Below are 144,179 nucleotides of genomic sequence, written 5' to 3'. Positions count from 1 at the left end.
ATTAGATTTTCAATCATTAAAATATTACAATACTACAATCGGCCATTTTGACTGAAACACTAATCTCTGCGCATGACGTCAAGTTTTACTAGGGATGAGGTCCTATAAATATCGCGTTGGTACGCATTTTTCTACAGGTACTATTAGACAATACGTAATTCGAGGCGGGCGTGACGAAATATTTTGAAATCATCTTTCGTAATTTGAATACACTATTTCGGTAATAAACTTAAGTTTAACTTGTGTTTTCCTAATTTATTTTCAATAGAGCTCAAAAACAGTCTTTTACTCGACAAATGGCAACGCACAATCCTTTTGATTACATCGAAGTTGGTTGAATCTAGGGAGTAAAGATATACCAACATAGGTAGGTATAAGTAGAAAATTTAGGTACTTACAAGGAAATTTTGACATTTCGAGACTCGGACGAGCAAAATTCTTTGTTTGTCGCGAGGATAACGCCCAATATTATTATATCGATCCTAGGCAAAATGGCAATGCCAGATTTTGTATGGAAGGTGGCACATTTTTTTTTCGCGCGGCCATCGACCAACCCTTCTTTTTTATATTACAAAATAGTATAATAAACGATACTTATTATGACATGTATGTTACCCTAAACTCAGTCTGAACCGAGTTACGAGCGTTAGAAGTTTGATGATTTTACATCTAGATTTATATGAAACTTAGTCGTTTGCGTGCAAGTTTTGTAAGAAATTGCAACAAAATAGTGATATTGTAGGTGGGCACTTCTTCGAAATTGCATTCTTCGGCTGATTCATATGGACAAAAATCAATTTCAATTTTAGGTCTGTAACATAGACTCTTAGGAAAATAGGTACACCCAATTATATTTGGATGAGGGACTCGTTTTTGTAAAGTAGTTTTCAAGATATCAACATTTAATAATGACCGGATGGCAGCGGCCCGCATCCAGCGCCTTTCTGCCTTAAGGTCATACCTTTATGAAGTCGTCGGTCCACCGTTGTGGGTGGACGTTCTACACTGAGCTTACTATCCCATCGGCCATTAGTTGTGTATACTATCTATGTGTACTGCCCATTATCACTTCAGCTTGCTAACTAATTCATTGGACTATGCCTCCATGCAACTTTAGATCGTTTACGGATCTTCTCATTTCAGATTTGATTGCATAAAAAACACTAAGCATAGTCAACTTTGAGGTTCGTAAGCCTATAATCAGAGGCCACTTTTCAGTACAATATGTACGTAACTGGTAACACACACTGGATGTAGACTTTCATCTTATGACACTCAGATGTATTTTAGATGACTCGACCCAGCAGTAAGGTAAGTGCCCCCTACTTCGGTATATTAAGGCTCTTACGACTTTAACATTTTATTTAAAAATAACCAAGCATGATATTAGTATGAAAGCTTTTGTATGCTAAACTTTGGTCTTTTGACAGTAAGTTAATACATAATTTATAGTTATATAGTTTGAACTTTTTTTTATATCAATTATTCTCCTGACCTCTAGTTTGGATCCTGTTTCGTGATAAAATTTTGCTCTGTTTCTAAGTTCGTGAACTCATGTCCCCTATTTCGGGATAAGGTTTTATGCATCCAGTTAGGATATTTTAATAATGATTAAGGGTTTAATAAATTTAAAAACGATAATAAAAAATTAGAATAAATTAATTATGTGAAATTGTCGATATTACTTACCTGAAATATTCATAAGAAATAATGTGAGTCTAGTATAATACAATTTTGATTTGTTATTTGTAACAATAAGTGAAAATATTTATATTCATTATTTGTTTCATAACTTACATTTCAATTATCATAAATAATTATTTAAAAACCAAGCATCAAAATATTATCCATAATATCCTTGATTCGGTAGTATCACGAAACAGGGGACACCCGAAAAATAATATGTACGCTATTTCGTGAGTCAATTAATCGCAATTTTAAAGGAATTCTACGTTTTCATATAACTTTTTTCTAAGCCAAATCAATTGTCAAGGAACACATGAAACCACTATTACAAGTTTTATGCAAATGGACGTTTCTTCGCCTTTTTATAAGCTTAAGAAGTTGGAGCGCTAACCTTACGGTGAGAGCAACATTTTCACGCCGCACGGCTGTTTTTGGCTCTCTGAGAGTTTGAAGCTTCGTATTGCTCTCATTTTTGGCGCCACAATGTTGGTACTTGGTTTTTTAGATAGCTTAAATAATAGAGTTTTTATAGTAATAAAGAATTTTTATAAATAATATTCCATTTGCTTATTATTTGAGCTAGAAAAAAAACTTACGAACTTACGTACTATCACGAACTAGTAGCCGTTTACCTTATCACTTATCCAAGCTATCGTTGTTGAGACGTCCACCCACAAGGCGAAGAGTGAGCTTATAGAGGTTGGGGCCCTGGCAATCTGTTAATCTCGAAATCATTGGAGGCCTATGCTCAGCAGTATTTGCTATGGACGCCTTATGTTTGGCTAAAATAATAACAAAAATAAATAATCTTTGGGCAATTTCATACAGCGCTATCTAGCCACAAAATAAGCAACAAATATGCTTGCTAGCTTAGATCCTACTACTTATATACTGTTTAGAATCTAATGTAACTCCCAAGAATGTTGTTGAGTTTACTGCATCTATACGATCATCTACCATAAAACATGAGTGCTGACCTGCCTTTAAAACGCTTTTATTAGGTCGACCTGTATGTAACTATGTAATGGAATCTAAGAATCTGAATTACACGCACGCACTTCTAATTCTTACAATTATTGTAGATCAGATTAGATGACAATACAATATTATGGTACCAGCGATTTGGTCTGATGATGGTACTGGAAGGTGACCATAGGAATTCCTGTGTATTTAACTAACTGCGTAATGGTGTTGGACTCTGTACAGCTCTATCTGTATAATAGATCTCGGATTGACAGCGGCAGCATCCGTTTCAGCCCAGAGACTCACTCTCCATCTTGGTCATGTACCACTGCACAATTTATTGTATTGTCAAATTTAGAAAGACAAATAAAACAAGTATTGGTAGTACAATGCAAGGTTTTATTGGAAGTCCTTTTCCCTGTACACATACATAACAATGGAATCTCATCATCATGAATCATGAAACTTGACAAATATTAATTAGAATAAATGATAATATGTACAATAAGTATAATATAACTGGTCTGATGATGGGACTGGAAGGTGGCCATAGGAATTCCTAAACGAAACGGCGGAATTGCATCGACTTTGGGATGTTTCCTCTCAAGCACATTAATAGTGCTTAGATGACCCTGTATAGGTACATCAATAACTATACGCGTAACCGTAGTACTTATTATTATTCTGTGGCGTAACTTTAAACGTTAAATATTTCCTTGTTTTAGCTAGGAAATAGAAGCTAACACACGATGGATATTACGGAATTGAAGGCCTTGTTGCGATCGCTGGTGGAGATGGAGTTGAGGCAGACGCAGCACGACGCGAGGTCACTGCTGCGCTGCTACCACGCCATGACGGGCAAGCGGCTGCCGCTCGCCAAACATGGATACAACGACCCCGTCTTGTTCCTGAGAGAAATGTTCAGTGATTGCTTTGAGGTAAGATTACATTTCAATCTATCATATCAACTTTTGGGTTCGTTTTCGAACATAGACTTCTGTTCTACGCCACTTGCATCCACATAATCCTAGCCTGCTTCCCGGGTTCCGGGTCCCGCTTCGACATCTGTTCATATTTTAGGGGTCTTCCTCTGCTGTGGTTGTCACTGGGAGGTCTCCACTCATCTTAAGGTTTTTTTGGCCCTGCAAGGTTCATCCGTGCAATGTGTCCTGCCCATCAATCTGCTCATTTATTGCCTCTAGGCGGAACGAATTTTATCCCAAAAAGCACTCGTATCCAAAAAAACTGTTATTGCATGTGTTTCCAAATTCATAAAAAGCTTTCAAAGAACCGTTCTTTAATATCTTGAGGACGATCCTCTAACCATTAGTTATATCATATCCAATCTACTATATAAAAATAAGTCGGGTTTTCCTTCCTGACGCTATAACTCCAGAACGCACGAACCGATTTCCACGGTTTTGCATTCGTTGGAAAGGTCTCGGGCTCCGTGAGGTTTATAAGATATATAATGTAGTCCGGCGGAAAGCTAGTACACCTATAATTATCTTCTATAACTTGTGTATCATAAATTCTTAATGTATTGTTTGTATAACTTGCTTAATTATGTTTACTATTAATACTTAATGTATTGTTTAAATAAAGTCTCAGGACGTCCTGTGATACCTATAATTCTACATCGACACAAGTCACATCACATGAACCCTGCAATAATTCGCATACAGCTGAAAATTGGTACGAATGTTCGGAGCACCATTATGAATTAACTGTGAAAAGTCCCCATCGATCCGACGTGTGCTAAAAAAAATTCAAGGTCAAACTTAAAAAATACGGGTTTTTGAGATTTTCAGCCAAACGGTAAGTTTTATCACAAAAAAATGTACGACAAGGTATAAGACCATACATTTATCTATCAAAATTGTCTATACACTTTCTCCTAAGAGTCAGCGTTTCTGAGATTCGATGATCGGAAGAGTCAAAAAAGTGTTTTCTTCATAACGGTCTTACACATAAATACAATGTGATATCGCCTCGTGCCACGACTCAGCATTGTATCATGATGTGTTGTCGACGTCGAATATAAAATAATCAACCTCAATGTCGTCTGTCATCTTTAATTATCGAAAAATGGGTGCAACTTTGACGAAGGACTGCACCGTAAGTTTTCAAGATACGAAGTTTTCGTGTCTATTATGTAAGAGCTCTTATATGCACACGTCACTACTCTACTTGTAACTCTATGGTCACTCTTTTAGCCCGACCAAGTTAGACAGTCCAGGTTATAATAATTCACATAGAGCTGAAAATTTGTATGAATGTTAAGAACACCATCCTAAATGAAATGTCAAAAGTCCCCGACGATCCGTCATTTAAAAAAAAAGTTTTCGAAGTCCCAAGTTTTTTGCATTTTTTGGCCAAGTAGTAAATTTATCATAAAAATAGATAAGAAAAACTAGTAGATCATAAAATTATCTATTAAAATTGTCTTTACCCCTTTTTCCTAAGAGTAACCGATTATGAGGTAGAACGATTCAAAAAGTTAGTTTTGATGTTCTCGTTATATGCACATGTTTCCACAACACCTATGAGGGTTATTTGGCGTATTTTTTTACCAGGTTTCCCCAGTAGGCCTTTTTAAAGATGTATTTGTTATCCTGTTCAATTCAAAACTATTTTAATAGAGTTGAAGTTGTGGACTTTTTTGGAGTAGTTAACAGAATGCGAATTCTCCAACTTTTTGCATCGTTACCACATAAACGGTGACTCTTAGGAAAAAGGGGCAAAGACAATTTTAATAGATAATTTTATGATCTACTACTATTTCTTATCATTTCTTATGATAAGTTTACTGTTTGGCGGAAAAATGCAAAAAACTTGGACTTCGTAAATTTTTTTTTCAAATGACGGATCGCTGGGGACTTTTGACATTTCATTAAGGATGGTGTTCTCAACAATCACACAAATTTTCAGCTCTATGCGAATTATTATAACCTGGATTTTCTGACTTGACCGGGCTAAAAGAGTGACCATAGAGTTACAAGTAGAGTAGTGACGTGTGCATATAAGAGCTCTTAAACATAATAGACACGAAAACTTCGTATCTTAGAAACTCACGGTGCAGTCCTTCGTCTAAGTTGCAAACATTTTTCGACAATTAAAGATGACAAATGACATTGAGGTTGATTATTTTATATTCGACGTCGACAACACATCATGATACAATGCTGAGTCGTGGCACGAGGCGATATCACATTGGATTTATGTGTAAGACCGTTATGAAGAAAACACTTTTTTGACTCTTCGGATCATCGAATCTCAGAAACGCTGACTCTTAGGAGAAAGTGTATAGACAATTTCGATAGATAATTGTATGGTCTTAAACCTTGTCATACATATTTTTGTGATAAAACTTACCGTTTGGCTGAAAATCTCAAAAACCCGTATTTTTTAAGTTTGACCTCGAATTTTTTTTTAGCACACGTCGATGGGGTCTTTTCACAGTTAATTCATAATGGTGCTCCGAACATTCGTACCAATTTTCAGCTGTATGCGAATTATTGCAGGGTTCATGTCTAATTTGACTGGACTATTAATCAGTGTTCAAATCAATAAATCTTTTATTTTTAAAAGTGTTTTCAAACTTACCGTATAACACTTTGTCCGAACCGCCGAGGCGAAGGTAGGTACGCAAAGTGAAGTAGGTACAGTCGAGATCATAAATATATTGGCAGTGCCTAATGTTTTAAAATATTGTAGCATAGTAGCGTAGTCAATACTGCGCTACCGCAGCATTTTATTACTGTTTGAGTTTGTATTGAAATATTATACCATTGTGAAAAAGCAAAAAATATTTTTAAACATTGGCACTGCCAATATATTGATGAACTCGACTGTACTATCGGTAACAGTGTTAATTGCCCATTGCCGGTCATGTCGTCTAGTTCTATCGCAAATCACCATTGATGAGAGCGAGAGCAAAAACGGAAATTTACAGAGAAGCTTTCTTGCGTATTATTGCGTAATATTTACCAAATATATTAATTTAATCTTCAGTTTGTCCTTGGACATGAGCCAGCTCCTCAAAATATCTTCATGCTTCTCCGTTTGTTGTGGCGGTTTGTCTTATATTACGAATGTCATCCTCACATCTCGTCATCCTCCCAATTCCCATCTTTTTGTCTGTCTACCTCTATTCCTTTTCCCTTCCCGGTTAAATGTACCTATAGATTACAGACTAAGGTATATTATGCCATTGAGTGATTTGTATTTTAGTAAAAGTATAAAATTGAACTAGGAATTTAATAAGATATCTTAGGTTGTTATTAAATAATAATTTAAGTATGTATAATAAAAACTATTTTCAGTTTCACGGGCCAGAGGATAATCCAGTAATAACATTGAAATTAACAACAAATGTAAGATTGTAAGTGTAATTTTTATAATTATTCTTATTATTGCCTAATACCATCGCACCTCATGTTTGCACGCATTTACTAATTGTGTATAGTATCACTTATAAATAACACGATAACTTTTTAGCAAAGAGCAAAGACGTAGTATACCAGATCACCACCAATCAGTAAGTGACAGTGCAGAAGAAAATGGTAAGTATATTTTTTATTAATCCTTATTCAAATAAATTTAATTTTTATCAAATTGTTCTTGCAATTATTTTAATTATGTCAATGAATATACAGGGTGTTAGGTAAATGGGTATATGAGCCGACACTAGCCCATGTTAACATGGGCATATAAATGGTATGGTGAAGTCAGAAATTTGATATCATTATTTTATTTTTTTAAATTTTCATACAAAATAAATTTTATAAAATCCGATTTGTATGAAAATTAAAATAATTAAAATGAAGATATTAATTTTCTGACTTCACCATACCATTTATATGCCCATGTTAACATGGGCTAGTGTCGGCTCATATACCCATTTACCTAACACCCTGTATATAACATGGGCATATAAATGGTATGGTGAAGTCAGAAATTTGATATCATTATTTTATTTTTTTAAATTTTCATACAAAATAAATTTTATAAAATCCGATTTGTATGAAAATTAAAATAATTAAAATGAAGATATTAATTTTCTGACTTCACCATACCATTTATATGCCCATGTTAACATGGGCTAGTGTCGGCTCATATACCCATTTACCTAACACCCTGTATACACGATGTTACTTTGCATTCTTGCCATATATTTTACAGAATCAGTAAGAAAATAATGCTCTAAAATGTTGTTTTCTAATCTTCAGTCGATTTTATTTTATCGACAATCAGTTAAACATTTAACGCATGCACGTCACTTGTTGGCGATGGCGACTTGCAAGGGATGTTATGGATAAATGTAGTTTCGGTTATGGATACGGTTACGGATATAGGAATAATATTATACCGGTTTCGGTTACGGTTAGTTAGGTACGGATATTTTTTTATTTCGGATACCTGAAAGTTTCGGTTACGGTTACGGATATCTGTGCTTTAAAATGCAATTTGCAATAGTTGTCCAACACGGTTCATTCATGGCCGCACACTTTACATCGAATAAAAAGTATTTAAAAATTATACATATACGAGTACTAGATGGCATTATAAAGGGAAATCAGGCTGTTATGCCTTTACATAATATTATGCTATACAAAAACAATTTAAACTGCTTACATCCGAAACTATCCAAAACTTTTTAATTGGTTACGGTTACGGTTTCGGATATTTTTTTATTTCGGATATCCGAAAGTTTTGGTTACGGTTATGGATATCCATAACATCCCTGGTTTGCAGACATCCGTTTTTTCACTGGACGAGACGGACCATCAAAAAACGGATATGCTTTGTTTGCTGTAAATATCGCCGGACCTATGTCCGATAGGGATGTTATGGATATGTAGTTTCGGTTAAGGATACGGTTACGGATATTTTTTTTTTATTTCGGATATCCGCAATGCAATTTGCAATCGTTGTCCAACACGGTTCATTCATGGCTGCAGTGCACTTTACATCGAATAAAACGTAATAAAAAAATAAAAATTGATACTAGATGGCATTATAAAGCCAAGGTAAATCAGGCTGTTATGCCTTTACATATGTATAATGCTTTACAAAAGAACTTCATCCGAAACTATCCGAAACTTTTGAATCGGTTACGGTTAGGGATATTTTTTATTTCGGATATCCGAAAGTTTCGGTTACGGTTACGGATATCCTTAACATCCCTGGTCCGATGCATATGCTGAACTGATTAGTAAATTGTTGTCGAAATAAGTACGTGTATAGATAATAAAACTTAGATCAAATTAATATAACTTTAAATAATAATAGGTGTATTTTTATTCCGTAGTGAATTATAATTGCTCTTTCTTATTCAGGTGGCATTTAAAAAAAAATACTTATGCCCGATTTCACCATCAATTTTTAAGTGACCACTATGGTAACACTTAACAGGAATTTTGTTTTCATTTAGGTTTCAGGGTCACTTAAAAATTAGGGATTGATAGTGAAAACGGGCATTTTAAGAAGTCTTCTCATTTCCTCGTATCTTAGTTATAAAATTAAAGATTAGTTTCCGTGTCTTAAGGACAAAACATTTGAGACATGACTTATCATTAGTAATAATTACCCTTTTTCGGGTTCCGTAGTCCTGACAAGGAACCCTTATAGTTTCGATTTCTGTCTGTCTGTCCGAGGTTTTGCTTGGAAAATGTTGGCACTAGAGAGCTGTAATTTTGTGGAGGTATGTACTTATATTAATCACGCTGATAAAACGGTAAAATAAAATTATGATTTTTTTTTTCATCTTCTACCCCATCGTGTGGGACATCGTTGGATAGGTCTTTTAAAATGGCTTAGGGGTTTCTAAGACTATTTTCCATAGGGATCTGTTTGCAAATTATAAAAGTGCCAATTTTTGTTCGAGTAGGGCGTCCTCTAAAATCTAAACTGTTGGCTTGAAAAATTCACAATAATACTGCTTTTCATGAACTTTCAAGGAAAACTATAACCGTTTAGATTAGATACATCAGTAGTCATTTAACTCATGTATTATAAAATTTCTTAAATTAACAAAAATCCCTTAGAAGAAAATATTAAAGTGACTTTAGATGAAGTAATTGTTTGCTTTTGAAAATGTATATTGTGTTAACGACGGACAACAACGGAACTCTACACTGCGCGTGGCACGACCCGCACTTGGCAATTTTTTTTAAATAACACCACAACAAAATAGTGATATCAAAACCGAATCTTCGGATTCGGTAAAAAAAAAGTTTCGGTCGGAACTTAAAAGCTTACCTAGAATATTTAGACACTACCTACTTACTTATTTCGTTCGTTTATTACCTATTCATGTTAATACATTATTTTTAGCTTCAATGGACAGAGCAGAATTAGAAGAATTAAAGACAAATATAAGAAATCTTGTGGATGAACTACACCCTGAAGGTGTCTGGTGCTCTGATTTGATGGTATTATACAGGTACGTTTCAGGGGACTACTTTCCCTAAGTTTCAGGAGGGGGGCAGGCGTTTGGACGGGGGTTGCAAAACTATAGGGGGTTTTGCGGGTTGGGGAGGTGCAGGACACTTCGGGCCAGAAGTTGCAACAGGGGGCAAGGAGAGGCTGGCGATTGGAGGGTGGGGCTGGTTAGAGAGGGCTCTGGAACGGTAGGGGTGGTGGACTGATATCCTACGGGGGAAGTCGGAAGACTTTGTACCAGAAGTTTCAGCGGGGAAAGGGTAAAACACAATTACTTAATCATGATTATGATATAATTATGAGTATTTTAACGTTATCCTATGATTGATTTAAATATAAAGCCATTTAAATAAATTACTCAGTGATTATTATTGATTTTATTCGTGATTATTTTAATCAAATAAATTGATTAGTGCGAACACAAGTTATGCACTATAACATAATAGATGTTATTTAAAATCAAATTAGGTAATTACGTGGACTTACAATAACTCGACTAAGTATATTATATGTATTGTATTTATCAAGGCCACACATTTCCAGTGCAGTGGCACTGCAGCACTGTTGCGTAGTGGCGGATTTACACTATGCGTGGAATTGATCGAACCGAAACGCGAATATTAAGTATTGGCACAGTATTGGCGACTCCCGGCGAAACGAACTGAATTACACTATCTGATTCGATCAATTTCGCGCATAGTGTAACTGCATCTGGTAACGATGGTTCTGATCGTTCTGCCGCTTCTGCAGACAACGGTACGGGCAAGAGCTGGACTTCAAACGCTTCGGATACCCGGACATCGAGGCCCTGGCGTTAGAGCTTGACTGGCATCATGAATTTCGCGAGAAACGCTGGCGGCTGAAAGTGCGACGCTTACTCAGCGTGGAGTGCGCCAGGCCTCCGACCCCCCCATTCGACCCCGACGACGCGCTGCCCGGTATCCCCTATGTAAGTCCAACAGTTGCTGTATCGACAATCAATTTTTAAGTACTAATCAAGAGTATGTTTTTTTTATCCACAACGAAGAAGCTGGCCTGCGTCTCACCTAATGTAATCTAACTACTACGTGTGATATATCATTGGGAAGAAGAGAAGCTAGAGATGTTTTTAAGATCATTGACAATCCATTATACCTTTAATTTTTTTTAAATCGAATTCTAAGTTGAATTTTTTATCGTTAATTCGTCCAAAATAAAGACGGAAGAAAAGGCCAATAATGTGATTTTCAAAGAGTGATATCTCGGGGAATAGTTAATAAGCGAAGCGAAGTAATATTTATTTACTAATGTGTCTATAATAAAGAGGTCTTCGAAATGCCATAATAAACATACGGAATGCCTATTTAGAACTTAAAAGATGTACGTGTCCGTGGCGCAGGATCGTAGCGTGTTTCCGGAGGATTGCATGGGGATGACGGAGGTCATCCCTTCCGAGCCGCTGGACTCGCTGGCCAGCGGCACCTCGGTGCGAGTGGTGGTGGGCGAGGTGTACTCACCCTCGCACTTCTGGCTGCAACGCCTGGGCGAGCAGTTCCAGGAGGCCCTGAGCGAGATGATGGATGACATGACGTGAGTACACTGGCCGCCGGCGCCATGCTGCAGGCGGCGAGGAGCGAGGTGTACTCTCCCTCGCACTTCTGGCTGTACCTACCGCCTGGATTTTTTTGATATTTTTGATAATGTATAAACAAAAAGATCCACCAACTTCATTTTAAAACTTGTAAGTTAAATAATTTGAGAACCGTATTAAAGAATGCAGTATTTCTGTAGGTGCTTTACAACAAGAGTACAATCACAGATAATATAATACTAGGTACAATGAAGAATACGCGTCTAATAGTAGCTACTAGCTACGCAGTACGGTCCGTGGACTGGACAAAGCCCCCCGCAGAGTATACTGACTTTTTGTCGACCGATAGTTTGGTCCGGCTGCTGAAGAACATGCATGGAAGTGCACACATTACTACGATTTGATATAGACTGATTCTTCACACAAATTGGAAGCCGACGAAACTATCGGGGCGTATGTTTATGAACTAAGTACTAGCGGCCGCCCGCGACTTCGTACGCGTGGATCCCGTTTTACCCCTTTTGCAAAATCCCGTCTTAGTATGCACCTACGTTCTAAAAGGAACCCCTATGTAGAATTTCAGACTCCTAGCACTTGTAGTTTCTGAGATTTCGTGATGAGTGAGTGAGTCAGTGACCTTTCGCTTTTATAGATATATGAAGATAGAAGATGTATAATCGATTTCTGTCGGTGTCCGCAGGGATTACTACAGGTTTGGCCAGGGCAAAGGACGCGTGCTAACGGTGGGCGCCGTGTGCGTGGGCCACTACTGCAGCAGCGTGTTCGAGGGCTACTGGCATCGCTCGGTCATCGTGCGCGTGCTGGATAGCGACACCGTCAAGGTGAGCCGCCTTGTATCATTGGCGTGTATCTAGAGTTATTTTTCAGGTGACTTGACATGTCTGATAGACGACTCATGGTCAGTAGGTTAGGTACTATCAACTATCATCATTGAATCGGTAGCCCAACATCCTGGGTGCGGCACTACAATTCTGGATGGGCATGGAACCATATACAGGATGTTTGTTGATTTCAATCCTCGCCATATTTAGGGAGTTGATTATGTAGCTTATTTTGATCACAATTCAGTAAAAAAATTGACTTCGAAAAAAATTTAAAACGAACTAACTTTAGTAAGTTGAAGAAAAATACCTATTTATACTACCTACTTTACGTGGCTTCCTTCAGTAGGCTAACCAAAAAGTTCATTAATCCCCATTACTTTAAAAATAAAATCCTAATATAACGGGGATTAATGAACTTTTTAGTTCGTTATTCCCCATTATAAGCTCCAATTGGCATTAACGGGGAATAGTGAACAAAAAGTTCACTAATCCTCGTTAACGGGGATTATCAACGGGGAATATTGGAATAAGCCCCTTAAATCTATGTTCAGGTGCGGCTCATAGACTACGGCACCGTGATGAGCGTGTCGGTGGACGACCTCAAGCCGCTGCGGCGCGAGTTCGCAGCGCTGCCAGCGCAGGCGGTGCGCGCGCGCCTGGCCGGCGTGCGGCCGGCCGGCGGCAGCCTGTGCTGGTCGCACGCCACCTCCGCGTACTTCCATCGCCTCGCGTACGACAAGCGCTTCGTCGCCAATATCATCGCCGTCGACAGAGACGTGAGTCCGCTTTTTTTGCGTCAGGAAATGCTATGCGCATGCTCATGGGCGTAGCCACGGTGGCTGACCTGCAAGGTACCTAACCTAACCTAAACTTAAATTATCTAGGTACTTATTAACTACAAAATTTAATATCCGTTAGAAAATGCGCATTCAAACCAAAAAGCTCGGTCATGACAGATACAGGTTGCTGCAGTGCCATAAGGTGCCTTTTTTTCCTTCCTTTAATCCTTTGCGCATGCCTACTGGCTGATGGGGACAGTCAGTCAGTGGGTTATGTGGGACTTTCCCCGCCGGGAGGGCGGGACCTACCCACTACCTAAAACCCGACGGTGTCCCCCGGGGCCATTGAAACGAAGCCGTGAGTTATTGTCCTATTGGACATTCGCCCGCGGCTCCATCTCAGGTTACTGCTCGCTCTTGGGCGAGCCCCGCCGGCTTCAAGGGGAATAGAGATTCCCCTCGGGTCGTCCGCTAACGCACTGAACACTGGTGCGCCGGCGCCACGGGTCTCGTAAGGCGCCCGCCGGGTACATAGAGAGGTCCTTAGAGGCGCTTAACTCGTAACGGTAATTTTCAAAACTTGATCGCTCCGCTAGCGACGTCGCCAAATAGAACGTCTACTTAGCACATGCTAGAGCTTTAGCCTGACGTCGCGCTATAGGGCCGATTCGAATCGTGTTGGCGGAATGTGTATAGCGTCATAATATCAAACACAGCGCCGGCGCTAGCTCTGTCGCGGTGCACTAACTAAAGCCATAATGGTCGATTCACTCATAAACAGTGCAGTGAAGCCACAGTTCCTTCAATGTATTCGCTCAGTTTAGTATCAGTGTTTCAATGTAGCGTCAGTGATTCAATTCACACGTCATGTTAGTGGGTAGTGGGTACCTCAGATCATAGGTGGGTACTCTGTTCACGGAGCTTCAGTGATGTGTGAATACTTCCCTTCTATGATCTGATTCCGATGTGATTCTTGATTTGATTTGTGCAATAAATTGTTTATTCCAGGAGGCCATCCTCGAGGTGTTTTTGATGGACACATCTGCGGACGAGGACGTGTGCATCAGCAAGCAGTTGTTGAGCGTCGGGCACGCCGACATTCGCCCCGACGCCGCGACGCAGGTCAGTGTATCCCCCATGTGAACCTCACTGATATTAATTTATTTTATTTATTTATTTACTTATTTATTTATTTATTTATTTATTTATTTATTTATTTATCTATCTATCTATCTATCTATTAATTTATTTATTTATTTATCTATTTATTTATTTTATGGAAAACGAACTAAAATGCCTTACATAGTTTTCACAAATAGTATATCAAAATACAATCTAAAACAAATTATTTAGTATGAAGTATATACAACGTGTCCCAAAATTCAAGGATAAGCCGATGCCACAGGATGGACATAGTCATGACTACTTTAGGAGAAATAAGGAAAAAAATCTATGTCAATTATTTTTTAACTTACACAATAAATTATGAAATTCGACGAAAATTCACACCCCTTATGATATTTTACATTACCACGACCACAATTTTTCACATATTCCTGTTTTTCTGTTTATATCGGCAACTTAAGTAGTGCTGCTGTTCACTTCAACTCTTAAAACCCCCAGAATCCTTGCAGTTTTTACACAAAAGTTAATCAAAATATGTTATTTCCTTAAAATTTTGAACGATTTTTACTTTCACTCCACTTTGACTCATCGTTTTGTAAAAACAAAGTATGAACACTACTGCGGCAAGTTTTTTATAAAGTTGACGCAACTATCCAAGATTCCAAAATGGTATAATACTCTAGGAAACCTAGTTGCAAAAAAGATATACGTACCATTTTTACAAGCACTTCGCTTGTTAGTTAGTATGGGATAAATCTTGCAACTGAATTTAAAACCAGTTCTCCTTAACCAATTGAGCTGAAATTTGGTATACTTGTGTAAGTACGATGACAATGCAATATTATGGTACCATTGAGCTGGATGGAGTATGGAGGTGGCCATAGGAACTCTTAACGAAACGGCGGAATTACATCTAGTTTGGGTTCGTTGGACTTGTCTTTTCGAGCACTTTAGTGCTAGATGATGTTCAGGGTCCTGATGATGAAGTCAAGAGGTGGCAGGAGCTGGCCATAGGAACTCCTAAACGAAACGGCGGAAGCTTATCGAGTTTGGGTTCGTTGGATTTGTCTTCCCGAGCACTTAGGCCATGAGATTGAGAAACAACTAAAAAGCTTAAAATAAAGTTGTAATAAAAAAAAACTTATTTAAAAACAAGCTTGACTTCGTTTGAAAATTATAATTGACTTCATCATCAGGACCCTGGACATCACCTAGCACTAAAGTGCTCGAAAAGACAAATCCAACGAACCCAAACTAGATGCAATTCCGCCGTTTCGTTTAGAAGTTCCTATGGCCACCTCCAGTCTCCATTCAGCTCAATGGTACCAAAATATTGCATTTTCATCGTACTAACATAAGTATACCAAATTTCAGCTCAATTGGTTGAAGAGAACTGGTTTTAAATTCAGTTGTAAGATTTATCCCATACTAACTAACAAGCGAAGTGCTTGTAAAAATGGTACGCATATCTTTTTTGCGACTAGTTTTCTTAGAGTATTATACCATTTCGGAATCTTGGATAGTTACGTCAACTTTATAAAAAACTTGCCGCAGTAGTGTTCATACTGTTTTAATACAAAACGACGAGTCAAAGTGGAGTGAAAGTAAAAATCGTTCAAAATTTTAAGGAAATATCATATTTTGATTAACTTTTGTGTAAAAACTGCAAGGATTCTGAGGGTTTTAAGTATTGGGGTGGACAGCAGCACTACTTAAGTTACCGATACAAACAAAAAAACTGAAGTATTTGAAAAATTGTAGTCATAGTAATGTAAAATATCATAAGGGGTGTCAATTTTCGACGAATTTCATAATTTATTGTGTAACTTAAAAAATAATTGAGATAGATTTTTTTTCTTATTTTTCCTAAAGTAGTCATGACTATGTCCACCCTGCGGCGCCGGCTTATCCTTGAATTTTGGGACACGTTGTATATAACAGTCCGATATATGAAAAAAGTTAAAACAATACAGAAAATAGGTACCTACCTACTAAAGACATACCAAGATAGCAGAATATTAAGCAAAAACAGATACAGGCTTCCATTTTTTACCGGGAGAATGCTAAGTAATGTCGTCAAAGAATTCTTTATTACTTTGATTTTTGAAGTAGTTTGGTCTCACAATATGAAAAAGGTCAAGATTTTCAGAATAATAATTTTCCTATAAAAATCCTTACAAAAATTGAAAAAAAAAATCTAAAAGCACTGGGAAGCTGACTAACATCATCATTTACTTACTTCCATTAAAACTGCGAAGAGAGGTCGCCGATCTTACCTTCCTACATAACCTAATTAATGGTAAAATAGACTGCAGTGAGCTTCTGTCGCTTATTATAATCCAAAAAATAGCCCTCCTATCAAACCATTGCAATGCCTTAACTAGGTAGCTAAGTATTAAGCACACATGTATTAGTGGAGTGGAGTAAGACCATACTACACTTAGTATGCAAATAAACAATTTGAATTTGAAATTGAATCAAGTTACACGTGCCGATTCGTGCAAATATCAGGAGAAATTGTCTCAGATTCCACGTTGATGCATATGTTACGGTCAAAGTGATAAATGTGAAAATTATGAATAATCGCCGGTTATTATGNACCTATAATCCAACCAAATTAAATATGCTACATGTTTTAAGCATTTACATGTACAATGAGTACTTTTTAAAATGACGTAATCATATTTTGTTTACATATCAAATTTTATTTATTTTACGAAAAAATAGCTACTACAATAGATTTAAAATGTACTTACGCGTGATAAGAAACATTTCTTGTGTGACAGGAATAATTTTTGCAATAAAGTACGGCGCATTTACCCATTTCTCGTGATATTTTTACTCTTCGAGAGCTGGCGTCATACTGACAAAGTGACAACCTGACAACATTTACCATGGCTAATTTAGCCATGGTAAGTGCTAGCGGGGTAAAGACGAAAACGTCACTCGTTACGCGTCCAGTGGTTTATTCGTCCAAGCCCTTGGGCCACCCCTAAGCCGCCTATTTAGTTTTATACATACATACATAAATGATCTCATATTAATCACATTTACCAAATCATGCGGTTATTATTCATAATAACCGGCGATTATTCATAATTTTCACATTTTATCACTTTGACCGTAACACATATACCTACCACTAAATGGAAACTAAACTGTCTCATCTATTATTTGTTACATGTATGCTGTTTGTTTTCCATGAAAATAAATAAAAAGTCTGGACTCGTAACTCGAGCATGCATGTTAAGGTCTGCGACATCGGACCTCTTCCCCGTCGCCCTGACAGCGGTCATTGCAGAAGTCGTCGTTGTTGCAGAGATCGGACTTGTACCTCTTCCCGCAGTTTGCCGCGCTCGAGTCCGGCGCCGCTCCCAACTTCTGCGAAATCCAAACCTGCCTGCGCGACGGCATCATGCTCGAATACGTGGAGGACTACCGCCGCCACGTGCCCGCCTGCCGGCCGCTGCACGAGCGCCCTGAGGCAGCAACGAGCAACGAGAGCTCGCCGTCGCCCGACGAGCAGCCGGAAACCTCGAGCGCCTCCCGGGCGCTTTGCGATCATCCACGTGCGCGCCCGATAGGCCCCCGCGACCCGCGCAACGGGCCTTGCCCGCGTTGCTGCGACCCCCGCCCTGACCGGCGCGCTCCCTTCGATCCACCGCGCGATCCGAACAACGCTCCTAGCCCGCGCGCGCCCTCCGCTCCTCCACGTATGCGCCCGTTGGTCCCGCGTAATGTGCGCAGCGCCTCTAGCCCGCGACCCCCAATCTTACATCCACCGCGTTATCGCCGGAAGGGCTCTCTCGAACCGTACAACGCCACTAGCCCGCATTGTGACGGCCTCAGTGTAGATCCGTGGGCGCCCTGCGATTCTCCGCGTGGGCGCCCGATGAGCCCGCGCGAATCACGCAATGCCCCTAGCCAGCTTTGCGACGTCCCGCTGGTGCCCCGCGTGGCCTTACGCTCTCCACGCAACGCTCCTAGCACACGTTTCAACACGCCTCGAGTGTCCCAGGGCGATCCGCGGAACGCCCCTAGAACGCGTTGCGATGCTTCGCGTGCGCCACGCGCCGATCTGCTTGCGTCTCAAGGCGCCGTTCCGCGCCACCGGCCGCTCGATCCCAATCTGTCGATGCGCTCGTCCTCCAGCCCTCCAGAGTCCACTTCGTGCGGCAGACCGCCGGCGTCCGAAGCTCGTCCGATTCCCCCGAGCCCGCCTCCGTTCCGCGAGGCCCTGCGCGCTCAGTACAACGCCCCTAACCCACGTTGCGATGCCCCGCGTGTGCCGCGCGCCGAACTGCTTGCATCTCAAGGCGCCGTTCCGCGCTACCGGCCGCCCGGTCTCAATCAATTGATGCGCTCGTCCGGCAGCCCGCCAGAGTCCGCCTCGTCCAGCGACTCGTCGGCGTCTGAAGCTCGTCCGCCTCCCCCGAGCCCGCCTCCGTTCCGCGAGGCCTTGCGCGCTGCGTGCAACGCCCCTACCCCACGTTCCGATGTTCCGCGTACGCCGCGCGCCGAACTGCTTGCGTCTCAAGGCGCCGTTTCGCGCCACTGGCCGCTCGATCCCAATCTGTCGATGCACTCGTCCTCTAGCCCGCCAGAGTCCACCTCGTATGGCGAACCGCCGGCGTCCGAAGCTCGTTCAACTTCTCTGAGCCCGCCTCCGTTCCGCGAGGCCCTGCGCGCCCCGTACAACGCCCCTAACCCACGTAGCGATGCCCCGCGTGTGCCCCGCACCGAACCGCTTGCGCCTCCAAGCGCCGTTCCGCGCTACCAGCCGCCCGGTCTCAATCGGTCGATGCGCTTGTCCGGCAGCCTGCCAGAGCCCACCTCGTGCAGTTTCTCGTTGGACTCTGTAACTCGTCCGACTCTCCCGAGCTTGAACCCGTCTGACGAGGTTCCGGCCCGGTCCCCGCCGCCAACGTACGGCGCTAGCGTAGGGCTCGGCGCCAGCGTGTTGCTGCCGATGGTGGATTGTGAGATCTTCCAGCTGTTGGGAATGGTCAATGTCAGCGCAGCGCGCTGGTACATGTCGAATGCGATATCGCGCGCGATGCCCACGGGCCAGACGTCGGCGTTACCAACGGCGTCCACGCTGAATTTGGCGCCACCGGCATCCACGCCCAACTTAGCGCCGCCGGCGTTCATGCCGAATGTCGCGATGCCGGCGTCTACGCTGAACGTGGAGGCACCGGAGTACCAACCCGCCGGCGAGCGCCCGCCGCCCGCGCCCTTCTAAAGGGTTCTTTCCCGTTCTTTTCTTTCCCTTCCCTTTCTGTTCCCGTTGCCGTTGCGGGCAAAAGATACGAGGGTGGATTGGAATATTCACGGTCTAACACATACATAGGCACTTGAACTATTATGATGTAACTGACTTCATTCGATTTGTTTACTCTCTGGTTGTCACATTGTAAAAGAAGAACGGTCACGCCCCATACAAAAAAAAACCCAGACCCGACAGAAACGAGACATACCTCAGTTTTTTTGTCATGTCTCAATTAGTTAAATTATATATTTTTTATATTCGAAATCTATGTAGCTAGAACAACAAAATATTACCCTTTGTTTTTGTTCAGGCGTTATACAAAAACTAATACAAAATGCCTATTTACCACCAAAATTCGTAAATGTCCTACCTAAATGTCTATTACAGCTGCTATGGAATGTATCTATACATAGCCCGTATGTCATAACTTCTATACTAATTGAAATTTTTTCAAAAAGTATTTTTTTTTTCTTAATGTATCAAAACAATACCTAAATCCAAAATTTGACCATTTTTGAAGCAAGGGTTCAATGAGTGCCAATTTAAGGGTTAAAACGTAATGGGTTTACTATAGTAAACTCATTGTTACACATTTCTTTGCTTGTGTTTCTGGGTTTTTTTCTATGAAGTTTTGGCCAAGTCTTTTGGTAATGTCTGTAAGCCTTTTGGCAATTTTTTGATCTGTTTTTTCATATTCTATTACTCTGTGTTTTACTAGTTTTAAGTAAGTGTAAAACTGAGCATATTGTTTCACAGCACCTGATTTTTTTAATATGCTCAGTATAAATTAATTAGTAACTAATCATTGTTATACTTAATACTTAGTGTAGGATACTTTGTATCTTAGGCTGAGTTGCAGCACCTAACTTTAACAGTAACTATTACTGTGGTGGACTGCAGTGGACTGTATGCGTTTATGTGTGTTCGAGAGCACTGACTGGACGATGATGACTGCCGTTGAGAGCTTGCCCTTACTATGTCAGGCGTAGTAGGTGCTACTTGCAGGAATAAAACCACTATTTCACTTGCTGAGAGTACTCGCGTTTATTATTCGCTTCCTTTTCTCAGTTCTTGCTTCTTCAGATCACTTGTTGCTTGGAGCACTTGTTCTCTGAACTAAACTCTGAACTAAACTCTGAACTAATCTCTGAACTAAACTCTGAACTAAACTCTGAACTAAACTCTGAACTAATCTCTGAACTAAACTCTGAACTAATCTCTGAACTAAACTCTGAACTAAACTCTGAACTAAACTCTGAACTAATCTCTGAACTAAACTCTGAACTAAACTCTGAACTAAACTCTGAACTAAACTCTGAACTAATCTCTGAACTAAACTCTGAACTAAACTCTGAACTAAACTCTGAACTAAACTCTGAACTAATCTCTGAACTAAACTCTGAACTAAACTCTGAACTAATCTCTGAACTAAACTCTGAACTAAACTCTGAACTAAACTCTGAACTAAACTCTGAACTAAACTCTAAACTAAACTCTGAACTAAACTCTGAACTAAACTCTGAACTAAACTCTGAACCAAACTCTGAACTAAACTCTGAACTAAACTTTAACTTAACTTAAACTCAAACTTAACTTAACTTTAACTTAACGTAAACTTTAACTTGACTTAAACTTGTCTCCCGGAGCGCCTCGCTCCGTATTTTTAAGGTCCCGGGCTATATCCATCCCTTTCTCTCCCGATATTCCTGTCTCTGTCTCTCATGTTCTGGACCATAGGTTCGAAGCGAGAGGTCCGATGTTGCCCTCCTGTTTCTTTTTCTCTCGAATATTCCAGAAGTGTGTGGAAGAGTAATTGATGTGCAAGCGAGATGATAAATAATGTGAGAAAGAGATGGAATGCTATTTATATCTAATCGACTCTAATTGATTATTTTACAACATTTTCTGACTGTTAACGTTGCTAATCAATTCTAATTAATAATTGACATACTTTTGACGTTTATCAAAGTTAAAGTAAGATGGTGCAACCCAGCCTTATTATTGTCTAATTATATTATGTGGATGGACAGGGTGGTATTGGAAAGAAACATGCATTTTTGTGACGAATAAATAAAATGGTACTAATCCACAAATAACAACTATTTATTTATTTACTTTACCTACTTTAATAATATACAGTTGTTTTAAACCTTATTAACAATTAGCTTACATAAATTATAATAATAAAGTTTAGAACGCAAACTTATACGTACACAACTGCTACGCTACATTTTCATTACTGCTTGAGGAACTAGGACTGAATTATACGCGTACTAAAGTCTTAATGTAGTCCTACTTATGTTAAAAACTAAGCTGAACTGGGGATATTTTTGGTTATATTTTGGCCTTACTATCTATAATATGGCAAGGGTTTACAATACGATTCAGTAGCGATCACGAGGTCCACCGGCAGAGTCCGGCGTTAGTTGTTAAAAACCATGAACATAGAATACTACGACCTAGGATATGGCACCGTACCTACCTAAAATAAAAAATCGAAAATATTTTCATGATAATACTGATCGTGCATGCCTGGGGTTTAGTCATTGGTCTCCAGTACAGCTCTTTTACCGTTTGTTCTTTTATATATTTAGCTTCTCTTATATCGTTAAAAGAAGTGAGAGAACGCATTGTCATTGACATCTATCTGATTAATGACTTTCCACGCGATCTTTAGGTAGAACCAGTATAAAAACAAAACTCAGACTTAAAATTACTAATAATTAAAATAACGGGTCCACCAGTTTTGGTGTATCTCTTGTTCTCTTTGTGGTATTATAATATAAATTTCCGCCCGCGGCTTCGCCCGGGGTTTTCCCGGAAATTATTCGAATTCTTCTCGCCGTAAGAACCATCCTTGGACTTCAACGAACATTAAAAAAAGGATTGGTAAGGTGGAGAAGTTTCAAATTGTTTTCTTTTAATAAAACTTGAAAATATAAGTAAATCTAAATAATAATATAGAAGAATCATGAAAATATCTCTACAAATAAAGAAGTTACAGAGCCCCAAAGTTGCGCATAACATAACATTATTTCGCGCCATTTGATCGGTGACGTCACGGCACTTATTCCACCCACTGGTCCAGTGCTGTTGAAAGATAAAATTTTGTAGTTTTTAATTTTTCAGCCAGGGTTACTCTCAAGATTCTATCTTAGTAAAATTTTGTAACCTTTCTTTAACATATGCCAGACCTGGCCATATACCTACAAAAAGAAGAAGAAGACTTTGACATAAAGTGTCATTCTCGGCAATGCGCCAGGAGTGGTAAGCATTGTGGTTGAAACTTGAATAGGTGGCGCACCGCCTATGTTTGAGTTCCACGTGAAAATATGTAGGTAATTTAAATAATTAATTTATCTGCTATTTCTTGATGGATTTGAAAAAAACCTTCACCGTTTTTTTAGTTTTGGTCTATATTTTAATCCCATTCAGTGAAATAGTTATAATGTTTTCAACATCACGAAACTTTTCCATAGGTCTAAACGTTGTTGAGTTATGCGCTTACCAACACATTTTGCGATTCATTTTTATATGTATTATGGATTACCGAAATAATAACCTAAGTAATGAATATTCATTATGTATTGAGATTATTATTCGAGATGTCAAAAAACTCTTCTCTGTTTAAGTACGCGGGTAAGTACAGGGAAGTGGTATTGGTGATATCATGCAAGATCTAACAACGAGGTAAGTATTCCTCGAATCGGAACCATAAGTTGCAGTGATACTTTTTATTCATCCTAGTAAACATAAAGTTTGAAATATTAGTAAACTTTATTAGGTGCGCCTTAAAATGGGTGAGCTTCGGAATACCTCCTAACAACAGATTTCATGCACATCTTTGATATGAACTCAAGCGACGTTTTGTCCTCTGCACATGCGCCAGTACATTCCTTTAGCCGCCACCAGCTCCGTATGAGTGCCGCGCTCGATGATTTTCCCTGGTTAAGAAACAATAAGTAGGTGAGTACCTAACTAAAGTTTCCCATCTGTTAAGGCTGATTTACACGTTTTAACATGTTAATAGGTAACAAATTTTAACTTAATTTCAAGTGCAAGTTAAAATTTAGCTAGCAATTAAATTAAGGCTGAGTTGCACCACCAAAATTTGACCGTAATTATAACGTTATTTTTGTATGAAGTTTGACAGATTTGTCAAAGTAAGATGGTGCAACTCATCCATTACCTATAGATAAGTGTCAACTTACCTTTATCTACCACGCAAATGAGGTCTGCACCCTTTACTGTGGAGAGGCGATGTGCTATCGTTATACAAGTACGCCCTTTGGCCGCTTTCTCTAGAGCTTCGGTTACCGCCTGTAACAAATTAATCATTTCTTATTAAATACACACCCACCTACTTAATCCTTTGGTCGCGCAGTCGAGAGCCTTCAGATTTATGTTATGGTGTTCCTTTCTCCCGCCGACTATTAACCTTTTTTTACGTCGGTAAATACTTTGACGGGATTTGATCATGTCTCCACGACGCATAGCTTGCGAGAATTAAATAAGCGAAAAACCGAAAAATGGAACCTTCAAACCTCCCTCTCCCCCCGCCTTCTCAAGGGCTAAGGGGGACTTTTGATATTTCACTTTTAACTATTAAAGTCGTCTTTATTTATTGGAATAGGTATAGGTAATAAGTATATCCTATAACCCACAGATCATAGAAACTAAAAGGAGATGTGAAAAGGTTTTTTTTCTTTTCCTCGCGATTATGTACTGTGTAGTAGTGTACATTGGCGTATCTAGGGTAATTTTCCAGGGGGGCCTGGTTCCTGACATGACATGATATCTCCTCCCCGATCCCCCCGCATGAGGCGATTATCACACTGCGCCGCGCTCCGCCGCGGTACGCGGGACGACAGATTTAATCATTGTATGCATGTACCTCAGTTTGTTGTATAGAAAACACGCGCGGCAGCACAACACACTGACAGTGACAACGCGTCTGCGCGCGGGATTTTTTATATGAAATCACGCGGACCGCGGCGGAGCGCGGTGCAGTGTGATAATCGTCTGAGTGTGTAGTCCTTACCCTTTCGCTGTTAGCGTCTAGCGCGGAGGTGGCCTCGTCGAGCAGCAGCAGGCGCGGCGAGCGGATGAGCGCGCGGGCGATGCACACGCGCTGCTTCTGGCCGCCCGACAGCTGGGCGCCGCTCGCGCCCAAGTTCGTGTCGTAACCCTACATTCAAATTCATCTAAATATACAGTGTGTCCGGGCATGTAGTGATCAAACTTTAAGGTCTATGGACAATTTTATCGACGAAATTTGCAAATAAGTAAGAAAATTACAAGGATTTAAGTTTTTAATTTTTAGTTTTCACCTCTTCCTTCAAAAACAAGTGGATGCGTGGGTTAACACTAATAAGCAAAATTAAATATTTTATATCATGCGATAGCCAATAACATTTTCTATTAGTAGAAGTAGAAAACAGATACAACTTTCATACAATTTAAGGGAGTAAGAATGGATTTAATTAGAAAAAAACAGACTTTTTCCCTTCTTAACATATTACATTATTATGGACCTAAGTTGGTATTTTTGAAAGCATGCAAAGATGTCGCTCACGGCATCAACCTGTATATAAGTAAGTATGTAAGTTCCAATATTGCTAGAACCTGCGCCACTTATTCGGTTGTTACTTTGTAATGTCTTTCGAAAGGTCTTTCAAATCTTCCACTAATAGTTTTGGAGCTCAGCCAAACTGAAGATATAACTCTTGGCACATTAGAATCATGAGAATGGACAACAGCGATACATGACACCGATTTTTCAGTAGGAGTACATACAATAACATAATTATATTCAAATGCAAGTAGATAATATAAGTAGTAGGTACTTGTATTTGAACGGAATTATACTTTTTAAGATAAATTCACACAAGCATACCATTATAGCTTCAACCACACCAACGCGTGCAGATCGCCATATCGCCGGCGCTATCACGGCGCGATCATAGGCAAATGACAGGTCGCGTGAACTAAGTATGTCATGGGTCGCGCAACTTGTCATTGGCCTTTTAGTCCAGTCAATAAAGCATTATAGATGGAAAACTGTAGAACACAATTTCTGACTTCAGGACTTTATTTAGACTAGTTAGGAGGTGAACACAGTAAATTTTAACATTTCACATGTGATAGATAGATAGTAGTGCTCTAAATATCGATTTTTGAACGTCAATACCTAAATAACTGTTTGAGGTATATTTATGAAATTTGAAGCTGATGTATATCTTGCAAGTCTCAATACATGAGCCAAATTTGAAGTGTTAATGCACACTAGTTTTTGAATGATGAGGAGTCAAAAGTGGCTCTAATTGGTTCGTCTAAATATACGCACGGTGCAGTCCCCTCCCTGGAACTAGGCTTAACATGCTCCCGCATGTCTATAGTGTTTGCTCAATGTTGATTTAGTCGATTTTCTCCTGAAAGGAACATGTAAGACAACAATAAAATTTCCAATTTTACAGACCTTCTAGAGCAGATGCCGTAAAAACTATACAAGATATAGAAAAACTTGACGGTCTCACCTGTAGCAAATTGAATAAGCTTTTTTTGGTTCATATTAGTCATGTCACTAGGACGCATAGTTTCCGAGGATTAAGCGAAAAACCGAAAAGTGATACCTTTAAACCCCCCTCTCCCCGCCGGCTCAAGGGCTGAGGGCGGGGACTTTTGCTATGTTCACCACCTAACTAGGCTAAATAAAGTCCCGAGGTCAGAAATTGTGTTCCATGGATTTCTCTCTACACCGTCGTTAAGGCATTCATTGACTGGACTATTTGATCGGGCCGGGCGATGCGATCTGCACGCGTTGGTGTGATTGAAGCTTAACTTCAAAACGCTGTTTAAACGTAGATTTGGGTCTATCAGAGGGCTTAGCGTGAGTTTACATGAAACGTCGTCACTAGTGAGCGCGTAAAAAAAATACATTTAAATGAAACTTTCAAGAACTAAAATTTTCATATATTTTTTAAAGAGCTCACTATAGTGACGACGTTTGATGTAAACTCACACTCAGCCCTCTGTCAGCGTCGCTAATGCTCGCATCTGGCTTTGCGTGAGATACTTAGATGGCAAAATGGCAAACTTCGAATTCATTCGAAACTTCGGATAACGTTTTTCGGAGTAACCCTCCTGTACCTTAGGCAAGGAAACGATGAAGCTGTGTATATTGGCTGCCTTTGCAGCGGCCACGATCTCGTGCATCGTAATCTTGCGGTTGTTGTCCCCGTAGGCGATGTTCTCGGCCAGCGTGCGGTCGAACAGCACCGGCTCCTGCTGAACCACTCCCAGTTGGCGCCGGAGCCGCGGCAGCGTCAGCGAACTACGGGTGTCTACGCCGTCCAACTCCTGAAGCGGACAAACGGTTTATAAATATAAACTACCTTGTTATGCATAAAAAAAAGCTTTCGAAAATTGAGTAGAAGTTCTGATCACCGCAAATGGGACAGCAGCACGGATCTAACAAAACTAAAGAAAAGTAAGGCTGAGTTGCACCAGCTAACTTTAACCGTAACAATAACGATAACCGGTGTTTTTGTAAGGAGTCTGACAGATTTTTGACGTTTGTTAAAGTTAAAGTTATAGATAGTAAGATGGGGCAACGCTGCCTTATTATGCAAATGTCCCACTCGGTTGACCAAAAACACCGGTTAACGTTAAAGTTTCGGTTAAAGTTTAAACGGTGAAAAGCGTTTATTCAGCAGCATGGTACTTACTAAATGTTTCGATGCCTACTTAAAATGATGATGATGAATTGAAAAGTAGAATGATAGCGATTAGGTAGGTACGAACGAGTATGTCGGATCAGCCTGGAGTAGGTAAAGATACCTACCTACATATTATTATCTCAAGTCAATCTCAATATTAAAAATACAGTATTCATTCTAATTTTTTGTAGTTTTTGTTGGCATCTTCAACAAAAATTGTGCGCCATGTCCATTAGTAATGAATTTGTTTTTTTTTCTGTTTTTTCAGTCCTATTTAATATGCATGATTTCGTGTATAACATAACAAACTAATCTAGTAGGTAGGTACAAAATTTGTAATTTGGTTTGTACCTATTCGTTCACTTGTTATCTCAGTATTGCGAGTAGGTACTTCTTAGTATCTTCAGAGACGATTGTTACTAAAATCTAGTTTCTAGGACTAACAGTTACCTACTTTATTTCTTTAAAATGTACGCTTATGATCAAAGCACCCGAGTACACAAATCGCTATATTCCATGTAAGTACCTAGCTAGTTCCACATGAAACTACTTATATCTGCATTAAGTAAGAAGTACCTACCCTTTAAGTACCTACTTTACTAGTTATCGCAATCAGAAAAATGAGTTTGAAATTAAAAAAAGAAAGTTTTGTCAAAAATCTTTACTTTTAAAAATATTCCATAATGTAAATTCATGATGTTCCTATGGGCCGTGGTAAAACACTACCCTAAGTGCTACTTGAGTCAATTTGATAACTTAAAATGCTTCAAGTTTTATTTGCCAGCGTTTTCTTTTAGCCTCTGTTCCCTCTCTCGTAACCTCCTCTCTCTTTCGAACTCTTTCATTCTGATGACGTAGTCGTCGTGTTCGCAGTTCAGGTACACATGTTTCTCGTGGTGACACCGGTAGAGAAAGGGCATGTTCTTGTATCGGCAAACTAGGTAGTTCATTAACAAATGGGCGCAGTAGTCCCGATACTTTGGAGGTACTTTAGCTGAGATCAGATCCTCTTCGCAAGCGACCATGGTGCGCTGCTGCCTCTTAGACGTGAATCCAACTTTGGTGTCGAAAGTCGGTTTGTCGTTCATTTTTAAACCGACTCCAGTCGTTCGCCATGTCCCAAAGATTTGACCCATTCTTCTTGATTTAATTTGTATGGATTTATCAAAAATTGTGATGATAATTTCCTTTAAAGGTAAACATTAAATTCCCCTCGTACTGTTTTCATTGATTGACAAATAACACTGACAAACATCGTGTTTTTTTTCAGTGGTCATATTTCAAAAGTTTTTATGATTCGAATACAATCTATCTCGACTTTAGATTTCATTATTGATTATTATTATACAGGGTGTTAGGTAAATGGGTATATGAGCCGACACTAGCCCATGTTAACATGGTCATATAAATGGTATGGTGAAGTCAGAAATTTGATATCATCATTTTAATTTTTTTAATTTTCATACAAAATAAATTTTATAAAATCCGATTTGTATGAAAATTAAAATAATTAAAATGAAGAAATAAATTTTCTGACTTCATCATACCATTTATATGACCATGTTAACATGGGCTAGTGTCGGCTCATATACCCATTTACCTAACACCCTGTATAGTTCCAAAATACTGGACTGTCCTGTCGATGACATTGACAGTGGGGCGCCACTGTCAATACCGGATCGCAGGTTCCGATTTTTGCCATGTTGGAAACCATATAGTTGAACGATGGTAGCGCCCCCCTGTCATTGAGTTTGGCGGGACAGTTCAGCGTGGGTCATCTATAACCCGTTTCCCATATTCAATCCTTGTTCAAATCCGGATTACAAATGTCAAATTGAATTCAGTTTTAGAATAAATATTCACAATTTTCGATGCGTTTATTACACTAACGCCCATATTCACAAACGATGCTTGCCAAATCACTGCTATCGCTGCTCCAGGAGCGTGAGAACAATTCGCCGACGTCATCTTTCACAAAATGTCCCGTAGTCACAGAATAAGTAATAGTACAGGTACAGAAGGATTACTCAGCAAGACGATTTAAATAAATGCGAGTCTTGCTACGACGCGATACAGTGGAATTCAGCTCGCACAGCACTACGTACCTACAATTTTATTCACCTACAAGTTTTCTCTTTCTATCGCGTGCCTCTGAACTCTTCTTACGCTGTTAGGGTTGCTGTCTAGTGAAAAAATAATTAATCTACTTATTTGTAATGACCTACGTATGTAGGTAAGTATGCATTCATTATGGTAAACCTTGGGAGAGGCCTTTGTCCATCAGTGGACGTCATTTGGCTGAAACGATCGAACGCATTCTGAGCAGTAGCAATTATTATTCTGTGGCAGTAGTCATAGTAGGTTAGGTTCCTATACTATCCTAAGAATTATTGATTACCTACATGGCCAACGTACCTTTCAGCATCTTTGGGAAGCGAAAAAAAAAAGATAAATCCGGTAGATTACTTTTCGAATTTAAACACCCGAACGCCGCACAATATTTCTTTCTCTTTATATCCATTTTTAAATAATACTTCGATCATAGAATTATAATCATACTACAACGCACGCCGCCGCGGCGGGGCGCTTCGCTGTAGGTAATTATCGGATGTACCGCGCGGAGTGAGCCAGGCCTGCCATAGTACAGTAATATTCTTCCACATTTGGTAGAAAACAGATATTTTTTGTAACAAATCCTAGAAATATAGATGAACTACACTGAAATGTCCCACCGACGACATTGACAGCAGGGCGCCACCATCTTCGTGCAACTATATGGTTTCCACCGTGGCAAAAGTCGGAACTAGCGATCCGCTATTGACGGTGGCCCCCCTGTCAGTGTCAAATAAAGGACAGTTCAGTGTAGTTCATCTTTATCTAGGATTGCAAATTTGGATGACAACACCTTTCAAAGCAAACGTCAAAATCGGCGGATAGGATATAGGAAACCACAAAACTGTCATTTTCATACAGAGGATCTATCCGTTTTCTGATCTGACCCTCCCATAGATATAGATTGCCAGCGCAGATTGCAATCTCTAGTCGTGGATACACCCACGCTGAACTGTCCCACCAAACTCAATGACAGGGGGGCGCTACCATCGTTCAACTATATGGTTTACAACATGGCAAAAATCGGAAGCAGCGATCCGGTATTGACGGTGGCGCCCCACTGTCAATGTCATAGATAGGACAGTTCAGTATTTTGGAACTATAACACCAATTCAGATTGAAATATGACATTAACTGTCATATTTCAATCTGTATTTGACGAAAGATCGATTATTGAAATCGGGCGTAAGTGAAGTAGCAAATCGAACGTATATAGTTCCAAAATACTGAACTGTCCTATCGATGACATTGACAGCGGGGCGCCACCGTCAATACCGAATCGCTGGTTCCGATTTTTGCCATATTGGAAACCATTAAGTTGAACGATGGTAGCGCCCCCCTGTCATTGAGTTTGGCGGGACAGTTCAGCGTGGGTCATCTATAGCGTTGAATAGAGCTCTGTGATTAGGTTCGTATGTCACCCTGTGCGTCCACGGGCACTGTGAGGCCTCATAGTAATGTTTGTGAATACGGACGTTAAACACTTTCCACTTTTCATTTCCTCAACCCACGTGCAATTTATTCAAATAGTTTATGTACGCGATTCCGTCATAGACTGAGTGGGTAACAACATGAAAATGTAAAAACATCGAAAACCGCAGATAATTTAACCAAAAACATATTGATATTTGATAGCAGACGGACGGATTTGGATTAGGATTAATAGAAATCCAGCATGAGGCTATGCTTACACATATTGGGAATCCAATTTTGGATCCATTTGGAATTTGATCAGACTCGGAACTAATTTAATATAATTAACTTTTTAAAAAAAATAAAGCCGACTTCAAATGCGTGAACACAAAATAAAATTTTTCTTTAAATTTGCATGAAACCACCCATTTGATAATACCTATTCAACAAAAAAATAATCGTTCGAATTGGTTCATAATCGGCGGAGATATTGCGTATAAAAAAGTTCATCCCCAATTTTCCACCCTTGGGGGTTGTTTTTTCTATTATTAAATTTAAATGGGACCACCCTTGAGGTATTACCTATACGCCGAAAAAAGATTTGTTCAAATCGGTTCATAATTGCCGGAGTTATCGCGTAACAAACATAGAAAAAAAAAACATACGGGTCGAATTGAGAACCTCCTCCTTTTTTGAAGTCGGTTGAAAAATACTTACAATACTTCCAGTGTCAGGATCGTAGAACCTCTGTATGAGTTGCAGCACGGTGGATTTCCCACAGCCCGACGAGCCGACCAGCGCGACTGTCTTGCCAGCCTCCACCTTCAGGTCCATTCCCTTCAGGATCTGCTGGTTAGGCCGCGTAGGGTAGCTGAACTCCACATCCTTCAGGCTGAAACTACCAGTGGCTGCCTGTGAAATAATAGCAACATGAATCAGAGCTGTATGAATTAGAAGATAATTTTGTGTATGATTTCCTACAAAGCCAAAATTAAATATCATCTAGCTATTGCTGATAATTTTGTCTACTTTTTTTAAAATGATTATAATTATTAGTAAATTGTTATTACAAAATTACTAATAGTCCCGTTAGCCCCTCGTACTAATCTAAATATACTTGTATCACGGGTGGGCTCACCACAAAATAGTAGAGCGGTGCCGGGATTCCATTTCCATTCCGGGACACCCAGGATTACGAGTCAGCCAGTCCGACCACTTCACCGTTCAACTATCGTGGCTTCATACTATTCAGAGTCAGTCAATGGACAGTTCAAAAAATTTCTCATGTACCAAGAATGGTAAATGTCGCGGGAAGAGCCTGGATGCGGGCAGCGTAGGACCGTTCACTGTGGAAAACCATGGGGGAGGCCTTTGTCCAGCAGTGAACGTCATTTGGCTGAAACGAACGAACCATAAACTATTCCATACCCAATCACGCCTGTCTTTGACCCCGTCTTCCGTCCTGACTTTAGGCTGTCGGTTGATGATGGCGACGATCCTGGCTCCGCAGGCCTTGGCCGAGTTGAAGCTGGGCGCGTATACCAGCGACTGGCCCAGCATGTAGGCGCCGTACATCAGGGCTTCGTTTACCCTAGAAGCCAAGCACCACAATGGACGATAAGCAATTAGCTATTAAACTTGAACAATTAGTAAGTATTGCATGGTTTTCTAGTCGGTCTTATTTTAACGTTTATTTTAATTTTAAAAAGTTATAGGTAATTTGTTATTGTACAAATTACTAATACTCCCGTTAGCCCCCGTACTAAGCTAAATATGCCTGTGTCACGAGAGAGCTCACCACAACACCACAAATAAATAAAATAATAGTCGAGTGGCGGCGGGGACCGAACCCGCGTCCCCCGGATCACGAGTTGGCCAGTCCGACCCCTTTACCGTTCGGCTATCGTGACTTTGAAGGGATATCGTAATTTAGATAAAATAAAAAAATATGCGCTGAAGCTCCGATTTGGGTGATGGCCTAACAGTGGACCTATATTCTACTAGTATTATAGGTAAGTAAATTCGAAAGTTGTGTGTAGATTTTCGATAGTTTTTTTCGCGTAAAATACCGCGAATTAAAATATGTAATTGAGATAAAAGTTGGATTGTTTAATTGTTCTATAGAGCTTATTTAAAAAATGTGGATACTGATAACAAAATTACCCTGTATATTAAATTGAATGAATTATGTGCGGGTGAAGGCAAATAGTCCAGTCAATGAATGCCTTAACGACGGTGTAGAGAGAAATCCGTGGAACACAATTTCTGACCTCGGGACTTTATTTAGACTAGTTAGGAGGTGAACATAGCAAAAGTCGCCGCCCTTAGCCCTTGAGCCGGCGGGGAGAGGGGGGTTTAAAGGTGCCACTTTTCGGTTTTTCGCTTAATAAAAGAGGATTAAGCGAAAAACCGAAAAGTGAAGTCAGAAATTGTGTTCTACAGTTTTCCATCTATAATGCTTTATTGACTGGACTAAAAAGCTAGTACCTACCTACTACTTATGTGGAATTTCTATGTGCTCATCACACAAGATCCAGGATATTGCCCAAAACCTTTTCACTAAATTAGTCACTAACTTTTTATTTCATTTCCTCGGAAAATTTACGTTTTACAAAGGAATTTTCCGAAACATATTCCCAATTTCGCTGCGTTGCCTACAGGAGACGTAGCTCAGATGGTAGAGCACTCGCCCTCATGCGAGAGGTCCCGGGATCGATACCCGGCGTCTCCGAAAAACATTCCCAACTCCAAATGCTTTTGCTTTTTTTGGTTTTTATTCCAAATGTTTCTGATGGCTTGAAATGGTGTTTATGAACTTTCAAAGAATTATATCAACTATAAGGTTAAGATAAATCTAGATTTTTGTTACTCTCACGCAAAAAATACTGAACGGATTTTGATAAAACTTTACATATTTATAACTCAGCATAACATATTTATAATTTATGACGATCTGTGATAAACAGAATTTCATTCGGGTGAAGGCCCGGGCTATAGCTAGTACTATACAGGGTGTTAGGTAAATGGGTATATGAGCCGACACTAGCCCATGTAAACATGGTCATATAAATGGTATGGTGAAGTCAGAAAATTGATATCATCATTTTATTTTTTTTAATTTTCATACAAAATAAATTTTATAAAATCCGATTTGTATGATAATTAAAATAATTAAAATGAAGATATCAATTTTCTGACTTCACCATACCATTTATATGATCATGTTAACATGGGCTAGTGTCGGCTCATATACCCATTTACCTAACACCCTGTATAAGTGGAATTTCTATGGGCTCATCACACAAGATCCAGGATATTGCCCGAAACCTTTTCACTAAATTATTCACTAACTTTTTATTTCATTTCCTCGGAAAATTTACGTTTTACAAAGGAATTTTCCGAAACATATTCCCAATTTCGCTGCGTTGCCTACAGGAGACGTAGCTCAGATGGTAGAGCACTCGCCCTCATGCGAGAGGTCCCGGGATCGATACCCGGCGTCTCCGAAAAACATTCCCAACTCCAAATTTTTTGGTTTTAATACCGAATGTTTTATTTACTTTAGAGTGTTGTATAAGTATTAATAATCGTAATTATTATTCTAACAGCCTCCAAATTACTTCCTCTAGTTAGAGTCAGAGTTGGTAGTACATAATCCTAAATCTAGGAGAGATGGATGTACTTACAGAAGCACAATCTTGTAGTCCAATCCTTCCCTCGCGACCAGGTAGGTACCGTATACAGTCGCACTGCAGTACGAGAGAAATGGGACATAGACGCCGAGGCCTAGAACCAATCCGCGCCAACGAGTCTTCTCGGTGACGGCGCGGCAGGACTCCACCAGTGCTTCCTTGAATTTCTCCAGGAACCTGGTTTCTATGCCTGGAAGAGACGTAGTTTACATAATTATGAACACACCTTGGGATAAGTAGCCTACCAGCATAAAGGGTGAATTTACAATCAGTGTCAAAATTTTTAGGAGCGACTCAAAATCAGTAACTTAATCGATTTACGTAAAGAAAACATAACTGTTTTCCTATTTAATCATTTTTATCAGCTGCGCGCGGTTTCAAAATTGACTTACGTGGATAATTTACTTCGTTCATAGAAAAATACGTACATACAATACAATGAATTGCAAAGCTTAACCGTATCCTTTAAAACTTAAAATATGGGCACCATGAATTGGATTTTATATTTTTTTTTGCGAAAAATACCAAGATTAAAAATAATGAAGATAAAGTTGTATTGTTCTATAGAGCTTATTAAAAAAATTGGATACTGTTTACAAAGTCACTCTGTATTATGAATATTGAAGGTTCGACTATTGTGGTGAACTGTACCTCTAGTAGGAAAAACTTTCGAGTTCGTTTCGTCACGGGTTTCGTTGCGTATTCAAAGTGTCATCGAAAAATTTTGTATGAAAAATTAAACAACGCCCCCTATATTATAGCCGCCCTAGGGGGCGCTGTTTAATTTTTCATACAAAATTTTTCGATGACACTTTGAATACGCAACGAAACGAACTCGAAAGTTTTTCCTACTAGAGGTACTGACTCGTAACACAGGCATATCTAGCTTAGTACGAGGAGGGGTGAACGGGAATATTAGTAATTAGTGATGCAAATTGTTAATATTCTTTAAAAAGGCCTTTTTAGTACCTAACGATTTACATGTTACATCATTATCTACCCGTAACTCACCTAAGCTCTGAACTGTTCTTATGCTGACGACGGCTTCGGTGGCGACCGAGGTCGCGGTCTCCATCGCCTCGCGCTCATTGGTTTGGGATTTCTGCGAAACGATCCCCTCTAGCCAAATGCTGCCCACCATCTGATAAAATTAGCTTTTGGTTAATTTTATGAATGAATGACGCGGCCGCGGGCGCAAACCGCCGAGCGGGACACTATTACAACCACGCCCGCTGCGGGCGAAAACCGCGTCGTGAGTTCTGGCATTAGTTTTTACGTAATATCAGGCCTGTTCATCTCCGCTAGTTTACATCGAAAACAAAACACGCACGATGGCCCACCTACAGGGTACTATTCGGCAAGGCCTCACATACGAGCGAACATTGACTCACGCACGCGTATTCTTGTGTATGATGGAAGAAAATAAAGAAAATGGTGTACTAAATACTGTGCAGTATTTAACTGCCTAAATAATAATAAAAACACAGAATGTACTTTTTTAAGTTGCCTCAAGACACTGAGAGGTAAATAAGTAGTTAATATTATTCATGATAATTCATGCTAAATCATGTATTTCCTCCGCCATTTTCCGCAGTTTGGCACCTCACGTCACATCATTATACCGAAGTCAGCCCTATATAGATGACCCACGCTGAACTGTCCCACCAAACTCAATGACNGGAGGCGCGTTGTCTCGCTCTAATGCTCAAGGTCGTTCGGCCATGTAATCGCCTTAAGTATCTGCATTCTACAGAAGCTGCGGGCCCGCAACCGCTGCGGGCGCGGGTGAATATCGCGCCATGAGTTCTTAGCCTAAGAGTGGAGCACTTTAATTAATGTTATTATTTAAAGTTACTTATAATGGTTACGATCTAATATTGAGTCCAAATTGAAACGTCCCACAAATCGTGGATCGTTCGAATCGTTTAGGAAACAATCCTTCCACAATGTAATTATTAGCCAAATCCTGAAATTATGTAGGTACAAAATATTGCTTTGTATAAGTTATTTTACATGCATACTTAACTTAGTTAAAATTATGTAAAAGACGAACTCCACCTTAACACTAGTTGATAAGTAAACTGAGACCAGCGCTGTTGGATTCATAATATTAATGTACATTATTTTATACTATCTTCTTTATATAAATTCTGATTGTGAATCTGTTTGTGGTCCTATGAGAATAAATGAAAAAAAAAATCCTAAGGAAAACAAAAAAATATGTCATTCATCACGGACCGGAGCATGGGCATGCCTCGATCACACCATGTAAGAATCATTAACATGTAATTGCAAACATGCTTGATCATTACTAGGTAGTTTTGATGCGTGTGGTTTAACTAACAGATGAAGCAGTAAACTTGCCGCATTTAATCCATGCCTTTTAGATAAGGCATTTACAGCCTTTCCATAATCTGTAGTAGGTACTCTAGCTATCTGATATCCTTCAAGAATGTTTTGCTTTAAATGTGCCTTGAAAGTTTTATTTGATGTCATTTAATATAATCGTTATTTACTTAGATTACATAGATCATTGTCGTGTTTGTTTATTTGTATCATTATCAGACAGGCACAATGAAATAAATGTCTAGTAATACTCGTACGTAATAATCACATGTGATATCAGAAGCATCAACCATTTCTTTTCAGTCGGTTATAGATGAACCGTATTTTACGCCTTACATTTCAAAACTAAGTAATACTCGTATGTGCACTTTAGTTTGTTGCTACGGCTTTTTTAACGAATATAATTATTGAGTAGGCCGTTACCCATGAAAAGCCGGGGCGGGTCGCTAGTTAATTTATAAAATACTGTTAAGTTTTGTAATTTGACTTTTTTAATGTGTCAAATAAATGAATTTTCTTTCTGAATTAAAACTTACAAGAGGCAGGAACGCGGTGCCCACGAGGGTCAGCTTCCAGTCGTAGCAGATGGCCATGATGAAGCCGACCACCACGGAGCTGGTGCCCTGCAGGATGAGCCCGACCCTCAGCCCTGTGGCTCCCTGCACCTCGGCCGTCTCCCCACTCAAGCGAGCGCACAGAGCGCCCACTGTATTGCTTTGTTTATCGTAGAAGCCTATTTCCTGAAAAAGGGAAATCAAAGACGCTGAAAAGAAGGTTTGAGCATGTATGTACCTAGGTAGGTAATGGATGCGGTAATAGGTACAGTGTGTTCAGGGAAGTAGTGATAAGGACGTGATCTATGGATAATTTAATCGATGAAAATACTTTAAATTCGGGATTTGGCCCAATTTTTTTTTATCATAGGTAGCCTGTCCTCTTAAAATAAGTAGGGTATGAGAACTGAACAAAGGGATTCTCTTAATTTAAATATTTTGCCATCTTTTTGTAGAATAGTTCAAATAATAAATACAAAGCAAATAAAACATACTTTTATGACCTGGTTTTTATGATATTTTAAAATAACTGGCAAAGACGTGAATAAAAGTCACGATTATCCGTACTCTCATAAAATGCTTGGACTTTGTTTCTGTTTGCTACTTCTACTTTGTTAGCTATGGAATGATACCAAATATTTGCTTATCAGTGTCGAGATTCCCATGATGCCAACGCTAAAGTACTTTTTATTTTACTTGCTGAGAAGTCGTAATCAAGAAGTAACTAATTGGAATTTATTGGGAGATGGTGGAAGAGGTCTTAAGTACAATAATATTGTAAAAAATAATACTCAGTTGTACCTAATTAAAAAACATCAAACAAACTATAATCCGGGCAGAGAATAGGCACTTACAGGGCAGATAATGTACCATCCTAGGCTGCATCTCACATAACACCAGGTGCAAATGCGGTCAAATACCTGGCTTGTGCATTAACAAAAACATTTGCGCCCGTATTCACAAACATTACTATGAGGTCTCACAGTGCGCATGGACACACAGGATGACAAATGAACCAATCACAGAGCTCTATTCAACGCTGTGAGTTCTATTTGCTGCTTTACTTAGCAAGTATTGTTTGTGAATACGGGCGTTATTGCTGAAGTAGTCTGGTGCTTCATTTGTAGGTACTTACTTGTCTCAGCAACGCTGCAAAGTACTGCTGCCTCAACCGTGAGGTCATCTTCAGGCCTGCGTTGGTGAAGGTGGTGCTCTGCAGACACATGGTGCAGCCGGCGATGGCTGCCACCACAATGAACATCCCCGAGTACAAGTCAGCCAGGTAAGTGATTTGAGAGCGATCAGGTAGCACGAAGATCTGGGGAGTTTAACATTATGCTGGATTTAATATAAGTGTAGCTAGTATAATGCTTTCAAAGACAAGATATAAAACGTTTTCATTGTTCGTTCGTTTCAGCAGAAAGACGTCCACTGCAGGACAAAGGCCTCCCCAAGGATTTCCACAAAGACCGGTCCTGCGCCGCTTGCATCCAGGCGCCTCCCACGACCTTCACCAGATCATCGGTCCATCTAGTGGGAGGCCTGCCCACGCTACGTCTTCCGGCTCGTGGTCGCCACTCAAGAACTTTCCTACCCCAGCGGCCATCAGTTCTACGAACTGTGACGAGTGTGAAAACTTTGTGATCCTATGTGGTCCTATCAGATCTTCACATATCAGTTAACCAGAACAATATTTGTGACATGAAGACTTAAGATTATAGACTAAGAGAGATTTTTTTCTTACCCCACTGGAATAACCGAAGAGCCAAGCGAACACTGGGAAGCAAGTGCCTTGAAGGAAAGCAGCTATGGAGCCAACCACAATCAGTGGCCACTCAGGTGCGTTCAGTTTGAGCAGTTGCCAGTCGCTTATTGGTTTCGATTCCTACGTAAAAAAACATTTTTTATTTTAGATTAAGTTACATTTTTTTGGAATAGTATAGAATTTCTTATTTTTACCTCTTCCTTTTCAGAGTCATCATCAGATTCGAGATCAGCATTGTATACGAAGTTCTGTAAGCCTGTCGACATCACAGAGCTGATGGACCCACGGGGCGTCATCCAGTCATGAGAATCTGAATCAATTAATAGAAATATTGTAGCTATATTTTTTGATTAAATGGATGAAGGCAGTGTTTTGGTAACCTAAATTGTTAGGTAGGTACATACTTACGTAAGTAACTTCACGGTAAAATGAATAAGAATTCGTCATACACCCACCAACAATATTGTTAAAATATTCAAATAAATGTAAATTTATAGCATTTTTAAGCCTACTTAAGTTCTTTTTATACCTATTAAATCTAAGATATTTTCTTACGACGCGTGTAATTGAGATACCTACCTCTCTTTGTAGAGTGGTGTCTGTAAATTTTCCTGTTGGACCGTCTTTTCACGTCAACTCGGGGTGCTAGGTTTACGTCATCACCTCCTTCTTCATCTATAGTTTCTTCTGGCAATGTTTCAATTACGTCTGGCTCCAAATTTTCTTTTCCGGTGGTCACTAATTTATGATAGAACCCTAAATAACAAAAACCATTAATTACTCTTGCAAATATAATGCTAATTAGAATGTGTTATGTTATTTTCACGAGCATTTTACCTTTGAGTTTCATTAACTCTTCGTGAGTACCTTGTTCTACTATTTGACCTTGATCCATACAAACAATTCGGTCGGCATTTACAATTGTAGATAGCCTAAAAATAGCAAATATTTAGTTACTGAATAAGCTTATTAGAATTTACACATGTATCACCGAGGTATCAGCAATCAAGTGTGGTTCCGGTCGAATACACAACTGTTGATACCTAAATAAAAATCGTAAAAAAACTGAATCCAACCTGTGAGAAACGGTAAGAGTGGTGCGTCCTGCACTCGCTCTGTCAAGAGCTGCCTGAACTTGCTTCTCGGAGTGAGGATCCAGTGCAGAGGTAGCTTCATCTAAAAGCAACACTGCTGGTTCCAACAATAGAGACCTCGCAATTGCAATTCGCTGCTTCTGACCGCCAGATAATGAAGCGCCTCTTTCACCGATTACAGTATCATAACCCTAAAAGACCAAGTTATTACTATTTTAATTTCCTAATTATAATAATAAAAATGTTTATTGCCATTAATTCAATGTACAGAGTATTTTATTACTAGCGGCTTCCGCACTAAGCATAACTTGTGTCGCCGTAGCCTTCCACAAACTACTACTACTGATACTTAGACTATAATACATAGTCTAAGTATCAGTACTTACATTTGGTAGATTTACGATGAAGTCGTGGGCATAAGCCATCTCTGCCACTCTTATGATTTCATCTCTCGTTGCTTCTGGGCAAGCAATGGAAATATTGTCATGAATACTGCCTTTGAACAAAACTGGTTCCTGTCCTACGACGCCTGTAAGATTACGTTTAGCAAATTAGTGTCTATTATTCTACAAATACATCAGATTGTTCTTAGGTTATTGTACGGTTTTACCTAATGAAGATCGTAGCCAACCCAAATTAAGATTTTTTATATCTTTTCCATCGAGTTTTACGGACCCTGTTATAGGGTCGTACAGTCGTTGCAGTAATTGCAGAACAGTAGACTTTCCACATCCTGATGATCCAACCAATGCCACGCATTCCCCTGGTTTGATGTGGAGTGAAAGACCTTTCAGAACCTGGAAGTTTTCGAGTTTCATAAATAAGCCTTTTTACTTCAGCGCCCTTGAAAAAGGCGTAATAGAAATAAACTATTTCGAGATGACGCGTGCTTTTATATCACTTCATAATAAGGAATGTTTTATTACCTTAGTATCAGGTCGGGAGGGGTAGCAGAAGTGTACATCTTCCAATTTGATCTCCCCGATCACCCTACGTGGCGACACGCCTGTTTTCGCCATGCTGTCAATCTTTGGGTCTCTGTCCAGCAATTGGAAAATACTAGCTGCAGCGCCTCTGGCAGCCGCGAACACTTCCACATGGGGCACGCAGAATGTGATGGACTGGGTGGCCATGTAAACGCTGAACAATATCTGCGAAGATGCACACCATTGAAAGTATCATCAAGCCAGAAAATATAGTGGGAACAGTTGTAAAGGACAGTTGTAAAAAAATCCAGTCTTACCTAAAAACCATTTGTTCCCGGAAAATTTATTCCCTATTTTTTCATTTTCCCTTATGGCATAATGTCGAGTTCGGGACATTGAACCGAGTACTCTGCCAACCAGTCTTTTACACCCTAATATAAAATATACAAATACACTTACACTGAAAATCACACCGACAGCGTATTTTCTTTCGTCGCTTGGTTTGTCCATGTCCTGTAGCACTAGCCTGGTGCCGTAGGCCAGGCCAATGGCATTTAGAGAGAATGTCAGGACCCAGTTGAATCCATTCCCCAGTCCGGTGTAGAGGCCTCGTTTGCGACCATACCTTTCGGCTGGCTCCAGTAAACGTTGGTACCTATAATTGGAATAAATACAGGGTGTTAAAGAAATTGTGTGCCAGAGCTTAGATGTAGGGTTCAGACCGGTATTAAGTCCGCCTTATGTGCCTACAGTGTTATGTGCATGTAAGTTCTAAATAAACAAATATTTCTAACAATAACAACTCCTAAACACGGGCAAATATTCCATGCAAGCGTAATTTAAATTTACCATTGAACGAAATTAGCATAACCATTGGACGCGCACATGTTGACTGACGCATAAATAATGTTATAATTTGAACTAGGTACTACCTAGTCGGTAATGTTTGCTTTTGTCTTTAAATTAAAAACTATAGGCGTAAAGCGAACAGCTTTGTGTTAAAAGTCGCGTGCTGAGATTTCTTCTAACACGTTTTTTTTGGAAAGAATAAGTAGTTCAAGACCTTTATTTATGACTTGATATTTCACAGAATATACATAATAATAAGTATTTCGATTGCTGCAAAAACAGCATACAATCTGTACTAATAATACAATAAAGCTAAAGAGTTTGTATGAACACGCTAATCTCAGGAACTACTGGTCCGATTGGAATTTATAACATCACCCTGCAGCCAATAGGGGCGGAGCAGTAAAGAAAAATGTTGCAAATTCGGGAAATATTATTCGAATTGTTTTCACGCGTATGAAATCGCGGGCACAGCTAGGAAAAAGTGTTTTATTGGCAGTAGGAGATTCAATTTTACCGTAGTAGAGACAACAGCTTCTCGTGTGCGAGTACAACTCACGCTTGACCTTTTTTTTACTGATGAGCTGAACTCATACTTCATCTATTTTAATTTTTAAATACTGTTAAGCAAAATTCGTTGTTGTTGATATCTTCTTTTTGGCCTAATTACTTAGTATAAGGAAAATACATGTTTTAAATCAAAAGTTATGTGGTTATTCGTAATAAATATAAATAAATGACTTCATTAAGTTACCTTTCGATTTCTTTGTTTTCCCCTCCAAAAGCAATAACTGTCCTTACGGATTTCAAAACTTCTTCTGCTTGTTTGCCAGCTTGACTGTATGATTCCATTTCAACTATCGAGGAACTGGTTTGGTACTGCAATAAGATATTACTCGTAAATCTTAAGTAAAATGGTTTTTTTTCGGGTATGACCTTGATAAAGAAGATAAAAGTTAATTTGTGACGACTTTAAAAAAAAGATAATTTTGAGTAATATTTTAAAAGTCCACTAAAACTTTAGTAGCTTTATTGAAAAAGCAGTACGTCACAGACTTCAGCAATGTGAATGTACGCTAGATGCTATCCATATTCAGTCCTATCTTAGGCCTTTGGCCTATGGTTATAGAGATAAATAGAGAGATGCCAACTTACTATTAATGCGCTGAGTTCGAAACTAAGTGTCGCATTAGAAATTCACACACACAAAGTAATCAAAATATGTGCTCATTATCCACTGCGGAATCACTACTCAACTTTCGAATAATCTTTAGTACTACGCAAGCAATGTAAGCTGTTTACATTATGACGTCGCTGCTGTCATCATTGCTGTCACGAGCAAAGTGTTTTGTTTTTGGGCATATTGCTCCGACACCGGCCCCGCCCCTAGTCACATCTCCCTTTAGTTTCTGTGATCTGTGGTTTTCATGCTGTACTCACATTGGACAGGATGACTGACGTGATGATGGAGAAGGGAACCACAGACACGCAGGCCAGCGTGAGCTCCCAGCCTAGAGGAAAGGCTGTGCACAGACAGATGATGAACGTCCCCACCAAGTTTGCGACCACTGAAAGCTTCTCTCCCATCCCTTCTTTCAGCTTCATCATATTTCTGAAAATATTATATTTATTTAGTCATGAAACGGTGATTTTTCTTCAAGATTTTATAAATTATTTTGCGGTTTTAGTTTTAATAAAGGTAAAACGGGTTGAGTTTTCATATGAAAAACATGTAAATATGTATAACCTTATACAGTTGTAGATAGTCATCATAAATGATAACGCTATCTAACTGTTAGTTAACGGTTGTTAATTTTATCAGTGAGGAAATCTGTCAATTATGTCTAAGTACGACCACAGGTACGACCTGCAAAATGAATATAGGCAGTATCATAAAATCCTAATAGGCTATCAGAGATTTAATCAGAAAGTGGTAAAGTAAGCCCTTATGAAATAGGATTACAGGTACCGCTCTACTTACTCTGACATTTTGGAAGCTAAGTTAAATTCTGAATCCGTGTCGAACCACTCCATGTCTTGTCGGAGCACAGCCGTCAGAAACAGAGTTCGTATCCTTGTTATCTAAAAAAGAACAAAAAAAAGTTCCGTAAACATCCTTTCCTTATTCGAGATCAAATTTTAATATGTCGTAATAACAATGAATCAGCCTACCTCAATATAAGAACTCAAATCTCAAGAATCAAAGTCAACTGATGTGCATTAAAATAAATTACACAAAATGTTTTTATTAAAGCGTGAAGCAGATCGAGTCAATAAGAGACAAGGTCTTCAATTGAGGCAATTACTGCTTGCCTCAGTGAAATGTATCAACATTAATGTTAGTGTGTTTATCGTATCTTTCAGATAGCAAACGATGTTACCTAACTTCGGTTAAGCTTTTTATAGAAATTATAGGTATTAGTTATCATTCTGACAATCATCATCAGACGAAATAAATTACCAGAAGGATCAAAAACGCTTTAGGTACCTACTCCTTAGAGTATTTGTTATGTTTGTTAATTAACTACTTCAGCGATTTATCAAGTTACGAACGACTTATTTTGAAATGGTAATGGTGGCCTAAAATCAGCATCTTATAGGATATCTCGTTCATTTACTGTACCTACTAAGTAGGTAAGTCAAAAGTTATGTCTACGTAGGTCTCCAGGAAGGAATGATTTTAAACGTAACAATTTTCCTCAAGATCAGCTGTTCTAATCTCAAATTAACCTTTCCAGACAAATTATCATCATCAGTACCTGTGTCAGTAACTAATCAGCCAATAAATATGGGGACGTCCATTGTTTTTTAGAATTTAGGTAGGTATTGGTTCCTGTAGGAAAGTTGTTGCGCCGTATAATCAATCCTCAACCAAAGAGGATTTAATACTTCACGATGACTTCACGTAAAGCGAAACTATTTTTAGATATACCTAAATGGCATCAATACCTGTCTTAGTGCGCTCCAGCTCACGAGGGCGGTGGATACAACGCAGAACAGCAGGGATATGGCGATACTTAGGAACATGCCAGCTGCCATGGCTTTTCCATCAGCTACCAACGCGTCCATGTTTTGCTCATGGGTTGCGTTCACCCTGTTAAAAAAGACAATGAAATATTTTTCTCAAATCGTTCGTTCGTTTCAGCTGAAAGACGTTCACTGCTGGACAAAGGCCTCCCCCAAGGGTTTCCACAAAGACCACCTTTTCTCAAATACTGAAGTCAGAACTGAATGCCGTTCAAAGTGAATCATTAATCATCAGGTATTTTAGTCTCCACTGCAGGAGCTCTGACCTTTCTCATTTATCAGAATCAATTGTAGAGCCTGGTATTGTAGTGTGTTTTTATTTACTAGTCATGTAAGCGAATTTTTATCAAAACATAACAATAACTAGATTATTCTTGTGATTAAATAACAAATTATACGAGTATATGTACCTACGTACCTAGTCTTTTTGCAATACTTGTCATTGTTTTATTGTTCTTCGTCCAATTTAAAAATCCTAGATAGGATTAGAATTTTGATAGTAAATATCTAAATATATAAAAGGAGAAACTGACTGACTGACTGACAGATCAACGCACAGCCTAAACGGCTAAACGTAGGCACTTGAAATTTGGAAGGGACGTAGCTTAGGTACCGTAGAGGTGCACTAAGAAAGGAATTCCCGAAATTCCCACGGGAACGGGAATTAGCGGAAAAAACGGGATTCACGCGTACGAAGTCGCGGGTGGCCGCTAGTTAAATATAAAGTAATCCAATAAAATGAATTCAGTGATAAAAAACTTTTGGAAAATTGCTACTGAAGATTTAGCTGCACTGTCATTAGTTAAACAACTTGTCTCACACACGTAGCTAGTAGGTACTCGTATTTTTTCCCTGCCTCTTATCTAAAACTGGCATAATAAAAAGATGAATTGGTGTGTATTTATATTTTATTTATTCACTGTCTATGAAAAAAGTGATAAAAATTATCTGTTTTGGCTTTTAGGCTAACTTTGACCGTAACTATAACGATAACCGGTGTTTTTTGTATGGAGTTTGACAGATTATTGACGTTTGTCAGAGATAGTAAGATGGTGCAACCAGCCTAAAATACTTACAGTCTCTGTCCTCCACCGAACAGAGCAGAGAGGGGCATAGAGCTGCTGAGCTTGTGTGTGTACGTCGTTCGCTCCACGAAGGCTGTGCTGAGCTCCCCAAACTGCACCAGGTTGTACACTATGCCACCCCCGCTCAGCAGACCCACGAAGACTCCGAAGATGGTCGCCGTGATCTCCAGGCATGTCGCGTACCGAAACTGAAAAGTATTTACACGACTCATTAACTTTCCCCCGGGACAAACTTGACCTTCACTGGTTGGGTTTTTATTTGCGGTCAAGCTGTAGATCCTGGCTACACAGGAGTTGCAGCGGTGAGAACGAGAGGTGGGAATGGTCCCGTATACGGTTGATCATCATCATCATCAAGGGTTTTGGTCCGTATGATAAAACAAAGCTTGAAAAATATCAGGTAGATGTGCCAAGATTCAGGCTTTTGATTTTAACCAAACATTTAAATCAATCGCAGGGCATCTATGACTGACATTGCATCAAGTTTTGAGCGTTGTTTTAATAAGGGCTCAGGCAGCTTTATGACTTGTATTTTCTATTACTTTTGATAACATGTTATAAGTCGACGACTTATGTCGGCGGGTTGAATTGGTGTGCAGTGTGCATTATAACATGGACCTTAGCCTCCACTGCAGGAGAAAGGCCCCTCTCATTGACCAGCAAATGGAGGATTAGGCTTTAGGATGCCTTAGGTTCGGAGGACTTGCACGATTATACAATGCATGACGTCAGTGTCAGTGTTTAAATAATGTTTTATTTTCAATTAACGGTAACATGAAGCCTTATCAGACAGACTACAAAAGTCAATGGACTTTTAACATCGTAGTTAAACGAGATTAAAAGATAGAAACGATGCATTTATTTATCAAACTCTTATATCTTAAGTACAATACGTTAAATTATGATTTCGTACAGAAAGGAAGACTATAAGGGCCTTGTTTGAATTCTTTGGAAAATTAGCCTCAGTCTAAGTATTTGTTTTTTGAAACGCTAACTGAATTCGTCTTGAAGGTCGGTAACAGAAAATTCATTGTTCACGCACAGTGTCAGAGCGTATCATTATTAGAAGGCAGCTATTTACGATATTACTAGAGTTTTACTATACGCCATGAATGAACATTTTCTATTCCGGTCTACTTTCCTTAAATAGTTTTAATCTTAACTTTACAGATTACAGCATTGACAGAGCTCTTAACTGTAATTCTATCCAATTTTAAAACAACATAGTAACGTCTTGTATTGATAGTAATACTAAGTACCTACTTGTTAGGTACTTACTTACTATGATCGTGACCACGTTTGTCACGATTTATAATCGAACTTATTATTACGCTCTATATGTTTTGATTGTCGGTCATTGAAGTTAGCCCTCCCTTCTGACATAACAACGATGTCTCTGAATAAGGAAAAAGAAAGATCTAGATTATCTAGAAGAATTATTACGAGTTCCATTGTTAGCGATGGACAGTTCCGTATAAAAACAATTCACTAAGGCCCAGAACAGACGGTGCAACTTTCTGATAATTCTGATGAATGAAACTGAAACTGAAAGTTTCAAACTGGTCGCGTCATGTGTGGTCTCTCAACGGCCGCTATGGCAGAAACATAGATGCAACTCAAAAGTAACTAGCAGTTGCAGATTCGTTGCAGTTGCGTTTCACCGTCTGTTCTGGGCCTAATGTGTCATAATTGAATAAATTATTTTTAACACCGCTGTCTTCCTCTAAATATCTCTAAATCTCAATGGAATGTTTATAATTCCCGAAGAAGAATTAGAGCACTTTTTAAAAACACGCGTTGTTACAACCCTGATGACGTCATCGCGGGAGACATTGCAATGCAACACTATGGAAAATAATGCGCAATTTTAAATCAAACTTGAAAGATACTCTGTTTCCAGCAAGCCATCGGGATAATTAACATATTTACCTTATTATTTGTTTTCATTCGATTAAAATAACATAAATATAAACTACTAGCTTTTGCCCGCGGCTTCACCCGCGTGAAATTTCGTTTGTCACAAATCGTCACAAATTATAGCCTATATGTTATTCTGAGTTATAAACAATAATACTGTAAAGTTTCATCAAAATCCGTTCTGTAGTTTTTACGTGAAAGAGTAACAAACATCCACACATCCAAACATTCGCATTTATAATATTAGTAAGATTTTCGCTACAAACACTATTTAAGGGTTAATTATATGGTACAACTAATCTTATATGATAGGATATCTATACTAATATTATAAAGAGGAAAGATTTGTACCTATTTTTGTATGTTTGTAATGAATAGGGTCAAAAACCACTGAACGGATTTTGATGAAACTTTACAGTATTATTTTTCATAATCCAGAATAACATATAGGCTATAATTTATGACGATCTGTGACAAACGAAATTTCACGCGTGCGAAGCCGCGGGCGGAAAGCTAGTAACTTATAAAAAAACAATTTTATTACTTACTATTTGAATGAATGAGATTCTAATGTCGTCTCTCGGCGGCCTGTAAACAAATCAACGGTTATAATTAATAAAGATAATATGCTATAATAAAAGTAGGTAATCAGATATTTTTTTTGTAATAAATAAATGAAATTAATTATATATTTTTTGAACCTATTAAATTGCCCTTTCATTGGCGAAAACACATCCCGAGCGCGTACGCGCCGTCACTGTGATATTTTTTACTCATCATAGCACACTTTTAAATGCGATTATTAGGAGCCCGTTGGTGGTATTGTACCTACTAGCGAAAAAACATTTTACCATAATAATAATCATAAGTATGAGTTTATCAAACTATCATGGCACGTTTGTAGTTAGGTACAAGTTCGACGTGATTTTGTTTTGTTTATCAATTACGAGCACTTATAACTTTTATGTAACTGAAAAAAGAAATATAGAAGTTTTTAACTCCCATTAATTAACAGTTGTTTAGTTAAAAATTAAGATACAATTTCGAAATATTTTTTATCAGTAAGTTAATCAAGTAGTGAGTTAAATGTAATACTTACTTATCAATGTGCAACAGCTTTTTAGTACTAAAACAAGTTGTTAAAATTGTAGTAATTTATTTGTTATCTTCACACAAGACTTGGAAAACAGTGAATTGTATGCACCATAAATTATTATTTCTTATATTTATGGTCTGATAAATCATTCTTTTATTTACCTACTACGAGTATAAGTAAGGCACGTCTAGTGTAATATGCAAAAGTCGAACTCTATCTATATTTCATAACACTACACTCATTTAAGCTTCTTTAGTATTTACTATTTTCGCACAATCGCCATGCATTTTCAAAAGAACATACCTAATAATATTAAATTGGGACTTAAAAAAATTAAATTGATAGTTTAAAAAACTTGTAAACATAATATTTTATTATGTTTACACAAAATTATATATAACACAAAATTATATTTTTCAGTATAATTAAGTAAGTAAGTATCGTAAAATGAATCTCCTGTACATACATTAACACTGCATCGATGGAACGATGTGAGCTTTGATTAAAAAATACAACAACAAAAAATGAGGTTGATTTACTAAACTTAATTTGAAAATCATTGTACCTACTATAAATTCTCTTTAAAACATTTTTATAATGTATGACTAAATAACAGACTTTTGATAGAGCAATAATTTATGTACACATTATCTGAATCAAATCTGATTTGCTAAACAACGTCGCTCCACAGCAAGTTAATGCTTTATTTAGCTAAACTCCAGTTTCAAAATTCAGTGGCGGATTTACCAATAGGCCAAGTAGGCCAGTGCCTAGGGCGGCAGATTTAGAGGGGCGGCAAATTTAGCAAATTTTTTTTACAGGAAAAAAAATAAATAATTATACGTATAACTACCTACACAATCCATATACATATAAATAAACGATTAATAAACGCACTGTAATATATACTTATGTGATCATGAATTTTAAAATATTCCAATAGCGTTTCAACAAAAATAAAATAAAAAACTCTTAAGTAACACAGGATCTTCGGAGCCTAGCACGAGCACCATCTCTCCACAACTTCGTGTATATTGTTTTACAGGGTAGCCCAGAAGAAAATTCACTTTTGAAAATTCAAGGAAACGAAAACTGTACATTTTTGTAGAACGCTATTGCAATTTAAAGGAAATTTAGTGCAATTTATTTTAAAATTTACTATCTTTATACGCCGCGCCTTTGCACTGTTTACTTTATACGCGCCGCGTGAACACCGCTGCCGCGCAGCCGCCGCGCCGCCGCCGCGCCGCACGCGAAATTATGCTTTGTTGGCGCGGTGGCGGCGCGGAGGCGGTTTTACTCGGTGCGTATGAACAGTGTAGCGGCGCGGCGACGGCGCGGCGGCGGCGCGGTGGCAGCGTCGTGTGCAGGAGCCCTTAGAGTTACCCCAAAATGGATTCAGGATGGATGAATGCTGCAGAGTTTTTGCNTTGTCACCAAAGAGTAAAATAATTATTGTTTGTCACTGAGTGATTGGTGACTGACAGTTCAGTGACAGCTGTTAAATGTCACGTCAAATAGGAGGCAAAGACGTCAATACTTATTCGTCTTTAGTTATTTTTTTGTGTAACGATGTAACGGTATTTACATTTGACGTTATTATTTTATTCAAACCGTTATTTACCTGTTTCTTTGTACTTTATTGGTTTTGTAAACAGTCAACCGGCGGGTAATGCACTACTATTAACCGTATCCGGTTCAGCTTCATGTAGTAGTCCACTCGCGTATTTTTATTATAGTTTTATTTTTTTTTATAGGTATATTTATTATTTTTATATTATAGTAAGTACACAAATATGTCAGATGACGACGAATCATTCGTTTCTGCTAGTGATCACTCCTCCTCTTTTTACTCTCTGCATTCTTCCAACTCCTCGTCTTCTCTTCACAACTCTCTCTTCCTCGAACTTCAAAATTGCGTTAATCTTCTTAACATATGCCATATAAATGCGCAAAGCATACCCCAACATTACACCGAACTTCTCAACACTTTCTCTACCGACATCATCCACGCCTTGCTGGTCTCCGAGAGCTGGTTGAACCCTAACCTGAACTCGACATCGTACTCACTCCCTGGCTTTGTCCTGATCCGGAACGACAGGCTCGGTAAGAGAGGAGGCGGTGTCGCCATCTATCTTCGAAGCGACATACCTTTCAAAATCATATATTCTACACCGGGGGATTACTCTAATTCCATCGAATATATGTTTCTCGAGGTGCTCGTAAGGGGCACTAAAGCTGTTCTCGGAGTCGTATACTGTCCGCCTTCTGTCAACTACTTCTCCAAGCTGGAATCTNAAGTTATTAAGTTTTCTTTACAACAAGTAATTGGAAGAAAAAAAAATCTATAAAAAATTTTAAAAAAATCACAAAAAAATTTTGACCTCTTTTTTGTCGATAAAAATAGGTCTAGTTTCATCTATTTTCATATGTACACTTTAACGTGACTCACACTGTATAGTGTAGGTATTTTTAAGTCATGCCTTTGCCCACCTTAGGATTAGTACATACTGCTATTTTTAGGTCAAAATTAAACTCTTGATTACATAGCGGGTTGCAATAATAATCTAGTAACTGATAGAAATATCATTAAGTTCACAATCATACTAATAACGGGATTAAACTAACGTATTGAATTTCAAAAGTCAGTAGGTAGGGGCGGCAAAAATTGAATGGCCTACTAGCGGCAAATTTGTAAATCCGCCACTGTCAAAATTATTATGAAATTCAATTTGTATTGCACAATACGTTAATATCTCGCTGAGCTAGTTAACCACAGTATTTTGGACATTCATGAATGATTAAAGCTACTTACGGTGTTTTTTCTTTTTTCTTAATTCCCATTTTGTTGACCCATACAATTCAAGAAGTTTCCTATGATGTCTCCCGCGGGAGGTGCGCACTGAACTGCGGCGCACGCGCAACTGGTTTACAGCGGACTTCAGCGGCACTTACAGAAAGCGCTTCAACCGCCACCACCCGCCTCAGACTAAACGGCTGTATCGCGGCAAATGCTCTTATATTAACAGATCTCAGCCGAAGTTAACTCAAATTAAAGACTGAAGATAGCGCGGTTTAAGAACCGCGAAGAACCTAGGAAAACTTCACGACTGAAAATTTCAAGGATATGAATATTGAATGGGGAAAAATCTATAAGCATTGATTTTAAATTGACTTGCATCATAGTAAAAGCAAAAAATATTTTATTTGCCAAAAAAGAGGCTTGCAAGCAGTCTATTCTTCTAGCGGCTGCTGCAATAAGATAATAAGTTTAACAATATTGATAAAATATAGTGAGGACACACGGTACAATTACCAATATACTAGAGTACCTATGTACTTATACCTATTTTCCATGCTTGCATTCAGTTGTTATCTAAACGTCTACACCGGAAACTTATCATGTAATTGAAATGGAATGGAAAGGACATAGTATCCAAGGAATGACGTAGTCAACATATTTTCTTAAACATTATTCCAAATTCCCAATGTAAGTGCTTATCTATTGGGACCTTTAACGTCAATTTCTTGATAATGGAAACTGAAGACAATCGTTAAATTGTAAGTTTTCTTTGAAAAGTGTATTTTAGCCGAGTCTAAAATTAATACAGCTGTTAGTAACTAATCGTAAGTTGATAAATAAAACTGAAAACTTAATCTTTATGTCATAACATAGTCATACCTACCTAGGTATTTGTACGAAACAATCTTGATTGACTACTAATACTAATGTTACTTTTTCGTGGAAGCTCCGTGTTAGTATGCGACCCTTAATTGCAGCTTGCACCTTTAAAACAATCACTAATAGACTAAGAGCTGGTGAAGCGTATGCTTCCAATATAGATTTGAATCATTACAAAGTTGGTGAATCATGAAGTTTGGGTCATATTGGCTTTGGCTACCCTCAAAAGATTGTCTGGCAAGGAGTTGGAACTGTCAAAACCTATATTGGGAGCATACGCTGACAAACTTTTAGTTTTTATAAAATGACGTAGGTCTCTTAGTCTATAATGTTACAACTGACTTGGCAAAACATTTCCATTTGGGTGTCATTTTATTCACTTACACTTTGACCTGAATATTACGAGAATGAATTAGGTAGGTATTTGTTTCTAATCACTGGTGTCGTGGATAGAACTTTTCATAGATTTTTTGCTATGTCATGTTGGTTTTAAATGTAACTAAATATTTTCAGTCGTCTTTTGTTTTCTTGTGGTTAGTTATTATCTAAAAAATAAAATTTACGCACGTTGCTAAGGAAATTTATCTAAGCTTTCTAATAGATTTATCTTACAGAGTACATGGAGGACTAAATTTTAAAATCTTATTTTGGAAATGTACAATTTCTTACTAACATTGAGTCTTAATAGTAACGTGCGATTTATCCTTAACAATTTGATTTTTTAATCCTGTTTTCCACGATAAGGTTGCATTATCCTCTTCCTTTAATGCCTAGTTACAAAAATACACAAGGAGGGTTTTTACCGTTATAAAGTTTCATATTTAGGGAAACCTTAATTGGTTATTTATTAAAGACTTTACAAACTTGATGTGTCATCATTGTTAGACTGGAAATGTTTATGGCACATTATAAATTTATATTTAGACAAGGAAAAAGTAGTTGAAACTGTATGTACATTATAGCTGAAGTCAGGTGAAAAATGCCTCCTGAAAGCTTTGGGAATTTTGTAGAAAAGTATATCTGTGATCATTTGGCTGTAAACATTATCTATTATGAAAAAATAACATGCTTATCTTTTACAGAAGATTTACATGTGTGTGTGGGTTATGTCGTAACTGGTCGTAACCCAGCGCAACATCAGCACAATATGAGTTTCAATTTTCTATCCACTACGAGGAAGTTCTTTGCCTGTATCTCATCTTGATCTTGATGGAAAGTGATGATCAGACCCAAGGAAAGCAAGCTTTATTCGGAATCCTATTTTCCAACAGTCTTGTTGTCTCACAATTGGCTTAGCAAACAAGAAAACTGTAGATCCTGGCTATACAGGAGTTGCAGTGATGGGAACGACTGGTGGGAATGACCCCGTAGTAATGAATCCATTTGCAACTTATTAGTTTTTGAACTTTTTGTGTAACATCTGGGAACCCTAAGAAAGATCAATTCTACTTGTCCATGGAAGAGTTCGCTTATTGGTATTAAATTAATAAAAAAATAACATCATCAGCGAGCAGATTCAAGTAATATCTGTCTAATAGCACCGATAAGGAACAGACATATCTCTGCTTTATAATTGCGAATAAATATTGACAAAGATATCGACTGTTTGTACATAGTAAACGCTAATTATTATAACAGTGCTGTGTATTCCGGCCGGGGGATCGTATCAAATCGCAATAACATATATNTTGAAGGAATGTATCGCTTTACCTGTCACCCTGTATATGAAGTTATAGGGTCAGCTATGTCATGATGAAGTATTAATCTCACCATTTCTGTGGTCCAGGCGGCGGCAAGACCCTGGCAGCGGCGGCTCGTATGGGGCAGACGGGCGCCAAGGTTAAGGGAACCCCGGCCCCCGTGCAGGTCACCGTCAAACCCACCACTAATCCGTTGGCTGGTAAGTATCACCCCATATCTTACTGTAGAAACTCTTTTTTAGGGCATAGTGGACCAACGAACTAAAGCCACTGACATAGCCCGACGGATTAGCAAGCTGAATTGGCAATGGGCAGGGCACATAGTACGCAGAATTGACGGTCGATGGGGCAGCAAAGGTTCTGGAGTGGAGGCCACGTACCGAAAAACGCAGCGTGGGACGTCCACCCACAAGGTGAACCGACGACCTGATAAGGGTAGCAGGAAGGCGCTGGATGCAGGCCGCCACCAACCGGGCGATGTGGAAGTCATTAGGGGAGGCCTATGTTCAGCAGTGGACGTCCTATGGCTGAAATGATGATGATGATGGACCAACGAGACTCGTTCTCGTCAATAACTGCAACCCTTTTACTTTGAAAAGTTGTGTTAACTTGGAATCCTTTTGGTTAGCTAAAGCTGTAGTGTTGCTGGGTTCGAGTCCCGGTCTTATCTGGATATTTTATGTCTGATTTGAGTCAATTCCTATTGACATTAATTCGTAAAACTGATCTGACAGTTTGGGCAGAAATCATTCCAGTGACGACCACGGACCGTAAGGCCCAGAACAGACGGTGAAACGCAACTGCAACGAAACTGCAACTTTCTGATGATTCTTATGAATGAAACTGAAACTTTCAAACTGGTTGCGTCATGTGTGGTCTCTCAACGGACGATATGGCAGAAACTTAGATGCAACTCAAAAGTAACTAGCAGTTGCAGTTTCGTTGCAGTTGCGTTTGACCGTCTGTTCTGGGCCTAAGACGAAGTGTGACAAGCCTCCCACTTGTAGACCTACGAACTAGTTAAGTTTGCGTAAACGCCTGGATACGGGCAGCGCAAGAACGGTCTTTTTAAAATTCCTTAGAGAGGTCTTAATCTAGTTCTATCATTTGTTTAAAACGAATGAAGAATAATTAAGTTATTATGGTAAACAATGCACCAGGCAACTGGCTAAACTGGATCTGGGATCGGTCCCTAGTGTTGTCTTTGACGGAGTTGTCGTTAACTTCTCTCCATACGTAAAAAATCTCGGACTCTTCATTGACAGCACTCTGAGTTGGTGCCAGCATGTCAGGGAAGTCAGTAGGAAGGTGATCGGCTCAATGCGGGCACTCTACCGCTTTAAAAATTTCCTCCCTTCCAGCACTAAGACCTTACTTGCTCAGTCTCTGATCCTGCCTATCCTCGACTATGGTGATGTATGCTGTACGGACATCTCACAGGAACTTTTAAACAAGCTGGACCGCCTCTTAAANATAAGCAAATCAAACTCGTGAGCCTTGTTAGGGTTACACTGGTTAAGGCGACCCTTTACAAGGCTTGGAAGCATGTGGGTAACAAGCCATTGGACGTGGAGAGAGTCATTAATTATACGTATATTTTCTACTTTGCCGAACTTTTAGCGCGAGAACGGTTTGTCCAAAACATATGAATTTGGTCTTATTCAATGCAGGATTAAGTGCCCTTTAACCGTCATGAAGACCACTTTTCGATAGGGTTAGTCCTTTACGCGGTATAACCGGAAAACTGAAAAAACGCCCCTTTCGGGCGCCCCCACCACTTAAGCACAACTCCGTCGAAGTCGAAAACTTAGGAGAGTCTTAATGGGCAACCAATGAAGCCATTAAAGCAAAAAAATCTTTTGTAGGAATTATTTCCGATTTAATCAATTTTTGTGTTTAATTCTACTGGCCTAATATTACATAGGTACATTTCAATTACTTTTAGTTTTAGAGATAAGACAATACTCACTCGGAGCAATAAATTATAACAAGTCAGAGAGATACTACTTTTAAATTAATAAAACAACAATGATATTGTATTGATTTATTTTTAAACAAAACATAATTGTTATGACTAAGAAAAAACTCAATTTAGGTAGAGTTGTTTCCAAAAATATGATTTTTCACGTGTTTTCCTGTTAAACCACTTCTGATGCAATAACTTACGCCTCATGCCTACATCAAGACCAAAGTTGTACCTATACTTTTAAAAAAAATAGGTTACCAAAAAGCTCAATTGTTACATTTCAAGCCTAATCCACAACACATAATATATATTTTGAATATTTTTCCAATAAGATTGGCACCTGGGACTACGGGTGTCTATGGGCGACGGTAATCACTTATAGATGACCCACGCTGAACTGTCCCGCCAAACTCAATGACAGGGGGGCGCTACCATCGTTCAACTTTATGGTTTCCAACATGGCAAAAATCGGAACCAGCGATTCGGTATTGACGGTGGCGCCCCGCTGTCAATGTCATCGATAGGACAGTTCAGTATTTTGGAACTATACCGTCAGGTGATCCGTCTGCTCGTTTTCCTCCTGTCACATAAAAAAAAAACAATGCACATCGAGTATCAAGATCCTGCTTTGAAATGCGTACCTACTTGGTTTCAATATCGATTGTAAACTTGTTTACCTATTATGCCCAAATATTTTACGTAACATTCATAAACAACAATGAGGATCTAGCTTTCAAGATAGAAGAACTCATTATTTCACAGCCATCGCAAGAAGAAATACTAAATAGTAATAAGTACAATGCGAATAAAACATAGGTACCTACTTCGACCTTGATTTTTCTCGTATTATAAAATAACTGAAAAATAAGTTAAAAATTCACGATTGTGTGGGGCTTGTGTCTGTTTTCTACTTCGACTAATATATTTGGTCAGCTGTCGTATGATATAAAATATTTGCTTATTAGTGTCAAGGTGCCCATGCTGTCGCTTGTTTTAGAAGGAATAGATGGATACCTACTAAAAATTAAAAACTTTAATACTTGTAATTTGGCAATAGGTGGGTCAAGCCACACATTTCAAGTATTTTCGTCGATAAAAATGTTCATAAATCACGCCCTTAAAGTTTGATCACTTCATGCCCGGGCACACTGTTTATAAAAACCGTAATGGTTTACAACGGGCCCTTGGTCCCCGAGCACAGCACCCAGCAATTCCACCTTAGCTTCCTTATTGTGGTATCCTCAAATCCATGTAGCAAAGGCTAATGCAGACTGAAATTCAAATTTGTTGCTTCGTGGCGATGTATTTTTGTGGGAGCAATTACAATTTATTGCAAATCATTGCTGTGATTTGCCGAGGACACACGCTCTATGGATATCACATTGACACAGTAAGGTCCTCTATTAATTTACAATCAATTGAGCGGAGACAAACTCACGCCTCTCTCAATTGACTCATCAGGGACACGGAATAAGCTTCAATCAAAGTGATGGAAACACTTTACTTGTATGCCTATAATGTTGACTGTAGAAATGGTAGCTCTTCTAAAGTTGTATAATCGATGCATCTTTATTTTTTTACTCGCATTAATTTGTTAATTGGACTCATTGATATACAAATAACAGAAATGAATATGACCTCGATCATTATGATCTAACAGAATAATAGTGACCAAGATGAAAAATTGAATAATGACGGCTCAGTTATCAATCCTGAAAAGAAATCTGAAAACACATTCCTAACTCGTAATTAGCTAAGTACTTCCTACAATAATTCCAATTAGAGTGATTTGCCATTTTTAGCTAACACCTTAGTTTATAGCAGGCAATGTGTTGATGGTAAAACCTTATCATTATTAGTACTGCGGTCTTGTAATAGTCATATACACATAATAATAGCAATAGGGATGCAGATAGTATTTACCTCTGTGTTTACCAAAAGATAACTGACTGAAGTATGTGAAACCAAGCTGCAAAGAAGCTGCTTTTATAGCCATTTTTATATCCCACAGGATACGTTGTTATGTGTACCATGCGCATCAGAATACTGGGTATTAAAAGAGAAAAATTATGGTGCTATACATCTTTGCGTGAAAAACTGAAAATCAAAGAAAACTATTATTGCGGTTTTGGATAGGCTATACGGGTAATGGTAAAAACGCTCAAGAGTAACTTATTTTCACTTTTTAAATTAGGGACCAGCATTGCACGAGGATCTATCTCCAGGAGAAGTAACATGATAGCAGCAGATCACCTGCAAGTACTTATAGAGACATAATATCATCATCATCATCATCATCATCATCTCAGCCATAGGACGTCCACTGCTGAACATAGGCCTTCCCCAATATAGATAATGTATATTTCATATAGATAGAGGATAGAGACGTAAGTCGTTACAAAATGTCACTGCGAATTCTAAGGTGTTGTTGGGGTCTAAAAACGAAAATTATTGTCTTGAAAAATATTATCCTGTTGTTATTGTATTTATTAACTCCATTAAAGTATCGTTGTGTGTAATCTCGCTTGCATGGCTCAATTAATCAAGTAAAACAGTCAGTTAGTGACCTTCAAGGACGGAGCCGAGTGCCCTATATTCGATTCTTACCTACTGTCTAAATAGTAACATACGCCATTACTTGCGATATTTAGCTTGACTATCCCTTTCTGAATCTTAGCAACGCTCTATTAAATGCTCTATGAAACATTCGATTATTTGCCATCAATAAATTGCCGCGTCATGCCTACACCAAATAAACTAATAAACGTGTTAGAGCTCATGGCTCAAAGCTGTTTGATTGTAAAACAAACACTTTTTCCGACATTCTTAATCTGGTGGCGTCAGAAACATATGAACTCGTTGATTAGCGTTTGTTAAGACTCTATTAGCTATAACACCCTTGGTATTATTTAAATGGTAATGCCAAATATAAAATGCTAGCTTCCTCGATCGTTTTGCTTCTTGGTTTCGTTGTAATATGAATTGACACATAACGCGCAATGTTCATGCAATATTTGCTATGATAAGGTATTTTATTGTACTCTACGAGTAAATTCCACGGTACAAACGCGAACGATACTTAAAGAATCAGTTTCAAACAAAAAACTGACTTTATTATGAGTAGTAGAACAAGTTGTTTCTTAGAGATTGAGTTTTAGATATTTCCTTGCAATAAATAAATATTCTGCCTTACAATATAATTGTAAATTTCAAAGTTTTATTTTATCAGTTGTTGGAATCGTAGAGTAAAAATTATTTCAACGTAATATACATTTTCTTATAAATGTGGGCTTATTGTACTGTTTGTAGGTTTATAATGCATTAAAACACTTGGTAATTAAAAATAGTTAATTACTTGTTGACAAATATTCCAGAATAACATTAAAGAGTCATCTATTAACTAGATGTAGAAAATAGAATAAAGGCAAAACTGCACATAAAATACAAGCAATTCATTTTGTAGACTTGATTCCTATATCATAATGGTCCAGCTAGGTCGAATCAATTCTCTGATTTATTAAAACGTGGCGTCACAAATTGCCCATTAAAGCCACTGACAATGTTGCTGTTTCTTTTCTTTTTATTTATGTTCAGAAAATACACTTTACATTTTATTCTGTAGGTTAAAACTGTCCTTTATTTACATAATAGATAATTTGAGTGTTCTGAGTTTCTTAAATCTTTTTATTAGTTTTGAACTATACAATTTCTCGTTTTAATATTTTTTAATCTTGAGCACTAAGCAGGTATTATAATTTTATTATATCCTTGTTTAGACACGTTACATTTACAGTGGTAGGTAAATGGATAAAATGCGTTTTACTTTAGTTAGGTGTTATATTCACAAGTAGACTGAGCAATGGAACTTTTTCAGGATTCAATTGATCAAATAGTTAAACTGACACATGAACATTTATTTAAATGAAACGTCTAACTTGATTTAGATACGATTTCCAAAGGCTTTTTAACTATTAATACCTATATAACCACCAAATACTCAATAAAGCCATATGAGCCTGTAAATGTACTAAATGAATAGTAACATTGAATTGTTTACTGAGGTTTTTATACAATTTTAGCCTTTGCCCGTGGCTCCGCTCGCGTGTTTCGGTTCGTTAGTGACTAAATTGCCAACATTTCAAGAAAGTGTATTTACTCGGTCCTTATTCCATGAATTTTCTCCAAAGTTTTCATAATTACTGTTAATTTAAATTAAAGAAGTAAGAATTAGTTGTTTACTTATTCGCAAGTTGCTTTTAAAGTAAACCTAATTTTTACGGTGGCTTTTTCTATATATGTATTCAATAGACTGTAATTCTACTTACGTTACTTATAAAAAACTATAAGGGTTCCTTGTCAGGACTACGGAACCCTAAAAAGCGCGTGCTCAGACACGTCGCCAGTGTGTATGAGCCCTAAGATCTACAATCTGGATAACCTTCAAGTTATTATTACACATTCTAAAACCATTTTATTTTTATTTGCGTAACCCAATGGTGTTTGTAAAAAGTCTCTAATCTGAAGATAAGAAAATGAGTGTTATTCATCAAAGCGCCTGCGCCAATTGTGAAGTTGCGTGTTTCCCACGTGTGACAACGAGTGAGTTAATTTACGTAGGAGTTGTTACTGCGTTTGTTAGGTATATTCACTCGATTATACAGAGTTTTCCATATTCTATTAGAAAATGTTCACCGCAGAAAGGTATTTTAATCTATCATTCAATTCCTTACAATATAAGATAGCTACTACCCTTTGTCTAACTTTTGGGTCATGAGGCATGAGGTACAAGTCTCTACTCTTTTTAAAATGATTTAAGTTTATATTTATATAATAATGTCAGATAATACTTAGGTCCGATGCTAGAATGAAAGAGGTAACATTTGTCAATTTGTTCCTGCTTATTTTAAACACTCGCTCTCTAAAACAATTTGCGTAGACATTGCTAGAATGTATTTAAATAGGCGTCGATAATTGTAACCGTATCTTATACTGTATGGTTGTGTACTGTATAACAAACAAAGTAGAACGTTAACTGCAAAAAGTACATAAATTAAAATAAATAGTTATACTAAACTAGAGTAGTAATAGTTGTACTAGATAAATAAAGTGCAACAACTCAAGTTTAAAATGTAAATAATTCCTTTTCTCTTAAAATCTACCCTTAAGAAGTCGTGGGTAATGTCAATAAAATAAAACAACTAAGCATCGAAAAATAAACATTTAATATTATGTTCTTATAAACGACTGAACGAAAGAACAACACCTTTATTTCATAGTTATTTTGACTTAATTAAAGGTACTTACATATTCCAAATGTTGAATAAGTAAGTTACTTTCCTTACAGGCTCTTATCAGGAAAACAAGGTTCAAATTATCTATTTGAATTCAAGCTTGTGTCAGTTCTCTGTATTATGAAACCAGGCTTAAAACTCTTTTCATATACAATTACCATAAATAAGTACTCGTACTTTGATTGGGCTAAATTAATTTTAGCTTAACACTATTGAATTCAAAAGGGCTTTGAGCTTGGTTTCGTAATACTCTTTTCAAATACTAGACCATGCTTTGATTGGTCGAATTTTAATTTAAACTTGAATCTGTTGTATTTGAAAAAAGCTTTGAGCTTGGTTTCATAATACAACCGTAAATATAGCACAGTCGCGCGTGCGTGCGTACACGCATCTAGCCGCGCCCTGCGCGTGCGCGGCGAAAAACTACAGCCGATCAGTGAAAGTAGGCTCGCCAGACGCAGACGGTGCAGGTCTCGCTCGCCTGTTCATCTGTTCCGCACAGAGAGCTGGGATCAAGGCATCGGTCGAGATAAAACCGAAAGCTCGTTGAAAGCGCACACTACTTTCTTGTTTTCATAGTTTTAGATTAACAATAAAACCTCTTTTTTTAATTTTAATCCTTTCTTCTCACTTACAAATTCTTCTAAAGACCATTTTCTTTTACAGGAACCTTAAATATACAATTGAAAAAAAAATCGGCCTGACTGGAGAAGCTGTTCTCAATTGATGTTTTATTTTCAACATTTTATCGGATTTGTAGTTGTATTTTTTATTTATTATAATCAGCATAAAAGCTTGTTTTTGTAAACAAGAGAAAAAATTGTTAAGAGTAAAGGATTTAAATAAAATTTGGTCTTGAAGTGTATTTCCTTGAACCAACATTTTCTTTTGATAAGACGGTTCGATTTCCATAATACCTTTGACAATGGCCAAAATGAATGAAGTTGCATTCAAATAAAAAGAAATTGCATTCAACATGCATAAAAATAAGTTGCATACTTAAGTCAAATCCGGTCGAAATATTCGTATAATTGCGCATGAAATTAGCATAGCTACACACTTTTCATTCGTATACGTGAAATTCAGACTTTTCAAAATTCCTTGTTTGTTATCCGATGTTATTTAACTGTTACGTCAAAGAGCTTTCGCTAGATTAAATTTATTACATGGCTAACTATGGTTTCGAGCGATTCCAGCATCAGATGTAATAGTACCACAAGGCGGGACCTGTTCCAAGCGAGCCAAACTGATAAGCACTGATAGTTCAGACTGGAAAGCGCTTTAGATATTAAACAATAGATCTACGTGGAACGTATTATAGCTAGTCTTTACATCGTTATCAGGAAAGTTTTGAAAAATATACTGACAATGGTTTCAATAAAGCTTGGTCGATTAAAAACATTAAATTAGTAAAGTAAGTGACTATTTGCGAATGAAAATTTCTAAAAATCACCATCTTATTTATACTGAAACGCGATAATTCCACATCAAAGCAAGGGTAGTTATTAATGTACTTTTATTCAACTAAAATATTCAAGGTTCGTTTCCATTTATTTCCGTGATTACATTTATACGAACAGTTAGGTACTATTGTGCATTATGTATTTTTGTGGTTAGATGACAAGCAATATCGTCGATTACTCATAATAAAATATCGTGAAAAATTACACAAGTTCACATGAATAATCATATGATGTGCAGATAAGATTTTTCACAGATATTGCGTACCGCGTCCCAGTTTCCGTTATCAGAGTGGGCAGACAATCCAATCAGTCGTAATTGTCAGCGGTCAGATGTCGGACCGTAATGTAGTAACGCAGTGGTTTTCAACCTTTTTCATGTCACGACCCCCCTAGTATGAAAAAATTTTTGGCGACCCCTCGACTGCTTGCTTTTTTTTCATGCATTTTATTCGACAAACATTTTCATGCATTTTATTCAAACATCTTGGCAACATTATGCCAAGATGTTTGTAGGGATCGAATACTTCAATCCATACAACATTTGCATAATTAGATTTCGGATTAATCTGTCTTTATATATTTTTTTTTACAGAAGTAGTTTTTACGACCTCTCGCTATAGAGGCTTCGCGACCCCCCAGGGGGTCTCGACCCACAGGTTGAAAAACACTGTAGTAACGGATACCAGCCCTCGCTATCGGTCGCGCAAGAGCCTAATCACTTTCGTTGCAACCCCGGCAAGGAGGTCGCGGGCCGCGCGCTATCACGCAGTCAGCTCCGCGCATTGGCTGCGCGCAGGCGTGCGCGGGACACGCGACACGCGACACGACGCGCGACACGCGACACGACGCCACACGCCACGAGCCCGCGCTCCGACAGTGCCAGCGCCCGCGCCCCGGCCTCGCCGGGAATGGAGACCTGCTGTGCTCGCCGAGCCGAGGACCTAGTGGGCGACCAGGTACCTGTGCTGTGACACACCCCTTACCCCCCCCAAAGTGAAACGTGACATGAACTTATTTGGGATATTCGAACGTGAAAAACCAAAGGAAAATTGTAACGGTGCAAAAATCGAACGGTTTCGCAATCTTCAGGATGACATCGAAATGAATTCAATGAACGTGCGTATTTAACTAGCGGTATGAAGTTTCGGTGCGTTTTTCGTTTGGCCGTCGGACCCGCAAACTGCTGCAGGTTTTTCTCCCGTGAATTTCCACGGCGTATCAGGAAAACACGAATATAATTTAGTTAAAATTACAATCGAATAAGAATATTAAGACATCAAACACACGTATAATAAAAACAATAATACGAAAGTTTATTATATTAAATAAATAAATAAACACTGAATTATAATAATTAAACATAATTGATAATAAAGTTTCCAATTAAATACAATTCGTTTTACTTTTTGTTGTGTTTGCCAAATTTGTTGTGAAATAACAATCAATAAATTATAAAATCAGATCTTCGATAAAAAGGAATACAAAGTCCGACTGAACTTTATTATTGCTGTGCAAAAAATTCGATCATTGATTTTATTGTTGTATGCTAATTTGTTATCACTGATTCAATAATCGAGTATATTTACAGTTAATCGAGTATAAATAATAACTTATAATGATACTAACTAATAATTAATAAATTGAACATGCATTGTCCCGCGTAGAAAAGACATCAACGCTCTGACCGACGGGAGCGGCCTGGGAGTGAAGTTACACTTTAATTTTTCAATAGTAAAAACAATTGCAACTAATAATTACTTTAATAACTTTAAAATATTGTATTAGTAACTTATCATTATGATGATAAGTATACTTCTTTATTTAACTTTTTTTATAATATTATTTTACTGCGCGGTTCCTTGTCATTATTATTAAATATACATGCAGTTTATAATTGAAATAAAAAGCTTGTAATTAAAGGAATGATTATAATTTTATAATAATCATAACATTACGGATGATGATTAAAAATAATCCAACATCCAATCAGGCTACCATTTGATACGGCGGTAACAAAAAATAGTTAGAGAATTGTGCTAAATAAAACCATTTATATTATTCTACTTTCAAATACCATGTAAGTTTCTTAATATTGATAAGTTTACTAGTTAGTTAACACTTCATTAGGGTTCCGTAGTTTTTATTTATGTTTCATACATAAGTAATTGCGTGCTAAAATTATAACTAGGTATTAAATATTTTTGATAATAAGTATTGCGTATTACATATTACAAACAGTAATATTTAGCCAATACTGCGTTTGTAATGTTATTCAGTTTTGTGTGTAATTTATTTATTACCTAATAAGTGATCACTGCATTAGATAACAATGCAATTATTTGTTCCAGTTCATTCAACTTTTAAAAATAAAAATTACTTATGCTGGATTGCACTAACTTTGACAAACGTCAAGAATATGTCAAACTCCATACAAAAAACACCGGTTACCGTAATAGTTACGGTCAAAGTTAGGTGGTGCAACTCAGCCTTAGGGAAGTCACTGTTGGACTCTGATGGTCAGTATTTTTTTCTCTGTAGCTACTATTTCCTGATAATTGATACTTGGTACTTAAGCTTAAAACGTGGCACAAAAATAGAGACACAAAGAAAGCTCCATTGTAAAAAAATATGGAGAGTCTTTGGGCAACTTAAAAAATACTTGAAAATAAAGTTTAACTTTAAGAAATAAGTTGGAAATCGAGAATATTGCGGTAAGATCAACTAATGCAATGAATTATTACTAAAGTACCTAATATTGACCGAAAAGTTAGTTTCTTTGGTAAACCTCCGGTAAACTTTCAGGTAAATTGCTCTTTCGTAGTAGCTATACTTCTACAATACTTATTTTTGATATTTATTTATTTATTTTGTAATAGGTATATGTCTTTCAAAGGAATGTTACGAGCTAAAGATACTGAAAATATACTTAGCATTATGTATTTTATACATAAGCGGTTTTAATGAAGTAGTTTAATGGCCGACTAATAGTCAAATGAACAAAACAATGTTATAGTCAAAACCATCGACAACTACAGTTATGATAGTTCGTCCACAATATGAGAGGCATTAAACGTCTCCGAATACTTTATTAGCATATTAACTTTAAGGTTTTCGAATCAACTGCTAATTTATTACCATACAAGTGGATGTTAATTGAGTTTGAGTCTTTTTGTTATATTAACAAATGCTAGTATGCAAAAATGTCCCAATATTCCACTTTTTCCGACATCGATATACCTAGCATCTTCAAAATACAATGGATTGGTTTGTTGTGACTCGTTATAAGGTGAAATGTAACTTATATCCTACATATTATTATTAATACGAGTATTATATATTTTTTAAAGTTTCAATGATAAATTCTTAATGGCTTAATGAATAATAATAAAAATAGTGTATTCATTGTGTTTAATTACGCGCATATTCACGGTTAATACAGTGTGAGTCACGTTAAAGTGTACATATGAAAATAGATGAAACTAGACCTATTTTTATCGACAAAAAAGAGGTCAAAAAATTTTTGAGATTTTTTTTAAATTTTTTATAGAATTTTTTTTCTTCCAATTACTTATTGTAAAGAAAACATAATAACTTTTAAACTAAGCGGTATATCTTGATAAAATAAAAACATAATAATGCTAAATAACAGGCAATACAAAAAAAATACATAAAATACACAAAAAAGGCCAACAAATAATAAAAAAAATATACTTTTTGAAAAAAATCCGCTTAAAAATTCGTGTTTTTTTGGTTATTTGATAAATTTCTCCAAAAAATGCCCCTATAACCGGTAGTTTTTATTACTTTGTATTATTCTCTATCGTATTACCTTCGTAAAACGAAAAATTGCATGTCTCTATCCCTATCACAACGTTTGCAATGATCGTTTGAACTAAGCCTCTCTGGGCGCGCCATTCAACGCTTCGTTAACATCAAAACTGAAAATGGCTCTAGATTTGTAATTTTGATAAAGACAATTTAGATTTCAAATAAAAACAAAAGATTTCGAAGTAAAATAAGCATTTTAGTTAAAATTAAAATTGTCTCTACCTGTAGCGGAGAATAATGTTGTGGCAGGCCTTTGTTCAAACGATCATAGCAAATGTTGTGATAGGGATAGAGACATGCGATTTTTGGTTTTATAAAGATAATACGATAGAAAATAATACAAAGTAATAAAAACCACCGGTTATATGAGGCATTTTTTGGAGAAATTTATAAAATAACCAAAAAAACACGAATTTTTAAGCAGATTTTTTTCAAAAAGTATCATTTTTTATTATTTGTTGGCATTTTTTGTGTATTTTATGTATTTTTTTAGTATCGCCTGTTATTTAGCATTATTACTGTTTTTATTTTATCAGGATATACCGCTTAGTTTAAAAGTTATTACGTTTTCTTTACAATAAGTAATTGGAAGAAAAAAAATTATATAAAAAATTAAAAAAATATATTAAAAAATTTTTTGACCTCTTTTTTATCGATAAAACTAGGTCTAGTTTCATCTATTTTCATATGTACACTTTAACGTGACTCACACTGTATAATAATTACGTACTACTGTAATTTATTTTTAAAAATAAACCTTTTGTGTTGTAGAGTAGGTATACAGTAGGCCTTTCAACTTATTAATGAAGCTGCTGGAAAATATTACTCCTGCAATGATCACGCTTTACACGAGTAAAACATTATTTTATAGTTTATAAATTGTATTTATATACGCAAATGACGCATTGAACGAATTTAAATATGGTGATGTGTATTCTTAACGCGATTTTATTGATGTAGGTAGTGAATCAATCTTGATTTTTATTAAAAATTAATCTCCTCAAATAAATGACATTTACTTTGACCTCTCTCGGTTTTTGGATAAACTAGTGTTTAATCTCGTTTCTTTATAATGAAGATGGCAATTATGATTAATATTCGGTCTTAAGAACAACAACATAACTGCCGATCTCCCTTGCAGAGCAAAACAAATGAACGCAATCAGCAATAATCCAAGTCTACCGATCAACGTTGGCATTTGTTTTACAAAATTGCTGAGATTTAGAAAATGGACGTATTGGTTTGTACTATTGATCACTTTGGTTCACGAGAAAATCGCCTAATAACTCCATAAACAGGAGCTTACATTAAGCAGCCAATAAGGCAGTACCAGTATTACGATTATTGTACTTAAAAGTAATAGCTATAACTTCTGTTTAGGTTTCGTTTTACAAGCTTTTTAAAGCTCATGTTTCTACAGGTTGGACGCAGAAATTGCGCTATTATTTAATTTAATTCTCAGGTTAGTTAGTATTTTTTGCTCTCGTTATTGATATAGATATAGCAATGAATTTGAGACATGATGAAATCTTTTATATCTAGGAAACTGTTCAAAGTTAAGCTGAGGGAAAATCGTTATAGTTTTGTTGATCCGTTACTTGATTTTAATTGAAGTGATTGTTTTATACATGCTGATTTTCCGTACTTCAAAAACTTGTGGACACAAAATAAGTCTAGCAACAGGTTTCTCACTCTACAAGATTTATTCTGAAAGTGCAAAAATAGGTAATCTCGGTGTCACAATGATTTCTATTGATAGATTGTCTAAATAGAGAATGGTTCAAGAATACTAAATTGTGACTTTCATCTTACACCTGATAAATTGCCTGCTGCAGGTTTTCAGCTTAGTACACATGTAAGTTTATCACCTGCAGCAGATCTCCAGCTCACACCTTTAAGTTTTCCACCTAAAGACTAGGTTTCCATCTTACATCTGTATATTATATACCGCCTGTAGAAGGATTTTGCTAATACTTCTAGAGTTCTAAAATTACCGCTTATCTTACCTCTATAAGTTTTCCATTTATAGGGGAGATTGAGGACAGTTGTAACAGAGCAGAGGCGAGTTGTTACAAAGTTAATTTCCTTGGACCATTTTAACGAGTTAGCAACTTCGCGAATTCGTTGCTCTTTCGACACTTCACAGCTTGCGTCAAATTGTCAGCTCACTAACTGTCATAGGAGCAAAGAAATCGGATTTGTTACAGCTCGCCTCTGTTACAATTATAACTGTCCTTGGTGGGGAGACCAAGGACAGTTATAATTGTAACAGAGGATAGTAATGTGGTTACAGATGTAAATAAGTATTTTTGTTGCAAAATCCCGTAACAATGATAATTTACAGATGTAAAGCTTCAACTACACCAACGCAGATCGCCATCGCCGGCGCGATCATAGGCCAATGACAGGTCGTGTGGACTGTCATGGGTCGCGCGGCCTGTCACTTAAGAGCTTAAGAGTAGGCGCACACCGTTGATTTTTCGTCGGCCGATAGTTTAGTCGGGTAGTTGATCAGTATGGGCATGTATGGGAGTGCGCACACTACGCCGATTCGATTTGGCCGATTCTTCATACAATTTAAAATCGGGCACAACCCGCACAACTATCGGCCAACTAAAAATCAACGGTGTGCGCCTATTCTAACTTGTGCTTTTGCTTGCAGATAGTCCCGGGCGGCGGCCGCTGGGGCGCTCCGCACGGCGCCGGGCTGTTCGACTCGTGGTTTCAGATGCAGGTTAGTGAAAACTAATAGAAAATAACTTCTATGATAAAGAAGTTATGTTTATTAGTCTACTAGGATGGTACACCTACTTAAGTAATTTCACCGGGTATATTATATGACAGCTAACTTAAACACATGTGGTAATTTCTAACTGTTAAAAAAGTTGGTAAAAATACCTTTCACGCCAATTATTACTGAAATATTTTATATGGAAAATGGGTATGTTCCAACGAATTTTGTGTATTTTTCGTAAAATCTATCGCTATATTGACCTGCATTTATAGAAACAAACAAATGATGCATTCATAATATAAGTTCTCTAAATCTTATGACCATACAATATAACTAAAAACAAACGAGGCTTTAATGATCTGTAATATCCATAATAACTCTTGCCGTGTCTCAATCGCTCGGACAAACAGTCAAACTCTCTAATTAGATATTAAATAACTGAGAGATAATTTACACCCGGGATATAGCTTAGCTTCGTTACAACCCATAAATATCACCAGGCCAACTGCCTACAGTTTCATCTGAAACTAAACGAGAGGGTAAATTACGTATTACTGACATTGATGGCAAATAAACGATATTGTAAAGGCCACCATCCGAATGAACAACAGCACTCGCAACAATACACAAACCATAGCTAGAAGATATGAAAATCACAAACGTATTATGGATGCATAATTTTAAATCAAGTATCGGACCTCAAATAGTAGTAAACCGAGCATATACAACGGTACACAAGTCTATAAAATTGGTTATTACCTTTATTGAAAACGCTAAAGTGGCTTGAATTCAACACATGCGTGTAACTGACAGCTACACGCACGGAATCGAAACACCATGGAAGTACCATCTTTGCAGATTAATAATACAGTGTCAAACCGTATTTGAGCTATTATAGACCTTATACAGATGTACATAATCAATAAAGCCTTCATTTTAACATACTTTTTATTGGTAGAGCAGCTACTTGGTATTCAGAAGACGACTTTGACATTGTCACGTACGAGTATACGCGTCGGTCCATAGCTGTTAGTGTAACATCTATTATAATAATAATTGAACTTGTAATTGTTTATTTATTCTCGGTTTCACAGTCCCAAATTATTTCTGTGACTGACTCACTTACTTTTGTAAACTTTATTACGCTATTATTATATCGTCGTCTTTTCGACTAGAACAGTACCTCTAGCATGAACAACTTTCATCTTCGAATCGTTTGCGTACTCGATAAAATTGGATACTTAATCTTCGAATTAAATGATAACGGGACAATTTTGATACTCAAAATAAGTTTCATGAAACCACATCTCATACTAAGTTCACTTTACGACACGTTCACAAGGGCGCTGTTGTAGTTTTCTTACTAAATCTTTTGATGGCGATTCGAGTACGCAAACGATTTGAACTCGAAAGTTTTTCGTGCTAGCCGTACAGACTATCCAGTAACAGGTCGTCAGTCCATCAGACAGGTGGTCATTTAACTCAAGTGCTGTTTGTAAATGATTGAATAATATACTATTTGAACACTCAACATGATAGCGATAGATGTAATAGTTCGCCCGCGGCGGGATCCGATCCTGTGGGCTAATTCAAATGCATTTGTCGAGAGTAGAAATCGTCTGTNGATTGCACTTGAATTACCCTACTGCAACCGCTGGTTTTGAGTAGGCGGCTCTTTCTATGCACGACATTGACGCCCGTATTCACAAACGTTACTATGAGGTCTCACAGTGCGCGTGGACGCACAGGGTGACAAACGAACCAATCACAGAGCTCTATTTAACGCTGTGCGTTCGATTTGCTGCTTCACTTAAGCAAGCATCGTTTGTGAAAAGGGGCGTGAGTATCGGCTGAAAATGTAGTAATGGTTGTGTTTTAAAATTAGCTATTTCTAGGCTTTTTGAAGGAAAAGTGTTAAAAAAATATTACTCTAATTAAAACTATTTCATCATGAGTAGATACTACCTGTTAGATAAATGTAATAATTTTTATTCCATAAGGCCGTGTTGGGTAAATATGAAAATAAGTATGTAGGTACCTATTTATAAACAAATTTTTTCTTATTAAAAATTAAGTGTTGACGCAGAGAGCGTAATTTTATAATGAAAAAGAGCCTTTAAGTATTGACTGACTAACTGGGTATTAATAAATGTTGTATTTATATTACTCGGTCGACCAATAAAAGCAAAACCAACGACATTCTCATTCACAGCTCACTTGCATCGATGTAATCATGCATACGATCTGTTTTACAATTATTTAATGCATGGAGACACACGCATTATGCATTTAACCCTTAATCGGACAAGCAAGTTCGAATTTTTCGTTGTTTTTGGACAATGATGCAAGGCTATAAAGTTTGAAAAAAAGTGGTCACTATGATGCTCCGCAGTCTACAGATTTTTAGTCAGCCGATAGTTTTGTCAGCGTCAATTTTCAAAATGTGCGCATTTCCATTTCCAGTCAATAAAGCATTATAGAGGGAATTGCGTGGAATACAATTTCTGACTTAGGGACTTTATTAAGACTAGTTACGAGGTGAACATGTCAAAAGTCCCCGCCCTTAGCCTTTGAGCCGGTACAGTGGGGAGAGGGGGGTTTGAAGGCACTATTTTTCGGTTTTTCGCTTAATTCTCGGAAACTATGCGTCCTAGTGACATGATTACTATGAACCAAAAAAAGCTTATTTTTGCTACAGGTGAGATAGACAAGTTTTTCTATATCTTGTATAGTTTTCGAGGCATAACTTACTAGTCTAAATAAAGTCCCAAAGTCAGAAATTGTGTGCCACGCATTTCCCTCTACACCGTCGTTAAAGCATTCATTTGACTGGACTACATACTCGTATTATTATAGCTAGTTCATATTGATCAACAACACCACTCAACTATCGGCCGACTAAAAATCTGTAGTCTGGGGGCGTCTAAGAACAATTACCAAAATCAGCTTAAGGGTTAAGTACTTATAACTAGGATATTACTAATATTGCGCGGCATTTACACGCCACATCGGCTATGTGGCAGCCATTGTTGCGGTTCACACACCATGGCATGGTATGGGAACCATTTGGTATATACCATGGAGAAAAATATGTTAAAGTGGTGATTTGTAGCCTATATTGCTCTGTATTAGGTAATGTGATATAGTGTATTTTTGACTAAGTTGTTTAAAAACTGAAATGTTTTTTGATTGAAACAAAAAAGTTAGATAGTTAAACAAAAGAGTTAGTGCTTAATTTCCACTTACCAGTATTAATGTGAATATATTGAAGGTTTTTATCACCTTTAAATATTCTTGTAAATAGAGAGTACAGTGTATCATAAATATGTACACAAATACCTTGTAGAAGCTCTAAGCTGTAGGTAGTCAACTAAAAACATCAATGATCAAGAACTACAAATGTTTGGCTGGCATTAATACTTAATGGACACGGGAATACTAAACTTGTTTATCTCATTTGACCTACTAAACTGTATTTTAACCCTATTTTATCAGTTTATATCAAGTATTAAGCACACTAGTAGGTAATTATGTACAATAGCTAAGCTAGTCTACGATTAGAACAATTTAGACATACTTCTGCGCATGAAATAGTCTCGCAAAAAATTGATAACGCACGCTATCGTTCATTTGAATTGTAATTAAACACGGTGTTAATACTGACCAATTAATATTGCACCCTTGCAATCAAAGAATAGGGTTCACAATGTAATTCAGCTGTTAGGAATCTTTCCATGAGCTAGGTGTTATCACGCGAACCAAGTTCTTCTACCGTTATCGAAATCGTAAAATTGCTGTTTACAAAAAAAAAAAACAATAACAAAGGCTTTAACCGTCCAAGATTTCTATTGTTGTTATCCTACTAATATTATAAATGCGAAAGTTTCGATGTCTGGATAATATGTTACTAATAACTAATAACATATCTATAGGCTATCATTTATGATGATCTGTGACAAACTAAATGTCACGCGGGTGAAGCCGCGGGCAAAAGCTAGCTAGCTATATTTGACGCATAAAAATAGGTACCTAGTATAAAATGAGATACATTTTATACTAGGTACCTATTTTTATTCGGACTTCAAAATTTTTTTAGCGCATCATTCATCTGATAATGCTGAAAATTCATAAATGTTACTACGATAATTATGTTGTCTACAATTTTGCAACAGAAACGTATATATTGCGACAGCGCATCATACTACCTATACATAAATTTTTATTGCAAAATGGCTTCTGTTACAACCACCATAAGACAGTGTCCAGCTTGATGTGACGTCGCCTCTACCTCAACCGAACTGTTACAGCCGGCTGGGTTACCCGCTCACTGGGTAACCCTGGGTCCCTTAGTCACAACACATGGCAGGAACACGATTAATCTGTTTATTTGTTTAACCTTGTGGTGTTCTTACAAAAGAACGACAATAACAAGTGGTCTAATGTGTGAGTATGCACCACACGCGTATTGTGTGCGTATGCTGAGTGTGGACATATCTAGATGTATCTGTCACCGGAAAATAACAAGAACAGCATTTACAAATTTCCTAGGAAAATAAACTTTCGTAGTATTCTAAACGAGAGATAAATCGTATATTTTACGCCCCCATTTTCGCAAAATCAATTTGCGACGTCTCGAGGCAGTTCTAACTAAATCAAGATTTGACGTTAGAACACTTAGATTAGAACTGTCACTTCTCATATGATTGCTTTATCAAATAAGTACCTACCTAGTGATTAACAACGTTGTAATTATTATAATCGGTAGTTAGTGGTTGTGAAAATGTATTCATTTATTTAAATATAATTTCTGCTAATAGTATTAAAGCTCTTCCTTGACAAGTAACATGTATGGCATATATCCTCGATTAGAACGTTTGCTTTCAGATAAAAGTTTGTTTATTTTGATGAATGAACACATTTACACTTAGTGTCTATCGTATGACACACATTCAAAACAACTAAATTAAACAGAAATAGGTATATAATAAAATATAGTACTTTGTTAAGTTTACGTAGGTACACGAAAGTAAAAACATTTAAGCCCGCGCGTAGAGAAAATTTTAAACCAAAAAGTCTGTTAGTACGAGTAAGTATATTCTGCAGTAATTGTGAAGGATATGTTACTTTTACTATGTAATCACCACCGCACAGTAAGTATTCCATGGGGAACATTTGGGATGAGTGCTCGAGTCTCTCTGTGACTGTAAACTAATATTAAAAATGATAAAGTACCAATTTCTGTTACTTTGTTACTTTTTTACATTTGAATTTGGTTACGAATTAAGATATACCTTTCATCGCCTAACCCTTGTCGACATAGGGACGTGTGAGAAGAAAGTTAAGCCCAGATTTTCACAAGTTACAGACACGAAAATACATATTTTTGCAAATTTTTTTCTTCTTTAAACCGATAGAAACTGTGATTAAAAGGAAAGATAGAAAGGAAATACTTAGGGCCTTTAAGAAAAACTTAAGTCAATCGATGTAAAATTATTCTACGTAGAGACAGTCGCAGTGAGTGCACTGGTCGGTATCTACGAGTACGTAATTGCATTTTTCACATTAGTATCTAATTTACATACACACACAACTACTCTATGGGACGTACAACAACAAAGGAAGTCACATTTTTTCATTATTAGGCCGAGTCCACTCATGTGTGTAGCGATGCAGACTCGAATTAAAAATACCGTACGAAAAAAAATCTTGGAAAGACACTTTTTTATATTTTCAAATTACCTATCAATGAATTTAACACTCAATTTCATGTTGATATAAGTTTTCGGGACTAAAATGATTATCAAGATTTTATGTAGGTACTACTCGTACTTTATGTAAACGGATTTTATTAAGCAGATAAGCTCTTAAGTCGATTTTAATTTAAAACAGACGATTTTTTTCGGTATTAGTCACACAATTCTACACTGAACCACCTATTATCTACATCTGCACTAACATTATAGAGCGGAAAGATTTGATTGTTTGTTCGTTTGTTTGTACCTATTCAATAGGCTCCAAAACTACTGGACTGATTTCAAAAATTCTTTTACCATTATTTCTGATGAACATTAGAGTAAGAAGTTCGCAGCTAGTACTTATACTACCTACTTGTATCGAAAAGTCAATGCGATGCTACTTTACTACATACTACGTTTACTACATAGATATTGTGTTGATATACACAAATACATACAACAAACTAAGAAAGAACGTCGCAGTTTATGCCGTGGAAAATTATGAATTGATAATAAGGTGATGGTGACTCATATTTTTTTCGCACCAAGTTATAATCACGACAATTAATTAGAAGTAGGTCCTAGGTCAGTCAATATTCAAATAAATAGCTTGTTTTATGCTTTTGTTGACGTTTTTGTTATGTATTGCTATTTTTAATTTAACTGCAATGTTTATATCCAAGTGAAGGCCGAAGATAGTACCTACGCGTAGGTTTGTGCCTACTTAGAAATAGGTACGTGTTGACCACAAAATATATAGTTTTGAGACGTCGTGGTGGTAGTAGGTTCCTATGCGCATTGCCGATATCTACAGTGAAGAAATCCTATGATTTTATCTGCAATTTGATAACAGCACCAGGCTTAGTGCGGCCGCACTCCATATCTATTTGTTATATTATAATAATGAAATGGAGCTTTTTAAGGACCTGTCAGCTAGGTTTTACTGCAACTCCAGGACGAATAGGAGCAGGATATTACCGAATACCACATAGGCGAGAGTGAATATGCACATACAGGGCAGGTATGTACCATCCTAGACTGCACGATTGCGGTCAAATACCAGCCTTGTTCTTTCATAAAAGTTCTCTTGTGTTGCTTTCAATACTAATAGGTAACCTTATAGTATAATATTAAAAAAGTTTTCTTCTAAACTTGCGTGCTTTCATAAGTGATAGTTATGAACTGACAGAAAAAGGAGAGTCCTTTTATGTTGTGTATTATTTAAAACATGAGTAATAAATATGAATATAATTTTGTAAATAATACTTGCTGTCCGTACACTGAGACGTGTAAAATAATATTAAACGCACCATTAGAGCTGCGCGCACTGTGACATCGGCTATTGTTCTGGTTCCTAGTTTAGTTAATCGATGATTTTGTGCGCGTACGCAGCGCTCGGCGGCAACGCACCGCGGCGCACTGATTTTGTCAGTCAGTATAAACTTAAAGTTTTACCTAAACTTTAAATCTGAATAGAAAGTGCGAGTATGTGAGCTTTTTGAGGGTGCGAAGCTTATGTTTTTTAAATGAACGATTTGTAAAAAGTCGCTAGCAGTATTGTCTTTGCGTGAAAACTACAGGGCACATTAGGTACATTTAATTATTATCTATGAAAAACTAGGCAAAAATAAAAAAGCAAAATGTTCCATTTTCTTCACTCCTTAATGGGTCAATAGTTGAGAATTCCCGATAGAGAAACTTGCTGAAATGTCTTTATAAGGGGTCAATAGGGACGGAACAGCGAAGAAAAATGTTGCAAAAACTATTTTCATTTTACGAAGTCGCGGGCACAGCTAGTTATTCATAATTTCGCTCCTTCCTAACACAATACTATCTAGGTATCTTTTACTATCTGCGGTCTCATCTTGGTCTCTTCACCTACGTCTATGATCTCGAGCATTCGGCTCTATCCAGAACGAAGCGAATCCGTCCGATCAGCTCAGCAATGAGCCGCCACACTCCGCTGCGCTTACTGTTGCGTAAGCACAAATGAGGTTCATGCGAGGGTCCACCACGGCCGCGACAGGATTCACGGTCCACCTGGCCCGCACAATGATCGGCTCAATAAGTGATCGATTATGCCATTATGTGAGACGTCTGTGTGCGTTTACATGTCCCATTTGCTACCGATACTTTTTAGTGATTCTATAATGTTGGTGATGATGGTTCGACTATCAAAATCATTACGTTTCGGTCAATGTAATTTAGATTTTTATTTCATGACGTAGCAAAAAGAAATTCTCCAATAGGCTTCTAATCGTTCAGCATCATAATTTTCACTGCTGGACGTAAAAAATTAACCGTTTTAGTTGGTGCAAAGGTAATTCGGGAATCCACCTACTTATTTATTTAAAACTTGCTAAATACATTTGTAATAAGGCGAACTTAATGCACTAAAGCATTCTCGACCAGTTTACTTACTGTGGAGATTAATAGTTAATAGATTTGAATAAATTGATGTTATCTTTAATTTGGTGTAGAGCGTGACTATGATTTCCTGATTGCACATTAAAAAATGGTGATAAGAAAGTGCGTATTTTTAAGTAGGTAATAGAAACTATTTCTATCAGACTTAATTCTGCCTATGGCATCCTTTGGTTCTACCTGAATCTGACCAATCTGTCTCTACAATAATATGTATCATGAATGGTTCAACAGCTACTTTCGATCATACGAGTATCTCTTATAATATAGACAGAAAAATGTTTTTATCATGCCACATAAACATAAGTAAAGGTATTGCATGTACATTTAGTAGAAAAGTGCAGTTTTATAACAGCAAACAGACAGTTTAATTTATTGGAGTTCTTGGAGTAAAAATTAATCACTTTTAAAGGTCCCTGCGATGAATACATGTACTTGCCAGGTATATGTAACCTAATCATTTGCTCACAACTTAGAATGTAAAGACAAGTGACTCACTCGTCATTACCTAGTTTCACGCGACGTTTGCGCATCGAGCTAAACCTTGTAGCATCTTGTGTGGTTGTAATAGCTCCTATTTTGCTACAAAAATGTATACCCTGATGTGCTCGACAGTACACTTTAAACAGTTTTAGAAAACGAAATTCCTACTGCAACGTTTCTAAAGCAACTTCATATACGCCTTTGAGAAGGACATAAAAGTTATTTACACCTGAATATTTATAATGATATTGTTCGAAATAAAAGCATTTATGCGTTTCTGAAAATAAATAACAGATTTATTGCTCAAAACCTAACTTTGCAGTTTTCAAAACAAAATTCAATTTTCTATTAAATAAAATGTTAGCTCACCTGAAAATAAATAACAGAATTAACATTCAAAGCTCTTATTCCGTCTCATTAACCGATTTAAAATAATATTAACATTTTATCGGTAATTTATAAAATACACCTCCATGACACATGACATGCTCGTGTGACATGACATTTTACTCTTAAAGAAAAAATAAACCAAAGACAACCTCAAAATAGGTTTTCTTTACATATTTATAAATAGAAAGTGCAATGGATAAACGTGTGATATCTATATCAGAGTATCTCAGGATTACCTATGCGCCGATAAAACAGTTACCATGTTTTATCGTAAAATACGTTTAAAGAAGACATTTTATGAGAAGCTCTTAGTATAAGTAATTTAATTTATTGTGCACGTGTTTATCATGTGCAGACTTTGAATTATACTATAGATTTATACTGTTGATCATTGTTTTATCTCTACATAGTCGTAAGGTCTTCAGTCCATCTGCATCAGGTAGATGTCACCAATATTGTACTTAAGAACGTTCTTCCCTGACGGTTTTCATGTCACGCTGAGTTGGTACGTAAAATTGCCATTAATAAATATACAATGAAAGTTACGCTATATTTATCGGAGCTAAATACAGCCTGGAAAGTGCTAATAGGGCTCTATGTTCATTAAAACCGTCTTCAATAATTTAAGAAAAATGTGGATTAAGTTAGTGTGAGGTGTAAACTGCATTGAACCACGCAGAAATAATTCGTATTTGGTGTGTAGTAACTGCATTGACACTGATCGAATTCTTCTGCGATCTATTTCCAGTACCTAATCTACTAGTATTTGCCCAAAATAAGTCTCGAACGGGTATTTCTTAGATGAATCAAACGGCAACACACGCGAGCGCCTTACGTTACAAGTTACAACGTTCGGCCACAAATATTCTAAGTAACCGGGGCTTAGCTTCAGTTTACTTATTGATATGTTACGATAAGTCTCTGACATACTTAATGCTAAGCATACTAGCTAGCGTTGTTTGTCCACGATATCTACCCGTTCGCGGATTTTATCAATATCGGTGAATATTGTCTATAAAAATTTGAAGACGGTGACTACATGCGTGCTGCGAATGACCATGGCGTGTTGACATTTCAATTCCGACTCTTACTTATACATTAGACTTTTGCATAACTACACCTTTTAATTAATTACTAGTTTACAAATTCTTTTTTTATTTTAAAATACTGAACTTCACACAAAATAGGCCAGGCATCTTTTTGCCGAAGCATTTCGAAACGAAACTTTTTACTCAATGGAACGCGTTCAGTGATCAGTCTGCCCATAAGTCAACTTAAACACTTTAATGACCTATTAAAGTAAAACCTTACGAGCAAAGTACCTACATAAAAGTATTCATAACTTAACTCGATCCGTGTTCTAACGAGGAGGCGTAGTTTCAAATGTATGAGCTCTTGATTATTAGTTAGAAAAGCTTTTGACTGACTGTTTTTTGTCAACATGGACTCGCTGTGGTAACGATTAGTTTATTGTTATTTTGAGAGGTAATTAAACAAGTTGTATATTTACTAGTGTTATATTTTTACTAAAAAAGAAACACCCGATTAAAATTAAATCAATTGTTTCTTTGGCTTTTTGAAATCAGTGTCTGTTATCAGTACAGGACAATTGCCTCGGAGATCTTTCATTACTAAATTATAATTAAAAAAAATGATGCACCTATTTATAAACAGGAGTCTATTACTCTACAAAGACTACCGCGACAATCTAGGTTAGGGCAACGCGACCCCGAATCGATCTTTCAATCTCTGTCCCACCTGTGGCGAGTGAGCGGGACAGCACAACTGACCTAGAGTACAGGTTGGGAATCCGGAAGGGTATGGGCAAACCGGCTCTGAGGTGCATTTTTCCATTCAATGGAAAGCTCTTCGTTACTTCGCGAACCGTTGGCATCCCGCGCTTTTTTGGCGAATTCTCGGTTTTATTTTCACTGGCGCATGAAGGGTTAATGTGTGTCAAATTAATACTTCACAGTTATTAATTTAATAGGTAGTTCTCATTACAACACTAATTGGTGCCAAAAAGACATTACTGGAAAAAATCTTCCACTTGCAATTCCTGAACAAAATGTATTAAAAAAAAATATATTTTAAACAGACTGAAAATTTAATAATACTTAAAAAAAGATCGTACTATAATGAGCGGTGCCGAAAAGTCTGGCAGCGTTGGATGCGCCACGCCAGCCGCCTAAAACATGTTTGGTAACAAAAAACTGAGTTGATACAACCGACCTAATAAGCGCGACCTCAATACAAATTATAACGTATTCAAAAGGTAATAAAGAATTCAATAAAAATAGTACAATAACCTATTTGATGAGACAAAATTGAAATGCACATTTAAAATAAAAGAATAACATAAAATATGCGTAAAATAAGAAATTATGCAAAAAAAAATAATTTTACGTTAAGCTATACTCCCCTAATTAGAAAATACATTTATTAGATTTGCCTCTCAAAAACGGCTTCGTCTATCAAATATCTACGAGAAAATAATCTTGCAACGCATAAATCTTATGAGATCAATTAAGCATAATGCCCATATGTTTTTAATTGAGCTCATAATGTTAAAACATAAAATCGACTCTACATTATATTCCGTTATATTGATTATACCTATTCATTAATTCTATAGATCATGTTGTAACGAATGATGCTGTCATAATATAATTTATTTTAGTTCTCATCTCATAGTCGCTGATATACTTTATTATTGAATAAATACACAATTATTCGAATACAAGTACTCGTAGCAAAGTAAACTATATTTTAGTTTTTATTGCATGCTAAATGTCTCATGTAGTTTATTGCCTCTCGATGAATGTATTTAATTGGTCTATAATGGTTATCTACAACTGGATTCTATTTCTCGGCGTACGCCAGGATTTTTTTCATGCAACTGTTTAGCGATTGATTTTATTTCACAGTTAAATTAATTAAGATTACTTGTTAAGTGAACATTCGCGAAGGCGATAGCTTTTGCAATTCTGATAAGTTTGCTCTGAATTATTAAAGCTTTGTAAAATTGAAAAAAGCGTTTCACTGAATACATTTTCCTTAACTTACGAACTAGATATGAAACTATGTATTTGCTTTGTGGCTACATAGAATTTTAGGGCATTTAATTTTGTATTAGTTTTAGTGAAAGGATTGGTCATTTGGGACTAGCTTGACAAATTACTGCACAGCTGTCAATCGCCTAGCCCACCTCTAATGCCCAGTGGAGTTGTACGCTGTAGAAGTGTGGAGTGACGTCATTTGGAAGCTTTCCCTAAATTATGGATAATCCTTGTGGTTCCACATAGGTACGGATTAGCAATTTAGACTAGGGCTACCTAAGCTTGTTAAGTGCATTTTTCTTTCATAAGTACTAAATTAAATTAAATCTTGACCAATTTTTGATGTAATTTTATTTCATTTGATTCCAGTAAGAAATTAATTTCGTGTGATATCCTAATCATCTTTTAGGATATCTGTGAATTGTGTTGATCCCTTCCGATTGTGTCTCGCGCGTATCACGTTACCGCCTGTAGGTAGGTTAATTGGCTAAAATAAATTAGTTTAGCTTGCATTTGGACATTATTCATCAGTCAGCATGGCAGTCGTCAAAGGGCCGTCGGTGCGCTTTCTAGCCCGCCGGCGACGCTGCGGGCGAGTCGCGCACGAGTAGGGTTGCCATCTCTGAAAGGCAACAAGTAATAATCTTTGAACAATTAAATAATAATCTTTGGACAATTTCACACAGCGCCAGCTAGCCCCAAAGTAAGCAACTTATATGCTTGTGTTATGGGTGCTAGTTTAACGGATATACTACTTTTATACTTTTTAAATACATACATATTAATATTATATTATATACAATTATACATACTATATACATAGTAACACCCCGTCACAGAAATTAAAATTCATCATTTCAATTTCTGAATCGAATCCGGGACCAGCTCTTCAAAGTAGTCCGTTCTGAACCACTACACCAAACGGCCGGCAAAAAACAAGTAGCTTTATAGTTGTCCAACACTGAAGTGTCCCAGGTATGACATGGACAAGAGGGCGCTACTATCAATATGTGGTAATAACCCCGTATTGATAGTAGAATAGATCTGTATAGTATATATAGCTTGTTGCCGTGAGTTTACATTAAAATATCATCGCTAACGAGTGCGTCAGATATCTATGAAGATTTTATGCCTTGAAATTAACCGCTACGGGCGAGTACAGTCTGTCATCTAAATACATAATACAAGGTGTCTCAAAAGAAAGTTTACATTTGATTAGCTTACTGCGTGAACGCAACAAATCCGAGGTGTGCGGGGGGNTAAGAAAATGCGCTACCGTGCGGGGGTTATGTCAATCAGTAGCCTGGCTCTTGGGAATTTAGGTGCTATGGAGTATTTCTCGGGAGCAGACCGCGCGTTGTCCTTGCGAGAATTTTACAAAAATGGTTATTCTGCGACAGTAGCGCGTAGATTTCGCCACTTAAATGATGCTCCAAGCATTCTTGTTATTAAGAAATGGGCCAAAAAGTTTTAAGAGACCCGTACAACGCTGGAATAGTAAAAATCCGGGCGACTATAGTCATCAAAAACGGTAAAAAACGTGGAGAGTGATAATCAGTCCGCTCGTGTCGACCCGAATCTTTCAATTCGGAAGCGCACTAGTGCTTTAAATGTGCATAGATCATCATTACACCGCATTTTTCACAAAGACCTAAAGCTACACTCCTACAAAATTCAATTGATGCAAGAGTTAAAGCCCCAAGAAGCCAATCAGAGGCTGGTCATGTGAAATTTTCTTTGGAAAATTGATCTCCAGGCGAGATGACTACAATTGGCCTCCACACAGTCCTAATTTAACCACTATGGACTTTATCCTATAGAATTAACTTAAATCTAAAGTTTAAGCCACTAAACCAACTTCCCTGGCGTATTTGAAAGAAAATATCCGTCATGAAATGGCAGCCATCACTGAGTTTACCTGCCTGAGCCGTCAGCAGTGATTTTACGGTTCGATTAAATTAGTGCTACGAACGCGAGGGTCTACATTTGGACAATATTATTTTTAAGAAATAAATTCCCAAAATGTGTACTTTAATAGTTACTAAACATTTTTTCGATACACGGCTTACTTTTTTTTTAATCGATCTACTAAATATAAACTTTCTTTTGAGACACCTTGTATAACTCAAAGGTGACTGACTGAGTGACTTAATGACTCCTGATACGGCATTATTTTTTTAACCGTTCTCTTCTCTTCACGATAAAACGCACATATCGCTATCCGTTAAATTGACAACACTGCCAACCCACAGAAATAATTTCTCTCTATTTATTTTGAAAATGGGAGAAATATTCAAAAGTTCTGTTCATTTCAGATTTTCTGGTAAGGATTCGGGGGCCCCCTGAGCTTGGGGGCACTGCCCCGCCTAGCCCCTTAGTAGCTACGCCCCTGTTGTCGCCTTCTAAACTAGCACAAATCTGGCCGGAGGCAACCCTAAGCACGAGGGATCCATTTGTGCGCCTGCGCTTGCGCTGGCTCTTAGCGCACATGCGTAATTGAGGTTACAATGCTGCGAAATGCTACATATTATGAATTAGTCCGGGATGCCACGTGTTCTGTAACGTATTACGATTTACGAATTATCATATACTCTTGAATTCCTGGGATACTAAATTAGATTTAAATGTTGAGAGAAAAATAAAGAGATGTATAGAGTTAATGCAGCTCTTTTTATCAACAACCAGGAAGCTCTTGGCCTGCATATCACCTGTTGGAAAGTGATGATCGCGAGAACAAGAATAGAATAGGATCTACATAGTTCTACCGATTAAACTTCTGTAACTGTTTACTTGTGACTTTATGCATAATTAAATACTATTTAATTGTCAATTGATGTTAAATTAATTAATATGGAGAGCGGGGATATTCTACCACAAGTATTTATTTACTTGAATGAATTCCTCGATCGCAATATAGAAATGTAAAAACACCTGATTATGAGTAAAGGAATATTTTATTTATTAATAAAAATCTATCACACACAGCTTATTACATACTCAGCTGCCAGTTGGATAATCCTGCCACTTACAACACTTTACTCATTAAACTGACAATGATTAAAATAGTGGGCTCCACAGGTTTCGTGTTTGTCTCTGGTGCTAAACGTCCACTTCCTGCCGATATCTATGGTTTCCAAACTTGGTCAGCGCAAGATGTACACGTTGCTTGAGCACAGTTTAAGCTCGCATGACCATAGATAACAGCAGTTTTGTTCAGTTACTAACATTATTATGTAGGGTTTTTGTGACTGACCGTAATGCTCGATTAATTTTAAAACTGATCGTAAGTAGAGTTGAAAACTCTTTGCTATTTGTAATCATGTGATACGTTATTATTGATCAATAAAATAGGGATAAGAATTAGATGTTTTGCTTCGTAATCACAGTAAAATTCATTTAAAAATACACGTAATAGTTTTCTTTTTTTAAAAACCTACTTTTTACGTTACACAGACGTAGGTACAACTAAATTTAAGGCTCTGAACAAACTACGTAAAGTTTAAAGCCTTATTAAATGCTCTATCAATTTAAAGACAACTCTATTCAACTCGCTTGACGCTCTCCAATCTTAGATGGATTTATGATCTAGCTAGTTTGACACCTAGATACCTACATAGCTATTGATTAATGGTTGTAGAGTAAAAAGAAAATCCTAACTAGGTAGGTACGAGTCAACTTACATTTCAAAATGTACTCGCACATTTGTCCCGTCGATTGCTTCAATAAGAAGTGTAGTAGATTGTTTGAAAACCATAAATAAGCTACAAGGTTAGAATAGTTGCGTTTATTACCCTTTTTGACAAAAATATACATTCTAAAAATTTGCAAGAACGTGCCAACTCTAATAAACAACCAAGTCAACAGGATATTTAGTTACAGCCTATTTTTATAGGTTTGATCTTTTGAAAAAGTTTTTGTATTATTTAAAACTGACAGAGCTCAATATTATGGTGACATACATTAGTACATATGTAAAGCTTCGGGCATGGTCCAATTGTAAATTGACTGCATATCTTATTGGTCCCGTGTCATTCACAACAATTAACCGTTTGACACGGCTGGCAGGACGCGCCCGCGCATGTCGCACACTGGGGCAGACAGCCTCTATAGTCCAGTCAATGAATGCTTTAACGAGCCGAATTTGAAGTGTTGATGCACAGTAGGTTTTGAGTGATGAGGAGTCAAAAGTGGCTCCAATTGATTCGTCTAAATATACGCACAGTGCAGTCCCCTCCATGGAACTTGGCTTAACATGCTTCCGCATGTCTAAAATATTTGCTCAATGTTGTTTTAGTCGATTTTATCCTGATGGGAACATGTAAGACAAAAATAAAATTTCCAATATTACAGACCTTCTAGAGCAGATTCCGAAAAAACTAAACAAGATATAGAAAAACTTGACTATCTCACCTGTAGCAAATTGAATAAGCTTTTTTTGGTTTATAGTAGTCATGTCACTAGGACGCATAGTTTCCGAGGATTAAGCGAAAAACCGAAAAGTGGTACCTTTAAACCCCCCTCTCCCCGCCGGCTCAAGGGCTAAGGGCGGGGAATTTTGCTATGTTCACCTCCTAACTAGTCTAAATAAAGTCCCGAAGTCAGAAATTGTGTTCCACGGATTTCCATCTATAATGCTTTATTGACTGGACTATAAACATGCCCATAATTAAAAAAACTCAATATGATTTCAAGATAGTCTCTTATAATGAATAAGTACCATACTAACAAAGGTACTCGTAGATATCAGTTAGATGCTTCGCAACAAACTGTTTTCGCTTGTACACCACGTTAAAGTTCAACAAATATTCGGTCCTAATTTTATTAGTGATTTTTTGCATAATAATGTTTAAAGTTTTTCTTTAAGAATACTTATCAATTTTAAGTGTTTGTTTTTTTAATTTTTAAAATATATAATTTTTTTTTGGAAATTTTGAACTTATTTTGATTTAAAAAAAATTGAAATAGGTATAACTTTATGAATAAATATTAATTATATTAATAAACACATTTAACTGTACATTTTAACAGCATCAAACATGTTCTAAAATCTACAGTTTATTTATGGGTACGAACTGTTGTCTCCTGCCCCAGTGTGCGCCGCACCAACCAGTGTCATCGACTCTGTGCCTTTACTCTATTATTTGCCTTCTTGTTATCTCTTATTGACACGTTTAAACGACTTATCGGTCGAATTGAGTCTTGAAATTTGTATTCTACATTTGGTTACGGTATTTTTTAAGTTTGTGTTGTGGTTAAGGATGTCCGAAAATTCGAATATAATATCGCTGTACAAAACAAGATTTTCTTAATTGGCCCCTAGACAGAAACTACTGCGTTAGTATGCATGCATCATATTATAAGCTTTAAACTCAATATCAAACCTCCTACTATATCTTCAATAGATGGGAAACTTTAAGTTTCAGGTAGGTAAAATGTATTTCGTTTTCCATGTTGCCCGGTTGGTAGCAGCTTCCATCCAGCGCCTTCCTACTACTTTATGTGGTATACTTAACAGTAATAATATAATAGAAATAAACCCATAATAGATACGGTTCAACAGTGCTTCCAAATAAAAGTTTATTTAACGAGATTAGTCTCATGTTTACAAACACAACCACAATCACTTCTGGTTATCAGTATCTTACTCGTATTATTTAGTATCGACCCAATTCGCTCAGACCAAATTAATTAATCAAAGTAATTACAGGGCACATTAACATCAGCATAGTTGTTAAATGCTTGGCAGAGACAGCCGTGACTTCAAAATTGGGTTCGCTTATAGCTCGAGGTCCAGTATTAGCATTATTTATGTCAATCTTAATTAAAAATTTTCGTTTTATTCATTTGTTATGTTTCTCTTTTCGAAATAGTCCTGTGTGATCGTAAAGGTGAGTATAGACTAGAGCATTTTCTCGAGCATTTCTATGTAATGTAACGTTCTTATGAATGGTACAATACAGGTAAAATGAACAAGACTTGGCTCGTGAAAGGGTGAACACTAGAACATTTTATAGAGCGGCTCGTTGTTCTGTTTACGAGTAATTATGCTCTATTCTATACTCACCTTTACATAAATGTTTAGCTCAATCATAATTTAAACCGTTTCTTTTAATTTATTGTTTTCATAAGCGTGAATTTTTCCAATACTTTCCTCAGTAGATCCGAATGAATGTTATAAATCCTAATAAGTAAAGTGCTTGTGTTCATGACTAAGCTTCTAAAACAAGGTCGATCAACTTTACTAAGTGGCACCAGATTGTATAAAAGCTCACTACCAAGCTTACATAAGGTGGTTAGGGTCGTAGTCGGTATAAACTATAAATAGATTGAGATTTGAGACGCAGAATGGTGTTACCAAACAAAAATAATTACCTACACCTATTCAATGGAGACTTCCAGTGACTTGGCCCACTTTTACCTTGGTCCACAGGCCAAGACGCTGGTTTAAATTTTTAAATAGTTTTTCTTCCAGTGACTGGGCCCATTTGGCCTGGGCCCAGGTGTTTAATTTATTAATAAATCATTGAAGGTGGGAAAAACTATTTCAAAATTTCAAACCAGCGACTTGGCCCGTGGACCAAGCTAAAAGTGGGCCAAGTCACTGGAATACTCATTCAATGGATTTTACGCCAGTGTGTAATGAAGTCTACACACCAAACCCGCTGACTCGCCGACACGAGTCGTCGATTTTTGACAAGTATAATAGAAAATACATGTCGTCGACATGATTCTTTGAAGTTATAATAAGCCGCCGACACAAAGCCGCCGGGCTTGGTGTGTAGAGTCCTTTAAATTATAGCGTCTGATAACGGGGAACCTTAGACCAAAAATAGTGATACCTACTCGTAGTAGGTACATTTAATTTTGAAATCATCATGTTGATCCAAAGTTTTTCAGAAGAGCAATCCATCAAGTTACGGAACATCAAATATTGCTTTGTTGACGTTAAAACACCATTTTACATTTGATAAATTCTGGTAGGTATAGGTATATCACTCAACTTTACTATCGGTAGTGTCAAGCTTTAGTATTTGCTTGGAAAAATGTTGTGCTCTATTTTGCCGATTTGTAAGAATGTGATCCATCACCATATTAAAGACAATCTACATACTCGTAATCGGATTCGCAACTTCTATAAGTCTTGGGCCCGTGTTAACGGTTAGTTTTGGTAGTTAATTTTATTTTATACTAGCTTTCCGCCCGCGGCTTCTCCCGCATGGAATTTTGTCTGTCACAGAAAAACAATATCGAATTGAACAATTCCAATTAACTCGTATTAACATGATGCGCTGTTATATTTAAAATAAACAACCAGATTCTTTAAAGGTCAAGTTGTAACAAAAGTATAACCTCTTTTTTCTTTGAGTCACAAAGATAGTGATCAAGTACAAACAAGCTATATTACGCCACGCAGAGCTTTTTTCTGGAACTTACGATAATGTGTTTTTTAAATAGTGACAATTACTTGATTTTAAATGTAAGTAACCTATACGTGCAGATTATCTCGCTGTGCTTTCTCTTGATTCTTCCACGGCAGGTTAACGGGCCGATAAAGGTGTTCGCAGCACATTCAGCTAACAGCCTTTTTAGACGAGGCCGTAACTCAGCTGATACGGAAACGCTTCCCAAACCACCTCAATTGTGCAATTGCGGAATGGCCGCCGAAGAATGGGTGTTGCCGAGGAGATAGCCGCGCTCACACCTTCCCAATCTCAAGTGTATTCGGTAATTACAGATTACGAAAGCCCGTTAACTCATTAATCCGCTCTTAACGGGTGACAACAAAACATTACTGAATTAACATTTGAAGTCAAAGCCATAAATTCAACGGATTATGGTATTCTGATGCCTACATTATAACTATTAATTCTACTATAACTAATTCAAACTTGCCAGCGCGCGAATATCACCGATAAACCCTACATAGTTGCAGATTAACTGAAACGGATTAGGCAATCGGCACAATGTAATTCTTTATGTAAACAGTACCTACAAAGTAGATGAAATAAAAAGCAAATTGATAGCTTTTAGCTTTTTGGGTCGCAAACGAAACCGAAATGTTGAGGTTTCACAACATCGAGATTAAGTGACAAACAAGTGGTTGTGCAGCTTTTGAGTTGAGCGGCGTTGGAGTGGTGTTGGTGTCGCGTCGTGACAAAGGTTGGAAATGCTGGAATTCGCGCGTCGTCGCAGCGCCCGCGCCGCCTGACGCTTGACGCGCGCGGGTCAAACATTCTAAATGTTTCATTTGTATGACGCAATGCGCCTCGAACTGGATTTGCACTCGTCGCAGACACTTTTGCGTGTGTGCTGTCGCATGACTTAATTGAATTTACTATTTCGTTTCCTCGCCCTAGTTATAGCCTTTGTCTCTGTTGATAGCTGCTAGTAGATTAAGGCTTCGACTACTTTGCTTGTCCTCTGTCCACTTTATTACTTACAGATTTGAGCTGAATCGGGTCAGTGTGTTCCCGTAATCGTTCGTTCGTTCGTTTCAGCCAAATGACGTCCACTGCTGGACAAAGATTCCCGTAATAAAAAGCTTTATTTCTTGAAAATTGACAAGCTTTTCGCCGATGTAAGTGAAACAATTAAAAACGCCCAAGATTAACGCTTTACATTACTACAGATATTACAAGTCTACTACGTAAACAAGTTACCTACATCGATTGTCATATCGGAGTAAATTACATTTATTACTCGTATTAGGTTACTCTTGTTATTTTTTTTATAAATACCTAGTGAGATAGTGAATGTTTTGAATCAACCGGTAAAGTTTTTTGTAAGAGTAGGGGGGNAATAATCCAGATCCGGAGAATGACCGAGGGACGTCCATGTGTACCTATGTTATTACTTCTGATGCAAGTATGGGAAGTCATTACAGTTATTCCGGAGTATTGTTTATCATAATATTAATAAGTTATTAATACAAAAGGGATGCCTGAGGAATAAGCGAGTAAACACTAAAATCTACAGTGAAAATGGAATACAACCAATTAACTTGCAAGATAATGGAAAATCTTTCAGACTTTAAGGAACAAAGGATACAAACAAACGGAAAACTGCAATCGAAACCGTAAACAACCGTTGATCGTTCCATTTGTACGGAAAATGTAAATCAAGATTATACCTAGTTAATCAAATCATTCATTCGAATCAAGATTATTGACTTTCCTTATAGAGCAATAATTCCAATCCATCATAGTTAAATATCGGTTCTGTTGACTGCATTAAGTTGTTTTGACCGCGGCTTAGATAAAACGTTTACTATTGGGTGGTATGGTATTACTACCCTACGATTGAACTGCCACCCGGGTTGTGAAAATTGATTTTCGTTTGTCTGTGCAAGCCAACGTCCAAGTAATAGAACTGGTTCCCGTTGTTATAATAACTACAGATGGATCCACAGAGGCATGCCATGATTACTGGCACATTAGTTCATTACCGACGAGCGGCCGCCATCGCGCCAGCCAAGCGGCAGGCACTCGCGCGCAGACAGCTTGGCGCGCCACTTTTTTAAATAATGTTTCTTTCACAAAAGTCGGACATCAGAGTGGGTGGGGACTGAAGCGGCACTTTCTTTTTTATAGCCTCCGAGAATGTAATAAATTTGATGACTGTACCTGTCACACATCTAACTTTAAAATTTCCAAAGCCGCTATACCTCATTAAATGTTGTGATATTATCTCCTTATAGCTACTCCTCATTCATCCATGAGTCGCCACCACTTCTATTCACCATTCTTTCTACTTCAAACTGGTTCAATATCAATGAGTCACTAATACTCGTTTAAGGAATAAATTAATGTAATATTAAGGCAACAGTTTATAAATACAGACTGGTAGGTACATATATTTTAATATTTTTGGAGGTGACTCATAGAAATCTCAGTGTATTACGTAATAGCCGATACAAGTTTAATATAATAGCCATAGGCAATAATACATATTATGCAATGAGTCATCTTATACAGCACACGTGGCATAACAAAAACTGCCAATCAAGTTGAGAAGGTAAGTTAAAAAAGTTATTGATAGGTAGGTCTAATTAAGTCAATAAGGTATTCGAGGAACTGTAGACCATTGCTTCAAACGTCGCATTCCGCTGTCCTGCAGTTGGAAATCCTTTGTCGTGCTAATATGCCCGCCTGGAGGTGGTATTGCCGGTACAAGTACTCCTTGGTCATCGCTTGGGCACTGAACATGGCTCTGCTCCGTTGCAGCAATTCGCTTCTTGGACCCCATGCAGGATCCAATTTAAAAACCTCATGGAATTGTTTTTTACAAGCAGCGATCAATAGTTTCAATGTGAACACAACCACAATCAACCCAATCGACGTTATGATCATATATCGTTTCAGTTTATTCCCAATAGAATCTTCCAATATTGCCAATTCCACACGTAATTCACTAACGAATATGTATGTTAGTACAATACTTGACACCAACCAGCTCAGTCTCATGTACTTGTTAGGTTGCAGTCCTTGCATAAAGTGGACGTCTTCTGAAAACTTCTCCAAGCCATACCAGATAACAAATACTATCGTCTCTATAATAGCGATGAAAATTGCCACAAAATTGGAAGCTCGTCTCAGTCCCAGTAACACATCCACTCCAATGTAACCAAAAAGTGGAAGGCTAGTGATGTAGATCGCAAGAATTCCAAAAAAACATGCTAGCCCTGGATATTTAGCTACTCTTGGATTTCTTATCACGAATACTTCTAGTAGTTGTAGTATGTATATCAAGTTTGAGCCGATGCCCAGCATAGTAAGACAGGTGAAGATCATTATAAGGTAGAAGTATCTATGCTGGAATACAGATACAAATCTTGGTGTTTTCTCAAATAAAAATGAAATGGGTGCTTTCAAAATGATTTCAGGGTCAATACCTTGCTCGTAGGCGTAAGGACAGGCCATCATGGCTGTGACGGAAATGATGAGGGCGGCCACTGCGGCACTCACCACCACGGCCACCACGGTGTTGGAGTAGCACGGTGCTCTGAAGGAACTGCTGGACGCCAAGTTGAAGGTCGCCCCTGACCCTATGCCAAGGGCACACACAACATGAAACATCGATCTGGATAATCGAAAATCTTCAAAAAACAAACTGAAGTCAGAATCCAGTGCATTGTCGTATTTCACCACTATTCCTTTTTGTGACATCGTTCCCAGCAGCAGTACAGTGTAACCTAAGATAGGAGTCAACACAAAAGCCTCAACTACAAACTTCACTGATTGTTTTCTTTTAAAACAGCTTAAATACATTATCACACAGATCAAACTTGAGGCCAGAGACACTCGCCACGCGACGTGGTAAGTTCCATGAATGTTATCTCCCATTATGTTAAGCTTCCAGTACTGTGACTCTGGGAAGGTATTATGAAGCATCTCGCAGTATGCGGCTGGTTGTTTCAGTTTAATACAGTCTTCATTAACAGTGTGATTCTTTAAAAGAATATTGCAACTTTTATTGGCCCATTGCCCACAGGTGTAGTAAGGTACAGGATTTTCAAAACTAATTAAAAGGTAGTGCAAAACAAATGAGCTGATCGTGTGGTTATAGATGATATGGATTGTTTGCCAAAAAACGAGTATGTATCCGATATGAGAGAAGCAAGGGCGAATCTTCCAGGTGTCTACGCAGTCGCGGGCTGTGAACTGGCTGACGATGAATTCCATGTACATAAGTGGAATACCTAATAAGAGTGTGGCCGTAACGTATGCTATAATTTGTCCAGTGGCTCCGTTTCTCACTGCCGAGTTGGCGACTCCGATTAACACTGGCGATCCCATGATCTGACAAATCAGCGCCATCAAGTACTTGCGTCGTGAGCCCCAGCTATCTTCGCTGTCATTTTTCAAAGGCATTTTCTTGCTGTTTAAAGATTACCGTTAACACACACTTCAACGTGGGGCATAGCCATCGAGACAACGCGTCATGTCAATGGCGTTTATGCCTGACATGGGAATTTCTGCAAAGCAATTCGAAAACAATATTGTCACTTCAAATAACAGCCAGTTACAGCGAAATAATGGAAGACATAAAATTATAGTCATAACATAGGACGATGAACGAAAAGAAATAAAGAAAACCGTTAATTTTAATTAGCCTTGACCTGCTTTATAGGGCAATCAATTTTCAGCAAGTTAATTTGTGCTTTATGATTCATGGACTTTATAGGTATACATATGTATAATGTATACCTAATAACTGCTCCTGAATCGAATGTACCTACTACTACTATTTATATTTATTTATATTAACCGGCAGACAGTGGTGACTGAGTTTGTTGCGGCGCTTCTTCTCAGCACTTGCCAAATGTTGGTCTCGAAGCGCTGGTAGGGTAAAAAGATTATGAGACATGTAGAGGCTCCTTAAGAGCAAAATGACGATTTGTAAGAACTATTTATTAGTCTAAACAAATAAAGAAATTTTGACTTTTGACTTTGACTTTATATACCTACCTCATAGTAAACTTAAATAAGATGGTGTGTCTGTGCGTATTCTTTGGAGCAACAGTTTCTTTTAAGTTCATTTAATGTTATTTTTCTAATGTCAATCGCCGAGAGAACACCTTGATCGCGGTTAAAACACATACGCGAGTGGCCGGCAGCGAGCAACACGGCGAGTAGGTACAAGAGTAGGTGCCGAGCCGGGCAGGTGTCTGCTAGATAATGAAATTGCAATTGATAAACCGCCGCTGCAGTTTCACTTTATATGTTCCGATAGATAGCCGGCTAGGACCCGTTCTACTTGTACGTAGGTACTGTTTCCACAAGGCTTTCTTGTTTCACACTAGTCGAGTGCGATCATAACACGAAACGCACTTATCCTATTTTATAATGTAACGATATAATTTTCTAGTGAAATGACTTTATTGGATATGCATTATGAAATAAATTTTACATTAAGCTTCGTTAGATATAAATATAAATAACTTGTTAAGTTAGACTGTAAATAGCGGCTTAATGTTGTTAGAACAAGATTATTACTAAAACTTTATGATGAGCTTTCATAACTCAATTTCCCTAGCTTGCGTAATTAATTATATTATTTAATCACTCCTGAATTTGTAGAGTCCAAAAGCTTCATTAATACATTATTCTTACATACATTTTTTTTTATTTTATTTTTTATCCACAACGAGGAAGCTCTTGGCCTGTATCTCACCTGATGGTAAGTAACGATCATTTATAGAAACCAGCAGCGAAATTTTAATATAAAATGTATGTAGGAACATAAATTTAGAGAAAAAAAAACAGAAACACATTATGTACTCGTAGTAAGTATTCGTAATAGAGATATCATTAGTAGAATAAAATAGTATAATGTTGCGGATGATCTAATAAAATAACATATTGATAGTATTTAACTTTATAACGTTTTCATGATTTAACGAGAGTATACAGTGTGTCCGGGCATGTAGTGATCAAACTTTAAGGGCGTAATCTAAAGACAATTTTATCGACGAAAATACTTCAAATTTGGGGCTTGACCCATTTATCGCAAAATCACAAGGATTTAAGTTTTTAATTTTTAGTTTTCACCTCTTCCTTCAAAAACAAGTGAAAGCTTAACATTAAAAAGCAAATATTTTATATCATGCGAAAGCCAATAAAATTATGTATTAGTAGAAGTAGAAAACAGACACAAGTTTCATACATTTTATGGGAGTAAGAATGGATTTAATTAGAAAAATACATGACTTTTTTCACTTCCTTTTCAGTTATTTTCCAACACAAGAAAAACCAGGTCGTTAAAGTATGTTTTATTTGCATTGTATTCTTAGTGTTTGAGCTATTCTACAAAACGAATGTAATTTTATTAGTCTACGTCTATTAGTTTCGACGCAATTGTTGAACAAAGATACCCCTTCCCAGCCGGCTCCATAGCGCTGCTAACATGCGAAAATGCACTGCCTGAAAGAATCACACAACCTATTCCGACGCACTATGGAAGCGGCTGGGAAGGGGTATCTTTGTTTAACAATTACGTCGAAACTAATAGACGTAGACTAATAAATTTACACTCGTTTTGTAGAATAGCTCAAATACTAAAAATACAATGCAAAAAAAACATACTTTAACGACCTGGTTTTTCTTGTATTGGAAAATAACTGAAAAAGAAGTGAAAAAAGTCATGTATTTTTCTAATTCAATCCATTCTTACTTCCATAAAATGTATGAAACTTGTGTCTATTTTCTACTTCTACTAATACATATTTTTATTGGCTATCGCATGATATAAAATATTTGCTCATTAATGTTAAGCTACCCACGCTTTCGCTTGTTTTTGAAGGAAGAGGTGAAAACTAAAAATGAAAAACTTAAATCCTTGTAATTTTGCGATAAATTGGTCAAGCCCCAAATTTGAAGTACTTTTATCGATAAAATTGTCCCTAGATTTCGCCCTTAAAGTTTGATCACTACAAGCCCGGACACACTGTATAGAGCTATTAACAAATCGTTCATGTCAATAAATGTGCTGTCATAAATCGACAGCATCATCTGTGGCGGGCTGCGCGGACGCAATGCGCTAACATGACGAATTAACTATTAAAATTGCTTGCCACGCAGTGATTTATTCCCTCGTAAACGACGGGGAAATGCAGAAGTGGTCGGACAAGTGTCCCAAACCCGGTATCAGTGAATAATATGCATCCACTATTTGCACAAGTATTTTTTATCTGTCACATATCTTATCGATATTTCTGCAACGTACCAAAGTAGAGATAAAGAAAAACCGAGTATTTTGCGAGCCCCGCCTTTGTTTGTTTACTAGTTAACCCACATTCGCTTAGTTTATATTTTTAAATTTCGTTACCGAGTGCCTTTTTGTGGACTGATAAGTATGTTTACAAGTATTTATAAATCAATTACCTACTTACAGCTCTTGTTGGTAAAAATAACTCGACTAAGTTCCTGGTTAACGATATTTTCTTGACTACTTTTAACTTGGAGCAAAAAGACGGCGCAGTAGGGGAAAGTGGCAGTAGCTCGTGGAAGCCCTTTACTTAGCTTTAGAAACTATAATGACAACTTTTTAAGCTTCACAATATGAAGAAATATTATTTTTGCATCTAGTTTTGGTTAACGTATTGTTAGTTTATCGACATTCTTTGTTACTTAGGAAGTTAGTGTTAATATGACTCTACAGAAAATTCTACTTATTCATCTTCTTTTAAAGTACCTAACTTACACACTAATGTAGGTAAATACATAAGTATTTAGCAAAAAAAATGATTAGGCATTGAGCAGTTCCTGCAAATAGCGCCAAATGTCCGCATCACAACTGTTTCCAGAGACAAATATCTACAGCGAAGGTGATGACTCAAAACTCAGTATTATTAACTGACTAATTATCGATGATTGCAATGATAAGATTTTCAGCTTAATTTTCTTAGGGTAAATGCTGAATAAATAGGTAATGATGTATCGTGGAAAACGTCAGAATAAGCACGTACACATTATTCAACACTATAGCTTTACCTGAAATTCTCGATACATAAATGACATCATCAGATTGTGTGAGGCGAGTATCCTCGATGTGACACTGTCAATATTATGTTAATATCATCAATTGGTTAGTTTTATATTGGCTATTCGACGACCCCAAAGCTGAGCTGACCTACCCTGATGTTTATTCTCAGCATTTCTACTTTTTACATAAAACTTTTCAGGCATACGTATCAACGGCTCGTATCATAAAATAGCACACATAAAGTATACACAAGAAAACAAGATTGTTGAACTTCATAATCTACTTTAACTTGTTCTGAAAATGTTTTTGGTTGCAAGCTTCTGATTGAATGTTCGCAATTCTTAAACCAAATTATTTGATCGCTCTGCCTTGACAAGTTCGTCTATGCTGAAACATTCGAGTACAGTAAAATAAATGTTTGCATCACAATGGCGTCCAACAAGACTTCCTTATAAGTGTGGTCGTGTGTTATCACTCAGTGTATCTTGGGCAAACAGTCGGCTGAGACCTGCTATTGATTTTGACTGATATAGATCCTGAGTCAGACAAAAACAGCCGAAGCTTTCAAAACTATGTTCTAGTTTATAATTTAGACAGTCAAATAAGGCTGGGTTGCACCATCTTACTTTAACTATAACAAACGTCAAAAATCTGTCAAACAAAACACCGGTTGTCGTTATACGGTTAAAGTTAGGTAGTGCAACTCAGCCTAACACTTTTGAATGTCATAGTTTGTGATTCGATTGGTTGGTTGTGATTTATGATTCTTATTTAGGTTTGTTTGTTCATTAGAATTAGGTTAACTGTACTTAGGTAATTATCGGGGGATATGTGATTAGATAACACGAAATACCGCATTATTTAGAAATAACATTGGTTTTATTGAGATTATTAAGATGAGAATTATCAGCTACTAATAAGTCTCAATTATATTTATATCTTCCAGATAATCTACAGTCCTTTAAATTCTATAATAGTTTCTTAAATAATGTAAAGGTGACTTGACTAACCACTAGATCCGATAGCGATAACCTCTTAGGGATCTTTCATCACAAGAAGATTTAGATTCAGAGATAATAGGTAGGATTAAATAATTTTATTGGTAATCTCTCTTGTAAGTATTGAAAATAAAAGTTAAGATGCACATATACGAGTAAGTAGGTAGGTAGTTACGTACTTACGTTACTTGGTTTAAACTCGAATTAAGATTCAACATGATCATACTTCTGAGTAGGTACCTAATTGAAAATAAACATTACGTAAAGAATGTTTAGAATAATTATGGATTATACCTACTCGGATATGTGTAGCACTTTACGGCATGAATATGTAAATGATCCAATAGTTATGTATTGGAATGTCTTATTAGGTAGATAGGTCATCGTTTGTTTGTGAAACCTTTATTTAAGCTTATGCTTCTCTATCGGATAAAATATCGCGTGCTATCGCTTAGGTACCGACCTATCGCGGTAAGCCTCGGTTCTGCTGCTACTAAGATTTATTTAATCGATTCACAAACCCAGTTGACCACATTCACCACAATAGAGTCTTTAGGTCATAGGTCGCCTCTATGTTAAACAGGGACAGCTATACGTTACGTGGTTGCGCTGCATCATTCCATTCGAAATAGCGAATCACGCCTCCGTCGTTGGAGAAGGATAGCATTACCGATATAGTGAAATGCTAGCGACACATGCGCGCACCAAATTAAACCGTAATGGTTTTTAATAAGGTTCGATTTAATAACTCGAAAATTGTAGTCACGATTTCAACTCAGATATTCAGTATTTCAACTTCATTGTGTTTGTTATTATCAATGTGCGTTAACAATGATATTAGAATACCCAGATCCATAAACTGTGTGCACAACTGGATTTACATTTAGAGATAACAAGTTAAATTGACAAAGTATTTTTTTATTAAAAATTATCGTTTACATTTTATAACCTGAATCCTGGCATAATTTATACAGTCTGCGAGCGTATTGACTAGTTAGGTGCAAATGAAAGTGTAGTAATTTTCTTTTCTATTTAAGTANAAAATTCAACACTTACAAAGTGACAAAAAACTTTAAAATAGGTAGTTGAAACAAACCACAGCTTAATTTCATAGTTGACTGTACTATACGATAAACATGTCAGTCAATTTGACAACCTTTGTCGGAAACATTATTTAATGAAAATATTGTCCGAACCCTTAGTATTTCTCTTCGACAAATACTTTAACACATTGTGAACCACTTTTCTTTCACGACTATAAAAAGATTTTAGCAATTTAATTCAGAAAATCAATTGCACACATTTAAAATAAAGTTTGTTTACACTTTGACAGCAATAGACTGACATGCAAGGTGACATATCAATGAAGTTTTCAGTTACTGTTGCCATTAAAAGAAATAAGTACCATTAATTTTCCGCAACATGGCGAGGGTTTTTATGTTCTTGGTCAGGCTATAAAGCCTAAAACCAATGTTTTCAAAGAATAATTTTAAATAAGAATGCAATTACGAGTTCATTTTAAGTGTTTAATATTTAATAAAAAAAAAATGATACTTCTAATTTTGTTTGGCGGGCATACATTTAGTATGGAGGCTGAAAACATTAAATTTTCGTATAGATCCAGTTAATTCTGTAACCTAATATTGGTACCGTTGGATAGAGCTTGTGAAGCTCTTTCAGGATTAGTAACCAGTTTTTCGATGTCTTGTATAGTTTAGAAATAATCGAATGAGATCACTTATCGTTTCCACCCTGTATAGTACCTATACATATACAGTGAACAATATTGGTTGTTATGTTGCAAACCAGTATCTAATTTTAAACATCACATGATACAGGTAGAGTCACAAATATAGCGCTTAGTGCTGTTACCGATACACTGCTTGGTTATGTCATCAAGCTTTCCTAAGTTTGAATACTAAAAAACTTTAATCTTTAGAACACACAGAGCAACTTTTAAAATGGCGCAGAAAACTCTAAGCAAAAGCATGTACTAGTTGGTTTTGCAACCAGTAAGTTACAGTTTAATTAAAATGCCTTTAATTTCACAAGCCATCTACATGTCTGGATGGGATTGGGTTTATTAAAATTTAGATGGAGCCGTGTAAGAAGTGGTTTGCGTCTGCATGAATAGGGTTGTAAATAGATGTCAAAGACTAGGTGAGACGGGAGCGGGATAATGTTTATAGGTCCATGAGAAAGTGTGGTTTGTGTACAGTCGAGTTCATAAATATATTGGCAATGCCAATGTTTCAAAATTCACAACGATCACATATTTCAATACAAACTCAAACATCAATAAAATCATTCATTAACATGTTGTGGTAGCGCAGTATTGACTGTGCTACTGCGCTACAATATTTTGAAACATTGGGCACTGCCAATGTATCGTATTTATGAACTCGACTGTACCTACACCAGCAGAGACCGAGCAGCGCCGTGACAGCGCTCTCAGACACAAATTGCTAAAGTAACGTCTGATCACATTGCAAGGCTAGGACACTGAGTGAAATTGAAACTGGACATTCCGTGGAAATAGGCACGTGCTCTAACCAGCCATGGGTATTACACAAAATCAATATAGCATCATCGATGAGCAGTAGAAAGGCTGGAGATTTTAGTTGCATTTGTTAACGTTAGTATTAATACCTCCGACTCTACATCCTATGCATTTTCCTGTAATATTCACAGTGACTTACTTCGCAATCTTTCTACACATTCAATTAATAAAGTGTAACGATAATTTTCAGGATTTGCATGTAACTTTCATGATAAATTTTCAGTCGATAAAAATGTAGAGTCAAAGTATTTAATCTATCAAAGTAATTATTTCCTGAGTGCATTCGTTATTTATTACTTTCTGAAAGTTAAGGTAAAATATATTTAAAACCTTTGTCTTCGTGGAAATCCTTGGGGGAGGCCTTTGTCCAGCACTGGACGTCTTTCGGCTGAAACGAACGAACGAACGAATATTTAAAACCTATGCCTGTTCGGAAGAAAATCGGAACTTCATGGACATGTTAATTATTTTGGTCAAGCACAGAAAATCAGCACAACCTCGTGCCTTTATTTATTTGAAATACGTTTTTGGTTACGCAAAACGTAACCGTTTTGTTTGTGCATATAAGTTATGCATTTTTCAAGTCGAAAATATCAATGTGTGACATTTTAGTTATGATGTATGCATATTGCAAATACCCATTTATCAGTAGATACGAGCATGAGAAGGTACGTATCTTTTATCTGCGTATCAGCTCGCGATTAAGAAATCGCGTATTCAGATTACATGAAGCATAGTAATGATATTTATAATATTCACAACCATTCATTAAATATATTATATCGAATTGCAGATCAGCCGGAAATAATTAGGTACTTCCTGAAATGACTTTCCATTCTTGCCTATTTTACGTTGGTAGAAGATTCAATTTGTTCATTTATTTAGTACTAGCTTTCCGCCCGCGGCTTCGCCCGCGTGGAATTTTGTCTGTCACAGAAAAACTTTACCGTGTTCGTGGCGTCCCTGTTTCAAAAACCGGGATATAAAGTATCCTATGTCCTTTCCCGGGACTCAAACTATATCTATGCCAAATTTCATTAAAATCTATTCAGTGGCTTAGGCGTGAAAGCGAGACAGACAGATAGACAGAGTTACTTTCGCATTTATAATATTAGTATAGATTTTTTTATACTCGTAGTCCAAATGATGACTTATGAATGTGTATGTGTCAATACATTACTACCTACATTGCTTTGTGTGTGAACATACATATTGTATTCCTGTGAAAAGGTAGGTACAATAATAAGTAAAATAACAACAACCATCGTGTACCATATTCGTAGGTACCTATATCACCTTCGTATTCATTTTTACTAATTATTGTTTTCTCCAAATTTCGTTGTACAGTCCGCATTAAATAGTTCGTTATATATACCTAAGTCGGACAATGTAAACAAAAATACTAAGTGCAAACGGTGAACAATCTGAAAAATATACTGCAAATGAGATTCCTGTCAGGTTGTTACATTTACATAATAATCCGGCAACAAGTCGAATACTGTTAGCTGATTTATTATTCTAATCGAAACATTATTATTCGCCGATGCTACTAGTTCAGCATCCTGAATCATAGTTCAGTTGTACGCGCTAGTTATGCCAATTTAAATATTTATTCAGCATTCGGTCTCATTCAACACTAGTTCAACACTATATAAGGCCCGGTTTCCTCCAAGGCGGAGCGGAGCGGAGACGAGACGAGATGTGCGGTGAAGCGGAGAAGAGCGGAGAGGAGACGAGAGGAGCTGTGTGAGCTGTGCATAGTTTTCAGTTGTCGTCATCAGTCTATTGCTGTCTATAAAATACTGCACCACTCCGCATAGCTCCGTACCGCTCCGCTCCGCACCGCACCGCTCCGCTCCACACCGCGTCGCCGCCGCAGTCAAATCCCATAGAAAAATTATTCCACCCGTTACTTCTCTCTTCTCCGCTTGATCCATATTCACCGAAGCGTAGCGGAGTGAAGATGTGGAAATAATGAAATCTATTTATTATTCAAAACACTTCTCCGCTTTGCTCCGCTCCGCTCCGGTTGGTGGAAACCAGGCTTAATGCAGCGCAGCTTAGCGTAATAGCTCTGCCTCTAACTACCCGCTCGATTATGATTCAATCTTTTAACATTGAACATTCATGAGGCATTCGTATACAAAAGAGATGTGTGTAAACAACCTGATTATTTTAATTTGATTATCTGATCTATATAGAAATGTTTTGTTTATTGTAACCCTCAATTAATTGGACCATGAAACACGGGTCTGGACGCGACATTTTTATATGAGTTAGGTACTTAACATGTACTCACGGCTTGACGATTCGGCTATAGCAGCCGTGGTCACAAGCAGACTGGAGGCTAGCGGTGTTTTACTCAGAGTTGAAATCCATTTCAACTCTGAGTAAAACGGAGATTTTTCGCGTTGGAACGCGAAAGTTTAAAATCTTATAATTGGACCGTAGTTACTTAAAGACAAATGCTTTAAAATAAATACCTAAAGTACGGCCAACGAGAAGCGATACCAAATGTAAACAAACCCAATGTCATGGGTGAACCCGTCTGACTGACATATTTTGGCGGGAGAACGAGACATTATTTATTTATTTATTACGACAAATACACAAGATGGGAAGAGACAGAATATATTGTCAACTCGACAGTCGTATCAACCTTTTGTATCGCTGCTAGTTGGCCGTACTTTATTTATCATTTTAAAAGACAGGAAATTCGAAATGTCTAAAAAATTACAATGGCAATACGCATTGCGCAAGTATTCATGAAGTTTTAAGCTGCTAATTGCTTTTCTTTTCTACATTTTTACATAATAATATAACTGAGAAACATAATAGCCTTGTAACACCACTCTCGTAATGTTTTTCAGGACACCGTTGTTGCTAGCTCTGCCCATCAGAGTCATAAGGTTTATAGGCCTCAATCAATATACTACTATCACTACGTGGTAGAGTCAACATAATATACTCAAAGCAGAAGTCCGATACTAATGAGACGGCCTCAAGAGAACCTAATTTGAACTCATGTTAAGATTTGCAAATGTACGATTTTAGGATACAAACAAATGTGTGTGTATGGTAATGCTGAATGCTTCTTGGTAGAGTGATTTTTATAGGTTGCTTATCTAAAATGTCCTTCCACTGTCCTTAGGTAATTTAGTTCCCGGCGTACCTATTTTAATCTGGTACTCTGATTCCCGTTTTTACCATCAATCCCTAATTTTTCAGTAACCCCTATGGTACCTAACACATTAACAGGCATTATGTTTTCATATGAATCGCTTAAAAATTAGGGATTGTTGGTGAAAACGGGCATGACCCCCGTATCTCTACGAAAAATATGGACTTTATGTTATATGTATACAGTAGAGCAGCAGTAATAGACTCAAAGATCATGTAGGTACTGCCTACTGGCTCTCTTTAACATTGTAAACCAACCCGACAAAGATATATTTGAAAATTACACTTTTAATCTTTTCAAGAAAGAAAAGTCGAAGCGCATCGATCGAGAATACCTTTATCAGTTAGGCATTTAGTACAAAAGTGCTTAAAAAAATTGCGTTAACACTAGGTACGTCATGATAATCTATTTGCGTGTTAAATGTAATTTAAAAAGTCTACTTAGATAATTAAATTTAATTAGAACCAATATCTACTTTATGCTCTGAGCACCTTGACTGTGCGAGTAAACCTCTCAAGCAACTTAAACATGGCTTAACCCTTTGCTCGCACATTCCACGCTGTTCATTAGCCACTCGACCAACTTTATAAAGCAAACGTAAGATAGGTGCCATTTAACTCCAGTTCCTTATGCGTGGAACTGTATTAAAAGTTTACAACGCGATTTCATCAAACCGCTCGTGGTTAGTGTGGCCAGTCAATAAAGCCAGGAATTTTATAGGCTTCGCTAAACACTGGTAGCCATGCTCCTTTTATGTGCCATAACAATTGACATACGATTATTGCATATCGTGAATCCGACGATTCAAATCGATCGCCATTCAAAACTTATCGAATTGTGTACAAAATTTATTCAAACCACAACAAAAAATCTGATACAAAAGTTACGTTTAGTTTATGAGGTCGTGTTCGGACGCTCGGCTGATTGCCTATATTGTATACAATTAGCGATGATAGGTGGTCGAGCTTCTAAATTATCTTACGTTGTTTAATCTTCAGTATTATACTATCATTTTAATATCGATACCGATCGGATATCATCGAACTTGTTCAATTATAATACTCCGTTGAAACTGACCCCTTGACCTCGCAATATTTGTTCTGTTGTGATCTGTTCTTTATTCGATAGTTCTGATATTATTATGCGCGTAAGCTTTGCCTACTGTACAAAAAGTTAGATAGTAGGTAGTAATAGAGATGAAAACTTACGAGTACCTACATCTCTTAGCTTTTGACTAAATATAGCCTTTTTGACCCCCTGCATGAATAGGCATCCTATAAAATAATCCAATAAACATTTTATGCCTTATACAACAAGAAGAAAATATGACCCATTGTCGATCCGGCCAGCAAGACTATTATCTTACCGATGACAAATGAGCTTAAAACTCGGCGTGTCATTGAGCAAAACACACGCTTTCAATAACCAAACAACTCCTTGAGAAAGAACTCATTCATCGCACCGGGTGTAAAACCTAGAAAGACGAGACACGGAGCGCAACCATCAATGTGTCAAGCTCATGGCAAAGAATCGAAATGCATTCAAAGTGAAGGGTTAAGCCGATTTAGATTGAGGTGATAGAGGTACGCGCGTGATGCTAATTCTAAATTTAAATTTGTGTTTGCGTACACACAATTCAAATTCCAAAAGAATGAAATTCCAACCTTTCTTTGACCGTCATAAATGTTTTAAGTTCATCAATTTGAGGCCATACAAGGTATCAATGAAACGAGATCTTCGATGCTGCCCAAAGACTGGTTGCTGGAGGATATTGAAAACGTCTCCACGAAGTTTATTAATTACAAAAAGGTGTTTAAAAATGAGCCGTATGATATTTATTAAAAGCAAAACTGTATTTAATAACCGTGCGCCAGACAGGCCCCGCTTCAAGTGTTGGGGGCCTTCCACCGGCCATTTATCAAGTTATCGCTTGAACGTTCGATTACAATGAGAGGCCACGTGTGTAGCGTGTGCTGATCTGCCAGGTGATGAGTGAAATTAAATTGTCTGAGCACATCGATTGCATGTCTGTGGCTCTGCGTAGAAAGTAGCGCGGGCGCAGCCGCGGGCGAGCCTCGGGCCGGTCAGCGAGCGAGCCCTACTGGTGGTACAAATGGACGTAATTTATTTATTTGATGGCCGCTTGACCTGTGCACTGCCTCTGAGGGACGCGGGACCAGCGATTCTATGGAACAGATACAAGGCAAGTGGATTTGGATAAGGTTCTCTTCGAAGGTGCTACATAGTACATAACATGTCGTTTTAAAATTTTCACAAACTGGAAAAACGAAAACAATAATGACAATGCACATTATTTTTCAAAAGTCTTTCTTTTAACAAATCATAATAGCCACTTTGTAATAAATAGTATTTCTTCAAATGTTTCTAAGGTAATATTATACTCGTCCATTCATAAATTCTGAAAGATACTTTTACAAAACATGTAACTGGAGTTTCTATTTGAATAATTTATTATTTTGAAATCTGAAACATATTTTAATAAGCATAATGTTGTTTGTCATATCATGTTATACCTACCTCCTACTAAACCCAACTAACAAGGGTTACAAGCGATGTTACTAACTGCATAGTTTTGTGAAAATCTCTCCTTTCGTGCCGTGTAAAACATACTGCCAATCGAATTAAATTAGTTACTTGGCCAATATGTCTGTTGGATAGAAAGTTGTGTCGTAGGGCTTCTTGTAAAGCCGCGGGCGCCGTCACAGTAGAGCCATCTACGCAAATTAATAAACCTTAATCGTTTTGAAATCTAATGTAATCTTGCTTTATAGACAAATAATTCAAGTGGTAGAGTTATGAACTGTTTCTGTAATAGCTTTCCCTAATTTAAATGGAATTGTAAGTTGCTGAATACCGATGAAGTTGTATCCAACCCTCTGACCAGATTGGGCGGCATTCTCTGCATAGCAAGTAGGTGTATTTCCCGGGCATTTATTACGAAAGCATCGGAGAATAGACGTGAAGCTGCGCCGGCGCTGGTTTGGAAACACAATCTGCAGGTACACGCGCTCGGTAACGTTGCCATAAGGCCCAGTTAAATGTGTACCCGACTCGCCTCACGTCAACAACACAATGATACATCGCTACTGAACACTACTACAGTACTTTTACCGCTGTCCACTAAAGCCTTCCTTATTAAGACTGGGCTAAATCCTTTTTGGTCACATTTAATGACGTCCAACTCAGTCTTCTTACCATGCAACCTGTTAGATGGATAGCGAGTCTATGTTTTGTGGAATCGATATCTAGAAAACTAATCACGAGGGAAACTTTACATTCGCGTAGGTATAACTTTATTTTCCCGTTTGATGGAATGAGATTGTGATTAACGATTAAATGTGGCACCAGGGGTCAGTTTGAGTATAAAATGTAACCGCACGCGAAAAAGGACAGTAGTGCTGCTTTTTAGAGGCGATTATTGATTGGTTTTTGGATTTAAGTTGTTGAAATGATTTCTGTGAAGTAATTACAAGTCGAAGAAGCTGCTCATATAGATAGTGCTAAGGTTAAAGCTGCGTATGGAATTGCCTTCAAGTATGATCATCGACACTTTCCGTTACGAGCGTAATTGCATTGCTGCACTTCTTAGATTAGTAATTACGAGTAAACCTTAGGTTACTCACGAAACATAAGTCAGTGATGATCTTAAGTAGTTACTTACTGAAATTGAACAATTTCGCTAAATCCCATTACATTCAGATGTCTCAAAATGACTATAATTCATAACCTCATGCGTATCCCAAGTTACTACGACGAAATCGCAATTTGGCCTCAAACGCCGAATAAATAACTAGCTATGTATATTTTTGGAGCAATAGTCATAAAAGTTGATGACTGACTATACCTACAGCTGTTCTTTGGTTTGCATTTGATTTGGCCATGCTTTAAGCTGTAACATTTCGGATCGCCATTAACGTCTGTGTATGTTATGGGGCTACGGTAACACGATTTCCGTATTTTCGGGTCTATTTGTCACTCTCTCTCATGTGATTATCTGTTGTTGTGTGAGGGAGACAGGTATAGGTAGAGACGAGAACACGGGCGTTACGTTGCGGAGTGGCCCGCTGGTTCCGAGCCGCGCATAACAGTAAAACTTTAAAAAACGACAATAATGAAGATTTAGTGTCAGACGAACAGGTGCTGAGATCGCCAGATAGCGTAGCTCAACACATCGGTCTACTTTCATCAATATACACTGTAGGTTAATGTTTGAGAGGTAAGAGTTTAAATATAGTGGTGTCTTGCAGGGAAGTTCCCTGTACAAGAGTATGAAAGTTAAAATAAGGCTTTCCACCCTTGAGGTCATAAATTTTGTAGTTGTAGGTTTTAGGTCAGAATTCCGATGAAATGCTGAAATAACTAAGATATTATTTAAAAAAATCTATGAACAGAAGTTTTAGGCTGGGTTGCACCATTTTACTTTGACTTTAACAAACGTCAGAAATCTGTCAAACTCCATACAAAACACACCGGTTATCGTATACGAGTAGTTACTGTTAGAGTTAAGTGTCATCTCAGTCATAGAGTGTTGAAAAAAGGCATGTGTTAGCACGTGGGAGAAAATTCATTTTGCCTTAAAACAGGCCTTAACCCGCCATTGGCAAATCTATAATTTATATTTTAATTATAATTTAGTATCATACGATAGTAATGATCAGCAGAATCATTTCAAACAATTTACGACGACTTAAACAATTTCAATTTAACTGCTAGATTGTGAAATCTGACCTTAGGAGTAAATATCAATAAGAAGTAGGTACTTAGGCTGAGTTGCACCATCTTACATTACTTAACTTTAGCAAACGTCGAAAATCTGTCAAACTCCATTCAAAAAGCACCGGATTGTTACAGTTACGGTTAAAGTAAGTTGGTGCAACTCAGCCTTACTACCTATCCGTTGAAACAAATGTCGTGTTGTTCGTGGTACGCTGATCTCATTTTGTGATTGATGTAGTTGATGTGATTTAATAACTAATAGCTTTCAAGAAGCTATGTCCTAGAAACACGTAATATTCAATGTAAACTACAATAAGTTTAATTAATTCGACTTGAATAGATACGTTTTTTGTTTAGGACCGTTAGGACAAATTTTACATAAGACTCGGTCGAAATAAAAACTGGACTTATAGTAGGTACTTATGTATTTTAATACAGGTTGTAGTTATTTACGTGCTTGCTCGTACCAATCAATTGTCAAATTTTGCATTAGCTAAAAATTAGATAAACACTAAATAAAAAGTAATATAAACAGGAAACTAGTATTTTAATTTGCGCTTAAACCTCAGATGATGTCATGTACAGTCGCTAACAAAACAAATTAGAACACATTGTTCGTATTCAATAGGTTTCTAATTAATAGGACGATTATGGTTGGAGTAAAATACTGTTGAAATAAGATTTCTTTACTCTTTCACGGAAAACTATGAAAATTATTTATTAATTATTTATAATAGCTGATAGGCAAGTAAAACATTACTTAGGCGGCTATACTTTAATAATACAGCCTACCTGAGTAGATGCTGGGAAGTTCGCGACATCGTACAACTCCACCTCGGAACTAAAACCGCAAAACAATTTCTATTTTTTTTACAGGGAAAAATGCGTTGAATCTAATACCTACCCTGCGGGGACAGGGTAGGTTATGTGGGGCTCACCAAGTCAGAAGGACGAGGCATACCCACTAAAAAGACCCCGGTGCTCCGTCACTCGCCATAAGTGAGAGGAAACTGTGGGTTTCCGGACAAAACCTTCTCTACCACAGCGCCTCCCGGCGATTGCCCGCCATCTCTGTATTAACTGCCCCAACTTAGCAACGTGGCGAAGCAAACGCAGTGATGTATGATGTACATTAAAATATTTTCTACCCCTGATTCGAATTCGCTTCGGAATCTACCCCCTTACACGAAATTACACATAACGTGAGTTTTAACTTCGAAATGCGTACGATGTGATGTGATATTGAAACCTTTTCTACCTCCGATTCCATCGCTTCCGAAGCTACCTTAGGCAAAGTACACTTCATATGTGACAGTAGTATTTTCGAAATTACTACGCAGAGCGAATTAGCGATCACTGATAGCATTATTTATTTATTAGAGGGCTAGGTCTGGGGGGCCGATGTGCTACCGGTAACCGGTATAAAACTAAAGTTGGTATTTCGCGCACGCGTGTACGCGCACCGGTCGTTCGCGCGTGGGCGGCGTTTCCCAGCGACCCGACAGTTATGCCAACAGCAGATCCACTCCTCGCTGATACAGCGGATTATTCAAAATTAGCCTCCGACGGTGACTCATCGGTGCCAATATAAATCTATNCATCCAAGCTGGAGCAGCTGGATTTGTAATTTTGATAACAATTTAGAGAAGCATTATTCAGGGTTACATAACAAAAAAAAAATTTGGAAAAAGTGAAGATTTGTGGCAACACGAGTAAAAGGACCGTCACCTGGAGTAGAATTTTTTGATTATTTTTAAATGCCTATTATTTTTAAAATATGCCACATAGATTTTTTTTAATATTTTTCTGATAACCAGCACTACTTGCCTCAACACCCAGTTCCGGCTTGACGTTACATTACGGGACACCCTGTATAAATATAAGTAGAAAGTGTCATTATGTACGGTCACATCAAGATGAACACTGACATCTTATGTGGTTGTAGACTGTAGTAAATGCGCTTTTGCAACAAAAAATTGGCTATAGCTTTTAACTTAACAATTCCTATGTTAGAAATGTTTAGAAATTACATAGTCATGGGGGCATAGTTAAAAAGCATAGTTATCCGCGACTCTAAGTTTTGATCTAAGCTTGAAGTTTGTACCTCGTTTCATAGATTTTAATTTCATGATAATAGTAATACTTTACTTACTCAACCTTGCAACTTTACCTTGTCAGCCCAGTCCCTTATCATCCTGAGACGCGCTCCCAGACAGTTAGGGTGAAAGGGCAACCTTCTGCCACCTGGCTCCGTAAACCATGACGACTAAATGTTGCTAACGCTTCTCTAATACAAAAAAAAACAAAAGCTACTAAACCTTTGTTTGTCACCTGTCATCCTCTTTGCAATGGAGGGAAGTCGAACCTTAACTTCGAACTCTTATGTTCTTCTGATTAATTGCGGTGCGGGTCCAATGACAGGTAATTTTCCTCCGGTACAAACTTGACCTTCAATGGTTGAGTTTTTATTAGCTGTCAAGCTGTAGATACTGAGGATTTGTAGCAGTGGAAACGAGAGGTGAGAATAGTCCAGTACTAGTATCATATTGTAGAGCCAAAACCTTGCTGCAACTTTTATTATTAAAAAAAATACTCCAACGCTGTGACTTGTGCTTTGTACCATTGTTACTTCGCTTTCTGTAGCTTTTATTGTACATGAAAAACAAAAAAATCACTCCAATGCTGTTGTGCCATTACTTGTTTGATCTTCCAAATTATTTTCAATCAAAAATGATCCCAGGGTTCTTGAGTGTCGTGAGAATCGGTTCGCTTTTCCACTCGACTCGAAAAGACTCGAGTGCTCTCGGCTGCTCTCAACTTGAATATTTACTGATCTAAGAGGTTTTATTCGGAACTTGTCTTCGTTTGTAATTCACTTGTTTAATGTAGGAAGTTTTCTAGGTTACCCCCAGTAGCTTTGATGTGACTTTGAAAATACTACAGCGAAAAATAGAAGGACAGAGGTTTTTCAGGTTGTATTTTTTCAGGGCCGAAAGTGCTTATTTTAGATGCGGCTCAATATTTTTCTTTTCTCCAGGGGAATCTGGCGTCTTCTCCTAACAAATTAAAAAAGTACATTAAAGCTCTGAACACTTTTATCAATCGTTTTACAATCTTTAACCATTCATATGCTAAACAATTCCTCAATTTGATGTCCCCTTCCAAATATTTGATGCGACCATCACGGCCACTTTAGAAATCCATTATGGCGGTTAAAAAGTGTCTCAGCATTCGAAATGTTCTTCTTTTTCTAGCCCAGCCAAGAAGGCCCACCGTTACCTCGTGATGATGTCACTGCAGCCTCTAATTCCAACTCAATACATTTCTGACTTGTGCTTGTCATTTAGGTATGTCTGATAAATAAGGTTAATAAGGTCCACTTGCATGATCTTGGTCAATGAAAGATCGAAAGGTCCTCCAACTGTCACTATAGTAGTGAGGAACATAATTAGGTTTTTGTGAAAAAAAATACACTTACTAAGTTACTATCTGTTCTAGGGTAGAATCGCTACATTTAAAAACTCAACTGAGTTGTAAATAAAATAGAAACGTAAGTACAAAGAATCATTATAAAAAAAATGTGGAACTAGGAGAAGGAGGTAATTGCCATTTCCTCCAAAAATAATCTGAATTATTTTACTGGCTATACCGTCAATAATACCTAAGTAACTACGAGCTTTTACTTATCCTTCGCATTCATAAACGCCGATGAAAACAAGTGCGAATAAATAATTTGATTTATTATACCATTTATCTGCACATATCCCGCAAAAAATTTAAATTATAATGCGTAATATCCACAATACCTCCGAATTTACAGGTCTAGAGCGTAATTTATGTACGCATGCTAATGGGGTGTCAATAGCAGATGTTCCGTTAGCGATGGCCGGTCGCCTCCATTCATAAAACTTTCCGGGTCTTTTGCTTTGGTTCGACGGTTTTTTTACGTGCTTCTATGTGTTTCACCCGAGATTTTCTTGAGAGTGGTCTCTCAATGAGCAAATTAAAGACAATAATGTAGAATAATACTGCAATTTTAAACAAGCAACTAAGAAGTCTAGTTCTTAACTATGAAACTTAATTAATAATGTTAGTTACGTGCTGTTGTGAAAACTGTAAAATTTACCTGATTTGGCATTGATTTTCAAAGGAGAAAAGCAACCATATAAGAAGGAAATGCAAAATATATATTTCATTAACCACCTGACTCAGTTCGGCTTTCTTGACCGTTTTTCTGTCCGTGAGTCGTCCACACAAATGAGGCACAAATTTTACAACCAGTTATTCTTGATGGGTCCGTAAACGTAGACTTTTATCGTGACACAAATTGAACACTTTCTGTTCATTTAACTACATTTCTAAGTTTGTGCATTCCAAACAATACGATTTTAGGTTTATAAGATTATTCCGAGTAAGTTTACGGACAAAATAGTGAATAAAATTAACAAAATTGTCTTTTCTGAGCTAGGAATCAAATTCATGTCGCTTAATGTAAAGTTAATTTTTTTTGTTCAAATAATTTATAGGTACGTGCGCTAAAATATTACATATAATTAGCATAATGCTCATTAAGGAACTGTAATTTATAATTGTGGCGCATAATTAACCATTACATCACAATGGTCTCGTGATTAAGCGATCAGCCCAGTGGGTCGTGGTAGACAGACTGACTGACAGGCAGCGCACGCGCCGTCACGCTGCCGCGTATTACCAACATCACTCAACTTATTGTTTCGACGCTACTGTTGGTCTATGTTTGGGGTAAGCTATCATGTTTGGTACTGCAATGGACCAACTGTTTATGTGAATTTCACAAGCTTTTATACAGAACTAGCAGCCGCCTGCGACTTCATACGCGTGGATCTCGTCTTACCCCCTTAGGAGTAGCACATACGTTCTAAAAGGAACCCCCATACAAAATTTGAGACTCCTAGCCCTTGTAGTTTCTGAGATTACCTGTTTGAGACCTGACCTTGGAAAACTGAGCACCTTTCAAACTATGAACACAAGAGTTAAGGCTTTCGCTAGTTAAGAACTTAGCTTAGTTTTTGTGGACGCCTTCAGTTCCTATTGTTACTTATATTTAGACGGTCTCTGCAGTCCTTTATTAAGACGCGTAATCTGAAACGATGAAATTTCAAAACTGTCACTGAAAATTATTATGAATGCTAATAGATAATTATGTACAGCTTTTATTTTGTTGTATGAATATAGTCATCCACTTGGTGTTTCAAATATTTTGTCTCATTTGACTGTTAACTACGATTATATTTTAAAAATCTTTATCTGAAAAAGCTTATTTGGGAAGCGGAGATTGACAAGTTAGATGGCAAGCAAAGTTTAGTTAGCTTGGTTCGCAGTGAACACCCATATAATTAACACTGTAAATACAGCGAAACCTAATTTTAAATTAGTTGATTCGAGTACATGTACTGGTAATATTCTATGTAAATACAGCGAAACCTAATTTTAAATTAGTTGATTCGAGTACATGTACTGGTATTATTCTAATTCAATTTAAACTTTAATAAAATTCCTGTGGCATGAATTATTCATGCAAATTGTCAATTATCCTGCTTTCGCCTCCGAGATTTATTTTACCATGTAGTACCCCTGTACGACAACCCAATCCGCACACAATATTCAGCGTAGTAGTATTAAAAAACAAAAGAGCGGGCAACCCCACCCCTACCACGCTGTGGGCTCGGTGTCCGAGCGGTCTCATTATATTTAGAGAAGAGATGACATTGACGTTTACCTCCAGGGAAGAAGATATAGAAATCTTCGGGTTGGGAGGGACCTTAAATCTCTTCGGCGAAAACAGGATAATTCAGATCGAACTTCACTTGGTAAGTTCGTTTGATCATTCAAGTATGTTGTGCGTTATAATGTCAAACAGCCGCAATTACGGCAAGTAATTCAATTTTTCTCAACAATGGCTGAGTTTAGTAACTACTAGCTGCCACTTAATTTGTATTCAGATAGGTCAAAGACCTTTTCACGATCTGTGCGACCTTATCAAATCTAAACTTCCTTTCTTGTGAGGCATAACGTACAATTCGTACTAATGACGGAATCGTGCGCTGTCTGCTTACTTGAAAAACGTGATAACATCTATACGATATTTCCGGCAGTGCGTAGGCGTCCCGGGTTCGTTTCCCGAGCTGGCTGTTTGAAAAACTCACTTCGCACACTCTCGCGCACCTCACTTCCTCTTGACATGGGATCATAATCTTTCAATCTACATAAAATCTGCCTTTTTCGTAGCATTGTGCGTATGAAATATAAACTCTATTTCGAAAGCACTGCGGGCCATGTTGGCATGTGCCGACGCAATATTTAAGGCTTTTTTGGTAATTATTGAGAGAGGCACCATTCATTGAGACAAGTAACGGGCAAATAGTAATCTGGCGTCTCGACAACGCCATTCAAGAGCACGCGTACAATCGTGGTTATAATTTGTAAGATTATTACCATATTATTATTTTTAAAGGAGATATATCGTCTATAGGCTTCCTGTAATAAAAATTTCTGTTCTTAAAAAAGATTTATTGTTGATTTGGTATCGTACCACCATCGTAAATATTNTTAAGCTTATAAAGTGTGTTTATATTGTATACGCTGTTGGTTTTCTCAATAAAATAAATGAGAATAAAGCTTCTTATTTCTAGAAGTTATTAATCATTAATTTATTATTAAAATTTAGTAAATTATTCATCTGCATTTATAAGTAAAATATTAAAAAATATTAACACCTAATTTTGCGAACTTATTTATATTTTAATACCAAAATATATTTATTAGTGATGGGCCGACTATGGTCTTTGCCGACTAACCGACTAGCCGACTAATCGGTTTTCAAATTGCCGATTAGTCGGCCGACTAATCGGCAATGCCGATCATTCTAATACCTACTTGTCCGAAGAATAATATCTAGATTTCTCAAAGAAATAAGAATATCTAGACTTCTTAAGAGATATACATATAACTTCTTGAGAAATAAGATTTCTTTAATATGAGAAAAAATGAAAAGCAACATTACAATCATACCTACTAATATAATATAAATAATATAACTAATACCTAACAGTACCTAAGGTAGATGTCATATTTTTCAACGATGGAGGGGTCAGGGGAGGTGACAATATGATCGCCTCCTGCTGGGCTAGGATGTGCGCCGTGATTCTTATCGACGTCAAAAGTTACGGGAAAAATTGATAAAATGGCGTGATAACTGCTTATCGCGGCGCGCATCCTAGGCCCATTGATTCCTCTCCACCCTCCACGGTGATGGTCAGCCTTCATTGCACGGACTACCACCACCGTCGGATAGGTAGGGCCCGCCACACAGGTGGGCAATTGCCGGGACGGACTGTGATAGTTGATGGCTTTGTCCGGATTCCCATAGTTCTTCACACTAAGGCGATCGACGGAGCTCAGGGGTTATAAGTGGGTATTCCTCATTCTTCCGATGAGAGGAGCTCCACATAATCTACCACTTTCCCGCAGGGTAGGTATGCAATTCCATGCATTTTTTCCCCGAAAAAAAAAGTGTCATAATTTTTATATGGACAAATAAACAATAACATAAACTTTACACATTTGTGATGATTTCCTGGTATTTTTAACTAATCTTAACTTTGTATGAATTTAAACTGATTGCCAAAATTTTAAATCAGGTGAAACCACTTTTGACTGATTTTTGCAGTCAAAAGTGGTTTAGATAGGTAAACGCCCTTGGTCTACCCATAATCATCTTGATGATTATGAGTTTTATTTCATTCACATATTTAATTTTGTAATGCGCCGAAATCGGCATATTTTGCCGAATAGTCGTCACTAGTCGGCCGACTACAAATGATGCCGAATAGTCGGCTTTCCCGACTAGTCGGCGACTAGTCGGCCCATCTCTAATATTTATCAAAAAATGATCATAGCGTATTTTGTGATCGATTATACCGTAAGCATGTGTGGGTGAATGCAGACGCGTCGTCTACGTTTGTGTACAAAATAACTTGTTTGATCGCGCGAGTGTGTCGTGGTTTGCACATGTGTGAGTGTCGCGTGCGGCGCATTCCTCCGCGTACTCATTCATACATACCTACTGCCTTCTGTTTATCTATAGCTTTTTGTCTTACGTTTTTCTCTTTGCCACTCTATGCATACATTAGACGAAATGTAGGTGTACATGGACAAAGATTTGCAGTTGATTTAATTTTGTTTTATTACGTGAATTTTAATTAAAATTAATGCGACTTATGCAGGTACCTACAAGTTAAATGAACAGCAGCCTGCAAGTATGAAAGATGGAAACACACCCGTATAATTCGGAAAACTAGCCCCACGCGCCAAACCAGACTATACGTGGAATGGTTAACTGCTATCGTGTACCTCCATACAATTCGATTCGAAATTTTTCCTGCCAATTTTACAATAAGTATTATAAAAATAAGATGGATTATGTGGGATAACCCAAAATGAAATCAGTGATATTTGGTGGTGCATTGTTTCGCATAACCCAGTGATTTGTGATATTAGACTCTGAAACCGCAACAAAAGCCATTTGTTAGTCGTATACCTCGAAATCAAAAATCCTTGTAGCTTTTCACCTATTCGCATTTCGCCGCAATATCAAAATTTCTGAATAGATTTTTATTCTTGTAGTATAATTTTTGATCGCTAATTACAATTACTGTCTAAAAAATTCATAGTAGATTTACTTTCCTGCCTGTCTTCACTGTAGTCGATAATATTGATAATACATGCTACATCAAAATTTGCTACTGTTGTAAAGATCTGTTAAAAATATATGCTAGTAACAAAATATACTACCGATATTACACGCTACAACAAAAAACGCTATCACGGTGAAATGCGAATAGGTTAAAGTTAAAGTTAAAGCTACAAGGATTTTTTGATTTCGAGTTATACGACTAACAAACGACAAAAGCTCATGTTATTTATCAATCGACAGACAGCTTCTGACTTCCACCGAAATTAATTGCTACCTTTTATCTAATAGAACTAAATTAAATTGGTTTCAGTTAACGCGAGGTGTTACAGAAATACCAGTTTGCTTTAGGGTGGTTCCCATAAAACTTGCAGGCGTGGATGAACGGAATTTGATTGCCCGATAAGAAAAATGACTCCGTGCTCCGGAGTACACATTAAGTTGTCATTCGTCGCCGCTGGTTGTCCCATGATTCATTCAAACGCTTATACAGGTAGCACAACACTTTAATGATATCTAGGCGTAAAATAAATAATAGGGACTATACTTAGAATATTTTGTTATAGAACAGGGCAAAATACGAGTACCTACCTGCAAAAGTAGTACTACACTTTGAAAAATTATTTCAAAACTATAGAAGTTAGAGATTTAAACCAAAAGACCTTTGATAGAAAATTGTATGAACTTTCTTATACGCTATAACAAACTAAATAAACCCTTTTCAAGTCCTTTATATTTAGAAAGTACAACTTGTGTACTTAAAAAGTTTACATTTCATTTTAACTCGTCATCCTGAGATAAACTAAGTATACCCTTGGAAAATAGTACTTATTTTCCAGAAAACTCGTTACAAAAATATCTAAAGAAGAAAGTCCTAGATTGACCGCCATTTTAGCATCCTCAGAGGCTCATGGTACATAATATGGGTAATTTATTCTTCCTACATTCCGCGCCGCCCAATCCGCGCGCAGGGCGGGCGGGGGCATTGACACTCATGCGCGCGCATTGCTCATTACACGTAAAACGAATATGGATTTGTGTTAGTAAACCCACAAGTAAATGTAAAACGATAGGTAGTTAAATCTAGGCCTTTTACATAAATCTTGGAACCAATAATGGAGGATAGCAAATTTCTTTAGATTCTACAATTTTTACAATTTTGCAGTCCCTGATAATTATTCCATAAATTGGGTAAACCATTTAATTGTTTACTACTGCTTGATTAAAGTGACTCTATCACAGAGCTACAATATCGTTAAAAAACGTTTTGAAACATACACGCCACAAATATGTTTCTACATAAACAGGTTTGCGGTTTGATTAACATTTAAGCACAGTCATACATCACATTTAAAAAATATGATTACTTAATAAATTAAAATGTAGACTGTAAAAAAGACAATAGTCTCTAGCATGTCGTGAGCTTACGGCTTTTTGAGCGAGCTTAAAGCTCCTGATGATCGTTGGTTTTCGCGTGACTCATCCTATTACGTCAAGCGAGCTTATTAATATTTATTTCGGTAGGCATAGCGAACATTTGATACGCATCTCGATGGTGAATTTGAATTAATTTACAAAAGAGCGTGGAACTTGTTACAAAAATTTTATGGAAAAGCTCGAAATCAGTGGTTCTTTTTGTGGCGAAGTCTAAAACCAAAATAATGTCGCGTGTTATTGCAATTTAATACATTAAAACACGGGTATTTCAAAACTTTTTCACACATGAACTATTATTATTAATGAAGGATTTATGACGCCTTCGCATCTAAACCAGTGTCGTTGTGTCCCTTACGACGCCTCGGTATGCTGAGTGGATACCGTTTCGGTGACACGCACATTACCTACTTTCTTTAGTTTTAGTTTTGTTTTCATTTTCTTGATGTTTTTTTGTGTCGCTTAATAAAACATTTAATTTTTTTTTAATCAAGTCGTTCACCACAACCATTTTGATTTACACGCGATTAGGAAATAATTATGAGGTCATCTTTATTAGTAACTATCAAAAAGTAATTACATAGGATATTAGATTTCATTACTAAAAGCTGCCTTTTGCAATAACAATGTATTTCAGTCCAAGTTAGCAGCTGACATTTCCTGCTCGCTACTATTGCAGCCGTATCATAACAGTGCTACTACTTCTAAATAAGTATACGTAATCCCACTACCCCATACTGCTTTATAGTTCCCTCTGGTGCCAAGCCAAATTCGATCGTCACTCCCTCAGCTTGAGGTGCACTAGGAGTAAATTCCTCCAGCACCTCTCACCTCTTCATAGAGTCCATTCAATTTGTGGCGGACAAGTTATGCGTTTTTTATTGCACTCAACTATAAAACTGTCCGTTCGATTATTATGAGGAATTATTTTCGATAACACGTATCTATAAGTAACGCCACGTATCCATCGTATAAAAAAGTAGTAAAGATTACTACTATGTTTAATGGTTGGCTTCTGTGCAGTTTTGTGGTTGCGTTAAAAATATTAAATCTACTTATTAGTTCTAATGGGTCACTCAATCGCTACTGTTAACCGAATGCATCAAGTTCACAGATTTTTCTTTGTCTTAATTCTCACAGTACAGTAAACAAACTAAAGGTTCCTCGTGAAAAGGTACTAATTTGGATACATTTTTTTTATTTATTATCAATCAATTTATATGAAAAAAAAAAGGAACTTCAATTATAATTCGAATATCTGGTACTCGTTAAACCCTATCGCATTTGGATGGTATGATTTTCCTGGAAACCCATTACACTGTGTTTTTATGTCACCGTCGGTCAAAGAGAAACTAAACCATAGAGACGCTCTGTGAGATTGATTTCCGTCAGTTCCCTTTGAATTCGTCGTAAATCGAGTAATAACGTGCGTGTTGGACCAGTGCCAAGAAGAGGTAATCATTCCCTATAATTTAACGATATAATTCGTTTATAACATTCTTGAGACAAATAGGAAACGCGAGTTCATCGAAGTACGTACGAGTCATAAAATTACACGTCTATTCGCCATTGTAACTGCAGGTCATTTGAATGCATTTAACTTGCCTTTTGTATCCAAAGCATCTAAGTATTGTCATTTTTCTTGAAATAACATTTATAGTTAGGCAATCCACTTATGAACAACTTTAATAATGAAACTAACTTTCCGTTCAATAACGGACTACTTACTCAGTTGGTAGTGTTGGTTGGTACCCTTTGAAGGTTCGTCCTCAATTTTATTAAAAAACCCACTGTAAAATTGTAAATGCGGCAAATGCTGACGAAATCCGAGATGTAGCCAATGACGCGAGCGTGTCACAATCCATTACTGGCGGGCCTGGGCCGGGGGGTCTGGTCGGGGGGTCTGTCCATTAGCTAATTAGCAGCCAACACCGACACCCTTCTTGCCAGATTGTTGCCGTGCTCGTCTTTACGCTAATTGATTGTCCTAATGAAACCCCTTTCGATGTAAGGATTTAAAACATTGTTCTAAAGGTAATTGCTTCAGGCAACGGCGAGTTCGTATCGAGTGGTGGGATAAGAAGATATTTAATTGCATTGCATCACTAAATTTTGGGTCTAGATGATGCATCTTCTAATTGAGTTTCTTTCGCATCAATTGATCTTCATTCACTGCATTCATCATCTGCACTTTAGGTAGGTTAATGTCACATAAGGTGATTGGCAAAAATAATATATTCACAGCACTCATTTAAACGACAAGATCTCATTAAAATATGAAGGTAGCTACACATTTTATAGAGTACCTAACTGCCCAAATTACCTGACTCATTGCAATAAAATTAAAAGTTAACAAAACTAAATCAGTTGCTCACGTGCAGTCAATTTTAAAATCGTTCGTGGAATGACTCTACTAACAGTTCCAACAAAGAGCAATAAATCTATTTGCTTACCTTGTAAAAATCACACCCTTCCGCAACATGGAAATATTCGACCGCAGCCATCAAATTAAAAAGTCCAGGTTGCCCCTGCCCGGTGCCATCCGTAATGAGTTAATGGGGGCCGTGAGAGGGCCCCGGCCGGCCGGGGCGCGTGCCCCCGCTTCTAATAATTTCATTATTATAATAAAACGGAGTCAAACGTGTAAACGACGGCACGTGACCGCCGGCCCCTTGGCGCCGGATGGTGATCACGATTACTAAGTACAAATTAATGATGTCAATCGTCATTATTTTTTTTGTATTCGCCGGTCATGATTTTGGGATGGCCTTAAATACGAAGCTAGATCCAGTTATCTATTATTTCTAGTTTCAGTAACGAGTTACTTGTACATCTTATAGATTACAAAGATTCGATCTTTTCGACATATTAAAAATTTTCAGTTATTTGTTTTTATTTATTACACTTGCAGATTAATTGAAAGTGCTTGAAATTCAAGGTTTATAATCAGATTTTATAATTTTATTACTTAAAACCCTTTAGTTTCCAGCATGCCACAAAAACCAGTAACTACTGTAGCATTTCAAAGTTTAATGTGCATCAATGTTTTCTTGTAAAAGACACGCGTGTGACGTCATCAATTAGGTAATCATCTACAAAAGATCATCTACACTCGATACGCGCAATAACAGATAGTCATGACATTAATTTATAAAACGATGAATTACAGACATTACCAAAAAACTGCTCAGCGGGTATAATAAACATTACGGCCGCATTCATTAATAGCTGACCGCTGACAAACGGTGCCTTTGCCCCCCACGGCCCCTTACCCCATTATCCCCATAAACCCTCCATGCCCCCTCCCGGCTATCTCCCCACTCGGCCAGGTGTAAAACTGCCCGGTCACGGAAACACAGACATGCGATGCCGCTAATATGTTTTTATTATTAAAGCTATACGTATTGCTCCCCGCTAGGGGATGACCCATGAATATTTATGTGGTGATTTGTTTATAGCACTGTTACCGTTGTCCCATTAAAATGCAGCTCGCACGTACTTTGTTGTACACTAGATTTCGCAATTTACTTGTACTCACTATACTGGTTGATCTTGTATTTCTTAGCGTCTTATATTGTTGCTTTGTAATTTCATCTCAAATCGATCATTGCTCTGCGTCTTTGTGGATGAATTTCACTTTAGAGATACTAAATTTTAGTTGCACTAATTCTATTTGGGCTTTTTAATCTAAGGCAGAACAAAGAAAATCGCTTGGAATGTCCGAAATTACCGTTTCTTGTAATAGATGTGAAAAGAATATTCTGTCTTCCAATTTTGGGGATTGAATATGAGTAAGTATAAGTAACACATTGTAAAAAAAACATGACTCCACCGTGTGAAGCCACGGGCAAAGAAGGCTAAAGACAGCGCTTACTCAACACAATGACATGTCACGTAGTCAGTGATTCAAGTGTTTTCTCTTCATAACCACTTAGTAGTATGTAGGTACTCAACACATTTAAAAAAATAAGCATATTAGTTACTTGAGGCAGATGAATTTGTTTATAAAGCTGATGGTACGATTCATCTACTAATATAGGTAGGTACTTACAATCTGTAGAAAAGCTACGTTAAAGAAACATAACTCACAATACGTTTTCTTTGAAAACACCCCACACAACATTTTAACAGCTTTACGAGAAACTGTAAACCGAGTATTAAAGGTTGGAGCTTTTTGATTTTTGCAAAGCGTGAATTGTGGACGGTCAATAATTATCGTCGGCGTGGAGTGACTCAATAAAACTGGCGCATTGTTACGAAGCTTAAAGCTCAATGAACAATACTACAAAAGCTTGATGAGGCCAGAATCCGAGATGTACGGTACCGTCTGTTGGTATCACATTATCTCAAAAGATACATCGTAATTATTTAACGCCCCACCGGATATTTTTAAAGTAAACCACACGGCTTAATGTCAACAATAAGTTGCACTAATGTGTCGAGATATCTTCACGTTGCTATCTGGAAAGTCCGCTACTTACCTACTTGTTGACTTTGATTGCTGGCGAGATAGACAAGTAGACGCATCTATTCATCAAACTAAAATTCTTACCTGCAACAATCTTTGTAGGGTAGTTTCAGCACCAATCATGTATTATTCTGTATAGTTTTATAGTAGAAAGAGCTTACTACGTCACTATTCGCTAACTTAATTGAGTGACCATTGATTCAGAGTCAATTGGATTTTAAATACCTACGTAACGTCAGACTACTTTGAAGATTGAAAAACCAAACACCTCTTTTATTACTGGAATCTCACCCGATCGATGGAATCGATGCATTTCTTTTCACTCAACCCAAGTGCGGCGAGCATGTAAACTGTGTGGAATTAAGCTATTTTGCGTAGAATCAAGGTTGATTCGCATTCTAATGAATTCGGTAGCATGCGGCGGCGGCTAGCGTGCGTACGCGTTCGCTTTGGGAACACTCATCATGACACTTTTTTGCGTTAAACATGTTCTATTACAATCAGCAATATACAATTGCGTGTTAAGTTCGTATTCTGAAATGAAATTTTACAGTAAGTGAAAAATCCTTCTCTTGCACCGCTAAGACGGACAAATAGCCCAGTAGGCCACACAAGTATCGCAGGCGTCTAACTATGCTGATCACGCGGACGTGCTCAGAATAACCAATTCTCAAACTAAGCCTCTGCTTCCACCGGCTAATGTTTTACCGCAAACAGAAACTATGCAAACCGCCACTTCAGTCAACAGCAGCCAATGTAAAAACTGTCCTCTGAGTAGAAGCAACGTTTTACATTCGTGCTAATTACAATAAAATCAAGCATTCTGGGTATCTCTAGAATATTAAGTAGAGATAATGTTTAGAAATCGTGGTAAAATGTACCTATGATAAGTTTAATTACTATAGCCAGGTTCGCTTTGAAGTTAGAGTTACTGCTGCACTTTGAAAGCAAATATGAAAAGTGTAACTGTAGCTTAACTTATTGTCTTCCTCCCCGGTTTGTGAATTGAGATTTTTATCTTGACCGTATGAAGTGCCCATCAAAATAGGCTTTCAGCTCAAAAAGAAACCGAAGTTAAATCCATAGTGGGCTTGATAGATTTTCTGCCACCCTTTTTCGCATTATCAAAATTTTACCTCAAACTGGTTCGTACAACGAGTTATTCAATTCGTTTTTTGTATGCGTAGCCACCCCGCCACCCCTCGGACAACATTTACCCAAAATTATGGGAAACGCAAACACGTCTCGAATTACGCTGTCTTTTTATTATTCCACAATTTAGCGCCCGTGGGAGTCCGCTGTACTGGTTATTGGGAATTGGACGTTCATGGCTCATTTACGCTGGCATTGTCCTTTATTAGACCAATAATGTATGACGCAAAGCGACTATTGTTTACTTATTATACAAAACATTTGATATACAATTCGTAAAACTCATGTTTGTTTGAAATATAGAGTCGTGTATTGTACCAACCATCCATTAGCTATGTCACATACGAAACTTAACCAAAATCGAAGAACGTTATACAAGAATCAATCAAGAAGTTCGAAGTCAATCAGGTTTGTCAGATTACTATTCATAAGATTAACAAGTAATAAGATTTTTGGTTTGTTATAATCCACAGGCCAGCATAAAATTAATTAATGAAAGCCCGATCGCCAAGTTATCGCAGCACTACTTTATTGCACACACTCGCAGAACTTATCTACAATCGCGTGCAGAGCATGTCGAAGTAATATTAATTAAAGTATTAAAGACATTACGAGTATCTAATGTAAATGTTGTTTTAATACCTATCTAAAACATAAAGCGCAAGCCAGGACGGCCATGCATAAAGGTTTTACATTATAACAGTCGGCATCCCCTCTCTGGTGGGCGGCCCGCCCCTATCGATCCGCCTAGCCGCCCGCCCTCGCCGCCCGCCCAGCGTCTCGGCCTGCGCTATAAATGTTATTGCTATTATTTATTATGCTCATAAGTTTTAATACTGCCACGTGACATTTCAGTCCATTCTAGAAGGTTATTGTGTGCTGAAAGATTCGATGTTACTTTGAAAGCTGTTTATTTACTGTATAAATACGTGCGAAATAAATGTACGAAAATGAGTAACCAGTAATTATAAAAGTGTACTTGTAATTATCACGTATAGGTACCACCCCCTTCAAGCATAAATTAGTATTTAAATGTAAACCTTTTATTCCCTTATAATCAGTGTATTTCTTCTCTTTTAATTATGTTAAGAGCTGCTCGGGTAATGAAAACAGAAATTACTCGGCGCATCGCATTCATATCCCTCGCATAATTATCGAGGAAGTGTATCATGAATGACTTAGTCAGAACATCGAAGAGGTTACTACGAATCAACTAATTATAATCTTAGTATCGTGAATTATGCCTATTACCGTACAGTCCACCGTTATGTGCGCAGCTTTATTTACAATATCGCCTTTGCGGCTTTGTGTTACGGTGCGCGTGTGTGTTTTTTGCCTGTACAGTAACACCGCCTACACTCAGAGACAATGAATGAGACCTTCCCGCTTGATCATCTTTGTTCAACATGTTTGTGTATACAATTGTTTTATCTCATAATTTCCGTTAAAATGTAAAAAATTAAGAGTCAATAGGCAATTCAAAGCATGCAAGAAACCACATCACAGCGTGTAAGCTCATTTAAATCTTTATATTTAACTGAGTATTACAAAATTAAGTATACGATAACAATTTTTTTCCAACTAAGTAACCTGCTCATAGGTAGGTTACTTAGAAAATTCGATGGATGAGAATCGTTTAACTTATTCAGATAACAGGAAGCTCTAGGATACAAAACAATAGACCTTATGGCTAGAAATTATTGAGGAATTTGAATATACTGAAGAAGTCAACATATTAGACTATGACATCATCAATTTTGGCCATAGATACATACATTGTTATTTTATTTCAGTAAATATTAGTCAAATAAGTCAATGATCACGGAAAAAACTTAAACTCGGGGTTGTTCCACTTACCTTGGTCCCGAGTGTACTCGCATCGAAGAATGAGCGCGGTGGGCGTGCGGTGAAATATGGAAATAGAGCGTCGGCACGCGCCAACACGTTGTTCAAACAATACCTTAACGGGATGGGACGGTCATTTAATTCTTTTCATACGAGAATGTATTATTGAAAAGGTCGCGTCTAGTGGGGGGTTGTTATTAAGGCGCAGACGCCCCGGAAATTAGGAAATTATTAAACAATAATTTATCGATGTTAGTCCATCAGACCCTATGTACTAATTTTCACTCAAGTTTTAATATCTAACTATGCAAAGTGTAATTACACATTTTACGCTCTATTGGTCAGATATCTTTCTGAATAGATCAAACGAATATGTTTGTTGTTTTAATAATGAAGCCATTTACAGTACAGTAAATGTTCCAGCCACAGTTTACCCGTAAAGGTAAAGAAAAATAATGTAAAAGAAGAACTTAACGAAGCCTTTTTCAGTCATCATTCGACGAAAACCAACTCAGCATTTATTCGAACTATAAATGATGAGCTTTCATACCATGAACAACTCCCACTTAAAAGCTAATTAACACACAGTCCCAATGGCAAAGAAGGCTTGAACAAACATTTGTACAAACAGCTGACCCCGTTTGACCTTTACGTTTACCTACTGTTCGATAACAGTCCTAGCACGAGCGATGTAGAGACAACATATAGGTCACAGCAAGTGTGTTTTTGTGCTACAGTTCCATGGTCAAGCATGTCCTTTCTTATCCTGACCTGATCATGGCTATTTCTGTACTTGTTTGAACAACAACCATAACCTGAACTATATGTAGAGTCATATCGCTAAGAAACTTGCTGTGCTAAGTGTTGCATGAATATTGAAGAGCATGTCCGTTAGTTTGAAAGCTAATGTTTATGTTTATTATAATTTTAGCGTAAATACGAGTAAATCCAGACTTTCTATGATACACATACAGAAATTATACGAGTAGCACACAGTCCTAAGAAACTGAATTAGTTACAACTTCAAATAAATTATTTAGCAATACAACTTGTAGGTACTATGTATTTCCATCACTTTTCCGAACATACCTCCGGATGTTTTACATTACCAATAGTTTAATGTAAACATCGACACGCTTCTATCGAATTACCGAGACACGTAGGTATATACCTACTCAATGAGTCAATCAAGTGCTAGGTTTAATCAAACCTAATAGGTGTTCACTTTCAGTGCTCGTCATTGGCCAGCAGGCGTCGCGGCGCGGTGCGTAATGCTTTTATCTGCAAACCACCAATCAGATTAGTTCTTTTTTTGTATTATATACGTCGCTTTCGTATCAGCCACATTGTACACAGATGCAATTCATGATTGGGCATTTTTCATGAAATCGCCCATCATTAGGTGTAATGACCGGAACGATGAAGTATTGTACTTTGTACAATTTGCTTCACAAATATCAAATATTTAAGAATAGAGCTGGTAGTTGGAATTATGAGTGAAGATGTTGTTGTATTTATTGTCTATTCATTTATAGCAGATTAGGGTAAGAAATTCTTTAAGTGAAGTCTAGACGGCTTTTTATTGTCTCTAAACATTGAAATTGCTAGCGAACGGAGTCTCGATTTATAAGTAAACTCAACAGCATACGAGACTAAAAATTTTGTTTCAAAATCGTACCGTATCACCACTACATAGCGTGCCAGTGCTAAACTTGATGGGCAGTCCATACATAACTAGTTATAAAATAAAATAATTGACTGACCTCGTGCACTCTGATTACACAGCATTGGGCCAGCTGAAATAATAACTACAAGGCAACAGCAAGCAACAATATAGAACAGAGATTATATCTAAGGTAAGTGCGTCTTTCTTCACGGCTCTCAAACCTGTGCCGGAGGTTCGATCATTTCACAATAGCCGTCTGGTGAGCTCAGTAAGCCGACTGATTTACCAGCCTTCGTAAATGAGCTAAACTGAAGCAAATAAAGCACTGAGACTAGTTCGTGCCAAAGAATATTATTCTTAGTACTTGAATAGACATTTAAGGATGTACGAGCTAGTGTCTTTGCCTAGCATGATTCTCAAATTCTAATAAACATTGGAAGTATGTTTGTAGGTATCATAAAATGCAAAAAATCAACTAATACCATGATGAGTCATATCATGACACGCATACTTATCTCCGCTATAACAAAGGGGCTCTCCGTTTCCATGTTTATAATCAAAATATTCAAATCTTCTAAGTAGGTAGTTTTATATCAAAGCACTCGTAAACCTAGAAACACCAATTCTGCTGATTGAAGCTTAGGTTTTCTCTTGTTCAGATGGGTAGATGTGGGTATCGATTGTTCAGTGGCAGAATATTGCGTTGGTTATCTGTAACACGGCATAATCTGTGGGGCGGTTGCTCAAGCTGTCTAGCCGCGTAGAGGAGCCACTGCGCAATCGTTCGATCCGCAAAGGTCATGGAAGGAATTTGCGCGGTCCAGCGCGTTGCGACACCAATACTCTATTCCAAAGAGGTCCCAGCCAGCGTGCGGCGCGGACGGCAACCATAGACAATCTCTTTGAACCCCTTTGCCTGACACGCAAGCGATCAAGCAAGCTGTACGGCGCTAGTGGTGGGACGAGAACTAAATGGCGTAGTAAAACGTTATCATCGACCAGACTGGAGGCAAACTAAATTTAATTTTATTTGAGACATTAATTCAGTACGCAATATTGTAGAGCTTATTCAAATTAAACCACTGAAAGATCCTGAAAATTCATTAGCGTGTATGTTTGTAAGTAATTTTATCGTTGTCTTGTAAGTCTTATGTTACTAAATACCTAAACTCCCAAAAGTAAGTAACATGAGTTGTAAGTGAATACATATAGATAAAGCCCCTCCCCTTTGCATTATGAACAAACAATACTAATACGAATGTAAATAAAGATAAAACAATGAACTCAAGCTTATCGATAAGTGTACTTATTTACATACATTTTCTTATCACGGAAGAGGTACTAACGGTACGGGAAATACCTATATACTTACGTTATATATTTTAAATGTATTAGGTGTAGGGAATAATCATACTCGTAATCAAGAGTAAGATTATGAAAATTACTCAATAATGACTGCACTAGTATAATGTCAAGTAGGTAGTAAAACATGGAGATATAATAACCAAAACACAAAAACATAGAAACCAGATCAAGAGCTAAGCTTAAGCAACTGCAACAGCTCTTGAAGCGAGTGCCTTTCATAATTTCTACTCGTAACACTTACGAAGCAACCTGCGCTTATAATAAATTAATATACTCATGCAAATTCAAATACGCCGGGTGTTGCTTGTATTTCTTACAAATGTCAATCAAGCTACTTTATTGCTGAAACGGGTAAAGTTAGTGAGCGCTAGCAGTTGTTCAACACTTGACATTGTCGACGTCTCCTGCGCGTAGGCATGCATGCGCGTACACAATCGTGAGGTTCCCTGTGGAGTGCACATTATTATTTGACCCTATCTGAACTAGTTTTAGGCTTACAATAATATTAAATGGATTATGTAGCGAGCAAGAAAGCCTCGGCTCGTCACCTGCGCCGGCGCGCGCCGCGTGGGCTGCCCCATTGTATGCAAATCCGAGCTGAGGCAGGCGACGCGGGGAATCATTGGAAGTGACACTGTATCGTCAACTTCATCTCGGCTGCACCATGATTAATGGCATCCCTCGTATTCCGCTCGTGATTGATTGGTTTTAAATACCCTGCTCACCCAGCCTCAGCCCAGATCGACGAACAGATTTTTTGTCTGTAATTTCTGAATGAACAACTTCAGTTCACTCACGCAGTGACATAGACATCTTAAATAGAATACCAGTCACGATAAATGTTACCTTCGATTTAATGCGTAGGTACTTAACCATCATATTACTCACCAGCACCTAGACAAACGAGACGGTGTCCACCTTCCAACTTTTAGGTCATATGGCGATAGAAAATTAGTAAATAGCAAGCAGACTTTATGGCTACTTAAACACAGCACTTATTTATGCCCAGCAATTTTCAACCAATAAACGGTGGCCGGGTAAATTATAATATGATTTATTAAAACTTCTCTCGAACCGTTTACCGCAATAAATACCTGTCCTAGATATGACCGCATGCTTTGCACCATTAATTGTAATGTGCGTGAAATACGCGCGGCTGGAAATCGAATTATGTAGTCTTCTAGAGTGGCCTGACGTAAGTTTTTTTTGCTTCAGACATCTGAGCTAGAGTCGCTGCTCTGCAAGCAGGAGGGCGCCTCGCTCGCGCCGGCGCACATGGACCTGTTCGATGGCGGCCCCTCTTCCCGCGACGATGCGTTCCTGCGGCCGGCGCTGTGGGAGGACATCGCGTCCTCGATCAGGAACATCGACCCGGAGAACGCGAACATGCTGGCGCCGCTGGGCGCGACGCACGTCAAGCTGGAGGCGGACGACGCGCTGCTGGAGGAGTGCGCCACGCCGCTGCTCAGCCCGCTGGAGATCAAGACGGAGCGGCTGTGCGCGCCGGCGTACGCGCACCCGGCGCCGCCGCAGCCGCCGCAGCAGCCGCCCGCCTCCTTCGCCAAGTACCCCCCCTCGCGCCTCGGCTACATGTCCCCGCTGACCCCGCCCGGCTCCGACCAGGGCAGCCCAGGAAACACTATGCAGGTACAGAGTCGTGCAAATACTTTTGTCATTGCGTGACTACGCCTTTCACTTTCCGCCGATTAAACTTATTAAGCATCTGGAATAGTGAATTTCGTAGCCTCGCATGAATATTTGCACTGAATCTTGATTCTAATCCGTGAATTTCAAATGCTGTGCGAAAGCTTGCGACGGATGGTACCATCTTCTGCACTGCGACTTTTTATGTTATTTTGCTTAATGTTTGCAGAGGGACATATAAAGGCAAAACGTGTGATTTATTGTTATTCAAATCGGATGGACGGGTTAATACGTGAGTAGGTCCCGCATAAATATGTTGTAAAATGTTTATTTAGGTAAGTACATACAGACTATTGTAGGCAACTTATAAAACTTTAAGGTTGGTATTTATGCTCATTTCTATCCACAAATACCTTACTTGGAGCACCCTTAAAATAGATTTATTTAATGTATCATTACCGGCCACTATTTGCAACAATTTTACAGCATAATAATATCTAAGGAAATTCTTGAAATATCCAAATTTTGAACAGTTTTCTAAGTACCTACTGAAACTGCAAAGATGACTTGTAAAGTGACTAAGTATACTAACATTATCTTTCTTGGTCCAGAGAGACATACGAGTTTACCTAAACGTTTATAAATAGACATACCTTAACATATGGATTGTGTTTGTTGATTCAATTGAGCATCTATTTTTCAGCGCCTTGAAGTTTTATTACCTACCACAAAATGATAGCTTCTACTAGACTTGTCGTAAGACGTGTACAAATGTAGCTTGTGAAGTGAACTGATCATGCGCATAGATTTGAATAAGCGTGCGAGGTGACACTGGATTTTATTGGCAGTATAAAATCGCAATTTCACCGAACTCTATCCCCACCGTCTGGATCACGAGACATATAAATAGGCTGGAGTTAGTATCGGCGCCATTGCCATGGTCTTCGCCTGACGAGAGGCAGTACAGTAAAAGAACAGTATGTTCTCTTGGTGTACTGTCTATCGTTGGGTGAAGATTGAACGTCGGGGCGTGGTAATGGGTGGATACTGCAGAGCTACTACGAAACGCTGTTTACGTAATTTCGGGTCTTTCTCTCACCTCATGCTGGCGTCTCTTTGCGTGAGAGGGATGGCAACATTAGAAGCTTCGGATAACGTTTTTCGGAGTAGTCCCGCTGGTTCGTGAAAGCAGCATTGGTTGCAGGGCGGGCCGCGCCGGACGCCGCCGCCGCCGTACCACCCGCCGCCGCTGCTGCGGGCACCACACGTCACACAGCACCAGGTTCAACATCATCATCATCAGCAGCATCACACGCAGGTGCGTATCTAAAGACCTAGTAATTTAAGCTCTCTTCCCATACAACCAAGGCATGTTAGTTACCACAAGTCACTGAATTAGTTGCAATCCGAACACAATATTTTATGTTAATGTTGCAATTAATTAAGTGCTCGCACACACGCGTCACTCTCAGTCCTAGTTTTTCTCAGACGTATTACTTATTCATACGAATAATAGCTACTTAAATATTTAGCTAGATTGGTTTTAAAATTGTTTTGTTAGAATGTTTTCCTGCATTCCCTGGTGATTCATTTTGTTTTGTTTGCTTTCTTATACCTACAACCACAAACCCTGCAGGTTAAAAGTGCTAGCAAGGAAACGCCCAATTTCACTTGTCTTTTTTTTTTAAAAAACAAGCGCAATCGAATATAGTTCTTATTGGTCCAGCAGGCGATACCCCCGCCGCTGCAAATGCCGCAGCAGCAGCCGGCGCCGGCGCAGCACGTGCACACGCCGTTACCACACTCACGGCTCGCGTCGCCTCACTCCATGAAGTACAACCGGCGGAACAACCCGGAGTTGGAGAAGCGGAGAGTTCATCATTGTGATTTTATCGGTAAGTAATTGTCATTACGAAGATCTGATGAAAAAAAAGACAGTCATTTATATTCTGCACATAGGCTTTTGAAGAGCGCTTCTACACGTCCCAATGATTACGGGAAGCACCTGGATCTTGGCAGTGGAGAAGGTCTTTGTAGACAGGTGTTCTTTGTCCAGCAGTGGACGTCTTTTGATTATAAACGAATGAGATCTGTATAATAAATTACTGGTAAAACTAAATTAAGTGGTAGAGATTACGACCTATCAAATACAACAGACTTTTTAACTGACACCTTTACAATGCAAACCCTGAAAATAATAGTTCTCGTACCGGACCTCTATGCTCTGCTGAAGTTTCTGGTTTGAATTCGCTAATAGCAACTGTGTTAGTGTCATGTTATGTATTAAGCTTTTATCACTCTCAGTGTAATTTTGGGCTTTTTTCTCAGTTCCAACTGAAAAAATAACGAAACTGATAGTACTATGTATCCAATTTGGTTAGGTATTTAAAAGCAACTAGCCCGATTTTCCAATACGACTGTTGACTGCTTTGTAGGGCTCGTTAAGCCGTCGGTCATAGTTTCACCGCCACTGTTACTAGTCCTTACTTAGGCTGGGTTGCACCACCTAATTTTAATGGTAACTTTGACGATAACCGGTGCTTTTTGTATGGAGTTTGACAGACTTTTGACGTTTGTCGAAGTTAAAGTAAGATGGTGCAACCCAGCCTTAGAGCCATGTCAATGTAAACTGATAAACTTGAAACAGTTATGTGGCTTTTAATTGAAGAATACTTACCCCAAGAATGTAGAGAATTTGTATTGAAGATTCATCTCAAATGGTTTACCCAATATCTCCTTAGCACATTGGGGCAGTCGCCCGGCAAGCGAAAAGTCATGGGTTCAAAACTTAAGCCTGATTTTTTAGGTTTAGAAAAATAGTCCTATTAAATTAGGTAGGTAAGTAACTTTACATTTACGGTTTAGCAGCGACCGTTTTTAAAGTTCTGCTCGCAATAAAAATACATTTCTAAAACTATTTTATTAATTATATTCATAAACTATTCAGTTTGACTCTTGTAGAAATCACGACGAAATAACAAGTCAAACACTAATTTAAAGAATAATCTAAGTAGGTAACGTACAATGTCGTTTATTTTGAAATATATGTAGGTACAGCTTTTAATCTGAAAAATAAACAATCAAAGCAAAACAAAACTGGAAAGCAAAGGTTGAATGATGTTAGAGTATGACATCATTCTTGAAGTACTATCATTTAAGATTTCGCATTCCGTAATAATGGTACGGCGTATAAACGCATAATACCCTGTACTTAGAAACTTAACTGTGCATTTGTTTGAACTTTTGAAATGTTTCCTTACACAGCATGTTTTATAACTTAAAATTATTATTTGTCTACAGGTTGTACGAAAGTCTACACAAAGAGTTCGCATCTGAAAGCTCATCAAAGAATACATACAGGTAAATATCAACCATTATCTTGTTTACATTAGTTTAAACATTATTAAATACATAATATTTTATTTTAAGTGGCTAAAGCGAATTATTTATAAAAACCATTAACCGAACTAACTGCCACTAGCGAAATTTTTATTTTAAGTTTATATTTTGTAAGTTGTGTTAGTTAAGATTTAGTTTAAAAGGATACTAGCTAGCATATATTCTACTAATGCAGAATATCTTTTAGTTACCTGTGTATATTTATAGTTATTTATGAGTCTAATGTATAAATATTGAGAAATGTGTAGGAAAACTTTAACCAAACATAAGATACTAGATTTATTACAGTGCCTACTTGTTGGCGAAGTCAGTGTACCTACAATGATCACAACAAGTAGTACATGATAGTGAGAGGTAGCGCGCGCAAGGCCTAGGACATGCCGGCAAAGTGCAGAGTGCAAGCTCGCGCAATACTCACCTCAGCGTGCAGTTTATACCAGTATGAAATGAATCTTTCACGAATGATTTCCATGAGGAAATCACCGATAGAGTCTTTCATTAAGTCGATAAAATATGGATATGACAACATAATCATCACAATGAATATTCTCTACATTCGCATGATATTTTATTCGGAAGCAATTGGATAGCTACCCCGTTTCCATATTTTAGGTGTATTTGTCGATATCACTCATGCCAGCTTCGTGATATGAGTGAGAGGGCGAAAATGTAAAATACTAAAACGATATTAGGGAGTACCTACCTAACAGCACCACACACGTTGAAGGAAAACTATGAAGGAAATTGACAAAGCATGACAATTTCGAATAATGAATGCATACTGGGTTCAAGCATGCCTTTGCCGAGCATGTCCGGCTGTATCGAAACTGCATTATGCAAAATGATCTCTATTGCTATGTCGTTAACAACACAACGTTTCGATAGGCGAGAAACCGTACACCTGCCAGTGGCCGGAGTGCGAATGGCGGTTCGCGAGGTCCGACGAGCTGACGCGCCATTACCGCAAGCACACGGGAGCCAAACCCTTCAAGTGTGCGGTCTGCGAGCGGTCTTTCGCGCGGTCCGACCACCTTGCGCTGCATATGAAGCGGCACCTGCCCAAGGCGTCCAAATGACACGCGAGGAGGGGCGGTGAGCAGCCGCCCGAGTCTCACTCCGCACAGGTTTGTGACTTTGTATCTCTAGCCTTCATATTTCTGCCGCAAACTCACGGTACAAAGCGCTTCAAGTGTGCGGTCTGCGAGCGGTCTTTCGCGCGGTCCGACCACGTTGCGCTTCATATGAAGCGGTNGGTTTGTGTTTCGTTTTCTTCGTTCTTTCATTCAAGGTACTGTCGACAACACATCGGACAATAATCATGCTTGTAAGATCGTCTCTATTAAGCACAATTACATGATAACGGCCTTTTAACGAGGCACCGCACCACCAACTCTACTAGAGTAATGGAAACAAACACCATCCCCAAATTACAAAAATGGTAGAGCTATGGTTGGTTTCCCATAAATCTGTCCCTATTAAGAAAAAGTTACTTTATACATATAAAATTACTAAGTAGATCGGGAATCGAATCAGGGTCCCATCGAATTCCATACCACTAAGTTTCGTGCCTGCTCTACTTATTTTAGCAATTAGTTTCAACTGATTCTGCGCAAGATATAGCGCTTAAAGGGCAACAAACTTAGGGCTGAATGTTGTGTAAAAGCCAACAGCTTTAAGCATCCAATATGCATCAGGCTTAATCCTAAGTGGTGATCACCAATACCATTCAAATCACACTCAAAAACTGTAGCTTAAATTATGATTAAGACTCCAGCCGAACTGAAAACATCATTAATGCACTTTACTTCTTGTCACTCAACCGGTTTATATTGTCTGCATTATCCTCAATTAGTTTTTGGCATTTTCCATAAAATAAAACATTAAACTACATCTTTTTACGTCTGTGTGTAACGAACTCATACAATCCCAAGCAAGTCACGAGCGTAGGCTTCTTTTGGATAAGCTCGCTCTATCGTAGAATCAGTATTCTTTTAATGAGGCGGTGATCAAGGTTCTCCTTTCCATTTTCAGTAAAATGTATATTAATTAGCACAGTAATTAAGCAAATTACAATGACCTGTTTCAGGAGGAATGCAGTGAGAGCATCTTCCTGGAGTGCGACCTGGACGCGAGCCTCATGGACTCCCTGTACGGAGCGCTGTAGGCCTGCCGTCCCCTCCCGCCATCAAGAACGCTTCCTTGTCTTGTATATTTCGCAACAACTTATTTAGAGGCGTCGCAATTGTATAAACAATCCTGCACTGCGCTCTCCGCGCAGTAGAAGATGTTAATGATATCCCTTCAATGAAAACAATTTCAGTATTTGTAAGGACTTATGCATTATTATAGTCTCAAAAATTTTTGGCACACAGCTTTGAAAGCTGCGGGTAATTGAACACCTTCAGTTTCGAGCTATCGCTATAAATCTGGGCTCCTCATAATGTAAATCTTGCGTTTCGAAAGAGCCTATCGCCGTCAGTTAACCATAATGTGCATTTTCTTATTGTTGTTTACGGATAATGTCACGTGTCACAATAGAAGATTGCTTTCACAATGTGTACGTGTACCTACCTACTATTCGTGGCCATTATGCATTGTGTATTTTGTCGTCAAGGTTTAGGTCAGGCACAAGAATATCGCGAAAATAACCCAATAGAGTTACTAAAGAGCTGCTTTTAACATCATTCTTAAAACATTGGACTACTTAGTACGTACCTAATAATAACGTAGATCTAGGGTCTGTCGCTCATCTCGAAACAAGTGAAAGAGTTAAATCAATCCAAAAATACAGATTAGGTTGCTGTGCAGAATAGCCTCAATGTATCTGTCGTGGTATCGCATGCAGTTGCATGTTCTTTAGAGATAAGTTAAATCTCGCATGACCTACTTAATGATCGATCTTACTTAGACAGCCTTATACAATATTGTCACACAATCTCGTACACAGCTCTCTCTAATCGATCGATGTATCACTCCATATTATGGAATACATATTACCTACTCACATGAAATGGAAGTACTGCATAAAAATGCGAGAGTCAGTGCCCTAAATACCTTGGCTACACAACTCCCAGTCGTATTTTAAATTCACAAGCTGTCTGCAGTCGTCAGCCCTTGTTTCACATTCGAATAATTCTGCGCTGATTTGCCTTGACCTCAGAAAACAAATTCATTATACATTATGAGCATACTTTACAAACATCCATCTTTTTACCATTATTTTCTTACAAAGAAATTGCTCACCGATTGGTGTCACTGAGGGAACCGTTACATAAGCTCTAAGTATTCATTAGATATGATTAGTTAATTTATTAAGTTAATTTATAAGAGAGCAAGGAATATCCAAGATATTATAGTTATCTTAATATTATTATTGAGTAATAATGCAGTTAGTCTATAGGTGTTAGTTGATAAACGTAGACACAGGCGCGTCTTCGGGTCTAACGACCAGCAGAGAGCTTGAAACAAAACTTGTCTTATTACCAATCTACATAAGTACTAGATTAGAAAATATTGTCAAATTCAGTAGCAACTGCTGGTCGTTATATACGAGGACGCTTTGAATACACTTTCTAGTCTCGATTCAATACAGATTTTTTCTATTCCATTTACTTACACTAACAAGCTTTTGCCTGATATATCCTCCACGTTTCGTCATGTACTAAGTAATCTTACTTACCTATACGTACAAACATAGAAGTAAATTAGTAAGTACATATTGTTAATTCTTATGAAATACTTTACTTATTAACAATGTAAAAATATTTGAAGGATCCTTATTGCCTCCGTCCAGTGAAATCATGTAATACAGTGCCTTGGAACAAGTCTGTCTACATGCTTTTTGTAACATAGATACTCGTATCATCGTATCACTTGTAGAGGACATGGGTGACACTGCGCTAAGAAGCGCAATTGCGCTAACTCAGTGTTGACTAACTTCTTTAAAATGTTAGCGCAATTTGCAGAAGCGATCATTCAGAAAGATGTCAAAATGTAGAGTTCCCGCAAAACGCAGTGAATTCTTTAAACATCTCTTACTCAGTAGAGTAAAAAATGAAGTGATTTTATAAGTGAATACAGATTTTTTTTTGTTGAGTTTGCCGCAATCACTCACTGAGACTTTGCGAGTGACCCATGTCTAATTGTAGGAGAGTCATATCCCCTTATCGTGTAAGTGCATGCCATGTTGATAGTCACTAGTTGCCTTTAAGTTAGTCTGCCTCGTGCTGGTCGACCCACATGTGCCTTGCAAATGCCTGAGTAATTATACTTAGTGTCCTTATATTGACGTAGAATTCTGTAGGAGCAACGTGAAATCGTGTGATGCCCCAAAAATGTATATCTTGAGGTGATATAATATAATAGTCTGTAATATGGCAAATGGAATGTATAGGTTACATATACAATGTGTGTGATGTTACCTCCACGATAATAGTGTACTTTATTGAGATCGATAAGTCATGTCTAAATTCGAATTTTACCAAATTTCAAGAAGGATTAAAATATGAACAAAGATTTCATTTACCACGCATACTATACGAGTATTTTTGAAATAATAAAATTTTAAAATGCTGTGGATTTAACACATTTCAATAAAATTATGCATATTATAAAAATATTAGAAATTCTATCAACACTACATGTTATTTGCTCATAAACTTTAATGGTTGGATCTTATTCAAAACCTCCATCACAGAACAAGTATTATCAACAAGTCGAAATACTAACCCGGGGTATTTTCCTTCACCTTAACGTGAAAGTTATTGTCATTGAATTCTGTAATTTTTTATTTTCTGTAAGAAATTTCTTTTTTTTTTTAATTTAATTCTTCCTGGCCTGGAAATTTGTACCATTGGCCGAATACGTAAGAAATTTCTACTTCGAAAGTGCTGCCACCACACTGTTAAAATAAATAACTGAAACAACAACTGGAAAAATAGTTCTGTATCCTGAAAAGGACGTAGCCTGTGGACGTACCTGAAAAGTATACTAATAAATAAAATCAATTTAAAACCAAAGTCTATTATGTAATTCTAATAATATAATAACTAAGTTTTTTACTAAAAAAGAAGAGTATTTTAATACATTCTTATAAAGTTTAACACAAAGAAATAAACAAAATATTAGTACCGTGGCAGCACTACCGTTTAAAAATATGCCCAATACTGCCTTAGAGCACCCTCAAATCATATCTTGTTCAATATGTATGATTTCATCCTTTGCGATTACATATTTATTGATAATTTTGCTGTGCTAATCATAATGGATTGGAAAAGTATATTTTAAAATTAACTACATCCAATAAATACAACTATGACAGTAGTTATATTTATGATAAATGATTGTTGTAGTTAAAATCTTGCCACTCTATCTTGCATTTAGTTAATAGTGAAACTTTACCTACTAAAAATGTAGTTCTGTAATTTTATATTATCTGTGAGAATGTGAATTTAAGCCAAAAGGTATATGAGTGCTAGATTATTCTCAGAATGACAATTAACTTAGAATATGAATTAGTTTCACAGTGTCATAGGATTCGTCATCTAGTCTAAACCATTTCAAGAGCTGAATGGCACCTGAACAAATACAACTCTGGTAGTATTTTATCAGTTTAAGAAAGTTATAAATATTATATTGTTCTTTGAAGTAATCGCCGAAGCGAGTGTATAATCAAATGTAAAAGCAAATAATCTCAAAATGAGTTTGCTTGAGCTCGCGTGTTTTGTTATTTCTATTTTCGTGCTAAAACTACACGTCCACAGGTTGGCTTTGCACAGTATTAGGGTTGCCATGTCTTCAAATCGGAAAGCCGGATAAATCTACGCTAATCAATATGGAGGATTAAAAGTGGTTCTTCAATCTCTAGATAATTTTTCATATTTACTTGTAGTAAGCAACACGTCACTAACACAGGCGGAACAGCCAATAGAAACTATAATATCTGGCTTTTTTCGACCGAATAGCAACCCTAAAGATTATTTATTAAGACTAATAATTATTACAGTCCCATAAAATGTTAACGTAACTAGAATGCCTGTTGTGTGCGTTTATTTTTAGGACGAAAAAGTTATGAGTGAGCACATAAAATATTTTAAGTCTAACAGTCTCATTAGACAAAATTATCGCAGACTTAGTAATAAGTGAATGTTTAATAATGGAGTTAAAGCTGATTATTTGCCATAAACGTGTCTGTAGATGCCATATTTCGTAGTTAAAAAGAGTTGAATCAATTTAATTTTAGGTGTACGAGAAGACAGTAGTCATAAGTGGTCTTTATGTATGAAACCAAGTATAGTACCTCACTATCTCCTATTCTTGCTTATTCCTTGAACTTATTTTTTCATTAATAATATTATAATTAATTAAGTACGTTTTTATTTCACTAGTAATGTTAATTATAAGTCTAGTTAAGAATGTTGACTAAGTCACAAGATAATTTATTACCAATGACATGTTTTTAAATTCTTTTTATATTACCTATTTTTTGTATAGTTGAGTGTAAAAAGTTGAAATATATATTTTGATGAAACACATGAACTTATGTTAATTGTATATAACAGAAGGAGTAGCCAGATGTGTGATTTACTAACCACTTGATTTTACTACTTCGACATCTCTCACTACTTTCAGATGAAAATTAGCCAAATACTTATTTGACCATTACCTTACCAATATTACAGTTTGTAAACTACTGTCCAGTGCTACAAAAACTACTTGTAATTAATAATGCACCTATCCATACCTATCTAAAATGTGTCAAGGTTTATAGAGAGGTTCATATTTGACTGTATAGAGTTCGACTTCATGTAGCAGTATTTCGAAAATTTACAAAGAGTCGTAATGTAATAAAGCTGGGAAGGCAGTCAACTGCAGCGAGTGATTGCTTCAAAACCTGGAAGTTTTCACTACATAGAGTTTAACATAAAACGATGTTAAAATACTGAAAACCACAACTGAACATATTTTTACCTTACTATGTAGTGATCGGTCATGTAAATATTATTATGTAAATCAATGTCTTAAAAAACACAAATCAAATGAAAATAGAGTAAGTATGCATAGGTGTATTTAACATAAGTATTATAATTGGATGCAGTAATAAGGTTGCCGATATCAGCATGAATTCATTTTGCAGTAATTTCAAAATAAACTTAAGAAATTAATTAAAAACCGCAAGCTATTAACCAGTAAACTGTAACTGACAAGAAATTAAAATCGAATAGGGATGGTGACTGGGTAATGAAATCGAAATTCTATTTAGTCCGTCAGACAGATAATAAAAAAATTTTGGACACATACTCGTATTTTAGATTTTTTTTCTTAATGGAATAGTTACAGTATTATTTTGAGTTGAAATGTCGCGTGATGTCACTTTTGAGTAAAAATTCTACTCAAGCGTGACGTAACGCGCCATTTCAACTCGATGTAGGTAGCATTGTTATTATTTAATTATGAAAGAAAATAAAAAATATGAGTCTAATATTTTCTAATTATCTGTCTGACGGACAAATAATTGAAATTTTGACATCTAACCTTAGTATGAGCAGGCCTCCGTCACTCGCCTATGCCGGCCGAGATAATTACCTACAGCGCGCGACAACTTCAAGTTGCAAATCAGTCAGGACCGCCACGCGCCTGTGAGCACACGCGTATTTCTATACACGCTCGGTCGATCATCGTCACAATCAAGGTTTATTGTTCCAACAGTACTGTTATCCTTCTTTAATGTAAAATCGTAGTATTTAGGAATAATAATTAACTGTACTAATTTAAATAATTAAAAAACTACACTTTTTAAATAATTTTGAAATACTTATGACAAAAAACTGTAGCCAAAAAATTATTTTAGCTAATATAAACATTAACTTACTTCACCGTGTCTATTTTCCGACTCTACACCTTTTAAAACTATTTGTCCAATTTCGAATTATTGCAACACTAAAGTTTATTAATAGGTACTTTAGAGATGGTACGATTATACAAACACCACTAGATTAAACATTACCAATCGTAAATACAATAAATGCTTCTTAAAATTAAGTTATTATTTATTTTACTTTGCTTATACAACCCTGACGCTTGAGCTGCGTAGATCAATTGTGGATCAATTCTGAACACAAAAAATTTGCGCTCTTGTGAGCGTAGTAGTAAGGTGCGATTTCGAATGCACCATGTGCGTTGGATATTTTGCATTATTATTATTACCGTTAAAATGTCGGCATCTGATCCTACACAAAGGAGTGCAATTTCTGTTGCTACTATTATGTATTCTGTGGTATGAGTTTATGCTGATATCAATTGAAGCTCATCAATACTTGTAATCGTACAATAAGAATTCCCGCTGTTTAGTGCCATTGATTTTCCCTTTATTTCTGCCTACGCACTGTGCCATAAAAGCAAATTTTTAAATAATTAAGGTTTAGGTACCTCTTTAAAAACAGCTAGCTCCGTGTCTGAATCTAAAATTGTCACATCGTCAAAAATTTTGAATACCTAAATGTGCATTATCAAATTGAACAATGCTTGAAAAAAGTTTTGTTTAATAAGTGTTTGAAAGAAAATGTTGTACAGTCAGCGCTAAGAGTCAGCGTCAAATAGGTAAGTATAGTTCCAAAATACTGGACTGTCCTGTCGATGACATTGACAGTGGGGCGCCACCGTCAATACCGGATCGCTGGTTCAGATTTTTGCCATGTTGGAAACCATATAGTTGAACGATGGTAGCGCCCCCCTGTCATTGAGTTTGGTGGGACAGTTCAGCGTGGGTCATCTATAGTTAGTGATACTGGTGTCAAAAAGTTGACAACGCAATATTATTTCAATTGTAACAAAGACGTGTTGCGAACTTTTTGGCTACTTTGGGTGTCACGAATTACCTAACTGTACCTGTACGCTGACTGTAGGTACCTACGTAGTATTCTATTGATTTCCACATGTGTGCAAGCTGATCTTAAAGATTTACCTCTCAGTCGTAAAGTAAACGATATTATTTGTATTGTAAATTCTGTTTTACTACAACTTTCACGTTTCAGAACAAATTAAATATAGTCACATTTATTTATGTGTGTTTTTATGTGTGTCCTATCTACCTTTAAACATCGTGATGTTAGTCCAGTCATTTAAGCTTAAATTAGGTAAGAATCTCGGAATTCGAGATACCCAGCTGTAAGTCTGTAAATACTTGTATATTGACACCCTAAAAGTTGTCTCAAAACCTACATATGGTAGGGTGTAAGCAACTATTAAATTTTAAGGTCAAAGGTCACAAAAATCGGTTTTTTGCGCTTTATTTGGAAATATCTCATTTCCTTTGGGTTTTTTGCTATTTGTATTTATTATCAATATTGTAGAATACTAAATTCTCTACAAATTTTGTTTAAAAACTTTTTTTATACGGTGAACCGTTTTCGAGATAGAGGGCGGAGAGCGCGCGGTCACTGCATCACTTCAGGTCTACTTAAGCGGTTTAGATTTTTCATACAAA

At 37.4% G+C, this 144,179-nt stretch overlaps 4 protein-coding genes and 1 pseudogene across 6 annotated transcripts in view; 3 read left to right on the top strand and 2 right to left on the bottom strand.

Annotated features, from left to right (window-relative positions):
- LOC114352499 (uncharacterized) overlaps nt 1-11,083 on the top strand; it is a 12,601-nt gene extending 1,518 nt beyond the window's left edge. The window contains exons 2-6 of the mRNA XM_028304121.1: nt 3,375-3,587; nt 6,975-7,033; nt 7,150-7,214; nt 9,988-10,096; nt 10,846-11,083. Of these exons, the coding sequence (XP_028159922.1) occupies nt 3,399-3,587; nt 6,975-7,033; nt 7,150-7,214; nt 9,988-10,096; nt 10,846-11,083 (660 nt within the window). The 5' untranslated portion in view covers nt 3,375-3,398. The remainder of the gene's footprint in view (nt 1-3,374; nt 3,588-6,974; nt 7,034-7,149; nt 7,215-9,987; nt 10,097-10,845) is intronic.
- On the top strand, nt 10,729-19,872 carry LOC114352498 (nascent polypeptide-associated complex subunit alpha, muscle-specific form-like). Its single transcript, XM_028304120.1, has 6 exons — nt 10,729-11,044; nt 11,474-11,664; nt 12,366-12,507; nt 13,062-13,286; nt 14,298-14,411; nt 17,734-19,872. The coding sequence occupies exons 2-6, from the start codon at nt 11,501-11,503 to the stop codon at nt 19,654-19,656; spliced, it is 2,568 nt and encodes an 855-aa protein (XP_028159921.1). The 5' UTR covers nt 10,729-11,044; nt 11,474-11,500; the 3' UTR covers nt 19,657-19,872.
- Nucleotides 19,873-21,765: 1,893 nt separating this feature from the next.
- On the bottom strand, nt 21,766-52,271 carry LOC114352501 (multidrug resistance protein homolog 49). 2 transcript variants are annotated; one of them, XM_028304124.1, is made up of 27 exons: nt 52,093-52,271; nt 48,730-48,769; nt 46,256-46,452; nt 45,102-45,246; nt 44,134-44,234; nt 43,593-43,764; nt 42,907-43,031; nt 41,763-41,958; nt 41,304-41,528; nt 40,988-41,174; nt 40,764-40,906; nt 40,360-40,568; nt 40,121-40,215; nt 39,863-40,039; nt 39,478-39,593; nt 39,263-39,403; nt 38,654-38,836; nt 37,501-37,704; nt 35,630-35,759; nt 34,613-34,808; nt 32,355-32,517; nt 31,644-31,838; nt 26,833-27,042; nt 24,725-24,871; nt 23,895-24,003; nt 23,500-23,627; nt 21,766-22,773 (listed from the first exon to the last, which is right to left on the bottom strand). In XM_028304124.1, exons 1-26 carry the CDS (start codon nt 52,119-52,121, stop codon nt 23,539-23,541), a joined length of 3,924 nt encoding a protein of 1,307 aa, XP_028159925.1. In that variant the 5' UTR covers nt 52,122-52,271; the 3' UTR covers nt 21,766-22,773; nt 23,500-23,538. The 2 variants fall into 2 exon arrangements, with proteins under 2 accessions (XP_028159925.1, XP_028159924.1); XM_028304123.1 differs by lacking the exon at nt 21,766-22,773 and having other exon boundaries at nt 23,223-23,627.
- Nucleotides 28,106-28,697, bottom strand: LOC114352502 (NADH dehydrogenase [ubiquinone] 1 beta subcomplex subunit 7 pseudogene; annotated as a pseudogene).
- Nucleotides 52,272-64,140: 11,869 nt separating the features above from the next.
- On the top strand, nt 64,141-139,281 carry LOC114352507 (dendritic arbor reduction protein 1). Of its 2 annotated transcripts, none has more exons than XM_028304133.1 (8): nt 64,141-64,335; nt 69,870-69,941; nt 130,868-131,299; nt 132,501-132,614; nt 133,026-133,191; nt 134,597-134,656; nt 135,581-135,819; nt 136,782-139,281. In XM_028304133.1, the coding sequence occupies exons 1-7, from the start codon at nt 64,288-64,290 to the stop codon at nt 135,769-135,771; spliced, it is 1,083 nt and encodes a 360-aa protein (XP_028159934.1). In that variant the 5' UTR covers nt 64,141-64,287; the 3' UTR covers nt 135,772-135,819; nt 136,782-139,281. The 2 variants fall into 2 exon arrangements, with proteins under 2 accessions (XP_028159934.1, XP_028159933.1); XM_028304132.1 differs by having other exon boundaries at nt 133,023-133,191.
- The last annotated feature ends 4,898 nt before the right edge of the window (nt 139,282-144,179 follow it).

This window comes from Ostrinia furnacalis, unplaced genomic scaffold (assembly GCF_004193835.3).
Source record: "Ostrinia furnacalis isolate ACB-3 unplaced genomic scaffold, ASM419383v2 OfSCF1381, whole genome shotgun sequence".
Taxonomy (NCBI): Eukaryota; Metazoa; Arthropoda; class Insecta; order Lepidoptera; family Crambidae; genus Ostrinia; species Ostrinia furnacalis.
The sequence above is the reverse complement of the archived record's forward strand: the minus strand, read 5'-3'. Positions and strand labels throughout refer to the sequence as shown.

Coding starts and splice junctions, on each gene's coding strand:
- LOC114352498 (XM_028304120.1), top strand. CDS start 11,501: ATGGGGATGACGGAGGTCATCCCTTCCGAGCCGCTGGACTCGCTGGCC. Junction 12,508..13,061: donor TGGATAGCGACACCGTCAAG/GTGAGCCGCCTT, acceptor ATCTATGTTCAG/GTGCGGCTCATAGACTACGG. Junction 13,287..14,297: donor TCATCGCCGTCGACAGAGAC/GTGAGTCCGCTT, acceptor TGTTTATTCCAG/GAGGCCATCCTCGAGGTGTT.
- LOC114352501 (XM_028304124.1), bottom strand. CDS start 52,121: ATGGGAATTAAGAAAAAAGAAAAAACACC. Junction 41,959..42,906: donor GAAAACAAAGAAATCGAAAG/GTAACTTAATGA, acceptor TTCCAATTATAG/GTACCAACGTTTACTGGAGC. Junction 27,043..31,643: donor ATCCTGACACTGGAAGTATT/GTAAGTATTTTT, acceptor TGTCCGCTTCAG/GAGTTGGACGGCGTAGACAC.
- LOC114352507 (XM_028304132.1), top strand. CDS start 64,288: ATGGAGACCTGCTGTGCTCGCCGAGCCGAGGACCTAGTGGGCGACCAG. Junction 69,942..130,867: donor ACTCGTGGTTTCAGATGCAG/GTTAGTGAAAAC, acceptor TTTTTGCTTCAG/ACATCTGAGCTAGAGTCGCT. Junction 132,615..133,022: donor ATCAGCAGCATCACACGCAG/GTGCGTATCTAA, acceptor TTATTGGTCCAG/CAGGCGATACCCCCGCCGCT.